At 41.5% G+C, this 144,179-nt stretch overlaps 2 protein-coding genes across 6 annotated transcripts; both read left to right on the top strand.

The window, feature by feature from the left end:
• The first annotated feature begins 22,610 nt into the window (after window positions 1–22,610).
• On the top strand, window positions 22,611–73,113 carry LOC148012516 (pentatricopeptide repeat-containing protein At3g53360, mitochondrial-like). 5 transcript variants are annotated; one of them, XM_087669463.1, is made up of 3 exons: window positions 22,646–22,777; window positions 69,512–69,677; window positions 70,189–73,113. In XM_087669463.1, exons 2-3 carry the CDS (start codon window positions 69,616–69,618, stop codon window positions 71,891–71,893), a joined length of 1,767 nt encoding a protein of 588 aa, XP_087525589.1. In that variant the 5' UTR covers window positions 22,646–22,777; window positions 69,512–69,615; the 3' UTR covers window positions 71,894–73,113. The 5 variants fall into 5 exon arrangements, with proteins under 5 accessions (XP_087525586.1, XP_087525588.1, XP_087525589.1 ...); XM_087669461.1 differs by adding an exon at window positions 22,903–22,992 and having other exon boundaries at window positions 22,648–22,777; window positions 69,512–73,113; XM_087669465.1 differs by lacking the exon at window positions 69,512–69,677 and adding an exon at window positions 22,903–22,992 and having other exon boundaries at window positions 22,648–22,777.
• A 57,675-nt stretch (window positions 73,114–130,788) lies between these two features.
• Window positions 130,789–133,829, top strand: LOC148012517 (F-box protein SKIP2-like). The gene is made up of 2 exons (XM_087669111.1): window positions 130,789–131,514; window positions 132,195–133,829. Exons 1-2 carry the CDS (start codon window positions 131,177–131,179, stop codon window positions 133,396–133,398), a joined length of 1,542 nt encoding a protein of 513 aa, XP_087525237.1. The 5' UTR covers window positions 130,789–131,176; the 3' UTR covers window positions 133,399–133,829.
• The last annotated feature ends 10,350 nt before the right edge of the window (window positions 133,830–144,179 follow it).

Genomic DNA, 144,179 nt, shown 5'->3' on the forward strand with positions numbered 1-144,179 from the left:
ATGGTTAGAAATCTACCTCAGACACTTTTGTCATGATACACAGAATGCATGGAATCATTGGATTCATCTGGGGAGTTCTGTTATAATAATAATCATCACATGAGTATTGGTATGTCACCATTTGAGGCATTATATGGATATAAAGTCAAAGTATCTTTAGCATTGTTTCATGATGAAGTGAATCCTCTTGCTCGAGAAGAGTTAGAAAAGATGGAAGCCTTAATGAAGCAGTGCCAAGAAAATATCAGCAAGGCACAAGAGACAATGAAATCATATGTGGATTATAAAAGAAGGCATGTGGATTTTGAAGAAGGAGAATGGGTATTTTTGAAAGTACCTAAGTCTCGTTATGCTTCTCTCAAGGGTGGGCATAATAAGCTTGCTCATCACTATTATGGTCCATATCAAATCATAAAGAAAGTTGGGGATCTTGCTTACCAACTTGATCTACCTCCTACCACACACATTCACAATGTTTTTCATGTGTCTCAACTCAAGAAATACATTGGGCCTAACATACAAGTTCTTGAAGAATTACCTCCTCTTGATGAAGATGGTTTAATCATCTATGAGCCCGAAAGAATTGTTGGCAAGAGAGAGAAGGTTCTAATGAACCGTATTGTTATGGAATACCTTGTCAAATGGAAGGGATTGCCTATGGAAGAATCGTCTTGTCAACATGCTACTTATTTGGATCAATTTCCATGGCTTCTTCAAGAAGATGGTTAGTTCATTGTACAGTGGACAGCTTGCTATATTCATTTTCTTTCATGAAAATAATTGATCTATCAACATCAAAATTGGATTTTGATGATATGGATGGATACCTTATGAAGTATACTTCATTTGTATATCTCATATGCGACAATATGACATTTCTATCCAAAGTTATGGGTCATTTACTATCACTACCCTGTTCAGGACAGCATTCCAGATTTCCACTATTTTGAGCTTACTTTGGAGATTCTTCTCAATGGAAGATTATCTTCTTCAATGGACAATTTCAACAAGGATATTCAACATATGCCTTTCATTTCTTCATACTTATCATTCATATATCCTTTCACTCTTCAAAGTTTTGAGGACAAAACTTTTGGGCAAGGATGGATTATAATAGGAAAGAGGGTGCCAATGTAAAACATCTTTGAATCATTTTACACATCTCCACTTCTTGGAGCTTGAAGGTATTTATGTTCCCCACTATTGTAAGGGGTAAGTTCCTTGCAGCAGCCTTCATCAATTGATTCTCAAGCTTCCATGGCTTCAACATCTCTTGTAAAACTTGGTTGTGAGACATCTTGAATTAAGAAATGGCAAGCTATGGTTTCCAACATTTCTTGTTAATTCAATATTTCCTATTAGTTCTGTGTTAATTTCCATTTAAGTGGCAACCTTCATTCTAGCTTTGTCGTGGCACTGTGGGATCCACTCTCGATAGTGTGCCACAATTTTTGCTATAAATGCGATGTTAAGATGAGTGGTTATCATGGCATACATCAAACTACCCATTAAAAATGCAAAAGGGATCTTGGCCATCTTGGCCTTCTACTCATCAAACTATGAACAATTGGCTTAACTAACCTTAACATGAGAAGATAAAGGATGACCAATAGGCTTAACGTCTTGCATACATAACCACTCAAAGACCTTCTGGATGTACTTCTTCTATGACAAGTAAAAGAATCCCTTAGAGCGGTCATGCATGATGTGTATTCTAAGAATATGTTAGGCATATCCCTTGTCCTTCATCTGAAAACTTGACTCGAGCTTACTTTTCAAGGCATCTAGCTCATCATCAATGCTCCCAACAATCAACATATCATCTATATAGAGTAACAAATCTTAAGGCTACTGCTCTTTCTCAACTTGCACACTATGAGTTCTCTACCTTTTTCCTCAAAGATTTAGACTATTGCATATTAATCTCATCATACAAGTCCCCATGTAAGAAAGACATCTTGACATCCATTTGATAAAAGTCTAGATTTAATTGCTCAACTAAAGCCAATACCAAACGTAGGGTAGTCATCTTGACTACAAAAGAAAAGATTTCATCAAAGTCAACACCATGCTCTTGCTTAAGACCCTTAGCAACCAATCTAGCCTTATATACTGGCTTGGGTTGTTCGGGGATTCTTTTCAACTTGTATACCCACTTGCATGGTAAAGCACTCTTTCCACTAGGTAAATGAACTAAATCCACACATGATTTTTTTGCAATGAGTCATACTCTAGTTGTACAACACCCTCCCAAGAGTGATTATCACCTTTGTGCTACATGGCCTCATCATAGATAAGAGACTCACTAGCATCTGTCACTGTAACATAATCCATAGAGGACACAAATCGATCAGGCCGACGTTATCATTGCAAAACATACTAGGGATGTGTACATTTTTTCTAACATCATGATAATGGGACACTAGATCATCAGCTATTGTAGCTTATCTAGGTAGTTGTACAGTAATATGAGGCTCCTCTTGAAATATCACCTTGCATACCTCAACTACCTGTTCAAGCTGTTTATGCATTTTTGTAATGTAGGAATTTTAAGGCTTGCTAGGGTTAGATTAGGGTTACCTATAAATAGGGGAGGAGCCACTAAATTTGGGATCATGCTATTTTGGAACAAGAAGTTTGGTTTGTTTCTTCCCTTGTAACCATTTCATTTCATAGTTAATGACAGTTCTAGCTATGGTTTCTTGCCAATTTCTTGTCCATTTCGTGTCAATTTCATGTTCATAGGCTAGAATTAGGCTAAATCAGTTTAGGTTAAGAATCCTTCATTACATTGGTATCAAAGCCTTTCTTTGATCCAAGGTAGGCTTTAATTCCATCATTTTCATGATTATGACCTTGCTAGGGAGGTCATTGTCCATGTACAATTTGGCTACAGCATGTACAATTTGATTATAGTACGGTTTGGTTTGGTTAGAACCATGGATTTCTATGTTTAGTCGATTGGGGGTGACTTGCACAATAAACCGTGGTTAGAATTGAAGTAACTATCATTAATCTTGGTCAAGAAGGTGGTTCTTGGCATGATCTTGGTCAAGATGGAGGTTCTTGGCATGATCCAATGGATAATCGCGGACTGCATCTAACTTTGTCAGGTCATGGTCCATTTTGAGGCCTTTTTGGAGGTCTTTTGGCAAAAAGAAGGCTACATGCATTTGGAAAAGGGTAAAACCTTCACTACTTTTTGGAACAAACACGTTTCTTTCTCTCTCTTCAAGCTTCCATTGAAGCTCTTGTGCAAGAAATCTTCTTCCATCTCATAACTTGGCTCCTCGCTTGGCTCCAATGGTTTCCATGGTACCTTGCGCTTGAATCTATAGCTTATAAGCTCTCTATGGAGACCCATTTTAACCATGATTAATCTCATTTTTTCTTCAGCACAGTAAGGCAAGCTGATTCTGTGTTAATTTCATATGAAGACCCACTCCTACCATACATGATGAAATTCATGGTATGAAGCTCTTTAGAGCTTGTCTAAGGCCCTTACAAGCTTCACATAAAGTCCCTTCCAATCTATGGCAAGATTTTCTCCATTTTGAGCTCTCATCTTCTTCCTGAAAACCCTAGACATGACAGTCATTTGCAGCAGTGAAAATTTCCAGATTTAATAATTCATTTTATGAGGCTTTCGATCTTTGGCAACTCCTGAAGCATCCTCTTACTCATGGCAAGCAACATTGTGCATTATTAGACCAACATCAGCAAGGTTGGTCATCTTCTTGAAGATAGAAGACTATGGACAGCATAGGCATTGATAAGTCCTTTAATGTCAGGGTTCTTCTTCAGTTCTTGAAGTCATTTGCACTATTGGAAGGCTTCACAACATCTCTTCTTGATCTACATCAAGATTGAAGACCACATTGTATCACCTACAACAAGCTCTAAGCATTGAAGACCATCAAAGCTTCATGGAGTTATGATCACTCATGGATCTTGAAGGATCTTCAAGATTAGAGTTTAGGCCTGTCGCTGAAGGCACTAGGAGTCTGAATGACACACTTCGGCTTGCGCTGTTTGGAAGACACATTCAAGATGCCATTGGTATTGATATCGAAGCACACATTGATCTGCGGGGCTGGAGGGATGCCTGACAGCTCGAATTTGTTAAGGAGACTGTTATCTCTTGTCCTGGTCCTCTCACCTTCATACACTTGAATCAAAACACCGGGCTAGTTATCAAAATAGGTCATCACACCTCCAACGGTCTCTAGTCCGAGAGATAGGGGTGTGACATTTAGAAGCAGGAGATCTTGAATCTTCGCATTTTCTGCACCAAAAATCCTTTACATTCATTGCTGGTACCAGACACTGTCTCATTATCAACAGGAGAGCTCTATCTTGAACGAAGGTCCTGTGTGGAATTCCAAGAAAGTCCACAAACTCTTCACCTACATCAAGTAATTCTTCCCAGAGGCTCTTTGGATTTCCTGAAGCTACTGCCTTCTCAAGATCAGCTTGTGGCCAGTTAGAGATGAATTAAAGGGTAAAATTGTCAATGTAAAAGGGTTCTATGGCTAAGAGGACAGTTATGGGTGCAAAAAGGAAACATCAAAATGACTACACCAGTGGTACCTAAAGAGGCTCCATCCAAGCAAAACATAGAGAAGGATTCAAGACTATTACTCTGAGAAAGGTTCCAATGCAGACCGCATGATCTCTTCACAACTCTCTTGAATGAGAGCAGGTGGAAAGATTTTACTCTGAGGAATACTTCAAGCCACAGCCTCAAAGTTTTATGTTGCCGATCAAGCAAAGTCGGTTTAAGCAATTGGATGAGTTCAAATTGTGAGCCCTCATTCCAAATGTCAGAATCCTGCTCACCATCTTAATTGATTGATGAGCATCTGTTCGGTGGAATGGGGACACCAAACTTCCTTGAAGCCTTGCGACAGGAACTGATTTTTTTTCCAAGTTGATGAAGGTTCTACATGTCCAGGAGTTGGGAATATTTCTCTGTGATGCATCACACAATGAAGGAAAAAGAGGAGCAGTTGTGTCTCAATTTCTAGTTCCTGGTGCAATTTCAACTCCCTTGAAGTCTGTAGTAGCTACTCTACAAATTGGGAATTGTCCTCATTAGTCTTGAATTTTTGTTTTACATCACCAAGATGTTCAACATAGCTAGATTCATTCCTTCACAGATCATCCAAGGAGGAAGAATTTTCATCTGACAGACTTGAACATTAGAGATCTTATTCATTGCTATTTTGGCATATTTGGATCATTTGAAGAATTCGTGTTTCGATGGACAAATGGAGAGCTATTGTGGAGTATACACCATCTTTCACTTGATCTTTCACCCTTTCTTGATCTCTTGAAGCTACGGAAACCCTAGGTATAGCAGTCATGGATATCAAGCTTTTATTTGAGAAAACTCTCAAATCTTGAAGTAATCTTTGCTCTTGGAGGTTCATGTCCTTGATTTCATCATCTACATCAACGAATGGAGCAAGAATGAAGACATACCTTGGATTCAAGCTCTTGCAAGCTTGGTTATGGAGGTTCTATGGACATTTTGGTTTCTTTTTCCAGTTTTGATCAAATCTTTGATCAATCTTTTGGGGCTTTTACTTCTTTCAACCTCGGGATGCTTCTACCATACTTCAACGACCAAGATTGGTCAGCTTTGAGCTTAAATTCAAGGATTGGAGGACTTTTTCCTTCATTCTTCTTCTTGGACAGCAAGGTATAGACAAAGACCTATTGAATCTTGGGATTCTTCTTCAAGCTTTGGATTCTTTTTATGCCATTGAGCTCTCCAATGTTAGCATCAACAAGTATTCCTCAAGATTGAGTACTCCCTTAGCATCCTTCAATAAGATTTACTTTAGAAATGTACAATAAGCAAGGTCAAGCAATCGGGTTCTCTTCTCTTTGCATCTACTTGGTATAATTCAAACCCATTGGAATCTTTGAAATGGCTATCAATTCAAGCTATGGGTTCTTGATTTGGTTCTATCTTGAAGTGATCTAGTAGAGCTTTCAATGCTTTTAAACTACAATTGATCAAATTGTTGAGAGTATACAATGTATGTCAGTTGGGCTTACAACAAAGCAGTTTTTCAATGTATCATGGAATACTATATGAAGATCATGATGTAATGCTTTGGGTTGGCAGTGAGTTATGCCTACAGCTTTGTAGAGGACTTGATGTTGGTACTTATGCATTTAATGCAAGTCGTTTGATGCCTAAGTGACCCTATCAAATTCCTACTATGCTGATCTACGCTTTGGAGTTGGTATGAAGTTGATTTTTGGTCAAAATAGGGCATAAATAGGGTAAAATAGGGTGTTGCCTACTGTGGATAGGATTAAAGAATCATGTCCAAAATGGGGTATTGGTACACCAAAATTAAAATTAGGATTCCTAATTGAAGCTAGACATCGTGGGCTTTGATTAGAGCTATCAAACACCTCATTCTAATCCATATTACTCAAGTTATGGCCAAAACAGTGCATAGGGGTAACTGGGACAGCATGGTTACAATGGACTGTTGGGTCAAAGATAAAAGTTGAAGAGCTTGTGTCTTTTGTTGATAGGTGCATGGAATAAGCGCCCAGAGTTCAGCAAAATGTTTATTCATATGGTATTTCTCATGAAAAAGAGAATGGCACTGATGTATATGGAAGTGTTTCCTATGATACTCCAATCTATAGATATGATGGCTGTGGACCTTATGCCTCTTCTTCTTCAAATGGATAGAGTTTTATGAGTTCTTTTGGATATTATGGATGTCATGTTTCATGCCAAGATGGTCAAAGTCATCCACTTCCAAATGGATTAGAGCATCAACAAAATGGTTATGTCTATGATAGATTTGTTCATGAGAACCATGTATGCAGTCCTCTTTGTCAAGTCAATGGTTATTGTGGTTCTTTTGAGAATAGACATGATGCTTATATGGACTCTTATGCTTATGATCATCAACATGATGCATATGAGTAGCAGCAAGGTTATTTTGGTGGGTCTTATTTGCATGATGGTTATGCTTCTTCTTTGGAACCTCATCCAAATGATGTTGGGTAGCACACTTATGACCATACCTATGAGAATGCCTATGCTTATGGGCAGCATAGCAATGTCAAATGCAGTTCTCATGAATGCTTTCAAGATCAATCTTATGGGAATGAGCATCATACATCTTATTTTCGGCCACATTTAGTTGACCATGGACAGCATGAACCATGTAATGTAGGAAATCATTATGATCAGCCTATGGTAACTAATGCAAGATTGTATACCATGCAAACTGAAGGAGGTTACAGCATAGATGAAAATGAGGAAGCTAATGAAGAAGACAACACTCAAGAAGAGGATGACAATGAAGAAGATGTGGAAGAGGACCAAGCTGAAGAACAAGAAGACCAAGAGCAGGAATTTCAGCATGAAGATAGTCAAGAAGATGAAGATCAAAGTGAAGAAGAGTTAGACAATGAAGAGCATGAGGACACAGAGATATGTGATGATGGCTTACAAAGAGAGTTATTTGCAGAAATGGATGAGAATGCATACTCATATGATGATGATCTACTTGAGGATACTTATGATGATGAGATACATCATCCTATAGTTGATCATGCTCTTTTTGATTCTCATGTATATGATCATGGTGTTGACATGTCATATGATTCGGATGCCTCATTTTCCTATGATCCCGGTATTCATGGTGGTAGTCATGAATTCTTGGGTGGTTTCCCATTTGACCCGGGAGGTATAGATGATATGCATGATTCTTGGACAAGTACCCATGATTGTGACTATTATTTTGAGGGAACTCCTTTTGATCCTGGGGGTACTTGATATCTTTATTTGGAGTATTGCCTACAAGGTAGTAACTCATAAATGGGTGCTGCAATTTTAATGATTTTCCTATGGTTACTACATATGGAAAAGTGCATTCCAAAGATAGGGCAGCTTGCAGTCCAAAATTTTTGTCATAAAATAAATTGACTTATCTCAATCAATTTGCAAGCTTTATGATTGGGGAAGGTACTATTATGATGTCTACTTCATTGTGACATCTCATATGCTAAAAACTGACATGTATTTCAAAAGTTATGACCATTCTCCTACAATAGCCCTGTTTGGACAGTTTTTAGCAGTTTATAGCCATCACTTTCATTGTAATTCTTTCTATATTCCCAAGCTTTGAGGACAAAGATTTTTTGGGAAGGGATGGTTTGTAATGTAGGAATTTTAAGCTTGCTAGGGCTAGATTAGGCTTACTTATAAATAGGGGAGGAGCCACTAAATTTGGGATCATGCTATTTTGGAACAAGAAGTTTGGTTTGTTTCTTCCCTTGTAACCATTTCGTTTCATAGTTAATGATAGTTCTAGCTATGGTTCTTGCCAATTTCTTGTCCATTTCTTGTCAATTTCATGTTCATAGGCTAGAAAATTAGGCTAAATCAGTTTAGGTTAAGAATCCTTCATTACAATTTTCTCTTCATGGAAAAAAACATCATGGCTATGGATTAACTTTCAAGCCTACAGATCCCATAAGTGATATCCATCTCATGTACATCCCCATAACCAAGAAATATGCATTTCACTGACTTAGGATCTAGCTTATTGTACTTGTTCTTTAGGAACATGGTAGAAAGCCTCAAAACCAAATATACACAAATGAGCATATAATGGAGGTTTTCCATCCTCTGCAACCTGATAGTCAAGAGTAGGGCATGGGGATTGATTAATTAAATATACAATAGTAGTAACTACCTCAGCCTTAAAGTGAAGCGCTAAGCCTGCCTAACTAAGTGTTACTATGGATTCGCTTTTGAATCATCTAATTCATGCACTTAGCCATACCATTCTGAGATGGGGTGTGCAGGGCTATCATTTGATGCTTAATGTTCCTCCCATCACAAAACTACTCAAAGGCTTTAGAGACATACTCTCCCCTATTTTCAAATTGTAGGCATTTCAAACTATACTGAGGTTGGTTCTCAATAAGAGTAAGCCAATCCTAAAACATAGCCAATACTTCTGAATTCTACTTTACAGGGTATACCTAGACCTTTTGTGAATAATCATCAATGAAAGTAATGTAATACTTCATGTCACCTAATGACTTATAAGGCATAGATCCACAAACATTAGAATGAACAAGAGCTAAAGGCTCACCCATGTACATGTAATGCCCAACTTCTTATACAAACTACATGTCTACTTGCCATAAAGACAATGATCATAAGAATCAATACATTTATAGTCAAGGGACAAAAGATACCACAAACATGTAAGCATTTTCATTCTCTTTAATGACATGTATCCAAGGTGATGATGCAATAACGATACATGTGGTTCTGTAGCCATTGCCAAAACATGGTTGATAGACCCATATATAAGTAAGGGATAAAGAATGCTACACTTGGCACCATGTGTAAGGATAAGATTTCCCACAAGTAATCTTCCATGATGAATGACCAAAAGATACGAAAACCTACATCATCCAACTATCCAATAGAGAATAGACTCTTAGTCAAAGCTAGAACATGTCATATATCATGCAAAGTCGTATATCATGCAAAGTAAAGATGTTTCTTTGAAGCAAATTGTGGTTGTACATCTCCAATACCAAAAATATACAATGCCAAGCCATTACCCAATTGGATAGATCCTATCATGCTATGACAAGAGTGGAACCACTCTCGATGAGAGATAGAAATGAAACCTATGAGTTAATTAGCCAACATTGAGTGTAGGTGGACGAGGCATCAATCAACTGTGAAAAATCACAAGAGAAGAAGCTGCAAGTATGTTATCATTATCAAAATCAATCTACACAATATTATATCTCTTCAATCTTGACAATAGACTTGCTAGGGACAATGCTACAATCATCATTCTTTTCATGCACTTTGTCCTTTTTCTTTTACTTATGCTTATCATCATGCATTTTATGGCGTTTTGATCGAATATGACCCTACTTCCCACAGTAATGATAAGTCAGTGCAGACTTTTGATCAAGGGGCTTGCTTCAAGACTATCTACATGACTGAGAATGAGACTTTTAAGAGTCTCTCCCACGGTGGTCATTACCACTCTTACCACTATTGTCTCTGACTGTCAAAGCATGAGAGCTATGGGAAGCATCAACATTCTTTCTCTTAGCTTCTTCATTCAATAATGCACCCTCTACATCTTGAAAATTTGGCCAATCAATAGGTATATTTGCATAGATAGTAGTATGGAATGTGTCCCATGATTCATGCAATGTAATTAGTAAGAACAATTGTGGAAGATTCTTGTTGAAGTCAATCCCCTACGAAGACAAGCGACTAAAAATGGAATGAAACTCATTCAAGTGAGAAAACATGAAAGTCCCCTTCTTCGTATGAAGGTCCATGAGTTGCTTCAACTAATATATTTGAGTAGGCAAGGCTCTGCATATCATAGATATGATGACTCTTCTTCCATAATTGCCAGGTGGTCTGTCCTTTAGAGAAAACATTATAGAATACCTACTTAAAGAGTGATAAAATATTGATTAGGTTGTATTCATCATACAAGCTCAATGTGGCAAGATGTTGCTATTTGTGAAGGGTTGTGGTAGTAGTATGATGGTCCACTAGGCTATGTGCTAACTTTTGGGCCATGAAAAAGGAAAATAACAAGGCATGTTCAATGCTAGCCATAGAAAAAACAAATCATGGGATGTCCTTAAAAGGTCATTAATATGAAGTAGAGGATTGTGGTGATAGACATGTGGATCATAATCATCACCAGGCAAATTGTGGACTACCTACAATCATGTTCAAGCATCCTAGGGTCATGATGTGGAAATCATGGCATGTTACGAGGTTATGATGAAGCCAACTAAGTGAGGATGATTGGGGTAGAGTTGTGGAAGAAGCAAACACACACTTTGTTAGTAGAATCCTAGCTTGATGTGGTCAAGGTAGCATCATAGTATGCTTTATTCTTGATCTTTAGTGTGAAAAGAAAAAACAAAACCTATTTTTTATTTAGGTCCACTCAAAGGTGGTGTAGAGAAATTGCCTATTTATGTAGAATCGTGGTGTACAGAAATAGGGTTGTGATCTTTTAGGTAGAGTGAGAATCCATAAAGCAAAGTCAAATCACAAAAGCAAGGCTTCTATGTTGGTCAAGAAAAAATTTGTCATTCATGCACTCCAAGGTTTCCATGAATAGGTATATGCATTTAAGTCAGTGTGGTGGTGGGATAGTCTAAGAGTAGGCAAACAAGCAGACTAGCACTCATGTAGATAGGTAGCCAAGTTCTCTACCTATCGGTCATGATCTTATGTAGTCACCTTATCCATTCCCTACCAATATCTTACCTCCTTCTCAAACTCAAGCAAGTGAAGTATCGTAACATGCATGTCAAATGATCCCTTGATGGCTTGATTTAGTAGGCCATCAAGAGATAACCCTAGGTGATGTCATTCGAAACTCCCTTGGGATATTACAAAGTTTGTTACCTAGGTTCACTTGAGTCTACCTTGCAAAGGAAAGCTCTACCCCATTCCCGTGAGGATTGACTCAAATCAAGGCTCCTAATAATGCTAAGGTCGCCTAATAGTTTACCTAGCATCAATTATGAGCTAGTGCATTCGGAAGTCAACCAAACCAAAGTAGATCTATGTCGCACTTGTTTCAAAGAGAGTGAGAAATGAGGGGGGATCTCAAAGCACATCAACCCCTCTGCCCATAAGGCAAAATCTCGCCCTGATTTCTTGAAATGATTGAGGTCAAGATCTCACCCTAATTTCCTAAAATGATTGAGGTCAAGATCTATAATAATTTTCTAGGACAATCATCGTCCAACCTTTTCATAGATCATCCTAAATCTAGCACCTTGAAGGAAAACTCTCAACTTACTGAGACCACCCATCCATAGGCAAGATCCGCTAACCACCCACTTCTCTTAACGGTGTGTTTTAGTTATCTAATTAACCCAATACATTTATGTTTGGCATGTAAAGATAGCTTCCTTCAACAGCCTATGAGTACAAGGTTTGTTCACATAATTTACATTAAACATAAAGACAAGATCAAATAGTCTTTAGAAGAGAATAACAATAATGTATTTATTTGCACCTTCTCCAAGGTGCAATACTAATCTAGTGTTTTGTCCCTTGCAATAGGACCCCTATCCAAAAAACTAGATACCTAAGTCCAAGTCCCATGGATATAATCCATAATCTACCCTTTATCTAGAATGGGGTCTTCCAACATATGTAGACATTAGGCCATATAGGTTTTCCGTCTCCATCCTAGGCCTAGTGTGGGATGTCCAACCACCCTAACAAGCAATCTACCATAGGAGCAAGCCAACATTTCGGGTGGCCTTCACACCATCGATCTTTGGCTAGTGTATTGAGTAATGCCCATCTAGGACTCTTGTCTTTATTGATATCCTTTTTCTGTGGTGCAATCATAAAGGTGGTTCACCCATGGGTCAAATCCTCATCCAACAATATTTTGGAATGAATAAAACTCTCCCCCTTAGGGGATTCACAATATTCAAACAACAAGGCAAGCAATGTACCTTAAAGCTAATTTTAAAAAACAAGAATAACATCCCGCCAAGACAAAATGCAATTCAAACAATGCCCCTAGGTATTTGACAAGGGTCAATAAACTTGCCAATATGATCCTCCAAAGAGTGCAACTACTTAAGAGACAATATAGATAGCAATCCCAATTTATACTTAAGTTGTAAGTCAAGATAATGCATTTAAAGCCTCTTCATATCACATAAATCTTTCCCCTTATAAAGGTGCAACTATTAATCATGCACAATCACTTCCTTATGGCATCACAAAGTATCTATCTTTGCATCTAATTTGACCTAGGAATCACTAGGTCCATTGTAGACTCATCCTTAGGAACTTGCAATCTATGGATGCAATATGATGGCACCTTCTCTTTATTTATTGAAAGGGTCATAAGAGCAAATCCCACTCCTAGCAATTGCATGTTTGGGCATAGTACCTTAGTCAAGTTGTAATTTATTTCTTATGGAAGTTATGGTCTTATTTATAGCCCAATAGGTGCATACTAGTAGGCCAAATTCATGATCTTATAAGCCTTTGTATGAGTGATACTTGGGATAACTACCATTAATCATATGAACCTAGCTTATTACCCTTGTAAGAAGGTTTCTCTACTCTAGGAATCTAAACAATCCTCTTACTATGAATATTTTTGGTACTTTCCTTCTCTATCTACTATCAAGACATATGCCTAATTTATATATCAACAATATTTTCAATACAAGACATTCAGTTGTACTAAAAGGAACTTGGAAGGCTTGTGGAGTAGATGGTGTATTTGTCATGATTGCAACCGAGTTCCTTGCTTCATAAACACTCCTTTTGGGTGCCACTCGTTATGCTTACTTGGGTGCCTCTATTCCTTTGTCTACTCCTCACACTAACTTGTGGATATCTTGATAGCTCCCACGATCCACAAGAGCAGTAAGATATTTAGGCTAACTTGTGTAGATCCTTTGTGCAAGTCGACACCTAGATTGGGTAGCCTAGAAAGCTAAAGCATCTCTCTCTCTCTCTCTCTCTCTCTCTCTCTCTCTCTCTCTCTCTCTCTCTCTCTCTCTCTTCCACTCTCTCTCCTTCCTCTATTCTTACCTTTATCTCTCTTCCTAATCCTCTTCTCGAGCTCTTTCTCTCTCAATTCAATCTCTCCTTCTCTCACTCTATTTCTCTTTAACTTTCTCTCCCTCAACCTCTCTATCTATCTCTCAACCCCTCTCTTCTCTATCTTTGTATGGCCTTCATCTCTCTCTCTCTCTCTCTCTCTCTCTCTCTCTCTCTCTCTCTCTCTCTCTCTCTCTCTCTCTCTCTCTCTCTCTCTCTCTCTCTCTCTCTCTCTCTCTTCCACTCTCTCTCCTTCCTCTATTCTTACCTTTATCTCTCTTCCTAATCCTCTTCTTGAGCTCTTTCTCTCTCAATTCAATCTCTCCTTCTCTCGCTCTATCTCTTTAACTTTCTCTCCCTCAAGCTCTCTATCTATCTCTCAACCTCTCTCTTCTCTATCTTTGTATGGCCTTCAATCTCTCTCTCTCTCTCTCTCTCTCTCTCTCTCTCTCTCTCTCTCTCTCTCTCTCTCTCTCTCTCTCTCTCTCTATCTCTCTATCTCTGTCTCTCTCTCTCTCTTTTCCACTCTCTCTCCTTCCTCTATTCTTACCTTTATCTCTCTTCCTAATCCTCTTCTCGAGCTCTTTCTCTCTCAATTCAATCTCTCCTTCTCTCGCTCTATCTCTCTTTAACTTTCTCTCCCTCAACCTCTCTATCTATCTCTCAACCCCTCTCTTCTCTATCTTTGTATGGCCTTCAATCTCTCTCTCTCTCTCTCTCTCTCTCTCTCTCTCTCTCTCTCTCTCTCTCTCTCTCTCTCTCTCTCTCTCTCATGGTAGGCACAACAAAGATCAGTCTAAGGGCTATTACAAGGCCTTCTTTTATAGCCTTTATCAATAATCATTAAGACCCTTGGCACTCCACTTTCTGTCAATCAACAAGTGGTGGTGGTGACAAGTATTAGCTATCAGACTCTATCTCTCCTTGGCAAACAATGGGATTGATGGATAATATGACTTGTGCCTACCATGTTATTCAGATTAGCATGGTAGTGATGCATGAGTAGATGATGAGTGATCATGATTGGCATGTCAATACTAGTGTTGATGATGATGATCTGGACTAATGGGGAGCTTTTTCCTAATGATGGTGATGAAGACAAAGTTGTATTTTAAAAAACGGCACCTAAATTACTCTTAAGGTTTATCCCTAAGTTTATTCCCCTCCCCCCTTAGCTTGCGTTCTTATGTGGAGGACGGGGAATATCACATCCTCTCTCCCTTAGAGGAATTGAGATGCCCTCATCTCAAGAGGAACTTAAGGGTTATTGTTATTGAAGATAAGTTGTTATTGCATCATAAGACTTATGGGTTAGGATCCACCATGCCCCCTCCATGTTACTCAAATTGTGTACAAGCACTCAAACTTCAAGATTATACAATGAAATCAAGGACAAATTCATGGCAATATTTTATGGTACAATAATCATTGCAAGGTAACGTTTGTTACAATATAGGAATTATTACATCTCATGGAGATTTTTCTAGATTTTCTATTCATATTCAAAGGTTACAATTGACTCTAGGCTTCATCATTATCTAACTCTAAAAGGAAGCTAGATGTTGAACTTGTATAACTTTGTTTCGCTATTGGTTTCTCATCTTCTTGATCTAGCTCAGGGCAGTCAACTTGGATATACCCTAGCTCATTACAATACAAGCATGGACAATCAGGGCATCTCTTTCAAATGTGCCCTATCTCACTATACTTATGATATTTCTTTCTTTCATCCTTTGAGTCATCATAGTCTTCTTTGGCATCCACTCTATGGTAGATATTTGTATGAAGTTGGTGTCCATTTGGTCCGATCAAGGCTTTGGCTTGTATGAGAGCGTCTTGCAAGTCGATTATCCTTAGGGACTCTAGATAAGTGTCCAAGGGTTGATATAGTCCATGGTAGATTTTTTCCACCTATTGGGTAGTATCCATAGGCGGTGCATATTTTCAAAGTGCCACTAATTGAGAATAATAGATCTCCAACCTTAATCCTAGTTGATGCAAGGAAAATAACTTGTTCATCTTCATAGTGTAGTAGACCGGTGGAAGGTATCTCCTGTGCATTGCTTCCTTTAGCTACTCCCAAGAGGCCACTAATTTGGAAATGCCTTGATCTTTGCCTAGAACCTTAATCTTGGTGATCATGGGTTGGTTTATAGGACTAGTTCCTGCATCTCATAAGTAGTCTTCCATTGTCTCTATCCAAATTTTTGTGTTTGTTTACACATCCCTCCCTTTTACGTTGAGCTCAAGTGGGGCTTGAGGAGAAATTTTTTCTCTTGAACTTCAAGAGGGTTTAAGCACACAAAGTTAATTTTTTATGCAACTTATTTAAGTCATCATTCATGTCTTTAATACAATGGTGATGAGACACTAAGAATTTATATCAAAGAACTTGGATTCTTGCTCAATTTATTACACAACTTGGAAAGAACAATTATTCATCATATGCCATAGGCGAAATGGAAGTACATCAAGTAGAGATAGTAGTTCTAACTAAGGAATTTGTTTATAGTAGTTCTAACTAAGGAATTCAAATATATTAATAATTTGTAGGTTGGAGGCTCATCAAATGTAGCAAAGATTCTGTACTTAAGGGGAAGATATGGAAATCCATCTTTATAATAATTATTGTGACATGGATGCCCTAAAATGGCAACGTACTTGGCTGGGATAATGCAAAGCATGTGGTCATAGAGATATTGGTTCTAATGAATCCACTCTCCGCCTATGTTGAGAATAGGATTTAGGTGTGATTCTTCAAAGATGAATAACTTGACCACTTTAAGGTCTTCTATGCACTTTAATTCGTAAATAAGTAAGTTGATCAGCATTTATGAAGCAGTAGACTTCACTTTACATCGATCATCACTCTTGATGGAGCTAGGAAGGATTATACATACACTCTAAGAGTCTCATAAAGTGATTTTGCCAGTCAAAGTCAATATAATGCATTGTAGAGGTAAACATCGCTCAAAATACCATGAATTTCTACCAATCTTTGTCATTCTAAAAAGGCATCCCACAGGTTGTTAGACAACAAATCATTTTTGCACTTAAATTTTCCTTAGACATATAAAATTTCCTAGATTTTAATTTGATTTTTCTCTCATACCATGTGTAACATGCTTATCAAATAGTCTCTCGATGGCATGATTTAGTAGCTCATCAAGAGATAACTTGACGATGCCATTTAAAAATTTCGCTTGAGTCTACCTTGCAAGGAAAAGCTTCACCCCATATCCACAAGGATCAACTTGAATTAATGCTCCTAATAATACTAAGGTCACCTAGCAATTTAGCTAGCATTAGTTACGAGCCATTGCATTCACAAGTCAACCTGAACCAAAGTAGACTTGTGTCACACTTGGTTTAAAGAGAGTGAGAAATGAGAGGGAGCTCAAAGCTCATCAACCCCTCTGCCCATAAGGTGAAATATCATCTTAGTCCCCTAAAATGAGAGTGGTCAGGATCTATAATAATCTCCTAGGACAATCGTTGTCCAAATCATCCTAAATCTAGCTCCTTGAGGAAAAACTCTTGGCTTACTGGTACCACCCATCCTAAAGACAACTTCCTTAATTACTTGCTTAATTAGCCTATTAGCACAAGGTTTGTTCACATAATTACTCCAAGGTGCAACATCAATTTAACATTCTGTACCTTACACCAGGGCTCATATCCAAATACTTGGATATGCGTATCCAAGTCCCATGGACATAATCCATAATCCACCCTTTATCTAGAATAAGGTCTTCCAACATTTGCATACATTAGGCCAATGAGGTTTTCCATCTCCATCCTAGGCCCAACATGGGGTGTCCTTGACCCACAAGCTACCATTTGCAAGCTATCATAGGAGTGAACCAATATTTTGTGGTAGCCTTCGTACCACTTGACCTTTGACCAATGTATCGAGCAGTGCCCATAGGCCTTTTTCCTTTACTGGAATCCTTTTTCATGGTGCAATCATGGAAGTGATCCGCCTATGCATTAAACCCTCGTTTGAATGGAAGGAGTAAAACTCTCCCCCTTAGGGAATTCAAAAAATTCAAACAAAGATAAGGTAAACATCCTACCTTTAAGCTAATAAAAGCAATCTTTCCTATAACAAGAATAACATCTCTTTAAGACAAAATCCAATTCAAACAATGTCCCTGGGTATCCCCCACAAGGACCAATAAAATAACCAATGTCAAAAAGTGTAAGTGCTTAAGGAACAATATAGTATCAATCTCAATTTATACTTAAGTTGCAAGTCAGGATGTCTTGATAGCTCCCACAATCCACAAGAGAAACAAGATATTGATGCTAACTTGTGTAGATCCTTTGTGCAAGCAAACACCTAGATTAGGAAGATATTGATGCTAACTTGTGTATATCCTTTGTGCAAGCAAACACCTAGATTAGGAAGCCTAAAAAAGCAAAACAGTTCTCTCTCTCTCTCCATTTCCCCCTTTTTCTCCCTTAATCGTGCTCTTTCCTACTCTCTCTCCTTTCTCTATTCCTGCCTCTATCTCTCTTCCTATTCCTCTTCTCTCTCTATATTTCTCAATTCAATCTCTCCCTCGCTTGCTCTATCCCTCTTTTTCTTTCTCTCACTTATCCTCTCTATATCTATCTCAACCCCTCTCTTCTCTATCTCTCTATATTCTTCAATCTGTGTGTGTGTGTGTGTGTGTGTGTGTGTGTGTGTGTGTGTGTGTGTGTGTGTGTGTGTGTGTGTGTGTGTGTGTGTGTGTGTGTGTGTGTGTGTGTGTGTGTGTGTGTGTGTGTGTGTGTGTGTGTGTGTGTGTGTGTGTGTGTGTGTGTGTGTGTGTGTGTGTGTGTGTGTGTGTGTGTGTGTGTGTGTGTGTGTGTGTGTGTGTGTGTGTGTGTGTGTGTGTGTGTGTGTGTGTGTGTGTGTGTGTGTGTGTGTGTGTGTGTGTGTGTGTGTGTAGAGCAAAGATCAACCTAAGGGCTATTGCAAGGCCTTCTTTTATAGCATTTATCACTAATCGTTGATAGTGTTCTCTCCTTTACTTGATGGCAACCTGACACTCCACCTTCTTTTAAATGATAGGTGGTGGTGGTGACAAGTATTAGTTGTCAAACTCTCTATTTCTCCTCAACGATGATGATAAAGATGATGAGTAATGATGATCCGCATGTTGGCACTAGTGTTGATAATAATGATGAGGATCAACAGTAAGCTTTTTCTTGATGAGTGACAACAATGAAAATGAGGTCATCTTTTAAGAAATTGCACCTAAACGACTCTTAAGGTTTATTCTTAAGTTTATTCCCTTTCTCCACTAGTCTCCGTTCTTACGCGGAGGATAGGGAATATCACATGCATGGAGAATATTCAATCTTATACAAGCATTCAATGAATCAAAATGCACAATCTAGCTCACATAATATTGAAGATTGATCTTTAAGATTTTTTTTTTGGAGTTTTTATCTTAATGGAACCTAATCTTATCCACTCTAATCGATCTTCATCCTCCACACCAATTCCTCACAATTTTGGTCCCCTAGCTAACCATATGCGTTTTGGAATGAGCAAAGTATGCACATGGAGATCAACTTTTCACCATTCTATATCTCTCAAGCACAACAATGCCACCTATTCCATTGCACAATAAGATTACAAGTGTCTTAGCCAACTCGATTCTATCCTTGTCCTGACAATAGAACCAAAATGTTAGGCTTAATGAGAGCTCAAATATATGCCATGGGTAGAGACTCTTATTCTTTCAAGAGCTCGATTCACCTATAACTCAACTATCTCTCACCAATTGGCTTGTACTCTAGCTTTGAACCATCTAAACTTCCTCACTTATTCCTTGTGAACTCAAGGAAGCAAAGAGCTCAAGAGAGTGTAGTAAATTCACCTACTTATCTTCATGGTATTGTAGTCCAAGATATATGAGTGGCTCATTGGTAGTCTCACAATCTAAGTGTATCTCCTCAAGTTGCTACTGCTCTAGTGCTAAGAGAAGAAGAAGAAGAGGAGGATAGAGAAGAGCTTTTCTCAATTAGTCCCTCTCACTCAACCTCTTACCCTTCAAGATATGGAAGCAAGATGGGAAGAAGACATGGGAGCAAGGAGGGAAGATTGAGTTCACCCTTGTTGGTCGCTCAATGCACACCTCTTAAACCTTCTCCCTCACTCTCAAGTAGTGGAAGAAAGCAAGTGGACAAGAAGATGGATAAGTGACAATAGACTCAAAAGTTGCACGCACAAGAATGAGTACATTATTCACTTTTACACATTATATAAATTAGATTTAGGGTTTCTACTTTAGGTTGAGCACCCTCTATCCTTTTCCACTTGTGACTAGTTCTTCTTCTTTTTACATGCAACATTGGCCATTGTGGGCATTGTTTAGGAAAAACTTTAGGTTGAGCACCCTCTATCCTTTTCCACTTGTGACAAGTTCTTCTTCTTTTTACATGCAACATTGGCCATTGTGGGCATTGTTTAGGAAAAATTGGATAAAGATTTGCCCCAAACCTCCATGTTTAATGTAGGTATTCTAATGTAATCTCTTGTGATATTATAATTTGCATGGGAGTAAGACAATTTCTCACTTAATTTTTGTAAGATAATACAAAATTTCACTTGTAAGTGATGGATTACAAAATATTATAAGTGCACCTCATGGATGAATGGTGCCTAAAATGGTACATTGAGCTCTTCAGATTTTATCTTGAAGAAATAAATTTTAACATATTTGATTGGTCTTATTATGTTTCAAATTTGGCTTCCAACTTGCCTTTAACAACATTTATTGTCTAAGGGTAAATAAATCATGTACTATCCTAAGGTGTTTTTGGTATATCAATCAATCCTTCCTCTAAGTGATAGGCCACATCTAAGTGACTTATTTTAAGTTCTCTTTTATAGTGTAAATGTTATCTAATTCATATCCTATGAAAAAAATATTGTGAGAATCACATAACTCTTTCAAGTGTGTGTCTATAGGTACTACATTCTCCCTAGTTACGACTTTGGCCATTTGTTGTCAAGTTGGACAAATATCAAGATCTATTATCAAGACAAAGGAGCTAGTTCGAGACACTAGCCAATAAACTCTCATTTACTTCTTCAAAGTAATGGAAATCTCAAACTCTGTTGATTAAGGGGAATGTGGATCCACTTACTCTCCTCAAGGTGTTGTTATAAATGGAGTAGGAGAGGTATGTAGAGCACATAACCCATGATTTGTCAAATTGAGGCCATCATCAGAGGATCTAAGCAATTTTGGCATGTCACCATGTGGCATTACCCCAACACTTTAGTTTATCCATGTTTTAAACCAACCATATGAGCCATCATGGGATGAGAAATGCTTCCTTCATCATAGTGTTCAAGCTTCATTTGTATTTCAATTCCATACTAGCATTTTTATTAGGCCATTTGTTTTTACTTTGACTCAAATATGTAGTTAGTCACTTTTTGCTTCCAATTCACGTTTTTCATTCTCCACCCTAGATGTTTAGTTTCCTTGACTTTTGGATGTAGCTATACCTTTGTCTCATAGGCCATTTGGCCTTAAGTTGATGTTAAGTATCGTTCTCTCTTTCATAATATAGCTAGACTTTAGGCTTGAAGGAGGATTGGGTTCAAAGAAGCATACCTTCATTACCTATTGGCTATGTATAATAGTGCTTGCCTCTTATTGTTATAACTATGATGTAGGAGACTTTTTTTTTGTGTTTGTTTGTTGTAGCCATCAATTGAGGATTATGTGTTGCTTCTTGGCTTTGGCATCAATAGCTTCTCTTTGTATATGGCATCTACTTTTATAACTCCTTCTTAACCTCCTTTTAGTTATAATTATTTGTGCAACCTATACTTGGGGTCCACTACTTAGTTTTAAAGTGTGTTGGCTTATAATCACCTTAAGTTTCTTTGTGCTTTGTTGCTAGAGTGGCTTATAATCTAGTGCAATGGCTTGGATTTCAAGTTTGGGGTTCTTTAGTATGAGTCATGTATTGCTTTCACCAAATCCTTACCCCGTTTCTAGTTGAAGCATCAAGTTGAGTGTCATGAGCACATATTTAGCACCTTCTTTGATTGCTTAAATGGTGTGGCTTCAAAGACTAAAAGCAACAATGATCTTTGATACATGTATATGTTTAATAGCTTAATTGAAACTTGAATTACGTGCGAAGTAACACCGCTTTTGCCACATCTTCATGATTAGGCAAAACATAAAACCCTACTGGCACATTTAAGGCTTTCATTGCCATTATAACCTTGAATTTTCCTCAATGAGTTAGACTAGCTACCATATGGGTGGAGTTTTGCATTCTCTTAAGTATGAGTAGGGTTGACCACCATATAAGTTCTCATGATATGGTTCACTTTTACATCAATGAGCACATCTAATATTAGCTCTCTCTTAGCACCTAATTTTACCTTAAAGTAAGTAGGTGGTGTACTATTATTACATTAATTTCTAGTTTTTTTAGGTTTCCATTGGAGATTGGAGATTCATGTTGATGGCTCCTTGGAGGGTACTACTTCTTCACTCTAGTTTTACTGAAGCATTTAATTCCTTCTCGTTCCAAGGTGCATCATTCTTAAAAGTTGCACTCGAAAGGATCTTAAACCTTGAAATTTCATTTTCTTGCATGTGTCCCTTGATCGACTATAGAAGAACTAGGTCACTTTTAGCAAATGTTTATTATTGCACATGCATGTCATACAAAGCCTTCCATGTGCTTTGTTTACTATTAGGGCATGTGCTGTTAGATATGTAGTCTTTGCGAGTCATTCAAGTTCCATAAGCCTTGTGGTTCAAACATATCTATTCTACATCTCTTGCACTTCTATTCCTAAGCTAGGGACTAAGAACTCTCTAGGTAGGCATGCACATGCAAAGGAGCATTGTCCTTTTGTTATTAGCATTCCTTGTTTAAAGTAAACCTTAAGTTAGTTACCCTATAAACCCAAATCACTTAAGTTAACTAACCGCAATGTCTCAAAGAAGAATCACCTTGTGACAGCATGTGCCTCAACGAACAATGCTTACATATAACAGGATGTTGTGACACCAAAAGTCACAGTACTAGTGCGTTTTTACAGATCTTCGCAATTCCATCGCATTCGCATACCTCAAGTCCAGGACGCAACTTGATCAGGTACGAGAATTTCACCAGCTACTTGTCAATTATGTCATTAGTAATGATCATGTGATTTGGTGTGATCAATGAATGAGTGATTGGAAGTGAAGCGTAGGATTAACTATAAAGTTAGCGACCTGCAGGAGGAGGAGAATTTGAGCTGGTAGATGCAGAAGAAGTTTCCCACTATAATTCTCATCTGAATTATGACAACATCAGCCGCATCTAGCTAGGTATGCGATGCCTCCCTCGCTGAAGTTCACGATGTTGAACAAGGGAAAGGAGCCTCTTTTCCTACATGGGAAAATGCCTAAACCTCCTTGTGATAGGTTGATGCAGTTTGTCTTCATTGGCATGAGAAACACGAATCTATTAATGCCTTAGACTTCTTCATCTTGGGATCCTATGGTATCCATTAAAGCCGCTCCTGCATTGGAGACGTTGATGTGACATTATGGTCTCAATATAAATGACAATACTCCATCATCTTCCACATATTTTGCATCTAGGGATTGTTTATCGAAGCCCAACTCATTTTCCCTTCATAATCCTTCTCACAAGGTGCTTCTTCACTCAGTTGACGAGACTGATTACCTCTCAGTTGGGAAATGACAATCCACTCAAGATACAACTGGAAGTTCAAAGTCTTCATTCAGTTAGGGTTGCTGGTAGGTTTACACGATCCTTTTTGTGTGATCTTGATCTCTCTATGTTGCTCCTTCTCTTATGTAAGAACCGATTGTAAGTCATTGCAAAGACCTAGATTGGTGCTAATATGGATGCAGAGGAAACTTGATAAGCAAAAGTGCTCCACAAGGTACACCCATACGCTGTGCTTCATTTGACTATGAGCTTGGTGTCTTGTATTCTCAATTTCTGCCCTTCCTTTGCAATTCATTACACATTTAGGTTCTTTCACATTAGATTTAGAGCCTTCCTTTAGACCAACCATAGGGTGTCCAATTTTAACACACAATGTTTACGATCCACATAGAGGCCTTAGGGCTTGTGTAGCTCCCTACCTGTGTATTATCTTGCACCTTGGTGCTTCATTGCAAGGGATGGGTGCTATGCACTTTCTGTAATAAACCATGGCTGAATTATCAATGGTATCCAATAACACTCTGATGTCCATAAGAACCAGCTGAATACCACTGATTATTGATGATCATCCATTGAAAAACCAGCCATTAATAATCAATCTTATTGATGATCATAGATTGATGCAAACATATAGTTTTAGAGCCATGGTAAAAACTATATCCATCCACATATCAACCGTAGTGACTAGTACATTGTAATAGTGACCTCTGGCAAACATATTGGCAGCAAATAGTACCTTGGATGCATGTTGAATACATTTGAGATCCACTATATACATGAGGTGTCCATCACTAGAGGAGTGGAAGTGCTACCTTCCTTGAGCATCATGCAGTACTCTAGACCTCTTGCTCAATTGATCTTGCAAGAGCCTAATCTAAAGTCAGGTCCTAGTTAAAAGACATTGAGGTAAAGTTGTAACAATTGAGAGTAGTTTGCCAAGTCACTCTCTTCTATCTATTTAGTATCTAGTAGCAAGTATTCAGAAACTTCAGTGAGTATCTCCTGGAAACTTTACCTTTGATCGATCTCTCTCTCTCTCTCTCTCTCTCTCTGTGTGTGTGTGTGTGTGTGTGTGTGTCTCTCTCTTTATGTGCCAAAATTTGCTCGGGTACCAATATCTCATCCAACTCCTCAACCTTTGGTGGAATTTTTACATATATATCCTTAGCACATCACCATGAAAATGCCTTAACAAACTAACATGGAAGGGATTATGTATTTGCCTGTGTGGAGGCAATTTCAGCCTATTAGCAACATCAATGATCTTCAACACCTTGAAGGGCCCATAATAGTGCATACGTAGCTTTGGATACAACCTTTCTCTACCTTTCATCATTTTCAGCCTTGTCTTTTCAAAACATAGCAATACATAATTGCTCTCTACAAATTGCAGAGCACATGTCTATGGCAATTAGTTGCCCTCTTATGCTTTTCTTGTGATCTTTGAGATGCATACATAACCTTCTCATTGTTGAGATTCCAAAGTCAAAAAGTTCATGCTGCTCCATTAATTCCTAATTTGGTTTCCATTTGTAGCCCCAAAAAGGCTTTATTTGTATCATTTGTTAGTATTTGGGTACCACCCGAGAGAGTTAAGGCGCCACTTTAGACAATTCAATGACTCATGTGCCTACAAATAGGGCATCTTCACTCCACACTTACTCTCTCATTTGTTCTTCATCATTTCCTCATGACGCCTTAAGCCTCAGCCCTCTACCACTATTGTGTCTATTGTGGCAGATATTTGAGTTCATGGTGCTATCCAATAGATCATGATGCCATACTAGTAGATAGGCAATTTCATTCCAGAGGTCTTCTTCCCATTGCTATTAGCTCTAGATACTCCGGATTGCTGTGTTTTGAGTCCATAGGTTCTGGCGACTTGTTTTGCATCATTTCCATTGTTGTGTTTGCTGGTTTCACTCATCCCTAGAGTGGTACATCAGATTGTCTTTAGCATTATTATATGTTTCCAACTCTTGCCCCCACCCCAATACACACGCAATAGTTCCTAGCCATCATACACTTTATGGAGGCTTCATTTGCAGTAGATTCAAGCCGTCTATAGTTGATTACACCCTCTTTATCAGCCCTACATTAGATACTTGGGTTTTTATGTTTTCTTTACTTCTAAAGGGCTTCCTAGCATTGTCTACAGCCACTTACATAGAGAGATCTTCATCGACATTCTTGCCTTTTCTTCTCCAATTGGCTGCCCAATAGTCATCTTGACAACAACCATTATCTTGTGGAGATTTTAGTATGTTCTTTGTCTTTGATACTCCTAAGAATTGTATTTTACTCCCTTGTGTTATCTTTTGTCTTTTGGCGTCTAATTCGACATTTCATTGCTCAGAAGACTGTGTTTTTGCTCCCTCCATAGAGTAGCTCTTTTCCTTGTCATCGACACCTTTTGCTTAAAGGACTGCTTGTCGCTCCTATCGCAATGTCGATACCTTCCAGATGCTGTTGCCTTATCAGCTAAGATAGTGCAATTATCTTCGAGCTTTGCTCCATTGTGTCATCATGATTCAATGTTATATCATTCTTCATTCATCATCTTCTTCAATGTTTCTCAGTATTTGTTGTACACCTTGTGTTTCTCTCCACAAACCCTACCATTTCTCGACATGGTATTAGAGTAGAGGTGCTTAAAGACCTAAGGATTATTGAGAAACACGGATCCTTGAGCAAGGTTCAGCTATGGACGACAGAAGTCAATGACAAGAAGCACGATGACTGAGACTAGACACACTAATTGTTACTCGAGTGAATTCGGTTCCAAGATAGATTAGGTTGGATTCATAAATACAATCTTGAGTAGAGAGAGAGATAAGACTGAAAGTACAAAGTACAATAGCATTCATCATTTAACTCAATATCAAGTTTATGCTTTTATAGTTGTAAGATGGTTCCCCTTTCCTCACTGTGCCTATGGGATTCAGGAAACTTCTCCTAGGTTGTTGCATGTGCTTTGCTCTACTGCTCCATACAAAGAGGCTGTCTTAGGAGTGTGATTGCATGCATAACCAAAAAGCTATCTCTAAGGACATAATGCTCATGCCTTTGGCCTTTGCAAATGTTATACCTTGGACATTTGGATGGGCACTAGTAGCATTGGTCACAATGTTTATGAAGTGACTTAGTGCGAATGCACTAAGGGTACTTCAAGGTTAGGACAACCGAGTCCTATTAATAGGACTCAATGCCCTATTGTGCACATTATTGTGTGATCACTACTCTTGGACTCTTGTCCCATTGGCCATCACATTCATATACCATGATTGTGTGGGTTGGTGGTATGGGATGCCAATCCTTGGGATATGGTTGTGACTTGGGTTGCTACTAGCTCCAAGGCTTGGGAGTGAGCCCATTTGGCTTTATGGCTGGGAGGTGAGTCTGATGTCTAGTACCTTATGTCTGTGAGTGTGGCGTTGTCTCATGTGCAGTTTGGATCCTAGGGGGATGTTTCATGAGTATTAGAGTCTCAATTTGCAATTGGATGCGAGGTACAATGATGTGCACAAAGCCACTTTTGCTCATGGAATTGTAATGGTTTACACTTGACAGATATGCTTTTATCTCATTTAGGGTGGTATGGGCCACTGCTAGCAAGAAGGGCATGCACGGGAGAGACGTGTTGTTGGTGGTGGATACGACAAAGTATGTTTCTTGTCCCATACTTGTGCTTGTGTTTTTCTATTGGGAGGATGCGTGTGCATGGAATTTTTAGCTGGCTGATGAGGGAGCTAGGGGAGTTGCTACTCCAAGGCTATGGTAGACTATCATTAGTAGCTGAAATCTCGATTTGTAGAGGCATCAAAGTTTTTTTCTCTTGACAATGGATTCAATATTTGATCTTAACATTATTATTAATTTAATCTGAATTTAACATTAAATGTTATGACGATTCTTAATATTTAATGTTTTTAAAAAATATTATTATTAAACTTTATGTTGACATCGTGGTTCATATAGAAGATTTCTTTGGCTTAAAGGTTGAGGTAGCTCGATGAGAACTACTTGTCGACTAGTTGCCTCTACTTGCAGCCAACCTATTATCTTTTTTTTTTTTTGCATACTTATTGATATTCTCTAGTGATGAGTGTGACAGATTGCGGAGCACCTCATTCCGATAGTCAGGTATCTGAAAAGATATCACATGTAGAGCAACGCTTGAGGGTCATTCAAAGCTTTTGTTTTGTGAAGGAGTTCTTTGAATTTTTGTGAATATGCGTCCAAAGTTTTCTTTCCCATGTCCAACTCAAATATTAGGAAAATTTTTAATCCGGTCATCGGTTATGAAACGCTTGTGAAAAATGGATTAAAAATCTACTCATATTTCCAGCTTTGGGCGTAGCCCCATCCACCAAGCATACACCTTCCTGTGTAACATGATTTGTATTTGTCCGATATGTTGAGCATCATCAAATTGATACAAATCAAAATAAGCCATCCATTTGGCCAGCCATGAGTCGATGTTCATCTTGTCACATTCCTTCTCCCCTCAAAAGGATCAGGTTGGAATTGAAGAGGTAACATCCTCATGACTGTGGGGACAAATGAAAAATGAGGAGTATGCATCTTGGCCAATTGCCATTGCATGTCTTTGATTTGAGCTTGGAGATTTATCACTACTAGTGATGGAGATCCATTACTACTAGTGATGAATCTCCATTAGATTTGATGGAAGAAGATGCTTTGGGATGCTGCTCGTGTGTGTATTTAGGTTTGGAAGAAGCTAGATGGACATTCTCCATGTGTTGAGGCTTGATAGGAGCGGGAATATCAAAAGGAGAGACTTCACGGAGTCATAGTATCAATAAGAGAAAAGAGTGTTGAGAACAAAAAAGGTTTGGAAAGATAGAGAAATGTGAATGTTTAGAAGTTAAAGAATGTGAGAGAGAAGAGCAAAGTATAACATAAGTAATCTACATTTAATGCAGAACTGGACCATTAAAAAAACAAAGAAAAGATGGACGACAACTTCTTGCTTTCAAAGGTTTTAGAAAAGAGTAATGTGAAAAATGTGAATACTTCTCCAGAAATGCCATTATTAGAAAGCCCTAAAAAATGCAAAAATATGGCTGATTGGTACTTAGAACTAAAAGAAAAACAATCAATGTCAAGATTGGTAATCCATAATAATTTGAAAATTGCATAAATATGACAAAACGCTACTATAATGAAAATAGAATAAATAAGGAATATAAAAATGTAGATAAAGTATTAATCTACTACTCTTATGAAGCAAGAAGAATAGGAAGAAACACAAAAAAAGACTGTCCCCACCTTTGAGTTGACCACGTGGATCACAAATTGATTTAAAAAAAAAAAAGCGTTTGAGAGAGAAAGGATGAGAAGAAGTACGTAATGTGCCACGCCCATTAGGATTGCCACGCTAGGCCACGGGTGGTATCTCAAAGGTCCGCCAGTCCTCTCTTTCTCTCTCCTCAATCGCTATCTCTTCATTCTCTCCCCTTCTGTTATGAGGATATGTATTTTTTGAATCCTCACTTAATATATGGATTGATTTTTAATCACATGGTTAAGTAAATGTTGCATATGTGAGATATAATTGGGATTAGAGTAAATTTACGAGCCCCGGACCCAAGAAAATCACGGGTTATCAAAGGCAAAAGTTGCTATAAGTTATGCTGCATAGGTACTTGGTGATATCTGGTGCGAGTTAATGGCCTAGGTCATTCATTTGGCCATAATTGTTAGTCGGTGACACTAGAGAAGTGATGTGTAATGGTATTTAATACCAATCTGATGATCAAAGATGGTGTAGAGACACTCGAGAATGGAAGTTGCCTAGCCAATTTAATGATTGGCTAGTTGGATTATTTTTCTGGGTACCGAAATAATTATTAGATTGATTTTTAGTATTTAAAGATTAAAAATAAATATTTAATGATGGATAATATTAGAAAAACCATTTAGGAAGGTTACTACTTGTCAAAAATGCCCATACAAGACTGAAAAACGTCTTTAGAGGTTGGAGAGAGGCATTTTAGTGCATCTAGCGTGCAAAAGAGAGGAAAGAGATGTTGCTGGGCTGATCTGCAGCAATTGGAGGACCTTTTGAGGCAGCTAGGGGCAGGAGAAGACCGATCAACAGCAGGCGACAATATCCACAGGCTATTGAGATAGGGCAAGACAATAAATGACTAATTTTCTTTAGTTCTTTGCGAAGAAAGTTTGAATTTCCTCTCTTCTCAGTATTCTCTCTCATCTTTTAGCCTTTCTACAACCTTGCTCCAAAGATTACAACATCGAGATCACCAAAGGCTGAGAAATTTCAGATTTCTCTATTGTAAACCCTAATTTGCAGAAGAAATTAGGGTTTAACAGTGGCCTTGGGAAGTGTGCTAGAAATTGGAAGCTCCAAGACTTGGATTCAACAGGGACAAAGTTGTTTTCAGTCAAATTCAAGTGGAGGGACAAGAAAATCAATGAATTTGGGGCATTTTTCATCTCCATCAAAGCAGGTGAAGGCCAATTCACTGTCCAAATCAAGGGTTAAATCAGATTGAAGATTTGTTGGTCATTTTAGATAGCAAGGGGAGTTGGAATACCGAAAGGGATTGGGAAAATCGCATCATATATCAACTTCTTCTTCAATTAAGTCAAAGAAATACTGAAAAGGGCATCAGTTTTGGGGCCAACAGAGTGTCCATTGTCCAAGATTGTGAGTTAATTTGCATTTCTTAGTTTTGTAATAAATGTTGCTATTGTAACTAAGTTGGAATCAGGGAATTACCACCCATCTATGGAAGGAAAACTTGTTTCACCTTCAATTATTGGATTCTCTCTCTCTGTCTCCCCTCTCCCCCCTTGATTGTTAGAGTCTATCAATAGTTGGAGACTCTCTTTCTCTCTTGATCAACATCAATAGTCAGATTTTGAGCAAGTATAAAGTGATGTAAAGAAAATACCCTAACACAGAAGCATAAACAGAAACCGTACGACAAAGCACAGACTGATAAAAGAACACAGTTAGGGTTAGTGTTAGGGTAACTCATAGACAATGAACACAGTTAATAAATGAAATGATATGACTACTAATAATACGATGCTCATGCAGCAAACACACTATGCAGTGAATGAATACTGAATCTTGAACTCCCTGAAGCTGAAGAAGTAGGGGAGGGTGTATCCAAGCCGATGCTGGGTAGCAGGTACTGAAGAACCGGCCGGTTGACCGCTTTGGTCAAGATATCTGCAAAATTATCTGATGAAGGCACAAACTCTAGCCGAATAGTGCCTTGCTCAACCTGCTCTTAGGAAAAGTGGAAGTGGACTCCCACATGCTGTGTCCGTGGTGTGATGATCGGATTGCCCGCCGCAAGGGCAATGGCACTATGATTGTCGCAGTAGACAACTGTGGGAGAGTCACATGGAAAATGAAGCGCCGCTAGTAAACTTCTCTGATAGATGGCCTCAGTGGTGTCATCGAAGAGAGCCCGGTACTCAGCTTCGGCCGTGGAAGCCACCACCGTCTCTTGCTTACGGCTGGACCAAGAAATGGGAGCCGTGCCCAAGGTAAAGAGATAGCCACCATGGGAACGCCGGGTGTCAGGATCTCCTGCACAATCAGAATCAGTGTATCCCTGCAAACATAAACCAGAACCATATGTCAATCCATAAGAAAAAGTACACCGTAAATAACGCAACACACGAAGACGTGCAATCCAATGTAACATCCTAGGTGTTGTGAAATACTAATTGAGTAATCTAAATCTGGCCTAGTGCGAATTAACCAAAGAAGTTTTCCTACAATAGAACGATAGGTGTGTGCATCGAAGGGCTGTCTGTTAGCAGAGTATTTATCTGCTCATGTGTGAGTCTGAGCTTAATCTGGGCTGGGCATTTTTATTAGGTATTTTAGGTATTTTTTTGGTGTGGCATTTTATGCCAGTGGAGCATTTTATGCACCAGTCGGACAGCATTAATGCTGTCCGACCAGCATTATTGCTCCCCACTTTTCCAGCCTATTTATACTCAGTGGCTCCTCCTCAGTCAGTCACTTCACCATCTGCAGACGCTGTGGAGAGAGGAGCCAGTGCCAGTGCCAGTGCCAATGCCCACGCAGCCAGTGACTCACTGTTGTATGCGACTGTCTCGTGTTCAGATATATGGATTCCATTTCCCGTGCATACATTTGAGTTCTCATCTGTATCGTGTTCTTTTCTTTTCTCTTTTTGTCTTGTGTTTCAGCAGTTTATTTCAGCACATGTTTATGCTTCCACCGCTGCTCCACTTCTGACATGGTATCAGATTTCAGGATCTATGCTCCTGCTGTAGTTTCTTGCTGATTTCAAGACTATTTTCCCCTTTTCTGATCAGGCGGCTGCTGCTCCATATAGGCGACCTGTTTGACCTGCGTTTTCTGCAGTTTTGCCATCGCCTGCTGCCTACGCACCCTCTGCTGCCTGCGTTTTCCATCAACAGCTGCTGGCGACAGTTTTCTACCTGTTTTTCTGCAGTTTACAGTCTGCGTTTTGCTGATTCAGCATCTCTCGTGGCTGGGTGACTGTTAATTCAGGCCGTTTTTGCTGTTTTTGGCAGTTTTTGACTGATTTTTTGACTTTCTGCAGCAGATTTTGTCTTCTATTGATCAGATCTTGGGTTATCTTGCATGTGAACTCTCATTTTCTGTAGTTTGTGCTTGTGTTTTGGCTGTGTTTCCTCTCTCAATTCCATCTCTTCTCTACTTCTCTTCTTATCCTCTCCATATGGCTCCTCCGTGCACTTCCACTGATGATAAGTTACATGGACCTGATTATCTCACATGGAGTGCTGTCATGAAAGCTTGGTTTGTGCAGAAGTGGTTATGGTACATCGTCTGTGGAGCTATTGCTCGACCTCTCCCGTTACCTCCTGTAGGACATCTCCTGAAGTATGGCAGAAGTTGCAGCAGATGTACAAGGCACCTTCCACCATGCGGGCAGTCACACTTTATGGCCAGCTCCAGTAGATGAAGTTTGAGCCGAAAGATACTATTCAGTCTTTTCTTCTTCGTGTTACGCAGGTATAGGACTAGCTTCGGCACATGCAATCTGCTCTTCTCGAGGCGCATCTCGTCGGGACGGTCCTCTACAAGCTCCCCCCGGAGTTTGATGGAGTGGCCAATGCTTTGCGGGCGCAGACATCATCGACTCCTGTCAGTTTTACACATATGACCTCGATGCTTCTTGAGCATGAGACATCCTTGAGATTACAGGGGCGGCTTCCGGCACATTATGGAGGTGAGGCTTATATAGCTTTAGAGAGGGGTGACGGGAAGAAGAAGTCGAAGGCCCAGTGTTACCACTGTGGCAAGAAGGGACATTTGCGGAAGGACTGCAAGATGTTAGCGGCTTCCCGGAAGAAGGAGCAGAAGAAGAAGCGGGATGTTGACTCTACCGATGAGTACTCTCCTTCATCAGACTCCGACTCAGATTCTCCGACCAAGGTGAAGTCCAAGGCGCGGAAGGGATTCTCTTCTTCGGATCGCGGGAAGGGCTTGGTGACCCCTTCCTCAGCTGCTTTCTAGTGGTGGTGATGAGGTCATCCCTCACGACTCTCTTGTGCCAGAGAGGGAGTGTGAGCGGGTGTTTAGATGGGGCAGCCGCGCCTCATCTATACTTTTCTACAGGTGCACAGGTTCCAGAGAGGGACGTCCCTGACGCATTGACTTCAGTCTGGCGGAATCAAATCCTGGAGCTGGGATTGACATCCAGGTTCATGATGAGCTGGTTATCTGACAGAGAGCGGGAGGCTTTCGTCTGGAGCTCACATGAGGGGACACTTTGGCGGTCTGGCCAAAGGCGGGGAATCCATGGTCACCTATGTTCAGGGGCATTTTTGACAGGATGGTCTTGTATGCTACTGCGAGATATTGGTGATGGACACAGAGACATGCTATGATCTTCTCTATTTTCAGGTGTTTGGTACGATCGACATCGACATCAGGTTCTCTCCGAGGCACCTTGGTGGTGGCTTGATCACCCACTGCTTGGGTATCCATGGTTCTACTTGGTGGTTCTATGTTGTATAGTTTCTGATTCCTTTTCATTGTACTATTGTATTGTATCAGATCACTCATGATCTGAGAGAGGGTGTTAGCAGAGTATTTGTCAGCTCATGTGTGAGTCTGAGCTTGATCTGGGCTGGGCATTTTTATTAGGTATTTTAGGTATTTTTCTGGTGTGGCATTTTATGCCAGTGGAGCATTTTATGCACCAGTCGGCCAGCATTAATGCTGTCTGACCAGCATTATTGCTCCCCACTTTTTCAACCTATTTATACTCAGTGGCTCCTCCTCAGTCAGTCACTTCACCATTTGCAGACGCTGTGGAGAGAGGAGCCAGTGCCAGTGCCAGTGCCCACGCAGCTAGTGACTCACTGTTGTATGCGACTGTCTCGTGTTCAGATATATGGATTCCATTTCCCGTGCATACATCTGAGTTCTCATCTGTATCGTGTTCTTTTCTTCTCTCTTTTTGTCTTGTGTTTTAGCAGTTTATTTCAGCACATGTTTATGCTTCCACCGCTGCTCCACTTTTGACACTGTCCTAGGGTATCCTTCGACAAGTGGACAGTAGGATCAAGAGGCGTGGCCACTGGCCGTGTCTGATCCGAAGTGTACCGTTCCACAAGCTGAAGGGCGTACTTCTGCTGTGACACAAAAATACATCCTCCAGAACGAACTACCTCCATCCCCAAAAAATAGGACAACAAACCAAGGTCTGTCATTTCAAATGTAGCTTTAAGCTTAGAATTAATGGCAGTAGAATCTAAACCTGTGATGAGTAAGTCATCAACGTATAGCAGGATATAGCTAACCCCCTCTGGTGTGGATCGAACATATAAGTTCGGGTCATAAGGGGTAGAATGGAATCTATATTCTATGGAACCAAGACCGCGGCGCTTGCTTTAGCCCATAAAGAGCTTTCTGCAAGCGGAATACCTTATCCCTAGGGTTCCTTGAAGGAAAGCTCGGTGGCTGCTCCACATAGACTTCCTCCTCCAGGTATCCGTTTAGGAAGGCACTCTTGACATCCATCTGATGTATCGGCCAGCCGTGGTGAGCGGCGAGCGCGAGTAGCAACCGAAAGGAAGTCAACCGTGCAATAGGGGCAAAGGTCTCTTCATAATCAATGCCGTGCTTATGTCGAAACCCTTGCACTACAAGGCGAGCTTTGTACTTGTCTAAAGTCCCATCAGCTTTTAGCTTTGCCTTAAAAATTCACTTTGTCCCGATGACTTTCTTGTGGCTCGAACAATCCACCAATGTCCAAGTCTCATTCAAGTCAATACTCTCTAGCTCCTTTTCCATGGCCTCTCGCCATTGAGGATGCTGAAGAGCCTCTTGCCATGTATCCGGCTCAGAATGCGCTATGTAATCAGTTGTAAACAGTGTTGCAAATGATGCCTGAGGAGCAAGCCGGGTAGATCTTCTAGGTCCTTCCGGATAGGAATCCGGTTGTAGGATCCTTGAATCCCGCATGGTTTGCTAGTACCAATGAGGTAATGGGTCTCGTGAAGGGGGCCTGGGAGCTGAAGAAACTGCAGGACTGTCAGGAGCGGGAAGTAGACCAGGCTCAGTAGGCACGATCTCGGATGATGTTGAAGAAGGAAATGGATTGGAATTTGGTGCAGAAAACTGCACAATATCCCTCTCGTCAAAAAAAACATCTTGCCTAACGATCACCTTGTTTGTCCGAGAATCGAACAAATGATAGGCTTTCGCTTCAGAGGAATATCCCACAAAAATAAGGAGATCAGCTCGGGAAGTAAGCTTACCTATCTTGTCATCAGGCGTGTGTGTGTACGCACGACATCTGAAGACTCTGAAATGGAAAATAACAGGCCGAGAGTCAAAAAATGCCTCATACGGGGGTCTTTTGAGGAAGAGCCGCAGTTGGGCACCGGTTGAGGATATACACCGAAGTGTTAACAGCCTCGACCCAAAGGTGCTCAGGAAGCTCTACTGCGAACAACATAGAGCATGCCATTTCCATGACTGTGCGGTTCCTATGCTCTAGGACTCCATTTTGAGAGGGGGAGTTGGTAGAGGTGAGCTGGTGAGAAATGCCATGCTTCTGTAGAAACTCGGAAAACTCGTGGGAGATAAGCTCACCACCGCTATCACTCATGCACCCGACAGGATGACCGGTCTGGTTATGAACCAGCAGCACCCAAGCAGAAAAATATGTGAAAGCATTTGACTTATGCTTGAGGAAGTACACCCACATGTATCGAGAATGATCATCCACCCTTCCCTTTCAAACTTATGCAGTGGAGACTGATTTCTTTAATGGGCAACATAAACACTTACCTGCTCTTGTGCATCCATACCAATATGGGTTTATTAAGGGCAGAAACATTCTCCACAATATCCTAAATGTGCAGATGACCATAGATTACGTATGACACATGTAGGAAGAGGTTGTTTTGGTGCAGTTGGGGACTTGGAGATGGCAATTGATTTCCTGGAATGGTCTTTTATTGCTGATCTCATGCAAGCTATGGGCTTTGGGCCTCGTATGTCCAGGTTAATCTACACCATGAGTATGGGTGCTACTTCTCGTGTTATGCTAAATGGTGGAGTCAGTGATCCCTTTTCCCTTGCATGCTACCCTCTAAGTCCTCTCCTTTTTGTGGTGGCTACTCACCCCATTCTTTCGATTTATCAAATCTTGTGGATACGGGTCTGTTAGCTGGTTTATCTCTCCCTTCGCAACAACATTTTATTGGTCAGGCCTATGGCTAATGATATATTTATGGTTGTACAAGCAGATGCATCTTATCTTTGCAAAGCTTTAGATGTTTGGGAATGGTTTGGACATGTGTCCGCCGGTCTCCATATCAATGCTGCCAAATCTTTCCTTATTGCTTGCACTGGCTCAAATTTACCTGAGTTGGGATGGTAGGGTGTGGTTGTTTAGTTGGGAGACATTGCCAGGCATCTTGGTTATCCCTTGGGTCTTGATGTGTAGGCCGGACTCTTGCTGAAATGAATATCGCAAAAGTTGGAAGCCAAGTTTGTTTATTCGAAATCTCAAGCTTGGCCATTTAATGTGCGCCTGAAAGTGGCGCAGATCATTATGGTCCCCATGCTAAAGTAAGCCATTGCTGCCTTGAAGGATCTCACCCAGCAGTTCTGTTTTGTGTTGTGGAAGAAAGATTGTGCATGCTAGCATTTCACAGATATCTTGGACTAATATTTGCACCCTGAAAACAATGGCTGGTGGGGCTGTTCCGGATGTTGAGGCACATATGACAGCCCTTCGTTGGTCTCTTTTTCAGCCATTGTGTGCTGGCCAACAACTCCAGACTGTGAATGACTGTGTTTTTCTCGAGGATCGGGGTCTTTGGCTTGGTAATATGAAGATTCAAGGATTGTGATGGCATGTGCTTAATCTAGAAGTTCTGTTCTCTTCATCCATTTCAGTTTTCATGAGGCTGCCAATTCATTGCAAATGGAAATTTTGGTAGCGTCTCACTGCTTTCTTGGGAAGGAAAATCGGAGGAGAGGCCCAAGTTTAATTGCATGACTTGTCTTGGATTGGTCTCCATGGTTGGTGCCATTCTCTTGTCTCAAGATGCATCGATGTCTTTTTGTGCTATCACACAGGTCTTCCAGGTCCTCGTAGCTACTGCGACCTTTGGGGCAAGGTCTCTAATCTTCTGTAGGACCGGTAGCCCCTCTTGTTCTCAATTCTGATTGTCCCTAGTAGGATTAGGACCTTGCAAGTCATCTGATCCTTGAGTCTTCTTCGGTTAATCAGATTTATCATCTCATGACCCAAGATCACTCATGGTTGACCAGCAAAGCCAATGCCCTTTGGGGATTGCGTGAATCTCCAACTTGGTGGAAATTGACAGTGATGAAGGAATAGATCAACAAGACGCCATTCAAATGTAAGGCATTCATTTGGAGAATGTTGTTGGATGGCCTCCCCCTTGCATCAGCTCTTCACCACAAGGCTATTTCCAATGAGAATTGTTTCTTCTGTACCACTGCAGTTGAATCTCCTTGTCACAGATTCATTTCTTGTCCTTTTGCTTGGAAGATTTGGGCACTCCTTTCTGACATTTGGCATGCTGTATTGGAAACTAGGATGAATCCTTTTGATTGGGTCTTTGATAAAGCCAAATGTCAAGGTCCATCACAACCTCATATGAAGATGCTATTTCACTTTCTGTGATTTTGGGGTTGTTGGCATATTTGGGTCACTTTTGGGATCAAACCTGCACTAGTTTTTACATTGCTTGCTGATTAGTTTTTGCAATTAGTTTGTGATGAGTTTGAGGTCACATTTGTAGCAGTTTGCGATCAATTCTCAAATTAGCAAGTGATCAGTTTATAATCAAATAGATTATGCCCAATTTTCAATGGTTTACAGCCGGTTCCATGGATAACAACATGTTAGTAAATGCCATTGACAATTTCAACCATGGTTTATGGTAAGAATATGTTTCACTATGGTTGTGGAGTTAGAATAGTTGAGAAACATGAGTTATGGATACATCCAATGGGTTTCTAGTAATAGTTGTTGGGTGTAAAGGCCCTTATGCTACTCCCGTGTGTATATTACTTTACACATGTGAACACACCCTTGCAGGTGTAAGTGTACCGTACCATAAGTATAAATACATTCTTTTATTCTTTGTATGTACCAGAGTGGTGCACACCTATCCCTTGACTCTTCACTCACTCACTGCTCACTCAACAGTTGTAGACACCTCGATTGGTGCACATATCTTGAATGCTTCCTTTCGCACTCTTCAAACTGGTATCGGAGTGTTGGAAAACGTTTTTTTGTGTGCTTGAGGACTGAAGCATGCAGTTGCGTAACCAATAGTCATTGGCAGTCGTGATAGTTTACATTGGTGACAGGCAAGCATGACAACAAGTGAGATAGTTCCAGTAGGCGACAGCTGTTGGGAGCAGCTCGCAGGGCACAAACTGTAGTTGGCAGCACGTTTAGTAGCCAGTGGGACAGGCGACAGGCTAGCGGGTCTGTTGCAGGTAGGTTGAGTAGTAGTGGGCATCACGCTTTCAGCAGGCGATAGGTGCAGGGGTGACACGCTTCCAGCAGGTCGACGTGCGTGCAGGTTTGGCGGCTAATAGCGCTTGGTCAACATCATGACAGGCTTGATTTTCCTCTTTTTTTAGTATTATTTTGCAATTTTGTCTTCTTTTTCCTTTACCTTGTGTTCGTGGGCAGAAACACAGGCTTCAAATTTGTGCAAAATTACATCTGAAAATTTGGGGCTTTTCCCAGATTTGATGCTGGGCATGCATAACAGTGACATTTGACCGAGAAATTGCAGACATTGGGTGCATATGTCCTGGAAATTTTGGGGCTTTTCATGTATAAGTAAAATTTTACTCAGCTGAGCCAATTTCGTTGTAATTTGTGTACATTTGGAGCCCAAAATTTGGGGGTTTTGCAGAATTTGTGAAATTTTTGCAACATTTGCTTGTATTTGATACTCAAGAGGATGTATTGATGCGATTGGGGTAGATTCACTGCAAAAATTTTGGGGCTTTTCACATCGGTGATGCATTTTGAGTCGATTTGAGCTTTGATAGTGAAATTACAGCAGATTCACTGCTAAGTGGGAGAAATTTAAACTTGGGATGTTTCAAATGTTATAAAGGGCAGCTTCTCTTGGTACATATATTGCTGAATGCTCATTATGCAGTGAAACAATGGTATATACAGCACTTGGGTTATTGCATTTGGGCATTATGGTGATGTATTACTGAAGTGGAAGCTGTCACTTATGCAAATGTATCAGATTTGATTCGTGTACATGCTGTAATCTTTTTTTTTTGCAAATAAAGTGTGGCTAATTATATAACCTCAGAAAAGACGTGAATACAAAGAAGTCCTCATGCTCAACAGACCAAGCTGGAGCTGGTGAAAGTCACAGATACATCATATATACAAGCCTCTCAAGGCGGTTTGGGGGGGATAGGGGCAAGAAGCCATGGAGGGGGGGTGTATCGCCATCTAGGGCTTCTAGAGCTCTGCTAAGGTCGCCTGTACTGAAAATCTCTCTTTGCCGAAAGCCACCTAACACCGCACCTTCCAGATATGCCAACTAGTAAGACTCCCTATGATTTCCCATACCTCAGAGTGGTTTGCTGTGGGCTCCAGTACCTATCTAAACCCACCACTGCGCACGACCCTGCCTCAATAATGAATATCGTATCCACTGAAGACGGATCCCAAGTCTGTGACCACAAGTCGGAGTGTAGGAGTGCTGAATAGTGAATGGCAGCAGGCTGGTCACCAAAACGCAACAGTCTGGAGGCTAGAAACTAGTAAACACAGCAGTGTACCACCGATCGGAGGTTGGAAACTGTGTATAGTCTGCTGTAAATAGCAGGCTGTAACAGTGTCTGAGAGTGTTAGGGCCTGCAATGCTGAAAACGCAAGTTGGCTGACCCTGGAGAAGATGGACAGCATGCTGAACAGCAGTCTAGGATAGTCTGGAGTAGTCGCCAACAGCTGAGAGCTGTCGCCTACAGCAATGGACAGGCTGAAGATAACGTGGCTGCAGTGTGGCTGCAGTCGATGATGGCTGGACAGCAGATGGAGGCGGGCTGTAGGCTGGAAACTGGGCGCCAACAGCAGCAAAGGGTGTGTGGGTTGGTATAACTTGCAAACAAGGATAATGACTGAATGGGGGCAGCCTATCTATTTATAAATGTGGAAGGGCGCCCCAAAAATTAGGGTTTCCACTAAACTCTCTCGAACTGCTCCCGTTTTAGGGTTTCCACTGTCTGTGTGCGAGTCTAACCCTGATATACGTGAGTTCTGGTCCAGGCGCCCAATCGGGCCATATAGTGGAAGTGTGAACTATATTTTCTCTAACCACCGTGTGGGTCCACCATAACCTATGACCACTCATCAGTGGCCAGCTGCAATGCACTTTTCTTTATATCTAATTAGTGCAAAGGAAACAAATTTAATAAATCATTATATAGACAAATTAATGAAAAAGGATATAAATTCTGTTTCTATAGAGTTGTGATAGCCCCTTAGCTTTTTTTCAGCTGTCCTCAGCTAAAAAGCTTCTTGATATGGCTGAAGAATGTCTGGGTAATCCTTCATGAATTTTTCATCTACCCACTGTGCATCTGTTGTGGGTAGATTCTTGAATTTTAGTAAGAATTTTCGTGTCACAAGGCCACTTCTCGTGGTTCGATCCTTGTGAAACAAAATCTGTTCAGGTTCCAAGAGTTGCTCTGTTTCTTCAACTTCTGGGGGATCTTTAGTAATGGGTTCCTTTGGTTCTGGTCCTATGTAAGGTTTTAGCAAACTTATATAAAAAACATTCTGTATTTTCCAATGAGCAGGAAGCTCAAGTCGATAAGAAACTTCATTTATTTTCTCAATCACTTTGAAGGGTCCAAAGTATCTACTGGAGAGCTTTGGAAAAGATGAATTTTGACCGGAATCTTGTTTGAGGCTGCTTTTATCAAACTTTAGCAAGACATATTGACCTTTTTCAAAAGCCAAAGGTCTTCTTCGTTTATCTGCTTGCTTCTTTTGTTGCTCTTGGGCAACTTTGATAGTGGCTCGAACTTGATCCATTGCTGTTTTTAAATCTGAAGCAAACTCATCAGCAGCAAAAATCTTATCTTTAGTACGAATAATTGGAGGAGGAATCACTTTACCTTGTACTATTTCATTTGGAGCTTTCCCTGTGGATATCCAAAAGAGTGAGATTCATCACCTTTGTTTGGCCGTCAGTTTGAGGATGAAAAGCTAAGGAGAACTTTAGAGTGGTTCCCAAATTCTCAAATAAAGCATGCCAAAAGTTACTTGTGAATTTGGAGTCTCTATCTGAAATGATCTCAGAAGGTATACCATGTAATCTGAAGATATGTTGAATGAAAAGTCTTGCAGCTTGTGTGGATTTCAATGTTTTATGACATGGAATAAAATGTGATTGCTTGTTGAATCGATCAATTATGACCCAAATCATATCATGACCTTGAGGTGTTCTTGGAATACCTGAGATTTAATCCATTGTGATAGATTCCCATGGATCTTTGGGCACTCGAAGAGGTTGCAACAATCATGGTCTTCTGCCTATCATACTTGGATTTTTTGGCATACTAGACAAGCCTCAATGAAGTTATGTGTATCTCTTCGTAATGTTGGCCAATAAAAGTAGCGCTCAATTGCACTTAGAGTGGCTGCCCTCCCTCTATGCCCTGCATAAGGGGATTCATGACTTTCTTTAAGCACCTTTTGTCGAACAAGAAGAGTGACACAAAGGCAATTGTTCATGAGAAGGTAACTGCCTTTGATGGAATAATCTGGATGAGAATCTCCTTGTTGTAAATTTGACCAAATTGCTGCAAAATAAGTATCTTCATCATAAGTATTCTTCATCGTTTGAAAATCTTCATGATGAGCCACTGTAATAGTTGCAATGCGAGGCACTTTAGAAAGTGCATCAACAACTACATTTTGTTTTGAAAATGAAACACAGACAATAAATTTTCCCATCTTGCATGTTTCTCTTGCAAATGCTTTTGAGTCTTGAAATACTTCAAGCTCTGATGATCAGTTTTAATAAGGAATTTATTGCCTAAAAAATAATGTTTCCATATCTTCAAAGCATGAACCACTGCTAAGAGCTCATTTTCATAAATGTCATACCTTTTCTCCACATCATTTAGACGGCGGCTTTCAAAGGTTACGGCATGGCCTTCTTGATTTAGCACTGCACCAATACAATCACCGCAAGTATCTGCTTCCACCACAAATGGTTTTACCAAATCTGGAATGATAAGAACATGTCCAGAAGTAAGAGCTGTTTTCAGCCTTGTGAAGGCTGCCTTCTCTTTTTCCTTCCATTCGAAAGAGGTCTTCTTCTTTGTAAGGTCATGAAGTGGAGAAGCCATATGTGCAAAATGCTTGATGAAGCGGCGGTAATAAGAGCATAAGCCAAGAAACGATCACACCTCATGTACATCATGAAGATGAGGCCATTCTTGGATTATCTTGATCTTTTCAGGATCCATCTGAATCCCTTCAGAAGAGATGACATGCCCAAGGTAATTTATTTTATGCATGAAAAATTCACTCTTTTTACCATTTACCAAGAGTTGATTTTGTTGAAGTAATTGTAGAAGAATCTCCAAGTGCTGATGATGCTCCTTTTCATTCTTGCTAAAGACAAGAATATCATCAAAGAAAGTACCGACATATTGTCGATGCTCTCTAAAGATGCGCTCCATCATTCGATTAAAGGTGGCTGGTACATTGGTTAATCCGAAAGGAACCACCAAGAATTCATAAAGAGCGTATGAAGTGCGGAAAGCAGTTTTGTGTACATCTTGTGGTATTACCCTAATTTGATGATAACCACTCTTTAGATCAATGCGGCTAAAAACCTTTGAGCCTCCTAGACGATCCAAAATGTCGTCAATTCTGGGAATAGGAAACCGATTCTTCACAGTGATTTTGTTGAGGGCTCTATAATCAATGCACATCCTGAATGTGCCATCTTTCTTTTGAACAAGAAGAACCGATGAACAAAATGTTGAGCTACTTGGCCTAATTAGCCCACGGTTGAGTAGGTCTTCGACTTGCTTTCTGATTTCTTCTTGTTGAGGACGGTTCACACGGTATGGTGCTATATTAGGAGGAGAACTGTCCGGAATAATATCAATATGATGGTCTTCTGGCCTTTCTGGTGGAAGCTGATAAGGAAGATCTTCCGAAAAACAATCTTTATACTTTTCCAAGAGCTAAAGTTGCTCTTGGTTTTCAGCATTCATATTATCTTTTACATCAGTGACATAAAGCAAACAACATTGAACACAATCCTTAATTGCTCTAGAGACTTGCATATGGCTTACCATAGGTATGGTGTCTCCAGAAACTCCAGCTTGGATCTCGTACTTCTTGCCTTTGTTGGTGAGTTCTACCTTCTTTTTCTGAGAGAATAAGGTTGAATCTACTCTATGATTCCAGGGCATGCCAAGAATCACATCACAACCATCAAGGTTTCCGATACAAAAGGTATCTTCGTCACTGTAGCCTTGAATTTGAAACTTGAGCTTGCCAATGTAGGGTGTCACAGTCTTCACTGTGTCACCTTCATCGGTATTTAAAGCTTAGCAAACTTCTGCCGGAGTGTCCATGTCTTCATTCTTTAATCCAAGCTCTTTAGCTAATTGCAAGGAAATGACATTTTCATTTGCCCCAAGATCTATCAAGAATAGTGCTTGCTTACCTTGCAACTGTCCCCAAGCTTTAATAATTTGCGCATCTTTGGAGTGTGAGTTGTGTTTGCAACTACATCACTGATAGCATTGATTTTCACTGGTGACTTAGGCTTGTTGTCAGAAACCTTGCTTTGTCCTTTGTTTGGACATTGCTTCGCTATGTGGCCTGTTTGTCCAGATTTAAAGCACTTCCCTTCTTTCATGAAGTGCTGCTTTTCTTCTTCGGAAAGTTGCTTTGCTTGTGGGTATAGATTGGAGCGAAATTGAGAAGCATTAGGAGGTGCATAGGGCTTCATCTTCTTTTGATTTGATGGCTGCTTTTACCGCTGTTTTTGTCCTTCATTTGGGGCTGAATACTCCTCATCATCAGCTACTCTCTTCTTATCATTCTTTTGGAATGATTTGTTGCCATTGTGCTCCATCTCCCATGTCTCAGCATGGTCAATGAGTTCCCTGAGACTAGAACAATGATAATGATTAAGAGCAGTACGAAGTTTAAAATGCAAACCTCCTTGAAACTTCCCAAGCGTTTCCGAACTGCTGATCTTCTTGAAATGTTGGACCTTTAAAAGTAGCTCCCAAAATCTCTTGGTATAGTCACCAAGTGACTCATTTTTCCTTTGCCAAAGCCGATCCCATTCCATTTTTATATCTCTTTTGAAATGAACAGGAAGAAATTAGCTTTGTATCATGCGAACAAAGGACCGCCATGATTTTGGGGCAACATGATCATATTCCAACCCCGTCCACCAAGTATGGGCTAAGTTGGTCAAATGTAAAGCTGCAAACTTAATCTTTTCTTTTTCTTTATACTTGTCACGACCATACAAAATTTGAAATTGACGAATAAACTTCAGAAGAAGATTAGGATTTCGGGAACCATCATACATACTGAACTTGATCTTCTTTTCAAGTTGAGATAGTGACTTAGTCTTCTTCTTCTTCTTATGCCTTCGTCCGTGCTCGGATCTTAAGGTTGAAGATGATGAAGTGCTTGATGGGGATGAAGATGGAGACGAGGGTGAAGAATGTCGACGCCTTTGACGATGATGAGGTCTTCCACGAGAAGGGTGTGACTCTTCGTCACTAGAAGAGGGTCCATCAGAGTAGGTGCCAGATGACTTTGAAGAAGAGGATGAGCTTCGACGCGATCTCTTTCTTTGCCTTGAAGTAGAATGGGACTGCCTCTTAGAAGTAGTTGGACTTCTTGATCGGCTCCTTTTATTGGTATGGGTCTTCTTGAAGCAGATGGGCTTCTTTCCTTGAATTCTTTGGGATTCTCAACTTTTTCTAGTTTGAGAAGTTGCTCACGAATTTGCTGATTCTCCTCTCTAAGACTTTGAATGGCTTGAAGGATAGCACTCGACTGATCCATTGAGATTCTAAGAAAAATATGCTCAAGCACTCAATGCAAGGGCTGAAAACAAACAAACTTATAATTGTAAGCACTACCAGTGTTGGGGTGAGGACCGAGCCAAAGCTCTGATACCACTGTAAACGCTCCGAACAACGTAGTATGCTTAACAATTATGATATTCGCTTGTTTTCGAGATTTAATATAAAAGAGAATGAACACTTAAAGGTGAAAATGAAAATTACTCATAAAATTACAACCATAAAAATGTAAAAGTAATGGAGACAAGATTGAGGGTTGAAGATGGGTAACCCCCTCCCGAATGAATGTATTTCTCTGGTGCACAGATCGGATGCTATATGTTGGCGTAGTGAGCGCCGGAAGGTCCCCAAGAATAGAAGAACTCTACTTTTTGCACAAAACTCAAGGTAGAAAGCATGCACGACATGAACAAGAGACCAATTGGGTGCAATGTCCCTCTATGCCTTGTGTGAGCGCTCCACAAAGCATGTATTTAATATATTATTCATCTTCAAGCTCAAGAAATAGCCCAATTTACAAAATAGCACGCTTTTGCTTTTGAATTTGCTTTTGTATCACTAACGAATTAAAGCTATTGGGCGCCCAAGAAGTCAGGCGGTACCCAAATACAATGTCCAATATAAATATTTAAATCGTGCGCCCATGCGCATACAAAAATAATAAATAAATATCAAGCGCTTTAATAAATAAGCGCGACAAAATATAGGCGCCATGCCTAAGATACGCGCCCATAAAAAATTGATAATAATTTGAATACACACTATCCTCCAATGCTTCCCAATGCCACCGTTGCTCGCTCTACACATCAACTGAAGCATTCACAATTGTTAGAAAAATAATACAATTATACCAACAAAAGTGAATACCTAGCAGTCTTCAGCTACATAAATAAATCAACTGGTTAGAAATCAATCCTAACCTTAATTTATCACGAGTGCGCACTCTAAACTCATAAACGTTTATTAATTTAATATGTATTTTGCGGAATCACCCGCTATGGAATCACCCATCTACACACTAAATTAACGAAACGCCCGAAAAGGATAGGCGTCCCCATCGACTTCTCGCTCAAAGAATCCACTTTGTGTATGAGCCCCGGTCAACAAAGTTTACGGAATCCACCGTGGCACAGACAATGTAGTATACTTAACAATTACGATATTCGCTTATTTTCGAGATTTAATATAAAAGAGAATGAACACTTAAAGCTGAAAATGAAAATTACTCACAAAATTACAGCCATGAAAATGTAAAGTAATGGAGACAAGATTGAGGGTTGAAGATGGACAATTCCCCCCCCCCTCCCCCTCCCCCTCCCCCTCCCCCTCCCCCCCCCCCCCCCCCCCCCCCCCCCTCCCCGAAGAAATATATTTCTGCTCAACCCAAGTCTCTTAGGGAAGAGCTCAATTACAATCAACCTGAGAGTGAGGAGAAGTAATTCTCACTCTCACAAGATCATACAAAGATGTACAAACACACATGACAAACACACATGCATTATCTATTATGCAATGATAAGAACTGATTTCTTTACAATATGAGAGAAGAAAGAGGGGAAATCAGCATTTCTTCATCGTTGATCAGCATATAGATAGGGCTTGCTTCTTGTTGCTAAAATGGAAGAAAGAGCTTGAGAAGGAGGTGCTGTAATGAAGTGATAGAAGAGGGAATATGGAAGAATTTGATAATGGAGAAGTGGGGGATGATGATGGGGATGGATGGGGCCAGTTTCTCGCTATCTGTGGGTGCTGTACATGAGTTTACAGCAAAGAAAAATGATGCTGAATAAAGAAAAACGAGCTCTTATTTATAGGAGAGGGAATAACTAGTGTAAAATGGGAAAGTGGAGTAGCACAAGACAAGTGTCCAGCCACATGTCATGAGATGTGACAAGTGATGGGACACTTGTCTCTTCTCTATGGCCTTCCTTTTTGGGCTGAATACTGTCAAGAATAGAAACAACCAAATTTAGTAAGCACAGTCAGAGTACAGAATTTACTATTTTTAGAATGACATCCCTATTTTTTAGGACTAGCAGTTTTAGGCTAATTCGAGGCTCCTAAAATTTAGGGACCTCCTAAAATTTAGGGACCCCCCAATCATTAATTTGTCTATATAATGATTTATTAAATTTGTTTCCTTTGCACTAATTAGATATAAAGAAAAGTGTATTGGAGCTGGCCACTGATGAGTGGTCACAGGTTATGGTGGACCCACGCGGTGGGTTAGAGAAAAGATAGTTCACACTTCCACCTATATGGCCCGATTGGGCACCTGTGACCAGAACTCACGCATATCAGGGTTAGACTCGCACACAGAAAGGATTGATGCCTTGAAGTGTGGGCTAGATCTGCCAGAACAGAGAGTTACAATCAATAAGATGGCATGATCATGAAATGCTTGTACAAAGTGCATGTGTGGGCTGAAAGCTTGAAATGCACATTTCTTTGCATAGGAAAGTCACATGAAGATTCTGATACCGTTTTTGCGATGTACACGGAAAAAGCTTTCATATGACACCCATATTGGGGGGTCCCTAAATTTTAGGAGGTCCCTTAATTTTACGAGCCTCGAATTAGCCTAAAAATGCTAGTCCTAAAAAAATAGGGATGTCATTCTAAAAAAAGTAAATTCTGTACTCTGACTGTGCTTACTAAATTTGGTTGTTTCTATTCTTGACAGTATTCAACCCAAAAAGGAAGGCCATAGAGAAGAGACAAGTGTCAAGACACTTGTCACACAAGTTTCCAAGTGTCCCACCACTTGTCACATCTCATGACATGTGGCTGGACACTTGTCTTGTGCTACTCCACTTTCCCCTTTTGTACTAGCTCTTCCCTCTCCTATAAATAAGAGCTCGTTTTTCTTCATTCAGCATTTCTTTGCTGTAAACTCATGTACAACACCCACAGATAGCCAGAAACTGGCGCCATCCATCCCCACCATGATCCCCCACTTCTCCATCATCAAATTCCTCCATATTCCCTCTTTTATCACTGCTGTTTTACAGGACAACAAGCCTGTAAATTCAGTACAGCACCTCCTTCTCGAGCTCTTTCTTCCATTTTAGCAACAAGAAGCAAGCCCTATCCATATGCTCATCAACGATGAAGAAAGGTTGATTTCCCCTCTTTCTTCTCTCATACTATAAAGAAATCAGTTCTTATCATTGCGTAATAGATAATGCATGTGTGTTTGTACATCTTTGTATGATCTTGTGAGAGTGATAATTACTTCTCCTCACTCTCAGGTTGATTGTAACTGAGCTCTTCCCTAAGGGACTTGGGTTGAGCAGAAATATATTTATTCGGGGGGGGGGGGGGGTTCTCCATCTTCAACCCTCAATCTTGTCTCCATTACTTTACATTTTCATGGCTGTAATTTTGTGAGTAATTTTCATTTTCAGCTTTAAGTGTTCATTCTCTTTTATATTAAATCTCGAAAACAAGCGAATATCGTAATTGTTAAGCATACTACGTTGTTCGGGGCGTTTACTAGCAGAAATACATTCCTTCAGGGGGGGTTGCCCATCTTCAACCCTCAATCTTGTCTCCATTACTTTTACATTTTCATGGCTGTAATTTTGTGAGTAATTTTCATTTTCAGCTTTAAGTGTTCATTCTCTTTATATTAAATCTCGAAAACAAGCGAATATCATAATTGTTAAGCATACTACGTTGTTCGGGGCGTTTACAGCAAGACTGTTCACAATTCAAATCGATGATCGTTCACACGAGTACTGAGGCAGGGCTCGATCAGGGCAAAAAACGGGCCCTGCGCAAGAGAGCTGGGGGAGCTCACGCAGCACGTGAGACAGATTCAAACGTCCGCTAGCAGAAACGGGCCCTGCGCAAGAGAGCTGGGGGAGCTCACGCAGCACGCGAGACAGATTCAAACGTCCGCTGGTGAGGGGAAACACGAGCCTCTCTCTCTCTCTCTCTCTCTCGCTCTCTCTCTCTCTCTCTCGCTCTCTTTGCGTGCTGACACAGAGCAGGATTGCGCAGGCGTTTAGGCCTCGATAGAGTCAACGCAAAGGTCAGGTCGCTATCACTTGATCATCTCGCCTCTTCTCTCTCCAGACTGCTCTCTCTCTCTCTCAACCTTCTCTCTCTCAAGCATACATGCCTCTTATTTGTATGATCATTCATATATGATGTATCCACTCCTATGTATGCACTCTTAAGTTGTAGCGCATGTTGCGCATGCGGCATATGCCATATAGATTTTGGCGTGTTACCCTCAAGTATTCATCTTATATACTCCAATAGCATTGCTATTTAGACTTTAAACATTTGTTCTATCATCTACAGTTCAAAATAATGAAGATATTTTTTTTTTCGTACTAATATCGTGCCTTATCTTATAAAATCTTAAGGTACCATTCAGTACCGTATTTTATCGTACCGTACCGTACCGTACTTTTCGTACTTGACAACTATGGGTCCGGCATAGGCTCTAGACCAATGACGAGGTCCCAAAGACCCTGAGACTCAAGCACTTGTTGCATGAAATTAGACCAAGTGGTGAAATTTGACCCGTTAAAACGTGTCTTATCCGTGAAGGCATTCTTGGCCGTTGTAATAGGAGTGGTAGTGCTTGGAGATGGATAGTGTGAAAAAGTGTAGTATGGGTAGGATGGGGGAGTGGAGTACACTTGGGAATGGGCCCCAGAGTGCCCATCAAGTATGTGTGTAGTGTGCAAGGTAGATCCATAGGTAGGGATGGGTTGACTAGGCATGGGTATGGTAGCCACATGAGGAACCTAAGGAGGTGGGACAGGAACACGAGGAGCAGAAGATGGGAATCTCGGCGTTGGTGTAACCCAAGGAGAGTGTGAAGGCGCACAGCACCATAAGCTAAGGATGGAAACCCCTGGGTATGAGTGGTCATGGGAGATGGGAAGCTGGGGATAGTGAGGGGGATGCCCATCACAATCATCCCAAGAGTTATGGGTGTGCTCATGTGTTGAAAGGTGAGAGGCACTGTGTTAAAGGGTGGCACTCCCCCTAACAAAGTACCATGGTGCAAAGAGGTAGAGAATGGGGTGAAGGAAAAGGTGCTAGGAGTGGAGATGGAAGATCCAACCCCTAGGTTGTGTGATGCAGATGTGGAGTGTAATCCAAGGTTTTGGAAAGATGATGAGAGGTGTGATATAGAATAGTGTGGGATGGGAGGGAAGTGAGAAGTGTGTGTGATATGCTCAAATGAAACACAAGCTATAGATGTACCTAAATTTCGTCTACTTCATGAGCCCCCTCTATTGAAGTTCACATACGCAAAGCCATCCGGATCCTATACCTCAAAAGAAGAAACAGGCAAGGGTTTTGATTCATGCAACACAAAAGAATTGTACAAACTTGACATTGGACTTGGTTGAGATGATGAAGATGGATTGCCATACGTTCTGAATGTCGTATGTCCTCTAGTGATCGGAGAGGTGGCCAGGCTCACCAATTGGTCTGGATGTGGTAGCAAAACTGGTAGGAGGGGTGTAAACATCACCATACTTATTGCCATAGTACTCCTCAAAGTTCTCCTCTGTCATGTTAGTGAAATCTGGTGAAGGTGGAGTGTTGTCCTCCTCACTGAGTCCATAATGCATCTCAGGGCCTCCAATGATGGAGAAGCCTGATAAGACATCATAGGAATTGGAGAAGAAGGTGTCTCGGACATTGTGATTCGGTTACGAGTCATATTGTGTGCCTTGCACAAAGACTAGCTCTCTATAATATCCGCAAGATCCTCTTTACAAGAGCACCGGCTCTAATACCATGTGAAGGAAACTGCTAGGGTTTGCACTAAGGACACACAGAGTGTACGACCACGACAAAAACACAAAGAGACAGACACAGACACAGAGGGCAAAACTCAAACCCTAGACGCAAAACTCAAAAACTCAAACCCTAAACGCAAAACTCAAAACTCAAGCACAGAAACTCAAACACAAACAGAAGAAGGGAGAGAGAGAACACAACTCTGAAGTGAATGAATGCTGTAAATAAATGTAAGAGTGTACAATGTGCTCAAGGGCAGAGCAATGTTGGAGTGTGACGTCCACTAAGGACGGATCCCAAGTCTGTGACCACTAGTCAGAGTGTAGAGTGTTGAATAGTGAATGGCAGTAGGCTGGTCACCGAAACACAGCAGTCTGGAGGCTGGAAACTGGTAAACGCAGCAGTGTACCACCGATCGGAGGCTTGAAATTGTGCACAGTTTGCTGTAAACATCAGGCTGAAATAGTGTTTGAGAGTGTCAGGGCTTGCAATGCTGAAAACGCAAGTTGGCTGACCCTGGAGATGATGGACAGCAGGCTGAACAGCAGTCTTGGACAGTCCGGAGCAGTCGCCAGTAGCTGAGAGCTGTTGCCTACAGCAATGGATAGGCTGAAGATAATGTCGCTACAGTCGATGATGGCTGGACAGCAGATAGAGGCGGGCTGCAGGTTGGAAACTGGGCGCCAACAGTAGCAGAGGGTGTGTGGGCTGGTGTAACTTGCAAACAAGGATAATGACTGAATGGGGGCAGCCTGTCCATTTATAGATGTGGAAGGGCGCCCCAAAAATTAGGGTTTTCACTAGACTCTCTCGAACCGCTCCCCGTTTTAGGGTTTTACTCTACAAGAGCATTTTTAGTGTATTTTGGGGCTGTTTAAGAGGCTAATCAGCAAGTAATGCATATTTTAGCTCAACAATAGATGCCTTGTTGTCAGCTCATGATGGTTTGTCGCAATTGTGGACTGTTGATAGTGATGCTTCATTTCATGTAACTCCATCTTTAGAGTGTTTTTCTTCTTATGTAGAAGGTAACCTTGGAAAAGTCTATCTAGACAACAACCATGCATGTGATATTGAAGGAATGGGCACCATACACTTGGCTCTTGAAAATGGTGAGGAATTGATCCTTCATAATATTAGGTGTGTACGTGACATTAAGAAGAGTTTGCCCTCTATCGGTCAACTAGACAACATGGGTGACTTCACTACCTTTGGTAGTGGAATGTGGAAGATATAGAATCTCTACTGCAAGGCACTTCCTGGAAATTTTGTTGCAATTGCTGAAGTGCAGTCACACATGGAGTCGTGGCACAAGCATCTTGGACACATGAGCCAAAAGGGTTTGCAAGATATTTCTTACTTTGAAGAGGTAATGTGAAAAACTTAAAGCTTGACTTTTGTGATGACTGTGTTTTGGGAAAACATGTAAATAGTTCATACTCTCATGGAGCCTCTAGGAAGACATATACCTTGGATTTAGTTCATTCTGATGTATGCACCATGCCAATAAAAGCTCATAGTGGTTTCGGGGGAGAGTATGTATCTAAAGAATCTAATAAGTTTTGTGATGTTAATGGGATTAAACGGGAGCTTACAACTCCTTATAATCTATCATCTAATGGTGTGGTTGAGTGAATGAATCGCACGTTATGTGAGAAGATTTGGTGCATGCTGTCCACAGCTAATCTCCCGCAATCGTTTTGGGGAGAGGCACCTAAAATCGCGGTGCATATTTTCAACCGATCTCCACATTGTGCACTTGAAAGTGGCATCCCTGAAGAGGTTTAGTCTAGCAAATCTGCTTCATATGACCACTTAAGGGTTTTTGGCTGCGAATGCTATGTACATGTACCTGTTGATAGTTGGATTGTGGTATTTAATGAGTCAAAGCTATTGAAAAATGTCACATCTAATGACTTGGAAAAAAAGAAAGTGAAATTTCACATGATCAGCCATTTGAACAGCCATCAGCCCCACTGAAAATTCAGCTCCATTTGATGCTAGTTATGATAATCAGCGTATCATCATTGAGCCAAATAAAAATGGGCAGCAAAGGGATGTTGAAAACCAGTTTGGGCAACAAAATCAGCATGCTGACAGCAGCCTTAAAATGTATTACAACAACTAGAACATGATGTTCAATGGCCAAATAATGAGGTCATTGACATTCCTTTGGATGTGGGTCCATTGCCTGATAACACAGATTATTGGGTAAGAAGGTCTACACATGTCAAGAGACCTATACAAAGATTTAATCCCTCTTTGGATTGCATTTTGCTCATAGACGACGGTGAGTCTCTTACATATAAAGGGACATTATTATGTGAGTTAAAGAAAAAGTGGGAGCTAGCTATGCAGGAAAAAATGAAATTATTGTATCAAAATGATACTCGGGATTTGATTCCATTATCCAAAGATAGGAAAGCTATTCCTAACAAATGGGTCTATAAAATCAAGTGTGTGGATGGCAAACCCAAATACAAAGTCAGGCTTGTGGCTAAGGGCTATACACAGAAAGAGGGGATTGACTTTCAGGAAATCTTTTCAATTGTTGTTAAAATGACCACTCTTCGGGTATTGTTTGCTATTGTAGCATCTATGGATCTTAAACTTGATCAGATGGATGTTAGAACTGCATTCCTACATGGTGACTTGGAAGAAGAGCTATACATGAAGCAGCCAGAAGGCTTTGTTATGCTGCGAAAGGAGTACTTGGTGTGTAGCTTAAGAGAAACTTGTATAGTTTGAAACAGGCTCCTAGGCAGTGGTATAAAAATTTTGATTTGTTCATGCTCTCACATGGGTTTAAAAGCAGGAATGTAGATCACTGCTTATATATAAAGAAGGCTGATTATGGAAGCCTTACAATACTTGCGCTTTATGTGGATGATATGCTTATTGCTGGTAAGCATAAAAGCAAGGTTAATGCATTGAAAAGACAGTTGAATTCAGCCTTTTCAATAAAGGACTTGGGTACAGCTGAACACATTTTGGGCATGCATGTGACGAGAAATAGAGAGCAACAACTCTTGTTTCTCTCTCAACAAACTATATCAAAAAAATGTACTTGAACGTTTTTTTGATATAGTTTGTTGAGAGAGAAACAAGAGTTGTTGCTCTCTATTTCTCGTCACATGCATGCCCAAAATGTGTTCAGCTGTACCCAAGTCCTTCATTGAAAAGGCTGAATTCAACTATCTTTTCAATGCATTAACCTTGCTTTTATGCTTACCAGCAATAAGCATATCATCCACATAAAGCGCAAGTATTGTAAGGCTTCCATAATCAGCCTTCTTTATATATAAGCAGTGATCTACATTGCTGCTTTTAAACCCATGTGAGAGTTGATCGTTTTTTTGATGTAGTTTGTTGAGAGAGAAACAAGAGTTGTTGCTTTCTATTTCTCGTCACATGCATGCCCAAAATGTGTTCAGTTGTACCCAAGTCCTTCATTGAAAAGGCTGAATTCAACTGTCTTTTCAATGCATTAACCTTGCTTTTATGCTTACCAGCAAGCATATCATCCACATAAAGCGCAAGTATTGTAAGGCTTCCATAATCAGCTTTCTTTATATATAAGCAGTGATCTATATTGCTGCTTTTAAACCCATGTGAGAGCATGAACAAATCAAACTTTTTATACCACTGCCTAGGAGCCAGTTTCAAACTATACAAGTTTCTCTTAAGCTACACACCAAGTACTCCTTTCGTGGCATAACAAAGCCTTCTGGCTGCTTCATGTATAGCTCTTCTTCCAAGTCACCATGTAGGAATGCAGTTCTAACATCCATCTGATCAAGTTTAAGATCCATAGATGCTACAATAGCAAACAATACCCGAAGAGTGGTCATTTTAACAATAGCTGAAAAGATTTCCTGAAAGTCAATCCCCTCTTTCTGTGTATAGCCCTTAGCCACAAGCCTGACTTTGTATTTGGGTTTGCCATCCACACACTTGATTTTATAGACCCATTTGTTAGGAATAGCTTTCCTATCTTTGGATAATGGAATCAAATCCCGAGTATCATTTTGATACAATGATTTCATTTTTTCCTGCATAGCTAGCTCCCACTTTTTCTTTAACTCACATAATAATGTCCCTTTATATGTAAGAGACTCACCGTCGTCTATGAGCAAAATGCAATCCAAAGAGGGATTAAATCTTTGTATAGGTCTCTTGACATGTGCAGACCTTCTTACCCAATAATCTGTGTTATCAGGCAATGGATCCACATCCAAAGGAATGTCAATGACCCCATTATTTGGCCATTGAACATCATGTTCTAGTTGTTGTAATACATTTTCAGGCTGCTGTAATTCATTTTCAGCATGCTGATTTTGTTGCCCAAACTGGTTTTCAACATCCCTTTGCTGCCCATTTTTATTTGGCTCAATGATGATACGCTGATTATCATAACAAGGCTGCTGGGTGCAGCGCTTACAGCCTCAGCACAATGTGAGGTTTGTTGAGGAAACGGGGTACGATGCTGCTTCCCGAGCTGAGATGCTTGACAAACATCTCGAGCTAGCTTCAGGTGTGGAAGGCCCTCAACCAGTTCACAACGTAACAACTCAAAAAGAGAGTCATAACCAAGATGCCCTAAGCAAAAATGCCAAAGGCGCTCATTGTTTGTAGGCTCCCGAGATGTGGCTAATGCCTGGAAGCTTTGGAACACGGAGCCCTCGGCTGTCGGCTCGGTTAGAAAGTGTGTCATGTGGTAAAGGCCATTAGGCTGTGCCTTACCGCGAGCAATCACTAAACGAGTCTGAGAGTCAAGGATCTCGATTGTGGTCGTAGTAAAGAAAACTACTCGCCCCAGCTGGGAAAGCTACTAAACAGATAACAAGTTCACCCTAAGTTGGGGGACATGGTATACATTGTCCAGCAAAGCTAGATCCGGACCCTTGTCAGTGGTAAAATTGACGCTACCTTGAGCATGAGTCTTGACCGAGGAGTTGTTTCCTACATGGACCCGCCCGGCTGTAGGGGCTCGGGTATGGAAAATATCCTCTATAGGAGTCATATGATGTGTAGCTCCACTGTCCACAATCCAAACAGGAGCTGAAGTGCTCGGCTGTGACGAGTGGGCCTCTGTGGTAACCTCGTCGGGAGGCAACTCATAGATGTGAACGAGACTCGCATCTGTTGTCTCTATGGAGACGATGTGGGCCTCTACAGACTAGTCAAGCAAGCCCTCTGGAGTTGAGAACATTGTCTACTAAGATGGCTAAGCGGTGGCAGTATGAGTCTGACCTTTAAACTGCCCCTTGCCACCATCACCCTGCCTTCTGTGCTGGGGGTTGTCCGACTGAGGGGCGGGGGTCTGTAACTTAGGTTTTGGTGTTGTGCCTCTTCCCTTTGATTGACACTCATCATCAAAATGGCCAGCCTTTTGACAATGTTGACAATACCTATTCTTTTTAGGTACATTCTGCCACCCAGATTTGAGAGATTGGGATGTTCCTTGTGATTCCCCAGATTGATTTCGCTTTTGATTTAGATTTAGATTTAGATTTTGAGTAGAGGTTTGGTTTTTTTTTCCCTTTCCTTGTTGCCCTTTCTGAGAATGAGCAGCAAGAGCCCTCTCTCAAGAGGAATTCATATGAAGCTAATCGAATAACCGTGCATAAGGCAACAACTGACACTCAAATTCATAGAATGTAGGCATGGTAGGCTTTGAAACTATACCTTCCATAAAATTGAAATATCTCCTAGGGAGTTTATTTAGGAATAATGTGACCTGATCGTCTGAGGACTCCGGAGCCGTAGTGGAGAATTCAGCGAGAAGACATCGATACTCAGCCAACTTGACTTTCAAGTCATCCCGGTCAATGATTTTGAAAAGCTAAAGCTCATGGTCAAGATTGATACGACGGGTCCTATCCCGAGCCGCATAGCGGTCAGTCAAGTATGCCCATCGCTCAGACGCTAAGTCAAAATGTTGAAGCTGAGAATGAAACTCAGGCAATAAGCCCTGCATCAGCTCGACAATAGCGGAGGTATTTCTAGCCTTCCATAAGTGGACAACCTCGTATGGGACAAGTGTGAGATTGGACTATATTTTTGGATAATTATAGTCTATTTTTGATATTATTTATTGTAAAAATCCTAAAAAGTTAGAGAAGCTTCTAGATTAGGACCCCTGCACAAGATCCCATAGGTTCTGGGAGTCAAGGACATGTCTCATCAAGTTTGACCAAGTGGTAAAGTTTGACCCGTTAAAACGAGTCTTGTCATTAAATGCATGCTTGGCAGAAGATGAGCTAGAACCATGAGGTGTCAGGTAGATGGGGTAAAATGGATGTGGGGGATAAGATGGTGGGGGGTAAGATGGTGGAGGTGGATCTGTCTGATAGGTAGAAGGAGGGGGTAAAGGTTGGTAGGCAGAAGTAGGCTGTGAGTGTCCAATGAGTGCCGATTGAGGTGGAGGCACTAGAATATGAATGTTTCCATAAGGAGCTGGTATAGGTGGAGGCACTAGGACACTGAAGCCCTATCCAAAGTGAGGCTGGGGCACAACAGAATGACCAAAAGGTCCACTAGATAAACCCATGGAGGCAAACTGTGGAGTCAACTGGTCCACACTCAGGAGAGACTAGGGAGGATACCGAGGCTGCAATGATCCCGAAAATGTGTGTGAAGTAGGTGGAACACCACCCGACTGAGGGATAGATGAGGTCCTAAAGGATGTGCCCACTGCCTATGTTTCCATAACCCCCCGGTGTCATGTGCGGTGCGACATGAGGTGTCTGAAATGGAAATGTAAATGGTGTGAATGGAAGTGGAGAAGCAGCGAAAGAATGTGGTGGGATGGGTGGGTTTTGAAAACGTAGTGTGTGAGGTGCAGATGCATTTTGTTCATCTTTAACATTTAATGATTGGAAATGAAAATGTAAAGATGATGATGTACCATGCAATGAAGAAAAAGGAATACCAAATTCATTCTGATTTTGTGAAGTAGACTGAAAAAAAGAAAGGGTAGAAGAAGAGATACGTGGCTTTTTCTTATAATCCCCATGACATGTGTTAACATACAAGAATGGTCCTCAAGAGGATCTTTTCCGTAGTCAACAGACTAGACTCTTTCTTCCACTTGATCTCTGCCAGAATATTGCAAAGCAAAAGAGGTAAAAGAAGAAGGAACAAAAGACGAATCTAAAGTACCTTGCACCGGAGTGAACGAAAGAGGATGAAAGAAAGGAACATACTCTGGGTCTTGTTCTCCAAGAGGGGGGCCCATCCCTGATGGAGGTCTCAACGGCCCTACAACATCATCAGATTTACGCGCAACATTTGAAGAGAGAAATTCATGCATACCTTCATTTAGAAGCTTTTCTTGAAGGGCAATCCTTCGATCGAGCTTCTCAATCTTCTTTCGTCTATAAGCTATGTTCAGTTTGTATTCTTCAGAGATCGGCTTGACTAGCTTTTCTTCCATGTAATCAAAAGTGTCTTCCACCATGTCAGAACTTTGTGGAGCAAGTTGATTGGCCCACTCCCGCTCGGTTCTCGGCATAGTTAGTTCTGAAGACCAAATCAGTGTTGTTGTGTTCAAAGTTATTTGAACTTACTGTTGTTCTTGCTTCTTGTGTAGAGCTTTCAAATCAAAGGCCTAGGTTTCTCAGAGATTTGATACCATGAAGACCAAATCAGTGTTGTTGTGTTCAAAGTTATTTGAACTTACTGTTGTTCTTGCTTCTTGTGTAGAGCTTTCAAATCAAAGGCCTAGGTTTCTCAGAGATTTGATACCATGTCAAAAGATGACATACCAACGAGACAGTAAGGTTTGTGGGGAGGAACACGGAGTGAACTTGGCAAACATGGAGAAGAGAAGAGAAGAGAGAAGAAACTCTAATGAATGGAATGATGAAGTTCTTAATCATGGAGTGAATGTGATACAAGGGAACAAGGGTGTGTCGTAGCACAAGGAAGATGATGAAGACAACCACGAACCATGAACCATAATGTCCTCCCGTGAAGGGGTACAAGGGCAGTGGAGAGGCTGGAGAGAAGAGGTGACGGACTGAATAAATCAGCCGTCAAGAATAAGGAATGAGAGAGTGGCCTATAAATAGGCATAATCAGTCTAGGATGGCACCTCTTTTTGGGGTTGCAAATCCTAAATGCAAAACGTAGAAACTCAAAAACGCAAACTACGGGTGAAGGGTTTCTCAACAACCGTGATGTAGACATGGCAAGTGACTTGGATACTTGTAAGTCTACCAAACGGGTACATATTTACCTTGACTGGTGTGGTAGTCTGTTTGGCTTGGTCCTTTGGTCCAGGATTTTGGGTTGTCCACTAAAACACATGTACTTGGATGTGATAGCCAAAGTGTTGTATGCTTGGCTAAGAATGCCATATTTCATGCAGGTACCAAAATATTGATGTGTGGTGATATTTCACTCAATCTTTGCTATACACCCTAATTTACAGCAGAAATTAGGGTTTTGATAGCCACCTCGGGATATCTGCTTAGAATTGAGGGCCTAGGACTTAAATTCTAGCAGCTGAAATGGAGGAATTTCAAGGAGATTCAAGAGGTGAGCCAGCCAATATCAGATTTGGGGCTGAGTTTTTCTTTCAAGAAGCAGGGTGAAGACCAATCCCCAAACAAACCAAGGGGCAAATTTGTTTGGAGGCTTGCTAGTTCAATTTTGACAATAATAGGCACTTGGATTAGCAGAGGAGATCAAAGGATCTTAGTTGTGCTCCTTCCATTTGCAATATAAGGTAAAGAAATACCGCAAGGGGCACCAAATTTGGGCCAATTGGGTGTCCAATGTCCAAGGTTAAAGTGGTAGAGTGTGTATTCTTAGTTTACGTGGACTTTATGCTTGTTGTAATTAGTGCTTAATCAGGTTATTTACCACCCTATCCATGGGGGAACGTTGGTTTCATGTAGCCTATTTTATAAAGACATCTCATTGATTCATTGTGGGGGAAACCATTTACATGCTATGTAATCCAATGCCATCTTGGCATTGAAGGGGGGGGGGGGTGTGTTAGAAGTATAGTATGGGAACCCTGTGTAATGGTGCACGAGAGAAGGTGAGGGGTGAATGGACTGGAGGGTAGGAGAAACCCTAACCCTAGCCCACAATGAGGCAATATAAACAGCCTAAAGGTCACTCTCAATGAGATGAGAGAGTATACCTTAGTTATACTTGAGCAACTTACTAAGCAATATATTTTTCTTGTACTTGAGCTCTCTTCTCTCTCTTGTGCACACATTTTCATACTCCCACTTTGATATTTCAACATCCTGCACTTGACTTTGCCCATCCTTGGCAGGATTGGGATCTTGCTAGCCTTCTTAATGTACAAAAGGCTTCAGCCAACCAAGTGTATCATCTTATAATCAAGGATTATCATTGGCTGGTCACCAAAGCCAATTCGGGTTGGGACATGTATAAATCTAACACTTGGTGGAAAATGACAATGATGGAAGGCTGGCTAAACAAGACCCCCTTCAAATGCAAGGTCTTTCTTTGGAGAGTGTTAATTAGTAGACGTCCCCTTGCCTTGGCTCTTTCACAACACTAAAGATCAAATTGTTTCTTTTGTATAACCAGTGTGGAACCCTCGTGTCATAGATTTGTCTCCTGCCCTTTAGCCAGGAAAATATGTTTCTCCCATCGGATATTTATCTCCTGCCCTTTAGCTAGGAAAATATGTTTCTCCCATCGGATATTTAGAGAGTTGTGGTTGGCTTGTCACGCAAAGCCCCTTTGGCTAGGTTTTTACTAGGGCGAAACCCCACCTTGGCACAGTTGCATATAAAGAAAATTTTCCATTTTTTCAAATTTAGGGGTTGTTGGCATAATTGGATTACTCGGAATGCTTTCGTCTTCAACTCCGTGGACATTTAGGGATATATTTCTAGGATCAAGGGTCTTTTGCATTCAAAGTAAGATCTTATTCACCATGTTGATCTTCTCCCTTGGGAGGATTTAGCTCCTTGGTATATGGCAATCTCTTCTACTTCATTACTGTGACTTTTGTATCTTTCCTATGATCTAACTTTTGTAATCCTTACGTGATTTGATATGATACAATACAAACACTCATTATGTGAGAAAGAAAGAAAGAAAGAAAGATCTATAAACGTCTGTAGAAGGCTAGAATGGTCTATGAGACCATAACTAATACAACTAGAAAGAAAGATCTATAAACGTCTGTAGAAGGCTAGAATGGTCTATGAGACCATAACTAATACAACTGCCATCATCATCTCTCATCAGAGAAGAAAACAAAATTATGTATAAGTATGCATGATAAATTAAAATGGAAAATGAAGAACATGGAAAACAAAGAATATGAAAAATTGAGAAATTGAAAAGAGTATAGAATATCTCCCTCTCAATGTACGGAATCCACCAAGACTTTGCAAGCTACCCCCGCATGACTCGACATGGTAATCTTCGTCTGTAACAAGTAATCATGATGCGAATGTGTAGCATATGAGCATGCCTGCGCAGTCGAGCAATAACCGTAGGGTGTCATGATTTGCATAACGTTGTAGCTTTGTCTACTATGATGCCACTTGATGATGTTCCTCGATGGTGCCTGTTAGTAGGAGATGTAGTGTCTAAGGTGGTAGTGGCCAGGGGGTCTGCTATATTGAAAAGGTCTGTAACTGCTCTTTGGAGGGGTGGATGTGACTAGGGTTGCCTCTGATCCCATAACAATTTTGCTTTACGCCATTGGAGCTCCAATAAGAAAAGGCCCAAACATCTTTGGTTCTCATAGTCCATCACCCATCTCAATTATCCAAAGCCCTCCTTAAAGAGGCAATGGTAGTGGCCTTGGATATTATAGTATACAGTGCATCTACAAATGTAGTGTTCCTCTGTCTTTGCCTCCCATCCACAAAGATGGCACGTCCTCTCATTTGCTACAACACGGCTCCATCGACCTATCTCAATCATCAGTTGATGTGATGAGGTGTGGATTTGTCCAATAGCAACTTGAAACCCGTGAGAAAGCTGAGCATCCATATATCTCGGCCTCACTATGAAACCATCATGGGAAAGTTGCAAGAAGTAACATTGGTATTGTTCCATCTTCATACCTAATGGGAAAGGGGGCTTGGACCAAGTCCTCTCTGTCTCCACTTTAGTGATGTCTGCTCTAATCACTCTATTCAACTTTGAATGGCTAAGACTCAAAGTGGGACAATCAAGACTGTAATCGAACGGTGGGAATCTGTCTATATTCATGCCATGCAATTCAGCCACGTGCTCATGTGTGCATACCAACACTGTCTATCGCCCTTTGTTGCAAGCTGTCTTGAAGACTCCAGAGCTAGCCTAGGGTATCGATCTTTAGGGAGCTGCCATATCCTCTAGAGGAAGGTGATTGCCTTGAATAGTGCCTCAACTACCATGGGTGTTGCACCCAATTCTGCTCGGATGATCTCGTGGTACTGAGGCTTTCGCCCTTATCATACGTGCTATCATCATGACCAGTGGTCTCTCCATATGTTCCAACCATCAAAATGTTGTGCTTCAGATGCGTTACAATCCATGAGAGCTGCCCGTCTACTATGATAAAGGCTTGGCCCCCAAATGGTTGCCCCATAGAGTAGTGTGGGTATAACTAAAGTGTCAAAGAGCCACAATTTGGTATGGGGCTCTTGGAACTATACGTGTGCACACTATCACTCTAGAGTGCCCAAAGCTACATATGCCTGTGCAAGCCTAGCCTTTGAAGTCTCCTTCCATGAAAATTGTGGCCCTTTGAAAGTGACCCCAAGGTATACATATTGTCCTACCATTTCCATAGACTGACTGTCATACATAATATGATGTTTTGAGCATGTCACCCAAGCTGCTAAGGTGTTAAAGACCATAATTTTAGTCTTTCCAAGATTAACCTTGAGGCCTTTCTCTTCACAAAACACATGCAATGCATCCAGATGTTGCTATAGCCCCTTGGGTGAATTGGAGATGAGCACAATATCGTCTGCATATAACAAAATTGGTATCAATACCCCAGCCAAGTTGGCTCCCATACCATCCCATCTTTGTATGTAATATGAAATCTCGTCAATGTACAATCCAAACAACAAAGGAGAGAGCAGACAACCTTGCTTTACACCAACAATGTGTCAGAGTGCAGCGGTGCGGAAGCGTAGGACTGAGAGAGAGAGAACGCAGAGAGAGAAGAGAGAGAAAGAGACAGTGGAAGATGAAGATCTGCTGTATATAGTGTGCTGAATACAAAGATATGCAGATATATACACGGGCGCAGTGCGCTGGACTGCGTGTTTTCTCGACGATGCAACCTGCTGTCCACCTCGAAGTCCGCTGCAGTCTGCACTGTCTCCTGTCTGAAATCTGCGAACAGAGACGGAATCTGCGCGTGCCACCGGTCTGTAATCTGCGAGCAGAGAAGTACCGGAGACTGCTGGAGAAGTCGGCTATTTATAGCCAGAAAACTGGGCGAAAACAGGGCGCCAGAAACAGCCTGTCGGCTGCATTAAATGCAGCCAACTGTCTGAACAGGTCGGACTGCCACGTGGCAGTCCGACTGTGCAGTCCGACTGCACACTGCTGCTCCTGTCCGACTGCACCTACCGTGCTGCTCTTGATCAGGCTGTGATCTCTAACACCCCCTCTCAGAGCCTGGCCAGGGCAGAAGCCTGAGGGAGCTGGAATGTCTCCGAAGTAGAGCCTGGGGAAGTGCCTTCGTAAACAAATCCGCAAGATTGTCCTCCATCTTGCAGTACTCCACAGTGATGGTCTCATCCAGAAGCTTTTCTCTGATGAAGTGGTACTGGATCTCTATGTGCTTCGTCCGGGCATGAAAAACAAGGTTCCGTGCCAAGGCAATGCAACTCTCATTGTCGCATTGCAGCAAAGTAGGACGAGTCTGGGGGCACCCAAGCTCCTCCAATAATCTCCGAAGCCACACAGCCTCACATGTGGTGGAAGACGCGGCCTGATACTCCGCCTCAGTAGACGAAAGGGCTACCGTGGGTTGCTCCTTGCTACTCCATGAGATAACACCTGCACCCAAGGTAAAACAATAACCTGTAGTAGACCGCCTGTGGTCCACATCACCGGCCCAATCCGAGTCGCTCCAACCTGCAAGTACAAGATCTAAACCATGTGTCCCTGCGGGATAATGAATCCCTAAATCAGACGTCCCCCTCAAATACCGAAGTATCCTCTGAGCAGCCTGCCAATGCACCGTCTTAGGTTCACTCATGAACCCTGCCAAGAGCCCAACAACAAAACAAAGTTCAACCCGAGTGTTGAGAAGCCAAATCAAGGATCCAATCAACTGACGATAGCGGGAAGCATCCGCCATAGCAGAAGCTGAATGGGAAGTGGCCTTCCAGTTCGGATCCATAGGAGTAGAAAGGGTCCGACTATCCTCCATCGCAAAAGACACCAAGAGCTCCTGTACATATCTCTGTTGAGAGATAAAGATCCCTCTCTGAGACTGGTAAATCTCATGGCCCAAAAAGAAATGGAGTAGACCCAAGTCCGTCATCTCGAACGTCCGATGTAAAGCTGACTTCGTCTCTTGGACTTGCTGTGCATCATCACCTGTGACAATCAAAACATCAACATACAACACAAAAAGCACACAACCATCCTCGGAAGTGTGAACATAAAGCTGCAGATCGGCCTTGGAACGCTGATATCCCAACTGAGACTGGAGGAACGAATCAATCTTCTCGTTCCATGCACGAGGAGCCTGCTTGAGGCCATACAAGGCCTTCTTCAACCTGTAGACTTTCCCATCTGAGGATCCAAAGCCAGGAGGCTGCTCAACATAGATCTCCTCCTGCAAATCACCATTGAGGAAGGCCGACTTCACATCCAACTGGTAAACAGGCCATCTCCTATGGCCAGCCAAGGCAAGAACAGCTCTAATGGTCGCCATACGAGCAGTGGGAGCAAAAGTATCATGACAATCAATCCCTGGGCGCTGTGCAAAACCTTTAGCAACAAGGCGAGCCTTGTGCTTATCCAAAGAACCATCGCTAAGGTATTTGGTCTTGAAGACCCACTTGACGCCAGTCACCTTCTTATTCGGGGGGCGGGGCATGAGTGACCAAGTGCCATTCCTCTCAATAGCCTCCAACTCGGCTTCCATAGCTTTCTTCCATGGTGCGGACTGTAAAGCCTCCTCCACGGAGGTGGGCTCTCGATCTTGCATAACATGGGTCATCAAACAATAGTTAGAGCAAACAAGCTCCGTAGAATGTGCCTAGTGCCGCCGTGACCGCCCCGGACCATCCTGCGGTCCCCACTCCTCAGGAACCCCCTCGATCCCTGAATCACGGAGTGTGTCACGGGCCCATCGAGGAGGAGGCCGAACCTCCCCTCGTCTCTCTCCATCAGCTGAAGACTCAGGAATATCCATCGGTGGTAACTCCTCAGGGGTGACCGGTGGAAGAGTGGACTCTGTGTCAGAAACAGAATCATAATCAAAAGGCATGGGCTCCAGTGGAACTGTAGCAGGAGCCCAACTCTCCCCTGGATCTCCAAGAACGGGATGCTCGTCACCCGTTGGGATGGCCGGAACCTCCACAAACCGCACATCGCGACTAGTGTACACATCCCGCTTGACGGGATCATACAATCGATAGCCTTGGGACTGGGAGCTGTAGCCAACAAATACGTGTCTTCGGGAAGCTGCTTCAAATTTATCACTATGAGCCTTGGGAATGTGAACATAGGCATCACACCCAAAGACCCTAAAGTAAGAAACATCGGGCTTTGTCCCAAAGTAAGCCTCAAACGGGGTCATCCCATCAACGGCCGAAGTGGGGGATCGATTAAGGATGTGGACGGCAGTAGCCACAGCCTCGGCCCACAGAACCTGAGGGGTCTGTCGGTGCTCCATCATGGTGCGCGCCATCTCGATCACACTGCGGTTTTTCCGTTCAAGAATGCCATTTTCTTGAGGAGTGTGGGTATTAGCAAACTCCTGGTGAATACCTTTATCTGCACAAAACCGAGCAAAATAGGCCCATGTCATCCTGCTATAGTCATCTACGATCAACATGAAGTACGAGCTCCCACGCAAGGACTCATCCCTCATAGGGCCACATAGATCCGTAGAGACAAGCTCCATCGGTGAAGTAGACCGCCGCGAAGCTGTGTGGGGAATGGCATCCCTATGCTGCTTACCCCTATGTAGGAGACACATGGCTGCTGGCTCACCACTATATCCGGCAACCCTCGAACAAGCTGTCCACGTGACGCCCGCCGAAGATAATCATAGTTGAGGTGACCAAACCGAGCATGCCATAACTCTAACTGTGACTGTGAAGTAAGAAGAAGAGTAGAGAGGGCGGTGGAAGACTTCAATTTATAGATGCCGTTCTCCTCATATCCGGATGATAGAACCTTCCTCGACCCACGATCAAGGACGCGCACCGTAGTACTGTCAAACTCCACCATAAGTCCAAGGGAGCAAATCTTATGAACTGATAGGAGATGATACCCTAAGCCAGGTACATGCAAAACCTCGGAGGTATGGGTACCACCTCGTCCATCTGGAATAAGCTGCATCTTACCCCGTCCTGCAATAGACACTGAAGAGCTATCTCCAATGAGAATCTGCCCACGCGAGGGTCGCAACTGGGCAACGCCATCTGATGAAGGAGTCATGTGCCGGGAGGCACCACTATCAACGATCCACTCTCGAGCCTAGGGAGCCGTCATTGCAGCATCAGAAGCATGCGGTGTAGAGTCCTCAATGATAGCTAGATGAAGAAATGCAACTGATGAGGGTGCAGCCACCGCTCCAGAATCCTTTGTGTCCTTCTTGTTGGTGTCCTTCTTGTCTTTGTCAGGGCAATCCTTCTTCCAATGGCCAGTCTTTCCACAAATATGACATGTGGATTCTTTGTCCTTGTCCTTCTTTGACTTGTTATCCCCCTTCTTCTTCTTTTGGTCCTTCCCCTTCTTCTGAGAGGCTTGACCTATCAGCGCCTCCGACTTGGAAGCATTCTGTCCCTTTAGCTGTTCCTCTTGGTCCAAGACCATAGGAACTAACTCTTCCCACCGAAGAGTAGACTCTCGCCCCGAAGCAATAAGGGCAGAGTAGAATGTACTGAATCGTGGCGGCAACTGGGACAATAGTGTGATCGCCATGTCTTCGGAGGAAATCGGCTTCCCCGCATTCTGAACCTGCATCTGAAGCTGCCTTAGCTTGTTGATGTGCTCTCGCAGCGAAGAAGACTTGTTTACGGACAAGGTCCGCATCTGTACCTCCAAAGAAACCCGCTTCATAAGGGTCATCCGATTGTACATCTGATCAAGCTCCAGCCATATCTCCCGAGCCACCGTCAAGTGCTCGATGTGAGCGATCACGGCTGTAGTACAAGATAGAAAAAGAAAGGAACGAATCCTGGCATTCAGTTTGTCCCAATGAGACTGAGCCTTGGCCAACTCCGCACGAGCATCGGAAGAGAGTTTGGACTCATCTCTTACCGAGGGCCGGTCGATCTCCTCCTGTACAAGCTCCGCCAAATCATAGGACTCAAGGATGGCCAACATCATGACGCGCCAAATGCGGTAGTTGTCGCCGTCGAGCTTCTGATCTGCGGGAAGAGCCGGTAAGACAGGCACCTTCCGGTCCATAATCGACTGGAACTCCAAGTCAATCTCTGTAGACATCTTCACCTGCAATGCCTTCACTAACGCAAAAGCAGCCCCCTCTGACTGTGAAAACTCAGCCTGCTAAGGCTCTTCCGCGTCCTGAAACTTCTTCACCCGCGCCGGAGGCGATGAAAAAGCAAAACCTGCACTTGTAGGCTGAAAATTCAAACTTCCTCCGCGTCAAACAGCAGTAAATAGCAGCAAATCCACCACCTGGACTCCTTTCCTATGCGCCCACGCTTGCCTCAGCCTTGTTCCGAGGCGCAGCCCTCTTGTCTGCCCTCAAACGCTGAAAACGCAAATTTGTGTCGCGATAGAAACTCCTCTTCAGGTTGGTTCTGCGCTCAATCAGCCCTTCAACACTGCTCTGATACCATGTCAGAGTGCAGCGGTGCGGAAGCGTAGGACTGAGAGAGAGAGAACGCAGAGAGAGAAGAGAGAGAAAGAGACAGTGGAAGATGAAGATCTGCTGTATAAAGTGTGCTGAATACAAAGATATGCAGATATATACACGGGCGCAGTGCGCTGGACTGCGTGTCTCCACCTCGACGATGCAACCTTCTGTCCACCTCGAAGTCCGCTGCAGTCTGCACTGTCTCCTGTCTGAAATCTACAAACAGAGACGGAATCTGCGCGTGCCACCGGTCTGTAATCTGCGAGCAGAGAAGTACCGGAGACTGCTGGAGAAGTCGGCTATTTATAGCCAGAAAACTGGGCGAAAACAGGGTGCCAGAAACAGCCTGCAGCCGACTGTCTGAACAGGTCGGGCTGCCATGTGGCAGTCCGACTGTGCAGTCCGACTGCACACTGCTGCTCCTGTCCGACTGCACCTGCCGTGCTGCTCCTGATCAGGCTGTGATCTCTAACACAATACTAGACACACTGAGTTTGTTATGCCTCCAAGCACTTGTACTCTACCTATCACTATCTCATACAATGTATAAATACACCACTGCATATCCTTTGGGACCCCAATGATTCGCAACCTTTGCATGAGTCTTGCACGTGGTACTGTATCAAAAGCTTTGCGGAAATCCACGAAACAACAATAGATTTTTTGCCTTCATGATCGTCTCTTCTCAATCAAGGCCCTCAGTGTGAACATATGGTCTAATGTATTATATCGTTGGCGGAAGCCAGCTTGTCCTACAGACCATATCCCCTTTGTTTCAGCACCAATTCAATTCATGCTCCACAATAGAGGCATATATAGTGTGGTAGTTGTTAGTGACCAATGGATCTCCGCTCTTAAAAATCGGCACTATTGTGTGGTCACACCAACTTGCTGTAAACCCCTCACATACAACTCTATTGAAGATATTTGACAAGATAGGGGCCAATGCATAACATGCATGTGCAAAATGTTCTGCCACAAGGCCATCTTGATCATTTGCTCTTCCATTCTTTAACCTCCAAATGGCATACCTCACCATTTTTCCGTAAAGAATCCACACTGTGTTGGCCTAGAGTTTGATGGACAAAAAATCTGCTCTTTTGATGGAACATCATACAATGCACTAGCATGTTCATGCCATACCATAGGTGATGTCAACTGAATAGGTTACGATCATTTTGAGGGGCAATGCATCTGGGTGGTGCAGCAGAGCCCATCTTACATGGAAATGCCTCTGTAGCTGCCATATGTAAAACCTTCGCTAGAGATTTAGTGACATCCTCCAGTGGTTCATACTAGTCTAGTTGGCTTAAGCCATCTCGTACTGCATCACTATAGATATGCAAAGTTTGCTCTAGAGATTCATACTGCGGGAATGGGTGTACGTGTGTGTGTGCATGTTTTGAGATGTCCTGTCAAGCTCTAGTTCGGGTCCAATGCCAATTCCTTAGACATCTCATGTTCAGTATCATAAAAGGCTGATTGTTCCCTCCCTATTCAAGCGTTAAAGTCTCCCAATAGTAGTATGTCCCTGATGCTTGCATACCTCAGAGAGAGAGAGAGAGAGAGAGAGAGAGAGAGAGGCCAATTTATGGAAAAAAAAAGAGAGAGTGGTCAATGATATGGGATGTCATCTTACCTTTTGCCTTCGGAGTAAGAAGCTAATGTTTTGTTGTTGGTCAATGTGTTCAATGTCAAGGAATTTGGAAATGGTGCTAGTATCAAAAGCCTTGGGAAATAAGGATAATCAAGTAATCTTCAAAGCAGAAAAAGTGAAGTGTTCCATATTGGTTGAAGCAGGCAATGAGTTTGAGGGAATGCCTACTTTTCTTTTTCAACATACTCGCAAAAAAGCTCAGTTTCAGGTCCTAAACATGGATAAAAGCTGTTTTGAACACATGATATTTGCTTTGTACTTTTAGCACATCATTGCTTCATGACCCTTGTGTACATGCATTTTCACATGAGGTTAAAACGTGGGTGGAAATTGGGAGCTGTTTCAATCGTAGATGGGGGTTGTTGCTCCTATTTCCCTTCTCTGTCCTATCTAACTAGGTTTTGCAGATCAAGTCACTATTTTGGCATTCCAGTTAACCTTGCAAAATGCCCCAAAGAGATTAGTTCTAGTGGCATCAATCAGGAATTGAAGAAGTTATGGAAAGATGGACGATTAGAGGAGGCATTGCAATTATTGGGTCTGAAGCATAGACAAGGACATAGTTTACCTTTTGCTTATGTTTGTCTTCTAAAGGAGTGTATGGGTACTGGCACACTTGAAAATGGGAAAAGAATTCATGCTCACATCATTAAAAATGGTTTGGGACAAAATATTGTGGTGAGCAATGTTCTCATTCATATGTATGTTAAATGTGCCAGCATGAAGGATGCTCAGGAAGTTTTTGATGGTTTGCCTTGCCGAGATCTGTTTGCATGGACGATGATGATTGGAGGATACACAAAAGTTGGACCTTCTGAAGAGGCCTTTAAACTCTTCAGCCAGATGGAACATGAGAGAGTCCAACCAAATGAAGTCACTGCTGTGACAATCCTTGCAGCTTGCACCACCTTAACACGTCTCATGGAGATCCATTTCCACATCATAGCAATTGGGGTCAACCCTAACACTTTTGTATTGAATGCTCTTGTGAGCATGTACTGTAAATGCGGCAGTTTAAAAGATGCACTGCATGTTTTTAACAGTACACCCATGCATGATGTTGTTTCTTGGAATACCATGATTGCAGGCTTCAGTCAGTGTGGTTGCATTGAGGAGGCTTTTCTGTACTATGACAGTTTACGATCAGAAGGATTTGAGCCAGATGGTGCTACATTTCTGGGCATAACAAAAGCATGCACTAGTTTAAAGGCTTTGAAGCGCATCCATATTGAAATAAATCACACTAACTTTAGGTACAATGTCTTTGTGGCAAGCTCACTTGTAGACATGTATGCGAAGTGTGGTAGTGTGAAGGATGCACACTTGGTGTTCAACCAGATTAAGGCACGGGATGTGCCCTTATGGAATACACTTATTCTAGGTTATGCTCAAGAAGGGGATGCATTAAATGCCTTCAAACTCTTGCATGATATGATGAAAGATGGCTTGGGGCCAGACAACATAACTTTTCTCAATCTCTTGAAGGCATGTGTAATTGCAGGCAATTTGGATAAAGGCAAAGAAATCTACACACACATTGTTATTCAAGGAATTGAAAAGAGTCTCTTTATGGAGAGTGCAGTGATTAACATGTTTGTCAAATGTAGAGATGTTGAGGATGCTTGCCATATATTTGAAAATATGTTTCGACCAGAATTGAGCTGCTGGAATGCCATGATTGGAGGGTATTCTATGCAAGGGCCCACTACAGAAGCTTTAACTTTGTTTCGGAGAATGGAAAAAGAAGGATTGAAACCAGATAAAGTTACATTCTTGGCTGTTCTGAAGTCTTGTGCAACGTTAGGATCTTTGGAGCAAGCTAAGTACGTCCATGCGTGTATCAAGGAATATAGACTTGACCTGGAAAAATTTGTAGCTAACTCCCTTCTCGACATGTACACAAAATGTGGAAGTCTCTTTCGTGCACAGCAGGTCTTTGACTGGATGCATAACAGGGATGGTGTCTCTTGGAGTTCAATGATTGCAGGATATGCACAGCATGGTGAAGCAGAGAAGGCTTTTGAACTCTTTCAGGTTATGCAGGAAGAGAGTATGACAATAGATGATGTTACTTCTGTTGGGATCTTAAGTGCATGTGCCAATGCTGGCCTTGTGGAGGAAGGCCACAAATATTTTGCTTTCATAGTAGATAGACATGGCAGACCAGCAACAGCTGAGCAATGTGCTTGCATGGTAAACTTGCTGGGGAGATCAGGACGCATCAAAGAAGCTCTTTTCTTCATCAAACATGTGGGAGTTGAGCCTACTTCCAGCATGTGGATGGCGTTGCTTAGTGCCTGCAGGATTTCTGGCCATTTGGACTTAGCAAACAAAATTTCAGAGAGAATTATCCAGCTGGAGCCGCAGACCACTGCAGCATTTGTCCTCCTTTCTAATGTGTATGCTGCTAGTGGAGAGATGTAATTCAAATTGAATGCTGTATTCAAGTGTATGCTTTGGATCAGCTGTGAGACATCAGCCCTTATAATACACATGAATTGAGGGGGATTGAATCATTTTATAGAAAGATTATCCTTTTTGAGAGGTGTGAAAAACAGAATCATGTGTCCTACACCAGTGCAGGAAGAGACGCTGTTAAATTGTATGATTTATATCACCAGGCTATATCAGGCTCCTGCATGACAAAGACTGGGAGTGCAGCATTCCAAAGGTGATGGCCTGGAGGTTGAAACTTGGGCTTATAATGGTGAGGTTGTGGGTTTTGAGTCATTGCTAGGTGCATCACTTGGTTGGACACCTATGTTCACATCGTGTGTTCATGTAAGTCCGGGTCCTTACCCACTTGGACACTGGGTCCTCCTTGGTGGGGTCACCTAGGAGGAGAGTCCCAATGTGATCAAGCTCAGCTATCCATTCAACTTGTGAGCTATCCTGTGTGGCTCTTGCAGGCTCTCTGGCTGATATTTGGAAGGGAGGTGCCCTCCTTGTGGATGTTTGGGTGTGTATCTTATCTCAATAAAAAACAGAACATCTTGCTAGGTGCATCACTTGGTTGGACACCTTTTTTCACAGTCTGGCTCTTGTGCATGCTCTTTTGGCCAATATTTGGATGGGAGGTACAGGACGTTTGGGGGTGTCTGTGTGTCTTATCTCAGGAAAAAAGAAAGAGTAGGACTGCGGCAGCTGCCAGCTTTATGAGCAGTTCTAAAATTGATGAGATGGAGCCATAATTAAGATCCAAAACTGTTTATTGGTCGTCTTATTACCATCCTCTCAAGTACAGCAGTCCCACCATATTGTCGCACACAAGAGTCGATCATGCAATGGGTTTTTGATCTTTGATCTCATTAGCAACAACGATTTAAGCTATAGTTACTGACACGTTTGGTGTATTACATGACAATAGGGAGAATGAGTAGGTGATTCTGGTCTTCCCTGCCTGGTTTCTCAGCTTAATACCTGATTGAAGTTATATTGCTTAGGAACATCTTATTCCATGTATAGCTATAAAACACAGCGGAATACTCTTGGTACTTAGGCACTGCTGAACCTGAGAGGTTCTTTCTAGTCTTGATTTATAGTTGTAGTTCTAGTTGGTTGTCTAAATTCTCAAGCGTATCTAACAGTCAGTCTGCATGGTGGAGGCTCAGCAAATCATGTGAGCGCACATTGTATATTATGTGAGTACTAACCTTTTTTTGGTTTTTCAAATATGATAAAGTTCTATTTACTATTGATAAATCTGTTAGAATGAAATGTCGCTAGAAGTGTACAAGATTACTCCTGCAGTGAACTTCCAAGATATGATAATACAAAAGAACAAAAATAATGGAAACCATAGTACAAGGCCAAAGGGAACAAGCAATCAGGAGCTCGACAGTGCCAGACCATATGTAACTCAAAATGAAAGAAAGTGCTCAGAATCCAAGCTGACTAGACAGGAGATAGGACTTACTCCCCTGAACATCTTCATAGGTACAGGCAAGGCCCATTTCCATGAACCAAGCTACTGTCTCAAGTTGAGATCTAGTCTCTGTTGTACCCTGTAGCCTCTTGCATCTCCCTTGAAGAGATTGGACAATCTTTGTCCATATCCTAAAGAAACTTTGCAATGGATGTGTGTGGTAAAACTATAGTGTGGTTTACAGCTGGCAGTCCAAATGAGCTAAGCAATGATTCTGGCTATCAGCTCCCATCCATGACAATGTCCCTTGTCCACTCTCTTCGGGAGAAGTCTGGCAGTTCTATCCTGCTCATGAGTTGAGCAGAGATGACATAGGATTGACTCCCCTAAACACCTTCATAACCATAGGCAGGTCCTTTGTCTATGACCCAAGTTACTGTCTCCCCCACATCACTATCAGTCTTTGCTCTCATATGAAAGACTATCTTGAGGCTTCCCCTTCATACCTCCTAAGCCTTTGGGCAGTTCTATAAGCAGTGTCTCTGAGTCTCCTCTGACTCTCCATTTGTAGCACAAATGACTACGAACGTAACCAAGTCAATTGCCAACTGTTAAACTTGTGTTGCTAACCACAGAAAGAGTGTGATCTTTTTGGGTCTATAGCTATCATCCAGTCTCCTCTAATCAGCCAAGAATGTTGATGAGATACCTTGTCCAATCCAATGCTGTGGTACATTCAAAGAAAGGAACATTCTTGAGTTTGATCTTGCTCATTTGGATCCTCCTCCCCAATCTGGTAGTACATCCGAACAAGAGAACATTCTTAGAGTTCTATTTGTAAATCTTCCCCTCCCTCTCTCTCTTTCCTAATTTTCTTACTTTACTCTCTCCTTTTCCCTCTACCTCTCCCTCTCCCTCTCCCTCTCTCCCCCTCTCGACATATATAGTGACGCTAATAGCAATGCTGATCAAAAGTGTTGCTAATTTAGCATTGCTCTAGCTGCATTCCCTTGTTCATTTTGGCTAATTGCAAAAGCCTTTATTGATAAAAATGTAGCCACTCATAGTATTGGCATCTTTGCACTAGTAAAACCTCAAGTATGTTTCAAGTAGAGTAGAAGAGTGCAATACTAATATGCTCATAAGCCTATCACTCAATTGAAGGGAATTTCCTCCCTTCTCATTAAAGCTTCATTCCTTTATGGAGAGAGTGAAAGGGCATGCCAGTATAAGTACAGGTCTCATTATTTTGGGTAGAAAATCATTATCTACAATTTTAGTGAAGGAAAACAGCTTAGAAGGGTACAACCACCTTCAAACTTTAAAAATAGCAATGAGACAAAAAAAAAATATAAACTAGCCTTGAAATGTAAAAACAAAAACTAGTGTAAGAACTAAAGCTTGGAGAGCTTTCTCCCGTATGGGGTAGGATCAAGTCTTGTTGACAGCATTGGCATGGAAACCATGGTATCAACCTATGAGCTCTTGACCTTTTAGTGACATTCCAGTGCACGATCCATCTCTTGTCATTTATGTTGTGGGCAATATAGTAATCTATGGCCATGTACTCAACCTCCTTTGGGCCCCAAGTGAAGGGTCCATACTCTCTTGAGTCTCCTATCTGCCACTAGGATGGAAATGCGAAAGAACTTTTAATGATTGAATTAAACTTCACCTCAGATTTTTATTCAGAAAGAGTCTAATTTTGGTATCCCTAGCTTGGATGGCCATTGGGCCAGGAGTGAAGGATTTGACATTGGGCATGAAATGGGCAGGTGTATGGGCTATGTGGTGCACAAAGAGGGCAAAAACAACAAGGCTCAATGTGAAACTTTCATTCAATTGAAAGTTTGAACCTTAGAATTAAGTTACATGAAAGTTTTGCCTAGAATAGGTTTGAACCTTAGAAATAAGTTACATTTGAAGATTTCACCTAGTGAGGAACTTTTAATTGCCTAGTATCCCCCTTGTGATTTAGTTGGATTCTAGAGAGAAAAATTAGTTTAGAAAGGCATGTATTGTAATTTGCAGCTCTCTCTTTTTCTTCTTGGCAGCCCACATATAGTTTCTTGACATTCTTCTTCAGTGCACTGCTGTTTTTATCTCTTCAAGCAATGGAGAATGCATTCACAGCGTGTGTGGGGGTCAACACAGCATTCATCTTCTCCTCTCAATGGGGAATCAACATTGCAGCTCCATGACTCCATGATCATCAGTTATTGCTATTGTTTTTTAACTCCATGATCAACAGTTATTGCTATTGTTTTTAAATCTAGATCTCATCAAAACAAGCTATTACAGTAGTATGGGCTAAGATCTTCTCTTCTTTTCTGAGATCTTAGTCTTGTGCACTTTGTTGACCATTCTGCTGCGAAGAAAGTGACTGTCTCGCAGTTTGGTCATGAGAAAATCCCTTTGTTTGTGAGAGAAACATGTTGAGCCACTTATATTATGGTTGATGGAAGTCAATTAACAAGGGTGATAGGGGAACATTTGTAGATTAGTTGTGGTGTGTGAAATTGCTTGAAAGCTGGCTTATGTAATCTTGGTAGCTTCTAGGGCAGCTGATGTGCACCCATGGACTGATGCCTGGCTGGTTTGGGGTGGGACCTTTCAGTTATGAAAAGAGGGGGAGACACAACATACACTCTATCTTGGGCTTAGTCCTTTTTGGTCCCAAGAGGGGGTGTTGAGCTAACTATTTTTAGGGTCTGTACATAGTCATAATTATGGTGCACCACTAATTTAGTTTGCTTAGAACAGCCCCAGAAAGCAATCAGTGTAAAATTACCAAAAATAAATGACTTTATTTTTGACAATAGGACAAATGCACCACCAATTCTCTATAAATAGAAGTCTTGCATTTGTGCATCTTCATCCCTCAGTTATTCCACTCAGCCTCTTCACACCCACTACTAGGGTGGATATCTTAGTTAGTGGGGTTTCATCATGTATTGCCACTGTTGATTGGGAGCTGTCGACTACCTGGTGTTTACAGTCAGGTCAAGCCGTTTGTCATCTGTCCGCACTCCAATACCTGTCACCTTCAACACCAGCTCTACATTTTCATCATTATAGAACTGTTTCACACTGCTGGTCATCTGCCTTCACTGTGGTAGAGGCTGCCCTACTGCCACCTCCAGTTTTGAGCTTGTTCCAGAGAGGTGGCATCATCTCCATCCACATTGGTCTGTGTTTTCAATGAGTTGGTTACTCACACAACTACTGCCTACCTAGACATCAACGACTGCCTACTGCAATTTGGGATCTGTTCCAGTACAACATACTCCAACACTCCTTCAGCCACCTTTTCTCCCTCCTAGAGACACGGGTTTCAAAGGGCCATACTGATTGTATCATCTTCATATTTACTTTTCATTCATTAGCATTTAGTATTCTACTGATTGTGTTCTTTGTGTTGTCATACAGTTTTTCGGTTCTGGTTTGCCAACCATTTCTTTATAGGACAATGTAGGGATTCATGGAGAGTGTGCAAGGCAAGTTCTTTTGGAAGTTCCCTCCATGATTTGAGCTTCATACTGGCTGTGTTCCTAGGATTTGGACAGCTGAAATCTATAGATGGACTTTTGGTAAGTGCTAAGTTGATATAAAGAAGGGTGATAGAGTCCTTGGATGCTTGGAAAGTCCTGGGGTTGATGGGAGTCAATTGACAAGGATGATAGGTGAGCATATTTATAGATCAGTTTTGTTGTGTGAAACTACTCCAGAACCAACCCATGTAATCTTGGTAGGTTCTTGGGAAGCCAGTGTGCACCCATGACTGATGCCTTGGCTGCTTTGGGGTGGGGCCTTTCAGTTATGAAAAGAGGGTAGAGAGACATGCACCCATAGACTGATGCCTGGTTTCTTTGGAGTAGGACCTTTCAATTATGAAAGGAGGGTGGAGACTTGACGTACACTCTCTCTCAAGCATAGTCCACTTTGTGCTTGAGAGGGGGTGTTAAGCTACTATTTTAGGGTTTTCACATAGTCATAATTATGGTGCATTAACCACTAATTTAGTCTCCTTAAAACAACCCCAAAAAGCAATCAATGCAAAAGTACCAAAAATAAATGGCTTTATTTTTAAAAATAGGACAAATGCACCACCAATCCTCTGTAAATAGAAGACTGGCATTTGTGCATCTTTGACCCTCAGCTATTCCACTCAGCTATCATCAACCCTCTTCATGCCCTCTGCTGTCTACTCCCCTTTTGGGGTGGATATCTCAGTTAGTGGAGCTTCATTGGGTGTTGCCACTGTTGATTGGGAGCCGTCCATTGCCTGGTGACCTGCTGCTGTACAGATGCATTTGCTGTCATCAGCCACTGCCCAGCATACAAACACCCTTGTTGCAGCTGATGACATCATCTTTCAAATTTGTGTTTGTAGTCAGATCGGGGCCTTTGTCATCTGCTTGCACTCCAGTAGCTGTTGGGTTCAACACCAGCTGTGTTTTCATCATTGTAGGACTGCTTCACACTGCTGGTCATCTGCGTTTGTTGAGGTGCAGGCTGCCCTGTCACCGCCTCCCATTTCCAGCTTGTTCTAGACAGGTGGCATCATCTCCATCCACACTGGTCTGCATTTTCAATCAGTTGGTTACTCACACAATTATTGCTTACCTAGACATCATCAAAGACACTTTGTGGGATTTCCAGATCTGTTTGAGTACAACATACTCTAACACTCCATCCAACTTTGCCCGGTCCTACAAACATGGATGTTGGAGGCCCCATGATTGTATCATCTTCGTATTTATTATTCATTCATTAGCATCCAGTATTCTGCTGATTGTGTTCTTCGGGTTGTTGTACACTTTTTCCTAAACTATTTCTTTATAGGACAATGCAGGGATTCATGGGGACTGTGCTAGGCAAGTTCTTTTGGAAGTTTGTTCCATGATTTGAGCTTCATACTGGCTTTGTTTCCTAGAATTTAGACAGCTGAAGTCTACAGATGGACTTTTGGGAAGTCCTATGTCATTGACAAAGTCCTGGGGTTGATGGGAGTCAATTAACAAGGGTGACAAGAAACATCTGTAGATCAATTGTGTTGTGTGAAAATGCTTGAAAGCTGGCATCAATCCATGGGTGCATCTCTCCACCCTTTTTTCAATACTGAAAGGTCCCACCCCAAAGAAGCCAAGGCATTAGTCCTTGGGTGGACACCGGCTGCCCAAGAACCTACCAAGATTACATAGGCTGGTTTTCGAGCAGTTTCACACAACATAACTGATCTATAGATATGCTCCCCTATCAACCTTATTAATTGGCTACAATCAACCCAAAGACTTTCCAAGCATCCAAGGACTCTGCCATCCTTGTTTATATCAACTTAGCACTTGTCCACTGCTGTCTATACCCCTTCTTGGGTGGATATCTCAGTTAATGTGTTGCCACTGCTGGTCAGGAGCTGCCCAACCGGCAACCTACTGTACAGCTGCATTTGGTGTCATCAGTCAATGCTAGCATCCATACACCCTTGCCCGCACTCCAGCAGCTGTCACCTTCAACACCAGCTCTATGTTTTAATCATTGTAGGATTGTTTCACACTGCCGGTCATCTGCGTCGGCTGCGGTGCAGGCTGCCCTTCTGACACCTCTAGCTTCCAGTTTGTTCCAGACAAGTGGGATTATCTCCATCCACATTGGTTTGCATTTCCAGTTGGTTACTCACACAAGTGACAAGTGCTACTTGCACCTAGACATCATTAGAGACTGCATGTTGCGCTTTGGAATCCATTCAAGTACAACACTCTCCAATCCTTCAGCCATCATTGCCTTGGTCATAGAGACATGGAGGCTGGAAGCCCCACTGATTGTATCATCTTCATACTCATTATTGACTCATTTGCATTCAGCACTGTACAGATTGTGTTCTTCATGTCATTGTACACTTTTTGGTTTTTGGTTTGCTAACCTTTCTTTATAGAATACTGCAGGGATTCAAGGAGAGTATGCAAGGCAGGCTCTTTTAGAAGTTTGCTCCATGAATGTGAGCTTAATTCTGGCTTTGTTTCCTAGGATTTGGACAATTGAAGTCTATAGATGGACTTTTGGGAAGTCCTGAGTTGATATAAACAAGGGTGACAGAGTCCTTGGGTGCTTGGAACACCCCGGGGTTGATTGTAGTCAATTAAGAAGAGTGACAAGGGAACATATCTATAGATCAATTGTGTTGTGTGAGACTGCTTGAAAACCCGCCTATGTAATCTTAGTAGGCTCTTGGGCAGCTGATGTGCACCCATGGACTAATGCCCTTGCTGCTTTAGGGTGGGATCTTTCAATTATGAAAAGAGGGTGGAGAGACATGCACCCATGGACTAATGCCCTGGTTGCTTTGGGTTGGGACCTCTCAGTTATGAAAAGAGGGAGGAGACATGACTTCCACTCTACTTTGGGCAGTCCTTTTCAGGCATAGTCTAATTATGGTGCATTAACCACAGCATAGTCTCCTTAGAACAGCCCCAAAAAGCAATCAATGTAATTTGCCAAAAATAAGCAGCTTTTTTTTCTATGGTAGGACAAATGCACCACCAATCTTCTATAAATAGAATTCTTGCATTTGTGTATCTTCATCCCTCAGGTATTCTGCTCAACTATCATCAGCCCTCTGCACGCCCACTGCTGTCTACACCCATTCTGGGACACCTATCTCAGTTAACAGAGCTTCATCGAGTGTTGCCATTGCTGATCGGAACTGTCTACTGCCTAATGACCTGCTGTACAGCTGTGTTTGCTGTCATTAATTACTACCCAGCACCCATACACTATTGCTGCAGCTGACAGCATCACCTTTCAGATCTGTGTTTCCAGTCAGATCAGTCGTCTGCCGGAATTCCAGCAGCTGTCGCATTCAACACCGACTCTGCATTTTCATCATTGTAGGACTGTTTCATACTGCTGGTCTCCGTGCTTGTTATGGTGCAGGCTGCCCTGCTGCCGCCTCCAGTTTCGAGCTGGTTCTAGAGGTGGTATCATCTCCACCCACACTAATCTGCATCTCAGTCAGTTGGTTACTCACACAACTGCTGCCTACACCTAGACATCATCAGAGACTGCCTGTTGCATTTCAGGATCTGTTGGAGACTGGAGTGTACAACACACTCCAACACTCCTTCAGCTAACATTGCCTTGGTCCTAAAGACACAGAGGTTGGAGGCCCCATTGGTTTCATTTGATTAGTCTTTTGTTCGTAAACAAATGAAAGACTATGGCCATCCACCCAGTCTTGTAGAGATAGAGATGGCGGCTTTACAGGTGACACTTCCTCCAACACAGCCTTTTGTGAGTACCTGCATACCCAACGTAATTTCTAAGCAACACTTCATTATGCTAACAGATATCCCACAATGTGCAGGAGATTCATGGGACATGCCATATGGAGGTGGTTATTTGAGAGGAGGCCAAGGGCAAACATTGAGCCAATGAGCAGGTGGAGACGACCCCAAGCGAGGGTGCAAATACATAGCTGCTGATGGTAGAGAGAGAGAGAGAGAGAGAGAGAGAGAGAGAGAGAGAGTGTGTGTGAGTGAGTGAGAGAGATTGAGCTAGAGCAAGAGGAAGTGAGAATGTGTGTGTGTGTGTGTGTGTGTGTGTGTGTGTGGTGACAAAGAGACAAAGGCGGAGCGAGTGTGAGAGGGGGAGATGTCTGCAGGTTTTTGGGCAAAAAATAGGTGTGTCTCTTAAGCACCATTTTTAGTATACACATCACTTATGCAACACCTGTCATGGTATATGTGACGGCATCGCTAGCGACCTTACATAAGCGATGCATGTAATAACAATTGCAGGCATCGTTGATGCGAGGAAAGACGTCCTTGCTATAGATACCAAACTATACTAGTGAACATTGGCTAAAAATAATCACTTTTAATTGCCATTAATATAAATTTGTGTTTTCAAAGCTCTTAAAACAATATTTTCAAGTGTTGTTATACTCTTCTTCATCTTTTAGATCAACCAAAATATCATCAAAGAAAATACATGTAAACTTCTAATGTGCTTTAAAGACTCCTTTCATCATTCTAATGAAGGTTACAGCAACATTGGTTAGACCAAATGGTATTATAAAAAAGTCGTACAAGCCAAAGCTTGTCTTGAATATCATTCCATGTATATCTTTAGGAGAAATACTTATTTAATGGTAGCCACTCTTTGTTCAATCGAACATTTTGCATCAACCTAACCTATCAAAATATCATTAGTTCTTGGTATGGGTAACTTGTTCCTAATGGTACTTTTGTTGAGGGCCCTATACTCCACACATATGTAGTAAGATCCATCTTTCTTCTATATAAAGAGAATTGGAGAGAAAAAAGGTGTGGAACTAGGTCTTATTAGACGCATTTCAAAAGCTCATTCACCTATTTCATAATCTCCTCTTGTTGTGTTAGATTCACACAATAAGGTGGTTTGTTTGGAGATGCGCTCCAGGGAATGAGATTAATGTAATTTTTTGTTGACCCTTTAGTGGCAGCTCATTAGTTAAAGTATTTGCAAAACAATCTTTATATGTCTTTAGAATAAATATTTGCTCCTTGTTATGTTAAAAACCTTCAAATTAAAAACTCAACACTCAAAAAACTAAATAAGCGTAAAAAACTTGGGTGTAAAGCAGAAAAGCTAAAGCGAATGTATCACAAGCTAGGGTAAAGGGGCCAATAAAGTGATGCTCCCCAAAAGAAAAAATGCATCCCACTTCAAATAAGTGACAATTTTGCAAAAAAATGTATCTTTTTTAGCTACTTGACATTATGATAGTTTTTAAAAAATTACAAATGAGCTTGATTTGAGTCAAATAATTAAGCCATGTAAATTCTTTTCAATTTTGAATTTTGTAAAACCTTAAAGCAATGTATCCCTAAGTGTCACTCTATTCGCCTTTCATTGTTACTCTTTTATGAACCCTTCACTTTTAACTAGTGCTAATATCAAGATATCCCGATCTTTTTTCTTTGAGCTTCATATGATATAAAAAATATGATCATTAAAAAATATTTAAAGAATTCACTTGAAAAATAGAGGCTCATTGTTTGAATAGGCTTTCTCCTTGGCTTCTTTAGATCTCATTTACATTTGCATCCATTAGGAGCATTGAGCCATAATTTGAGCATTAGATTCCACCAACTTGTCAATAGAAGCCTTTGTTTGAGTCGTTGAATCTACTAACTTCTCAATGGAAGACTTCGTTTGATCAGTAGATAAAACCATTTGCTCCATTCTTGATAGTAGGGCTTCATGACGTTCTCTATGTCTTTGTTCATGTATGCACAAGGTATCATTGAGTATACTGATTTTCCCTTGTTGTTGAGGCTCTTTAGGGCTCTCTTGAGGTATATTATCCAACATGGAATCTTTGATTTGCTGAGCATAATCATCCTGGACCTTATTTTTACCCTTATGCCCTGCCATAATAGCGTAGTCTTGCAGTATCCCCTGTTAGAAAAATGGCTATAACTTTTACTAGGAAACTCTAATTTCAAAACTTTTTAGTTCAAATTGAAGCTAAGGATGCCCTCTTCGATATGAGATATAATACGCTATAACAAATTTATGACAGAAAATTCTCCAACTCAATCTTTGAGTCTGAACTGTCCAGGCTTGCATTTTATTTTGACTTGTAAATGCCTTGTTTTGGCCCTGTAAGCTAAAATAGTAACCCCAAATGGTTACCAAACCCTGTAAAAGGCTGAGTAGGACCTGTGGATACCCTATAGTACCTGCATGTGTACTTCAGTAATGAAGGGTGTACCTGTAACAACCTGTAAATGTCCTACAGTGTCTTGTAAAATCCTTGTTTTATCCTTTTTTGATTCTGAAGATACTTGAGCCTTTGGAAACTCTTCAATCTTCAATTCTCCACTCGTTGTACCTGTGTGAGGGATAAAACGGCATGACAGGCTCCCTATACGGGCGCCGAATCACTGGAAGGTGGGCAAAGTTCCCCCCAGGTCAGTTGGTTACACCCCTTTGGGATCTTTGATAGTGAGGGAGGGTCAACTCTCTTTTGTCCCACTATCTCCCCTGGCATCTACCTTTTTCCTCGGTGGGTATATTAACATGGCAACGGCATTTTATTCTAATCAACCAGTATGAAATGCATTACTGAAATATTCATTCAACCCTTTTCATGAAATGCAATTGAATAAAATCTGGAAAATTTGAATAAGGAAAGGGTCTTATCAATGCAATTCAGTGACTCACTGATTGCTTTAGTACTTACCCTTTTACAATATTTCAACTTGGGCAAAAGAATTCAACCAAAAGAAGTCAAGGTTATGCATCAAACTTGGCAAATGATATCTATGATGAGGTTATGATTGAATCAATACTGAAATTCAATAGAATAGGCTGAGATTAATGGGAAATAACACTAATCTCTAATCTATTGATCATTTCGTAGAATTAATTGATCAATAATCTCTCATCAACAAGTGGAAAAGCATTAGCAAGTGGATTATTGAGAGATTTCAGAGATTAAGCAAGAGAAATACCTTGATTAAACTTGAAGAAGATGATAGATGTCAACTCCAATCCCATTGATGAAAGAATTCTTCAAAATCCATCATAAATCCACCATGAAGTTTGAAATATTTAATCAGTCTATATGAGCTCCAATATGCTCAAATCCGTGAAGAATCAATGCTCCGAGCTTGCTTGAACACTTGAATACCAAAGATTTAAGCCTCTAGAAGAAAAACCCCAAAATAAACTTTCAATATGAGCTCCAATATCCTCCACGGGCTGAAATCTCTACAATGACTTCAATCTTAAAGTCTATTCGACTTGTACATGGTAGTAGAGAAGCCTTGGAGGTCGGAGAAGTCCAAAATTTGAAGAAATTTGAGCTTTCAAGTTTGTGGCTATTGGCTGTCACAGGGTTTAGGGTTTTGAACAAATGAGATGAAGATTAGAGTTTCCCTCTTGCTGGAAGTTGCTGAATAAATGCCTAATGAAGTGCTTCAAAGCATGCAACCAATCAATAGGAGATGCAGAGCAGATCTAGAAGAAGATTAGATCAGGAAAATCAGCGCATTTTTCGACGCAATTTTTGGGATGTTGCCTGCTCCATCTACTACATCAAACTCCTGACTAAGGTACTCAACTTGAAGCACAGAAGATAAAGAATCTTTGCTCCATGGTTTGTCTTTGAGAAATGATCAGCAGAGAAGGAACTCGAAGGATTTCTTGGCAACCACCATTGAAGTTTCACCCAAAAGCTTGGAAGAGAGAGAAGAGAAACTCCCTTTTGAAAAGTAACTGGAGTTTTACCCTAGTTATCTCCAGTTTTGCATGAAATTTGATAACGACCTGCCACTTTAGCCTCCTACTACCATATCCAACCTTGAAGATCTCCAGATGAAGTCTCTTACTAACTGTAGATGGTCTACAGCCCTCCACTAGTCACTATCTTGTACAATACTTGTTTGAAATTGATTTTGATGGAGGAAAATAGGACTGAAAATAGAAAGAAAAAATGGATCAAAGATCAATGCTCTAATACCACTTGTCAGAGAGAGAACTAGAAAGAGAGAAAGAGGAGAGAGAATACTACAGAAGAGAAAGAGAGTGATGAGGAGAGAGAAAGACTAGAATTGGAGAGAGAAAGACATGAAAGAGAAAGAAGCCATAGAAGCTATGAGCAAGATGGGAGAGAAGGACAGTAATTGTATTAATGTGTCAAAAGATAATGAAATTTTACATGTCCTCTCCTTTTATACCAATGTCAATGTGACATGGCATAACATCAATATTATTTTACACTAAATCCTTATTTCCAACTTCTTACATTATGCTTTGATATATTTTCATTTAAGGTATTTGCATTTCTTAGAAGCAACTTCAAAAAACATAGAGAAGCTTGTGAGAATGGCTTGGGCTAGATCAACATCATAGAGGGAGATGGATCTATATTAGAGAGACATAGATGAGATGTGCATTATCTTCACAACACTCTTAATCATGAGTATGAATCGTTAGGTGAGAAAAATAAACCTTATCTTTTGTCTTCTTCTCTTAAAGAAACATTAGGCCTTTGTAATGCAACAAAAATATTCGAGATATGTAGGATATGAAGTTCTAATAGGGTCGGCGGTATAAAGAGAACGATATGTGTAACAAAGTAAGGCATTTTCTAAGTATCTCTTGATGCTTATTATTTTTGCAACTTAAATAATTTTATTTTAATTTATTGAAATTGGCCATGGATTTTTTAAAACATGTATATGCATTCAATGAAAAAGCATTCAAGTGCATATATTAGAATGTTATTGAATTTATTAAAGTAACAAATCCTTTTAGATAGAAATTTTATTTATTGTATTTATACAAAAGGTTTAGTTGTATCAAACAAAGAGTGTCATACACTTAAATAGTTTTACCTTAGGTTCCAAAGTGATTTACTAAATCATTGCTCCATATTGCAATACTTTGTTCCTTAACCTTCATGGATGAAGGATTCAAATACTCTTGTAATCTCTTCATATAAAAAGTATTTAATTTACATTAAATCATTTCAAACTCTATCTCAATGAAAAGTATGATCTCATAATAGGATAACTCATAATATTTATGTCAAAAGATGTCATTCTATACCAAGGCACCTATGGATCGCCATGGTACTATATCACTTGATAGAAGAAATAGAACAATCTCCTAGATTATTGAGATGATTATCTCTATCTCAATAAGATGTATCTACAAATATACATGAACATTCATATATCAATCACTAAGATAATACAACACCCTCTCACATTCCATTATTGGCCATTGGTTAGCGAAATGTGTGGGGAAAGGGGAAAGGGGAAAAGAAGAAGGCATTAACATGGTCTCAAAGACCTCCCTCACATTGTATTAGCCCAAGGCTCCCCTCCCATTGCGTTAGCATAGGGCCAACATAATACAAGGGGAAGGGGATCCTCAACAGTTTTAGGATGCCTTATGTTATGCTTACCTAAGGCCAATACAATAAAAGAGAGGGACCAAGGATAGTACTTGGAAAGCCTTTGCCACATTGTGCTAGTACTACATCATGGCTATTTTTCTAACTCCTTTGTAATTTGATATGCTAGTATCCATTTTACATGTTTTTGGACACATGATAAAAGAAATAAGAAAGGTACCTATGATACAAAGAAATAAGGAAGATACTAAAGAGGAGGGACACAATGCGGAGGGGGGCCTTCAGCCAATGCAATGCAAGAAGGGGCCCTTGAGGCCATCAAGGGATCCTCTCTCATGTTGTGGTAGCCCAAGATCCCCTCACATTGTGCTGGCCCTAGAGCACAATGGGAAGGAGGGGAGGAAAAGAGAGAAGGGAGAAGGGAGGAGAGGAGAGGAGGATAGTCTATTAGACTAGCACAATATGAGGGGAGGCTCTTCAGATTTTCAAGTCACCCCTCCTCACATTGTACAGATCCAAGATCTACACAACACGAGCAGGGCACTACACAATGCGAGGGAATCCCTAGAAATTTTCAAGGTCTAGGGCCAAGACAATGTGAAGGGATGTCCACCATTATATTTGGAAAGGTCTTATCGTACTATGTGATTATCACCGCCCAACTCTTTTATAGATTGGTCGCCTAGTGTTCATTTTGAACATTTTTTGACACCCCATGGGGCTTTTGGGTCATTCAAGTTATAAAAATCAATTGATAGTGCTAAACGTAGCATTTTGATGGAGCATTAGGTAAAACTAATGGTGCTATTAAATTCATAATGGCCCAAAACCCACATTTAGGGTTTAAAAATGTTCAAAATGGAACCAAGAGAGTAAGATATAAAGCAATGGGAAATGTATCCCAAATGATTGGCACAACACAAGGGGATTCCCCAGCAAAATTTGTGGGTCTCCCTTACATAGTCGATTCTCTTGAATTGACATTTTGAGTGGAGAATTGGGCAAAATTGATTATATCATTGTGTCCAAAATGGCACAAACATCCATCTCGACAAAAAATGCTCAAAATGGGCACAAGGAGACCAAGATATGAAGGAATGGAAAAGGTATCCAAGAGGACTAGCGTAACGCCTCATTTTAAGTATTTTTTGGGCCGTTCTGGATGCAATGGCACCATTGTTTTAATTCTCTACCCAAAATTTGATTTTGGTATTGTCAATCAATTTTTATATTTGGAATGGTTCAAAAAACTCCATGGGGTGTAAAAAAATGCTCAAAATGAACATTAGGAGACCAATTTATGAAGCAATTGAGTGATTATGTGATAAGCACAATGTGATAAGGCCTTTTCAAATAACTGATGGGTTGTCCCTCACATTTTACTAACCCTAGTCTAGCATAACATGAGAGGATCTTGTGTTGGTAGAATACAAGGGGGGATCCTCCAATAATCTCAAGGGCACCTCTTTACGTTGTGCAAGCCCAAGTCCCTCATAGAATCCACCTCTGATCATGTATATCTAAATTATTAATAGAAGAGAATAGATATCAAAAGCATATAGTTTTCATTGAAATAAAAGACAAAGCAAAAGAAAACATTGAATGAAAAGTAAGAGTGAAAATTGCAAATTGTTAACCCTCAAACGAACAAGGTGGAAAAGTCGGAAAATCTAAAGCAAAAGATAAGGCCAAGGAAAAAGTGAAATAGAAGACGAAGGCGCGCCAAGAAGAATGTGGAAACATAAGAAGTGCAGAAAAGTCCTAAAGCAAGAAGAAAGGCGCACGAGAAAAAGTACAAGTCAATACTTTTGTAAAAAAGGTACAGGGCGCACCATGATTTATTTTAAGAGTATCGGGCTCTCACCCGTGCAATTTGTGAAGGTAGATGGGCGATAGGAAGGAAGCTAGGAAGATAGGAGGACAATGCGAAAAAGGGCCTAGGCCACGACCGGCGGCCATGTAAAAAATGGGATAAGGAGATGACTGCCCAAAAGGGATTTAGGGTTTTGTATATAAAGTTGAAAAGTGAATGAGAAGCTCATTCTGGTGTGTGGCAAAAAGCTTCTTCTTCTTCTTCTTCTCTTCTTCTTGCCTTCTTGCTTGTGTTTGAGAGAGGGAGTGAGTGAGTGTGAGGGAGTGAGGGAATGAGTGTGTGAGAGTGAGGGATCGAGGAGAAGAAGCTCCCCATCTCCTCTCTTCATCTTCTTCTCTTCTCTACTCTTCTCTTGTCTCGTGCGGCTATGGAGGATGGAGCTTGTTGGAGAGGGATTGAGGTTGCTTGAGCTTGCCTTAAGGATCGTGGAGCTATCGGCGTGCATAGGAGAGGAGGGTACTCAATCGGGCATCAAGGTAAGCTCACTACACCCCATAGGTAGGGAGGGTGCGTCGGCTATGTGAGAGGTAGCTATGGCCGCTCAGCTTGAAACACTTGACCAATAAGCGGTCCGTAGGTCTCGGGGGTTGAGCTTGAAGCTCCCTTCATTTTGGTTTCATTGTTAGGACCGACAGAATCGAGCCTTGAGCACCGCGCGCTTCGAATCGAGCATAGAGGTAGGGTTTTCAGCCCGAACCTGTGCTTGAGATAGATAGGAGATTTAGGTGGTTTGATCTTCGGAACAAGTAAGTATTTTGGTTTGTCGTTGAGTAGGCAAGTAGGTAAATCAACCTCAGCCAGTGTTTTTGGCTTTTTATTGCGCTCGGATAGGATTAGGACAAAGGAAATAGGGAAAACAGAAGGGTTTTCTGCTGCTAAACACACTCTAAAAGCTGGGAGAAAGGGGCATAAAATCTAAATCTTGAGTAGATGGGTGTAAGAGGGGAAACCATGAGGTTGAAGGAGACTTGAGCAGGGTAATAAGAGACTCAAAAGGTCAAGGGAAGCCTCATTTTGCAGTCAGACATTGAGAGAGAGAGCCTGAGAGAGAGACTGTGAGTGCAGGTATAGAAGGGATTCGATCCGGTCATTTTACTATCGCCCAGCCATTCCAGGTATTCCTTGAACTTCTTTGAGTTGTGCTTGTTTGATCTAGAAAGTTGGAGCTTGTACCAGGACCTCCACGCGTAGCATTCGTCATTCGCGCCCTCACGACTGTGCCACGGCAAACGCTGTCGGACCAGGCTGCAGGTGTCCGAGTCCCAGAATCAGACACTCGAACTGTCCAACTCTCGGAGTCGGACCGTCTATCAGTCAGACCGTCCGACTCGGACGCACCACCTTAGAGTCAGACCACCCGGTCCGATCAGACCAACTACGTGATCGGACCGTCCGACTCTTCTAGTTGAACCCTGCCACGTGGCAGTATGACCCATTTTGAAACTTGGACCACTCGGTCCGATCAGACATTCCGACTTTATCAGTCAAACCAATTCGAGTCGGACCACCCAGACTTGAACCCCCAAGGCAGAACATTTTAAACTGGTAAGTGAGTCACCTCCTCAGGCCAAGGCCACTCTGAACACATCCCTAAACATCCTTGAGTTGACCCGGCTCTTAGAAGCCAAAAATTGGAGAAGCCACACCTGGGCAACCTAGAGTCAACCTCTAGTAGCAGGCCATAGAACAGACGAGACTTAGAGCTGAAACTGGCCCTCAGATTCCAATCCGACCTTGATAGAGTGTAGAGTATGCAGCATAGACCCTAGACAACACGAGAGGACAGCCAGGAAATGCGTTTAGAGCCATATTAGGCTACGAACAAAAGGGGGAAAAGCGAGAACTGCATTGTTCATTTTGCATTCGCACCCCACACTGATTTCATCATTTAAAGTGCACTAAAAGATAGAAAACTTGATTTGGCACTGTGCACTTGAAAGAACTAACCACAAGTGTGAATAAAACTGACAACTACTTTCAATAACAAAGAGCTCACATAGAATCATAATAATTCAAAGAACCCACCAGTAGGAGTAGACCCTTGGACATAACTGGGTGCCATAGAGCCCTGTTTTAATAGGACCCCAGACCCCCGCAGAGCCCCAAGTAGGTTAAAGAGAAAAATGCGCATTGTGACAAGTCCTCCAAATTAGACCCTAGTGTAGTAATGGCTCTACACAAGCATGGATTCTCACTTGTAAAGGAGCAACCAAAATCCCATACCCGAATAAAGACAAACAGAGAACCTAGAACCTCAATGGGCCAATCTAGCCAACAAGGGCAAAAAGGTCACACCGCAAAAACACGTATGTGTTGCATCCGGACTGCATCTAGTCAAAGTGGAATGGAACAACATCGAGCTACAACTGCGAGGATGACTAAACATGACAGTCTTAATGATAGATGCACCTTGAACGACACTGCACAGACGACCCAAGAAATCAATGGAGAATCCACATCTGGTCGTGTAATTGGGGACTCAAGGGCATGTATCAGAAGGCTTGAATTTACAAGCCAAGACCCAGAAGACGAAGACATAGTACCGCTTGCGTATCTTAGGGTCAAACTCACCGGCAAAAGGGAGCATTGTGTCGACGCTTTCATCGACGAAGGAGTTGATTTTAATATCTTGACCTATGAAGCATGGACCCTACTAGGCCAACCAGAGCTCACACCGACTAATGCAACGCTTAACCCTTATGGGGGACACCCACAAGCACTTATAGGGAAGTGCAACATCCTTGTAACCATTGAAACTGAAAGCTTGCCTATCCTATTCCATGTCCCTCCAAATAGTGCTAATTGTGGAAAGGAAACCCTCTTAGGAAGACCCTTCAAAAGGGCGACAAAATGTGAGGCCGATCATGTAGCACAGAGGATATACTTGACGCTACCAGGTGTGAGGATAATCGCAACCTTTAGCAAGGGTGACCTCATTAAACCTCGAGGGAAAGGCAAGGAATGTTCTGACATACTAGGCAAGCCTAGTAATAAGAGTAAGGACTTGTTGAAAGAGTTGATACAAGCACATGTTGAACAGAGAGAACCAGTGAGCGAGGCCATGCTTGAAACAAGAAGGTCAGGAGACAACGCCAAGGACAGGCTTTGGACTTACAAATATTGTAGAAGACCACAAAAGAAGCCCAAGCCTTACAGACGAAGGCATCAATGGAGAGCCAGCACAATGCCGCGATGAATATCCAAAGTGCTGCTACGTGCTCAAGGGTATTACGTAGGTAACCGATGGATTTGGGTACCAAAGCCCCCGGCTAAACCACCTCTATCAACTGAAGGCCAGATCGTATCAAAAGCAGGGAAGCGCAGGAGGAAATCTAAACGAAAAAACCAAGTTTCAAGTCAAAAACATTGGAGTGGCCGAGTCCCTCACGATCGAAATCAAGAAACCAAATGGGACTATTCGAAGGCCTCAGCCTAGCATGCTAGACAAGCAGATATCAGATGTAATTGTTGAGGGTATGCAAAAGCCACTAGTGCCCAAGGAGCCTTTGATTTCCCAAGTGGATAATAAGCATCATAGGCACAACATTGCTCATGGCAACATTAAATGCTCAACAACGCAAATGGCAAAATCATCTAACAGCCACGAGCAGATCTCCCAGCCAGTGTCAAAGCCACTTAGGAGTCCCAAGTCTCCTACACCCTCTTTTCCTAAACGGACACAAGAAGCACAACAACAGTCATCAAATGCAGCCGCTCAATCCCAATCTCTATCTTCATCCAAGCTTCTAGATGTCCAAGAGATGGGACATGACACCACCTGTAGCTCTTGGCCCAAGGATATGACTATACAATCTAATGTGACGATCAATTGAGGCTCGATCTGCACAAGTGAATGCTCAAAGGGCAACAAAAGACACAACCACTTCCAATCTGCTTGAGAACCTGACACCGCAATCTACTAACAGTAGCCAGTCCTTTGAACTAGCCATTACTACTTCCAATCAGGAATCACAGTAGTCACAGCCTTTGGCCGTGATGACACCTCTCGGTGGAAGGTGTCCTTGGCCATTCACGTGTGAAAGAGGTGTCACAACCACCATCTTTGACACCCTTGGCACTGCCAAAGCACCTGAAGCCTAGGCTAGAGGAGAGATCTGTCGAAGAGGTGGCCAAGGAGAGGACGCATCTGACCAATCAACCTAGCAAGACTATGCAGCAGGCCGCAGCCATGCCTCATAAGGACACACTAGAGAAAGAGAATGTTGAGGCCCAACCAAACACATCAACGGTTGACCTAGTTCAAGGTCTTGAGTCCTTAAAGGATGCACTGCAATTGCCCAAGAAAAAGAGGAGAAAACAACGACAATTGCTAGTGGCTGTAGACACCAAGAAGATTGAGACCAAGAGCGCTAATGAGTTGAGGAATAAAGTGTCGAGTCCATCTACCAATGAGCCCGTTGCCATCTCTCCTAACAGTGGTAAAACCTCAGATACATCCGTGTGCTTTGAAAATCAAAGCAACCATTACCATCAACAGTTGCTTGCAACACTCAATCCACTGACAACAGAATTCACGTTGACCAATCAAGAGTGGATACAGCACTGTCACAACAGGGTGACAAGACTATACCAGTCACATCCAAGGAGAACCATGACACAATAGCAGCAAGGCCTCAGGAGAAACATGGAAACCCTGAGAGCATAAGTAATCCTAGCATTGACCAATCTTGCTCATCTAGGCCTGAGCCCCCAGCTATGCCAAAACCTAGGGAAACTCCTAGAACCTTGCATAAGATAGCAACTAAGCAAGCCCTCATCGAACATAGAAGTGTCCCAGAATGCTTAACTGAGTTGGATGCTAAGCTCAAAGTGTGTGCGCGTGTCTACGTCCTTGCAAACATAAGTGCATTCCCTAGGGAGTAGCTTGAAGAATACTTGCCATTTTCCCTATCCTGGGAAGAGCAAGAACATCTTGACGAGCACTATGGCAGGCTCCTACATAAACGCATGCAACTCATTTCTGATGAGGAATCCGACAAACTATGCTTAACTATGACATTCAATTATGTGCTCTGCCAACCAAATTTCTTAGAGATAGAGCAACTAAAGCAACAATTAGAGGGTGGAAGTCAATTTGAAAAGCATTGGTTTGAAAACCGTGTTACAATGGCTAAACTGGGAGCCCAGATTATGACAATCTTAGAGGAGTAATTGGCCAAATGGCGGTCTCAAAGAGATCTAACCTATGTGGCGCCAACTTCCTTTCGAGTGCTGACTACCATTCGGGGTATGGACTTAGCCAAAACTAGCCAAGAAAACTCTCTAATTGATAAGGTTCTCACTGAGGAGGAGCTACATGTTGCAAGTAGGCTCAAACAAGGTACCATGCTACTCGATGTTGCAAAATATCTATTGTTATTGAATAAGCTGTCATGAGTACTGGATGCGTGTGCCACACTCCAGTACAATCTTGAGTTCTACAATTGGTTTTTATCCTCACGAAGTGACATGGATGCATAAATATGTACATAAATGAACAATGAGTTTTGTGACCTTGTATAGATAATATCAACACACACAAGTAATGATAGTCAAGCGCAGGGAGAAGAGTTAGGTTTGACAGGCTGAGCTCCTCCGGTCCTCCTCTCACCACACGTCTAGAAGTCATGTGACCATTCCGGCCTCTAGGTGGAGGAAATGCAACCCTCATTACCGCCATAGGAAGCCTTGATCAACATCTCTGACGACGTAGATGGGGCGCCATCCCCTTCTATACACCTTTTTCCTTTTTGGTCTATCCTTCCGAGGACTAGCCCTACTCCAGTCCATCACAACCAATCCACGCAACTTAGCATAAGCCAAGATTTGCTAATGGCTGGAATACGCTCCGCAGTTGAAGCAAGACAAATATCATCATAGGGCCGTCCAAACATTGCATGCCTCACCTCACCCCTCTTCCTCATAAGCGCTTGATAATCCACTGTTTAATCCCTTTCATAAAAATAATTCTATCCTACCTCAAAGCCTAACCTTGGTTTACATTTTGTAGATTTTCCCACAGAAGTCGTCATGGAGCACACAATGCAGCTGGCCTGCAAGGAAGCTCTCCGTCATCGGAGGGAGCATAAGGCACTAGCACCTCCACCAGAACGCTACGTACCTACTCTAAAGAGGTATACACCAAAAAGAGGCCCCAAGAGACACTGCCCAGGACACAGGCCGAAAACTCCCCAAGCCAAGAGGATGAAGGCTCAAGGGAGCACCCAAGGTGTGGCAACACCAACTGTGCAAGCCCCCACCAGACACTCGGACACCAGGTGCTCAAAAGAGGAGAAGGCAGCTAGAAACAAGTGGGAATTTGATGAATTGTTTAAAAGCATTCTTGAAATAGCTGCGGCCAGAGACTACACCATTCAAGTCCCGGCCCCGGTATCTTTCCTGCCCAGCCTGATGGGAGCCCCTCACCGGCACAGCCCCAGTCGCCCAACCACCCGAACTCACCCTACCTCATACAAATAGAATAGCCCCCATGTTGTATAAGCCGCTTAACAAATGCCATCTTGCCATAACTATTTGTCATTAAATGGTTAAAGGGACAGGCTCCCTAACTGTACAAACCTCCCTTACCTACTACTGATACATGCCACGTCTTTAACAATCACAGATGATATGCATCGCAATCAGCACCATAGGATTTTGATAAATTAATATCTTTTTGTATTGCATCTGTTCATTATAATCGATACATGTGACTTTCATATACTCTCACGAAGTATCAAGTGGATGCAGGATGACACAGGTCTTTGTACGAAAGTGTTCAATGCCCAAGTCACCGCAAGACCACCAACCTCACAAAGAGCCATGACAAAGCCACACCGTCGAAGGTTAAAATCACCCTAGCCGATTTCCCACATTGCATGGCCCAAAGCATGATCAGTGGCCATTCTCTCCCTCTGGGTCAAACTCTACACAGCACTCATGGTAGCTGTTACCTCAATTGTACCAACATTGCACGTTTCAAAGAGGTTTTGCAAAATCTCCAGTGTCTCTCTCCATCTCAACAACTTTTCCTCTAGCAACAAGGCTAGAACACAATCATCGTTGTAATATCCAGTTTCGCAGCCTTTGAATCTCCATATTTTCCAATCCAATTCTCAAAGTATTGCAATGGTTGTACTCATGTTATTCTTTTTTTTTAAAACACGAAAAAAAAGCACTCACAATCAAAACACGACACCTAGGGGCCCTCAAATTAAGTATGCCCAATGACCTTGGTCGACTGGCTCCGTCGTCCCTAGTCCCCTAGCCCTCTACACACCCCCCACAATTATTCAGGGCACATCAAGGGCAGGACATACCTAGGGAGCTTGTCTCACCTATGGTTAAACCTATCACCCTGATCCATTTGCACGGTTCCTTTTTGCACTCCGCCTTAATACCATTGCAATCGATCGTGGTAAGCACTGCACGAATGGCCATGAAAAGTACACCGTACTCGTTGAACAAGCCCAGTAGCTACTAGCTACCGAAATTTTGGTGTCAATATGTTCAATTATGCTACATCGTGTTGTCACAACACAAAGGACTCATACACCTTCAGGTGTACTTCTCAACATGGACAACTTTGCTTCATCCACACATTATTATGAGGAACCGGCCCGCGGTCTTCTAACTACGTAATATCTAAGTATCTAAGTATACACGAGCACTCACATAATATCTGCACCGAAATATATACACAGTTTGGATCCTCAAGTGTAGGGTACTCTCACCTTGCTTAGAGTTCGACATATCTCCCAAACTAATTGAACTACGTCTTGTGCACGATAAAGAAGACTAGCACTACCCCAAGGGAGAGACCACATATGAGAGGTTTTCAATTGCAGGTATTGAAGACTCCCACGAAAGTGTCATTCGCCCTTCATCAACACTCAACTCTGAATTCTTATCCTTTATCATCATGCAAGCCCACCAAGAATCGTCAACCGTAGAATCCTCGAAACATCAACACCTGTGCCCACCCATGAGTGCGACTCTCATCCCTATCACCACCAACGTGAACCCAATGACCTTCATCCACACCACCACCAAAACTCGTCCATGGCAAACCACAGATATCCCTTCCACCCACATCTTCGATGCATGCCAAAGCTTGCTACCTACGATGGTGAGTCCCATGGAACTGCCACTCGTCTAGGAGGCGGGTAATATTAACCCTCAAACGAACAAGATGGAAAAGTTAGAAAATCTAAAGCAAAAGACAAGGCCAAGGCAAAAGTGAAACGGAAGATGAAGGCGCGCCAAGAAGAATGTGGAAACATAAGAAGTGCAGAAAAGTTCTAAAGCAAGGAGAAAGGCGCACAAGAAAAAGTACAAGTCAATACTTTTATAAAAAAGGCATAGGGCGCACCATGATTTATTTTAAGAGTGTGAGGCTCTCACCCATGCAATTTGTGAAGGTAGATGGGTAGTAGGAAGGAAGCTAGGAAGATAGGAGGACAATGGGAAAAAGGGCCTAGACCACAACCGGCCATGTAAAGAAGGGGATAAGGGGATGACTACCCAAAAGGGATTTAGGGTTTTGTATATAAAGTTGAAAAGTGAATGAGAAGCTCATTCTGGTGTGTGGCAAAAAGCTTCTTCTTCTTCTTCTTCTCTTCTTCTTGCCTCCTTCCTTGTGCTTGAGAGAGGGAGTGAGTGAGTGTGAGGGAGTGAGGGAGTCAATGTGTGAGAGTGAGGGATCGAGGATAAGAAGCTCCCCATCTCCTCTCTTCATCTTCTTCTCTTCTCTACTCTTCTCTTGTCTCGCGCGGCTATGGAGGATGGAGCATGTTGGAGAGGGATTAAGGTTGGAGCATGTTGGAGAGGGATTGAGGTTGCTTGAGCTTGCCTCAAGGATCGTGGAGCTACCGGCGTGCACGGGAGAGGAGGGTACTCGATCGGGCATCAAGGTAAGCTCACTACATCCCATAGGTAGGGAGGGCGCGTCGGCTATGTGAGAGGTAGCTATGGCCGCTCGGTTTGAAATGCTTGACCAATAAGCGGTCCATAGGTCTCGGGGGTTGAGCTTGAAGCTCCCTTCACAAATTATGTGTAAAATTTTGGGATGAGAGACACTTGTAAAAGAGCCAAACTTCATAGCAAAAGAAATACAAAATAGACTCAAGAAATTATGAAAGCCATGATCAAGATTATCATATCCTATGATAGAATTATTAATATGAAGCAATATACCAAGAAAATTTAGTAATGGCAACAAGGAACTCACCCCTTACAATGGTGGAGCGAGGTATTCACCCCTCAGCTATGTTGGGAGGTCCACATAAGGAAGCGTTAAGAGAAACATTTGAATAATGGCAAAAAGATAATGGACATGTGTTTCACATAGCTTTATATACCCCCCTTCTCTGCCACTAAGTCTTATGCTTCATTACAAGTCTATCCAGCCTAAAGAAACTTTGTCCTCAAAGCTCGGAATGAAAATGAGATTTGCAGAGAATATATAAAAGGGTTTGTGAGGAAGTAGATCTATGCAAATAAAGAAGGCCACAATCCGAAGAAGATTCCTCGTTAAACATGATGCAGTAGTGAAATAGGTGTAACTATTACAACTATCCAATTATGATAGTCGATAGAAAAAATAACAGTACTTGGTATAGACATGTCCAAATCCATCAAGTGACATCTCATTAGAAAATAGACACCAAGTAGAAGCTGGTCCATTCATAAAAGAGACAATTTGACCAAGTTAGGCCAAGTAATTTCAAGATATAAATTTAATATAAGCTGCCTTGTTTTGAAATTCATTATAAAATCCATGGAAAAGATTTAAGATAGAAGGATGGTTGCCAAGTAGGCTCTTCAAGAGACAAACCCTGCCATTCAATAAGATATTCTAGCAATATTCAATTTCTCAAAACTTTCTCTTTTCAAACAATGACTTTTTTCAACTCATAAAGAGGGAGTACCTCTCTAGCTCCCTCACCCACAGTGTTGGCATCATGTCGCAGCGCGTTGATAGCTCCACGCACCCACCGTGACATAGTCCCTTACTGAGCCCCCGGCAAGCTTGTAAATGCTTTCTATCTATGAATATGACGTAATGCCCTCAAGATGGGCCCTTGTGCCAAACTCACGTCGTGTTATGTTCCCTGTCGCGTTCCTGACGTGTTGGGGTGCCCCGTGACGCATTGAGGGGTCAAAATGGAAAAGTTGCGGGAAGGGTCTAGTGCTGCCCCGGGGCCTAGACGAGGTCCCCACGGGGTCCCGAGCGGGTCTCTGAGGGTTGGACCATCACACTATTAGATCATCTTCATCGACTGGAGGCAATGCTTTCAAAAATGTAATGGCTGGACCCATATACTTCTTGAATTGAGAGAGAGGAAAGACATCATGAATGCACATTGAAGAAGGTAATTCAAGCTTATAAGCAAGCTCTCCCACTATCTTAATGATTTGGTAAGGGTCATAAAATCAATGAGCAACCTTATTATTATTATCCCTTCAAATATGCATACTTAGATTTAGGTACTTTGAGAAAAAAACCAATCACCCTCGTCAAATACCAATGGTCTTCATTTCTCATCGATATAAGCCTTCATGATATCTTGAGCTTCAATTTGTCTTGCATTGACTCATCAAAGCTTCCATCTTCTCAAGAGGACATGTCAAAACTCATATAATAAGTGTTATTGTAACAAAATTTAGCCAAATGTAACCATTGGTTCCAAGAAACTTGAATATTGTATCAAAAATGGCAAATATAGGCTTTCAACCATTTATTGACACGGTTAGTTTGTCCACTATTTAGGGATGATATTCCATATTAGGAGTCTAGTATCTATAGAAAAAAATAGACTCCATCAAAAATTGCCTATAAATTTAGTATCACAATCAGATACTATCATTAATGGCACTCCATGAAGCTTGAACACACTCTCCATAAACTAATCATCCACTTATTTTGTTGTAAATTGGAATTTAGTGGGGATGAACTGGAAGATTTTGTTAACTAATCAATGATCATATAAATGCTATTCTAATCATGATTTATTATCTCATGATCAAATTCATGCTTATATCATCAATCCATTTCCCATGAGGAATAAGTAATGCTAAAGTAATCCATTGTGTAGAAGCATGGAATCTTTATTTTGTTTATACAAAGAACATTGCATGACAAAATCTTTAACATCCCTCCTGTTTATAAACATGGATTTGATATTCTTTTTCATCCAATTTTTTGCTCTTATAAGCAATTAATCCATGATCCTAATTGTTAACCCCAACACGAAGAAAGCAAAAGGAAGTGGAAAAGACGCAGGGCAAATGTGGAAAAAAGGTAGCCTGACTGAAGAAAGAAAAGGAGAAAAGGCCGAAAGCGCAAGGGCAACCTTAAAAGTCCAAGGCAAAGGCAAAAGGGAAAAGGCGCATTTTTAAATAAAAAGGCGCACCCTAAAATCTTGTAAAAGAGCGCCGGGGTCTCACCCGTGCAATTTGTAAATGTAGATGGGCGGTGGAAAGGAAGCTAGGAAGATAGAAGGATAATGGGAAAAAGGGCCAAGGCTACGGCCGGCCATGTAAAAAGGGGAAAAGGGGATGACCGCCCAAAAGGGATTTAGGGTTTTGTATATAAAGTTGAAAAGTGAATGAGAAGCTCATTCTTGTGTGTGGCCAAAAGTAGCTCTCCTCTTCTTCTTCTTCTTCTTGTTCTTGCTTGCTTGAGCTTGTGCTTGAGAGAGGGAGTGTGAGAGTGTGAGGGAGTGAGTGTGTGAGGGTGAGGGACCGAGGAGGAGAAGCTCTCTATCGTCTCCTCCCTTCTTCTCTTCTCTTCTCTTCTCTTGTCTTGCTCGCGGCAATGGAGCTTGGAGCGTGGAGCTTGAGGATGGAGCTTGCTTGAAGCTTGCACTTGGATCGTGGAGCTACCGGAGTGCGCGGGAGAGGAGGTAACTCAACCGGCATCAAGGTAAGCTCACTACGCCCGTAGATATGGATGGCGTGTCGGCTATGTGAGAGGTAGCCATTAGTGCTCGGCTTGGAACGCTTGAAACAATAAGCGGTCCGAGGGTCTTGGCGGTTGAGTGAAAGCTCCCACATTTTGGTTCCGTTGCCGGGACCAACGGATTCAAGCCTTGAGCGCTTGCATGCTTCGAATCGAGCATCAAAGTAAGGGTTTCCCTGAACTGGTGCTTGAGATAGGTAGGAAGCGAGGGGGTTGAAGATGGTATTCGATCTCCTTGGCAAGTAGTTTTTTTTGCTTTCTGAGATTTATGTTGTGAGATGGAGTAGGGTAGGTATTTACTTTGTGATTTGGATACATTTAGAATAGGAAAAAACAAAGAAAAAGAAACAAACAGTAGGGTACTCTGTTGCTGTATAACAGGCTAAAACAGGGAAATAGGGGCACAGATCCTTGGAGTGCCATTCGATTCGAGCACCACAGTGGTTCCAAGCATGTCTGGCATTCCCTTGTAGTGTCTCGCACCTATCAAAGAAGGCGCTGGACGATTCGGTGTAGTAGACGTTAGTCTAGAGGCATCGCGTGCAACTCGCGGGTCGTCGGCCGCGTAGTCGGACCAGGTCGTCCGAGTCCCAGAATCGGACCAGCCCGATCGGACGTGCCACGTGGCACTCGGACCAACCCGTCCGATTTTGAGAATCGGACGCTCGGACCAATCCATTCCACTCGGACACTCGGACTTGGACTAACCCGTCCGATTTTGAAAATCGCACCACTCGAACTCGGACGCTCAGACAACCGTCCGATCGGACCAACCCCGTCCGATCGGACCTACCAGCCAGAATTGGACCAACTCAAAATCGGGCCAGGCTAGAATCGGACCACCCTGTCCGATCCGATTCCCAGAATTTGACCACTTGAAAATCGGACCACTGGTCCGATCGGACCCACCCAGAATCGGACGTCCGATTCTGATAATCGGACTCCTGAAAATCGGACATCTTTGAATCGGACAAAAAACTGTCAAAATCGGACAAGTTTCCAGAACACAAATTCTGACGCATCTAAACCTCGAAATTGACCCCAGAGGCTACGTAGAGTGAAGGCACATCACAGATCCATAACCGGGCTAAAATTTAGAGCACGTAGTTTGAAATTTGGCTATATAAGGTCCTCCAAATTGCATATGGCGTCTACCGTAACGGCCCTGCGGGCCGGGGGGGACTGCCCCCCCGGACCCCCGCAGAGGGGGCTCTGCCCCCTCCGCACCTCCCCCGAGTAGGTTGGAGAGAAGACGCGCGTCGTGACAGGCCTCCCAAATTGGAACCTAGTGAAGTGATGGCTCTACACAAGCATGGATTCTCACTTGCGAAAGAGCAGTCAAAAGCCCATATCCGAATAGAGACAAACAGAGACCCTAGAACCTCAACGGGCCAATCTAGCCATCAAGGGCAAAAAGGCCACACCACGAGAACACAAAGACATTGTGTTCATACCATGTCTAGTCAGAGCAAAATGCAACATCAACAAGCTACAAATGCCAAGATGGCTAGACATGACACTCTTGACGAGAGATGTACCTTGAATAGCACTACACTAACGATCCAAGACAGTAGTGGAGAATCCACATCTGGTCGTGCAGTCGAGAACTCAATGGCATCTATCAGAAGGCTTAAATTTACAAGCCAGGACCCGGAGGATGAAGACGTAGTACCACCTGCTTATCTTAGGGTCAAACTCACCGCGAAAAGAGAGCATACTATCGATGCTCTGATTGATGAAGGAGCAGATTTTAACATCTTGACCTATGAATCATGGACCCTACTAGGCCAACCGGAGCTCACACCGACTAGTGCAACTCTTAGCCCTTATGGGGGACACCCACAAGCACTCATAGGGAAGTGCAAAATCCTTGCGACAATTGAAACGGAAAGCTTGCCTATCCTATTTCATGTTCCTCCAAAAAGTGCTAGCTGCAGGAAAGAGACCCTCCTAGGAAGACCCTTCAAAAGGGCGACCAAATGTGAGGCTGACTATGTAGCACAGAGGATACACCTGACACTACCGGGTGTGAGGATAGTCACCACCTTTAGCAAGGGTGACCTCATCGAGCCTCAAGGGAAAGGCAAGGAAGGTGATGACATAAAAGTCAAGCCTACAAACGAGGGCAAGGACTTGTTGGAAGAGTTGATACAAGCACAGGTCGAACGATGAGAACCAGTGAGTGAGGCCATGCCGGAAACAAGAAGGTCAAGAGACAAGGCCAAGGACAGGGTTTGGACTCACAAATATCGTAGAAGACCACGAAAGAGTAAAGACTCGTGGATAAATTCTTTAAGTTTGTGGCAAGGCCTTTCATCTTCTGGAGGATTCAATCATTTTCTTTGTTATACAGTACAGTCTTGAAATCCAATGTAAAGAAATATTGCACGAAGCACTATTTTTTGGGCTAGTTCAGTATTGATTCCCTTGTAAAATCAGTAAAGTATTAAATTTGTGAATTTGTTGATTTTTTCTTTGCATAAGTTGTTGCTTAAGTAAGTAGTACCCTCTCCATGAACAAGGGCTAGTTTCATACATCAATGTTATTGTTGGCACGTGTGTCATTCAGTTCCATCTTTGGAGGCCATGAGTAAAGAATCACAATCTTTTTCTTAAAACTCTCTAGTATTCAATGAAGTGCTTGTAATGAAGCATAGGACTTAGTAGTAGAGAAAGTGGGGGGGGGGGGTATATAAGTTGTGTAAAACACACGTCTATTATCTTTTTGCCATTAATCAAATATTTCTCTTGAGGCTTCCTTGTATGGACCTTCCACCATAGTTAAGGGGTGAGTGCCTTGCTCCACCCTTCCAAGGGGCGAGTTTCTTGCTACCCTTACTAATTTTCCATGGTGTATTGCTTTAGATTAATAATTAGACCCTAGGCTATGATACTCTTGATCATGGCTTTCATAAATTCTATTTCTATTTCTTTGGGCTACAGAGTTTGGCTCTATTACATTGGTATCGAAGCTTAGATTTTGATCCTATTGTTAGAGAGTTCCTTTTCGTGTTAGCATTTAGTTGTAGTCATTGAAGACAAGGAACTACAATTAGATATTGGGTCACAGGGTGTGGTCACATCATAGCTATGGCTAGACAAACTTACCATTCTTAATTGCGATCATTTTGGAGACTACTAACAAGGTTGTGGAAGAAATGGTCGTCGAGATTCTAGTCTAACAAGTTGTGACCTTTTTGGAGACTAATTTTGAAGTAACTTAGACAAAATGGAGGCTAATGATTTTAGAGGAGACTAAATTGTGGTTCCTTTTCAAGAAACCTTGGCTTTCCCTTTCTTCTCTAACCTCCTTCCAAACCCTCATGGTTGATTTCAGTCAATATCTTCCTCCCATGGTTTCTGCTACTCATGAGGCTTACCAAACTTGATTCTAGGCTTCATTTCAAGGTCAAAAAGCACCATATATAGTATGAAGTAGGCCACATTTGCAGGTAGCACTTTAGCACAAACTACGCCTAAAATTTAGGTTAGTAAATTGGACCACGACTGCTACTAAGGCTTCAATCTTGGTAATATCTTACTCCTCCTCTTCATTATGGCTTATGGAAGGCTTCTCCATTGAGAATGAAAGACTCCATTCAACTTTGAGGCTTGAAGTTTGAGCATAGAAGCTGACAATAGCCAATACTCTAATATTTTCACACATTTGGATTAGTGAGTGCTATCTACTCTTTTTCAAGATCATTCAATACAATTGTAACAAGCTATCAAGGCTTTAATCCACCTTGAATACTTAGTCTTTCATAATTGAAGTTGGAATCCAATTGACAATAGTAAAAATCTTCCATCATCTCCACTTAAGCTTCCAATCTTGCTCCATACTCTTGAAGATAGTCCCTAACCATTGCTTGGAGTGGAATAAGCCATATCCCTTGACATTCAAGCCTCTTTCTTCCATTTTCTACCCAATTTATACTCTCTTGAAACAATTTACACATGGAAGCATGAGTTTTGGGTGAAATTTTGATTAAATCTTGCCTATTTCAAGGGGCTTTTGGAGTTCAATCACTTTAGAGATCACTCTCTTCATTGTATCTTCAAGATTCAACAAATATTTTTCCATGGCATTAGGATTATATGTGATTACTCTACCTTGAACTTCATTACAACAGCATGGGACAACATGGATTATTTAGGAATTGCATCAAATTTTGATTCCTCTTCATCAATAAAGCTTGTATTAAGGATATGGATGCTAACCCAGCAATCATTTAATGTCTTTAATCACGATTCAACCCTTCATCAATCTAGATTGGTTAATTTTGGTTGGTTACAATAGGGACATCTATGGAGAAGTATATATCAAGTAATGGCTTGATAATTTGGGATTTAGAAACTATCTTCAACAACTACAAGACGTACCATTAACTCCCATACTCATTAAATCTCTCTTCTATCCACTTGTTCATTCTATCATATTGTTGAAAGGGAGAATAAGAGTGGTCTATGATTGAATTTCATTAGGGATAGCACATAGAACCAATCCAAGATTGCTTGTGGTTATGTTCTAAATCTTCCCTATCCAATCCATGAAATACTTGTGTTTCATTGAGATTATGGATTGATTTCATTGTTGTCATTTGATTCTTAAAGCTCACCCTCTTGGTTTGGTTGATCCATTGATGTGTCAAGAGAAAAAGTATCCAAGTTGATAAGTGGAAAAAACTTGTAAGGCAATGAGTCACTGCGTAATGGTAAAATCTCTATCATTTTCCATTCAATTTCAATCCATTTTTCTATTCCCACTTGCATCTCATTGAAAGAATCAAAGAATCATTCCTCTCTGTGCACATCATAATTGTTTGATTAGTCTACCATACAATTGTTGTGTCAAGATACATGTGAGGAAAAAGCGGATGCTAGTAGGTGAGATGTGAGCCAAAAGAAATGTGACCCTCCCTCACATTGAAGATTTCAGAGGGGTGCCCAACTTGGCTTGGGGAGGAAATTTGCACACCCCCAAAGTCTCAGAGCCCATGTAGGTGTCTATCTTGCTGTTTTATCCCTCACACACGTATAGCATGTTGGAGGAGTGAAGATGGCACATGGCATTGGATTTGGGTCTCATTCTACATCCCTACACTAATCTCAACTTATCTCAACATGAAAAAGTTCTTATAAGGTTATTTCATCCTAATAGGGATAAAACAAGGCATTTTAGATACTGTGTATGGTATTTTAGTTTGATATCGGTACTTATAGGTGCTTTTATCACTATTGGGAATCTATTGTAGGTGATACAGGAAAAATCACTTATAGGTGGAATTACAAATGTGAACATGGTCCAAATAGGTGCATGAATACGGAGAGTATACTAAATTTGGTTCTAATATCAATAAAAGTAATTATAATAGAAGTCAATTTTCATAGATGCATAGGGGACTTTGTTGCCAAGGTCTCAAGACAAAAATCACTTCATTTGGACATTCCAATCAAAAGTTATTACAACTTTTGTGACTACTTATCATTGTAGATAAATTTGTACTTAAGATGGCCAAGAATAAGAGAAAAGATTAGATTTTGGAAATAATTGAGGGTGTTAGGACCTACAATTGGAGCCTAATGGATCTAATCTTGGATTAAATTGAGACCAAGAAGATAAGGGTAGCACAAGTGCAATTAATGCTTAGTACAATCGTTTTGAGAATGTAGAGTTTCATGTGTCTCAACGCTCAAATGGATACCAACAACTGCCAAAGGAGTTGAACAGTATGAATGAAGGGATTCTTCATGGTATACACATGCTTAATAGGTCAATGGACAATAAATTTGATGAGCCGATTGCTATTAACAAGAACTTGGGAAGCAAAATGTAGGAAACTCAGCCTATAGTTGGTAGTATTCCACCCCCAAAATACCTATATTTCACTCCACTTCTTGATTCCACAATCTTTGAGAAGCGATCCCCTTCCAAATTCAGAGACACATATCAACCCAACACATGTCAGTCCAAGAATAAATCTAGGCCTCAATATAGCCAAAAGAATGACTCAAGTGGATGATGATGAGCATGGATGCAATCCCTTTTATAAGTCAATCTATACTCAGTTTGCTCCCATGCCACGAAGAGTGGAAGTCAATCTTGATGAAATACATGATGGTGAATGAAGATCTATGCATGATCAACTTCCAAGAGAGCATCAATCATTTGAAACACCCCTAATCATGGTAATGGTCAGTCACCTCATCAACATTTTGGTAGCAATCAAAATGGATAGCCCTATTATAAGCAACATTCATGGAACAAAGACACTTGGAGACAACAATCCTTTGGATAGCCTCATTTCAATTAGTCATCCTACAATGATCGTGAATATAAGGAGAAGATGAGCATTACCAACTTCAAGGGGGAAAATTATTCACCTACGGAATTGAAAAAATGTATTAATAAACTTGAAATATTTTTTACACTCTACCCAATGAGCGATGAAGCTAAGATTTATTATACAACCATTCATCTTGAAGGTTATGCCCACACTTGGTAGAGGTATATGATATAAAAGATTGGGAAATAGTTTAGTGCTTCGAATAAATTCAAGTAGTAATGTTTGGTGTGTTTATATCTCCAATGGAGAAGGACAGGTTATAAAGAAAATGGTATGACATGAAGCAAATAGGAATGTCTGCACATCATTACTCAAATATGTTTTTGAATTTATCCATGTATATAGAAGGAATCATTGATATATCCAAGTTGAATAAGCATATTTACAGGCTTGATTCACATATTTCTTCGGAGGTAGGTGCAATGTAGCCAAGAACATACATGAAGCTGTTTAGCTTTTGTTGCTAAACAATACAACCAAAAGTATTATAGAGACATGTCATCATTTTAGCCCAAAATTGTAGGAAGTACACTATCAAATCAATCTTCTAGGTTGGGATAGCAATTTAACTAGCAAAGAGAGCCAATTAGACAAGAGGACAACTTTCAAAATTGTTACGATAAGGTTACAACTTTCCCTACAATTTATGGCACAAAACACAAAACAAATCCAAGGCCTAATGCTAGATTCAAATCAGATTTTAAAAGGATAGATTGTGGAGGAAAACCTACATCCAATAATTCACAAGAAAAGCATGCGTCTAATGACAAGTTGAAAGAGATCTATACCAAAGGCTTATGTTTAAGTGCGGGGAGAAGTGAACCCTTGACCACCATAGGAGAAAGTGCAAATCAAAGGAAGCTAGAACTAGCATGATCATAGAAGAGGGATCAAATGAAAAAGTGAATGAGAGTGAACATTATCAAATGTCATCCTTACCTACACTATAAGGTCCATATGACAATGAAAAATATGAAAATAAAGAGCTCTATGATCTGATGGATGGGTTTCCTTTTGACCCAAGTGATTCTTTTATGATATGTTTGATATCTCATGATGCATGGACAAGTAGTAGAGGTGAAAATACTATCTGGTTTAAAGGACTTGTAAATGGCAAAGTTGCATATATTCTTATGGATATGGGCAACGCATATAGCTTTGTGAATACAAAATCTTTGGGAGGGTTGAAGCTACTATCTAAGGATATGGAGGCAACATTGAGGATACAGGTTGTCAATGGAGCTTTTGAAGCCATCCATGAAGTAGGCCCATGTACTCCTATCAAGCTTTCACCGTCCTCATGTACTATACAAGCTAATCTTGTAGCCTTGGAAATGGAATCCATTGACATAATCCTTAGACATGATTGGTTGAAACCCGTTGGTAGATTTACTATGGATTTGAATGCAATGCAAATGAAATTCTCTTAGAGCCTTACCTTGCATGGAGTCGATCATAAGTATATGGAACTCATTCCCATGAGAAAATCAAAGAGAGAAATTAATGCCAAGTCTTATGTATTTTCCATTCTTCTTTCTAAAGAGAATGAAGACTAGCCGACACCTACTCAAAAGAAAAAGAATTCAACATTGAGTAAATTGTTAGAGGAATACAATGTTTTTCAATCCCCATCTTCATTGCCACCCAAGAGAGACGTTGACCATTTGATTGATTTGGTCCCTAATACCAAGCCCATTAATAAACCTCCTTACAGATTACCAAAGTTTAAGTGTGAATAAGTGAAGCAATAGGTTAAAGAGTTATTGCAAATGGGTATGATACAACTGAGCTAGTCACCTTTTACCTCTCCAATAGTTTTAGTAAGGATGGGATATTTCACATGTGCATTGACTGCAAGGAGCTGAATAAGTTTACCATTAAAAATGTGTATCCCATTCCTTGCATTGATGATCATTTGAAAAAGCTTAAGGATGACAAGGTTTTTATAAAGATCAACCTACATTTAAGATACCATCACATTTGCATGAAAGAGGGGGACGAGTACAAGATTGCATTTAGAATTGAGAGGGGATTATATCAGTTCCTTGTGATACCTTTTGGTCTATCAAATGCTCTTGCTACTTTTCAAGCCCTAATGAATAAGATTTTGCAGCCATTCTTGTTAAAGACAATCCTTGCCTTTTTTTGATGATATCCTCATATATATTAAGTCCAAGAATGAGCATTTTTTGAAACATTAAGAAAGCACAAACTCTTTGCAAAAGACTTAAGGTGTTCTTTCATGCAGGATGAGGTAGAATATTTGGGCCACATAGTCAGTGAGAGTAGGATTAGAGTGCACCCAAAGAATGTGCAATGTGTCAAAAATTGACCTACCTCTACTACTTCTACATCTTTGAGAGGTTTCCTTAGATGACCTTCTTTTTATTGGTGGTTCATTGAAAATTATGCTCATATTGCGGTTTCATCAACTAACATGCTGAAGAAAGAATCTTTCTTTTGGGTTTCTATAGCAAATTAAAGCTCCAATGAGTTGAAATCTATGTTAATTTAAGCATCCATTCTAGTATGTTTAGATTTTTCCAAGGAATTCACTATATATATAGATGGTAGTGGAAGAGGTATTGGGACTGTTCTATATTAGTGTGGGAGCTTTCACTCAACCGCCAAGACCCTCGGACCGCTTATTGTTTCAAGCGTTCCAAGCCGAGCACTAATGGCTACCTCTCACATAGCCGACGCGCCATCCATATCTACGGGTGTAGTGAGCTTACCTTGATGCCGGTTGAGTTACCTCCTCTCCCGCACACTCCGGTAGCTCCACGATCCAAGTGCAAGCTTCAAGCAAGCTCCATCCTCAAGCTCCACACTCCAAGCTCCATTGCCGCGAGCAAGACAAGAGAAGAGAAGAGAAGAGAAGAAGGGAGGAGACGATAGAGAGCTTCTCCTCCTCGGTCCCTCACCCTCACACACTCACTCCCTCACACTCTCACACTCCCTCTCTCAAGCACAAGCTCAAGCAAGCAAGAACAAGAAGAAGAAGAAGAAGAGGAGAGCTACTTTTGGCCACACACAAGAATGAGCTTCTCATTCACTTTTCAACTTTATATACAAAACCCTAAATCCCTTTTGGGCGGTCATCCCCTTTTCCCCTTTTTACATGGCCGGCCGTAGCCTTGGCCCTTTTTCCCATTATCCTTCTATCTTCCTAGCTTCCTTTCCACCGCCCATCTACATTTACAAATTGCACGGGTGAGAGCCCGGCGCTCTTTTACAAGATTTCAGGGTGCGCCTTTTTATTTAAAAATGCGCCTTTTCCCTTTTGCCTTTGCCTTGGACTTTTAAGGTTGCCCTTGCGCTTTCGGCCTTTTCTCCTTTTCTTTCTTCAGTCGGGCTACCTTTTTTCCACATTTGCCCTGCGTCTTTTCCACTTCCTTTTGCTTTCTTCGTGTTGGGGTTAACATTACCCCCCTCCTAGACGAGTGCCAGTCCCATGGCACTCACCGTCGTAGGTAGCAGGCTGTGGCATGCACCGAAGACGTGGGTAACAAGGACGCCTGGGGTTTCCATGGAGGAGTGTTGGTGGTGGTGTGGCAGAAGGTCCTGGGGGCCTGTTGGTGGCCAAGGTGGCTGGTGGAAGATTGTTGGAGTTGGTGGTAGGGCTATGCTGTGTTGGGGATTGCATTGATGGCCAGCACAAGTGTTGGTTTGTTGGGGATTCTTCTCATGATGATCCTTTTTGGGCTTGTCGAATGGTAAGGGATAAGCATTCAGAGTTGGGTGTTGATGAAGATCGAACGACACTTTTGTTGGAGTCTTCAACACCTGCAATTTGAAAACCTCTCGTGTGGTCTCTCCCTAAGGGGTAGTGCTAGTCTTCTTATCGTGCACAAGACATATTTGATTAGTTTGGGAGACAAGTCGAACTCTAAGCAAGCTGAGAGTATTGTCCTGCACTTGAGAACCCAAACTGTGTATATACTTTGGTGCATATATTAGGTGAGTGCCCGTGCATACTTAGATATTACGTAGTTAGAAGACCATGGGCTAGTTTCTCGTAACAATGTGTGGATGAAGCAAAGTTGTCCATATTGAGAATAAGTACACGTGAAGGTATATGAGACATCTTTCGCATTGTGATTGCACGACGGAGCATAATTGAATATAGGGACACCGCTCTTTCGGTAGCTGGAAGCTATTGGACTTGCCTGATGAATACGGTGTACTTTTCATGGCCAATCGTGCGGTGCTTATTCACCATTGATTGCAATGGTACTAAGGCAGGGTGCAAAAGAAAATTGTGCAAGTGGGTCAGGGTGACAGGTCTAACCCTAGGCGAGACAAGCTCCCCAGGTATGTCCTGCCCTTGAGGTGCCCTGACAATTGTGGGTGATTGTAAGGGGCTAGGGGACTAGGGACGAAGCCGGCCGACCAAGGTCACCAGACGTTCCTAATTTGAGGACCCCTAGGTGCTCTGCTGTGATCGTGGGTGCTCATTTCTTTTCCTTTCCTTTTCCTTTTTTTTCGTTTCTTTTTCTTTTTCTTTCTTTCTTTCTCTTTTTTTTTTTTTTTTGCTTGAGTACAACCATTACAATATGTTGAGGCTATCAGCCTTTCAATGGGTTGGAAAATGTCAAGCTTTGAAGGCTTCGAAAATGAATAGTACAATGATGATGGTGCCCTAGCCTCGTTGTTAGAGAAGCAGTTGGCGAAAGGGGGAGATACACTTGAGCTATTGCAACCCTCCTTGCGGCACATGCGATGTGGGTACAATTGAGGTGACGGCTGCCGTGAACCAACTATAGAGCTTGACCCAAAAAGGGGGCGTGGCCCAGGAATGTTTTGTGGGCCATGCAATGTGGGCGATTGGCAAGGGTGCTTTCGGCAGCATGGCTTTGCCGCAGCTCGCTGTGGGGTTGTGGGTGTTGTGGTGATTGGGCATTGAGCATTTTCGCACAGGGACCTGTATTATCCTGCATTCACTTGTCGCTTCATGAGAGCATATGCATTGTGTATGCCGCAACTATAATAAACCAGTGTAATGCAAGGAGACATCACTTATTTGAATTCTACGGTGTTGACTAGACATTTATCACCTGCGCTTGATTAGCTTTTTCTTTTCCTAAAGGCGTAGCATATATTAAACGCATATATGATAAGTTCATACAAGTCAGGAACATGTCAACACTTAACAAGTTGGGAACACTCAACCATTTAAAAACAAAAAGTCCTGGCCAGTTATCATTCGATAAGCCCCTTATGCATTATGGGCTACTCGATTTGTACGAGGCGGGGCGAGTCTGGATGGCCGGGTGATTGGGGCTCTGCTGGTGTGGGACTCCCGCGGGGGTGAGCAGGGAACATGTCTCCCGAGATATGAATGGTGTAATCCCGGCTCGCTACCGTCTCCAGAATTTCTTTAAATAATTCATTAAATTCTTCTTTTTCCCGAGCTGCCCTTTCTGCCTTTGAGCGTCTAGGGCCCGAGCAGGAGCTGGGAGTGTGCACCACTAGTGCTGCCACCTGTTGCGCGTTTCGAGTCTCGACTTTCTTGACTCGAGGATTCTTCGACCTTCGCCCTGGGCAATGTCGCTTAGGGCCTCGCTTCTTGGCATATTTCTTGATGGTGGGCACATAGCGCTCTGGTGGAGGGGCGCGTGCCACATGCTCCCGCCTTCTGCGAAGAGCGTCTTTGCAAGCCAACTCTTCATGATTCTCCATGCGTTCCGCAAAAAAAAAAAAAAAAAAGGAAACCTGCAAGGTGTGAACCAAGGGTTAGACCTTGATACAGGGTACAATTGTTCGCATGGAGGGGATTTTAGTGTGGTTTATCAAGCGCACATGACAAGTAAATGTGTGATGAGAAGAGGGCTTGAGGAGGTTAGCCTGTTAGAACCAACTCTTCTCCCTGCGCTTGACTATCATTACTTGTGTGTGTTAATATTGTTTATACAAGGTGACACAAAAATCAGTGTTTATTTATATACATATCTATGAATCCATGTCACTTCACGAGGATAAGAACCAAGTGTAGAACTCGGGGTTGTACCGGAGCATGGCACACGCATCTAGTATTCGTGGCAGCTGACTTAATACTGATAGATATTTGGCCACGTCGAGTAGCATGGAACCTTGACCGAGTCTACTGGCAATATGTAACTCCTCCTCGGTGAGAACCTTATCAATCAAAGGGCCGTGTAGCCTAGCCCCAACCAAGTCTGCACCCCGAATGTCAGTGAGCACTCGAAGGGAAGTTGGTGCCATGTAGGTTGGGTCTCTTTGAGACCGCCATTTGGCCAATCGCTCTTCTGAGACCGTCATGATCTGAGCCCCTAGTTCGGCCATTACAACGCGGCTTTCGCACCAACGCTGCTCAAATTGACTCTGGCCTGCTGACAGTTGCTTTAGTAGCTCTATGTCTACGAGGTTCGGTCGACAGAGCACTTCATTGAACGTGACGGTTAAGCGTAGTTCGTCAGCCTCCTCGTCAGGGATGAGTCGCATCTGTTCATGCAGGAGCCTGTCGTAGTACCCGTTAAGATGTTCTTGTTCTTCCCATGATAGAGGAAAGGTCAAGTACTCTCCAAGCTGCTCCTTGGGGATCGTGCCCACGTCCGCAAGGACGTAGACACACGCGACCACTTTGAGCTTAGCCTCCAACTCAGTTAAGCATTCTGCGACACTTCTATGTTCAACGAAGGCTTGCTCGGTTGCTATCTCATGCAAAGTTCTAAGAGTTTCCTTAGGCTTTAGCATGGCTGGGGGCTCAAGTCTAGATGAGCAAGATTGGTCAACGCTAGGATTTCTTATGCTCTTGGGGTTCTCACGTTTCTCCTGAGGTTTTGCTACCATTTTGTCATGGTTTTTCTCGGATGTGACTAGTATAGATTTGTCACCCTGTTGTGACAGCGTTGCATCCACTCTTGATTGATCAATGTGAGTTCTATTGTCAGTGGATAGAGTGTTGCAAGCAACTGTTGATGGCAACTGTTGCTTTGGTTTCTCAGAGCACACGGATGTGTCTGAGGTTTCACCGCTATTAGGAGAGGCATCAATGGGTTCATTGGTGGGTGGACTCGATGCTTTATTCATTTGCTCTCCAGCGCCCTTCGTCTCAATGTTCTTGGGGTCCAGAACCACCTGCATCTGTTGCTGTTTTCTCTGCTTTCTCCTCTTTTTCTTGGTCAATGAAGGTGCCTCTCTCAATGACTCAGGACCCTGGGCTATATCGACCGTTGATGTGCTTGGTCGGGCCTCAACATTTCCCTTCTCTAGTGTGTCGTCATGGGACCTAGTTGTGGCCTGCGGAACAGCCTCACTAGGTTGTGAGAGCACAACTGCCTCCCTTTTCGGAGAGTGTAGCCCTTCAGCCAACTCCCTTGCGTTTAACTCCTCCAGCCTAGGCTTTAGGCACTTTGAAAGTGCTGGAGCTGTTGAGGGATTTGGTTGTGACACCTCCTCCACAGGTAAACTACTAAGGACACGTTCCACATAGGGTATTGTCACGGCCAAGGGCTGTGACTGCTGTGATCCCTGATTGGAAGTAGTAGCAACTAGTTCAGTGGGCTGGCTACCCTTGGTGGATTGCAGTGTCAAGTCCCTAGGGCGATCAGAAGTGGCTGTGTCTTTCGTTGGCCTTTGAGCACTCATTTGTGTAGATCGAATAGGAGCTGATCTAGTCGCATTAGGTGGCTCAGGCATATCCGTGGGTCAAGAGGTACAGATGGCATCATGTCCCGCCTCTTTGACGGTTGGAAGCTTAGATGGAGGTAGAGATTGGAATTGAGCAGTCGCCCTTGACAACTGATGTGGTGCTTCTTGTGTCTGGTTGGGAGAAGAGGGCGTAGGAGATCTAGGACTCCTAGGTGGATGTGGCACTAGCTGAATGATTTTCTCAAGGCTATTAGACGATTGTGCCATTTGCTTTGTTGAGCAATCAGCCTTGCCTTGAGCAATGTTGTGCCTATGATGCTTGTTCTCCCCTTGGGGAATCAAAGGCTCCTTGGGCACTAACAATTTTTGTGCCTGCTCAATGGCTACGTATGACATCTGTCTATTTAGCATGCTAGGCTGGGGCTCTTTCCTTCGAACAGTCATGTCTGGTTTCTTGCCTTGAGACCTAGAGTTTCTCTTAGATCTCCTCCTGTGCCATGCCTTTGAGGCACTCTGGCCTTCAGCTGATGGAGGCGGTTTAGCAGGGGATTTCGGTACCCAAATCCATTGGTTACCTGCGTAGTATCCTTGGGCATGTAGCAACTCTTTGGATATCCATCGCAGCATTGTGCTAGCTCTCCATCGACGCCTCCGTCTATAAGGCTTGGATTGAGCCAAACTTTTACAATATTTGGAATATTTGCTTGCTCTCAATGACTAATGGAAATCCCCCCTAGTTGCTCCTTAAAAGAGCATGTCAGCATGCCAAAAATTTGTTTCATCTGACACATCTACTTGAGGACATTCCCACCCATCTGGAAGGCTCTCACTTAGTGGATCAAAGGTACACTAGGGATAATAGGTTGATGATCCCCGAGAGCTCTTATCAACATGGTTGTTTGGCACCTTGATGTTGACTCATCACATCCTAAAGTTGAACAAGGGTTTGCATTGATGAAAGTGGTATGTGAATTGGGTTTAAAACATCATGAGAGTTTAGTTTCTATCTACCATTGGTTTTAAAGCATTTGGGATACCAAATTGGATCTTCTCAATTGATGCAAGTTACCTTTGCTATAGGTTATAGTTCTCCTTAGATTTAATATAAGCTTTCAATCTCATGCATAGCTAATAATGGTTGACATGCATTCTATGAAGTCATGCAAACCATAAACCTTGTTGATTTTAGTTAGGGGATCAACAATTCCTTTTGGCCACACACAAGAATGAGCTTCTCATTCGCTTTTCAACTTTATATACAAAACCCTAAATCCCTTTTGGGCAATCATCCCCTTATCCCCTTTTTACATGGCCAGTTGTGGCCTAGGCTCTTTTTCCCATTGTCCTCCTATCTTCCTAACTTCCTTCCTACCGCCCATCTACCTTTACAATTCGCACGGGGGCTCTTAAAATAAATCATGGTGCGCCTTGCGCAGTTTTACAAAAGTACTGACTTGCACTTTTTCTTGTGCGCCTTTCTCTTTGATTTAGGACTTTTCTACACTTCTTATGTTTCTAGATTCTTCTTGGTGCGCCTTCGTCTTTCGTTTCATTTTTGCCTTGACCTTGTCTTCTACTTTAGATTTTTCGGATTTTCCACCTTGTTCATTTTAGGGTTAACATGTTGTCCATAACCCTAGAGATTATTATCCCATTAATGCCCATTCCAAAAAGGTCCTTGACAAAAGGCAATTTGTTCCTTTAATTTCATACTGCTCTGATAAAGCAATGCCCTAAAAAAAGCCCAAATTACATAGGAGTTCTCATTTAAGTTGCTTATATCTCCCAAAATGCTTAATTCCAACTAATGTTATGATGAAGACTAACTTTCTCAAAAGCACTCCTTAAGCTCTTTCAACACCATCTCAGTTTGTAGCAGTCCCATAGGAGGTGTTTGATGGCTATGTCTTTGGTAGGTAGCTTGTATATAACCACTCTCCATAGTGCCAAATTTCACTTGAAAGTTAGGGTGGCCTTCCATGGTTTCCAAAATTGTCTTTTTCATGACTTGATAGTGAGTCTTAGGTCTAACTTACCCCAAGCCTTTTGAGCTTTAAGCAACCATCTATTATCCCATTGTTCAAGCTTTTTCCTTTTCTTCAATGTGTTAGTAGGCTTTCCTCTGGGATTAATCCAACCTTTCTAGCCTAGGTGCTCCCTACAATGAATGATTGTTGGCCAAGTCTCCTTCCTTTTGGAGAAAAAGACATGCAACCATTTGCTTTAAGCATTAAGTAGATAGTATGCTTGTCTAAAGGTTTCTACATCTTTTATGGTCAATGTGGCTCTATCTCAAACATCCTTTGACCTGGTTATCCCCTTGTTGTCAACCATCAATGATAATTTTTTTCCAACGCTCATTAAACAAAAATCTTCTTGGTACACCTCACAATTCATCCAAATACTTTGGAGTAAGGATGTATCACTTCTGCCACTTTTGTCACCCTTTGAAGTCAGCTTACTTGATACTAATTTCTAAGCATTGACCAACATTATGCACAAGTGACGATTACTTTATCTTTACCTTGGTAGACTTTTGATTAGTACAATATCCCAATAGCTAGCACTTTTTAGCCCACTAGCTATAATGCTTTGGATCTATAGATCCAATGATGCATAATAGAGGCACAATACTATTCATCATCTAGCCTCCTTAGGAGTTGATACGGCAACCTAATAGCTTTAATATGGTCTAGTAAACCCAATTTGTCCTTAGTAATATATGTTAGGGGTAAAGGTGCCTTTGCCTAGCCTCCCATGTATTACTACACTGATAGTATCCACTCCTGTACAATGCAGCCGGCAGGCGCCCATCAATGTCACTTCATTCTTTATTCTTTCAGTGACATTTGAATAAAAGGGAAGGCCGGTCACACATTGTGACTATTAGAGTTCCCAAATTGTGTGTGTGTCTCTCTCTCTCTCTTGCTCTTGCTCCTTCCACCATAGCTCTTGCTCCCGCTTCTTGTGCTTCCACTTCAGGGCTCACCTCCCTTCAATTGGTAGCACAGTCTTCTTCTTCGCAAGCTCAAGCTTGGTCCAACACACATTCAGCATTCATTTGAATACCTACAGCTTGGTCTTCACTCTTGGCAGCCATAGCTACACCTTCGAGCTTCTGATCAGTCTCGTCCTTCTCGGGCATGCATGGGGGTTTCTTGGGCGCCCTCAAGGCATTCATTTGAAGGTACTAGAGCTCTCTTTGTTGCTTTACTTTAGTTCACAAGGTATGAACAACAAGGGAGCTATGTCTCTTTGCTTCTTGTGAAGCATACACCTTTCTGTTGCACATTTACCCTTCAAGAAGGAGTTTCACTGGGTCCTTGGGGACCCCCCACACCTAGCCAAAGCCTTGTTGCAGCTCTCCAACCCCTCCATGACTGAAGGAACCATCAGTGTGGCCTTGGGCACTTGAAATGGGTTCATCTAATGCATACAAACCTCCTTAGAGCTTGGCGTTGAAGGCTTTGATCACGGGCATTGGGTTTGAACTAATATACATAAGTTCCAAGACTGTTAAAACGGTCCATAGGCAATTCACAGGTAGTGTTACATTAGCATTTGATGCTTATGCTAGTTGTTTATGCCATTTGGTACCCGATTGATTCCCAAATGTCAAGAATGCTATGCATATGTTATGGGAATGCCCCTATTTTATCTTATTTTAGCAGTGATTTTATTACTGTAATACACCAAGGTTGAAGCTTATTTGGTCACTTTATGCTTTGCCCATTGGTCACACGTGCTCCCCAGGTGATTCATATGACTACATGGATGTATACGAAGGTTGGCACATTTCTTGTATTGCTCCCGAATGCCTTTTGAGCTTTGATCAAACTCCGTCTTGGTTCGCATTTGATTGACCTTGGTCTACAATGGCATGCTTTATGACAATTATTATGCCTATGGTCTATGGTTGACCCTTCGGTACATGCTTTGAAGCATATGTCAGAAATGCATGCTCCTTACACTGTCTATGTTTGATTGCTACTTGGAGGTTCAGTTGGGCTTTCATTTGCATACTTTGGAGCTCTTCGATGCTTATTTGGGTTGTTAGAGATTTGGCATTGACTGTTACATGATGCACTAGATGTTATAAGTGATGCTTGATTAATCCCTTGCTCTGGATGCTTCATTGATATACGGTCCTGACTACATGATGTCTTATGTATTCACATACTATCTTTGAGCTTGGTTGCTCAATTGACATTGATCTTTCTACTAGTGGGAGCTTCATGCTATCTCTGGATATTGTAGAGAGCTTGTGGGTTATGCAGTTGAGCTTCTTGAGTATATGAGATTGGGATCTCTTACTTGTGTGTGCTCTTGATAGATACTTGTCTGCATTGGACGCTTTTGGGCTGATTTGATCTGTCTTCTCTTTGAGCATACACCGACCTTTGTCAGGTCTTGTCAGTTCAACATACACCTGGCTTGGCTTACTCTTTGAGTACTTTATGCCATGGGTTGTATCCTCCTATTGATATCGATTGCTCTGAAACATTTGGGTGTTTGGCTCATGTTTCTTGGCTGCTACAGTGTTTGTTACATGCCCACTTGATGCAAGATCTGACTTGGTAGTCATACTCGACTTTGGATCACTCATTGTTTGCTCTTTTTTTATCACTACTGTGATTTATTACATCAAGCTGTTTTATGCAGATTATGATGTATTTACTAAGCTTAATCATGTCATTTTGATGTATTTTAAGTACTATTTAGTGGACAGCTGGTCATTTTAACAGTTTCTCTTATTTTCAACTTGTTTTGGCAATGGTTTTGGCCTATTTACTACTAATTACAATAGGCTATTTTCTACATAGTCTGCCTCTATTTGACTCATTATGGCTGGTCATCTCAAAGATACGGCTTTGCTTAACATTGTAAAGTTGGATGGCACCATTTGGAGTAGAAATTGCAAATTAAGCCACCAAGAAACAAGGGTATTAAACCCGAGAACTGGATGATGATGACTGGACTGATTTAGATGCACTCTGCAAGTCCACTATCATTTTATCACTCTCTAAATAGGTCCACAATAATGTTGTTGAAGATGAAGATTAGAGTGCATGGAATATATGGGAAAAGATTTAGGAACTTTATGTAAAGCAAAGCCATGCTTTGCAAATGTATTGGCTTAAATAGTTGATGGATCTCTGCATGAAGGAGGGGTTCCCATTGTCAACTCATTTTAGCCAATTTCATTCTATCATGGAGAATCTGCTTCAACAAGGTATTGAACTTCAAGATAATCTGCATCCTTTGTTTCTACTTGGCACTTTACCTATGTCTTGGGATGTCTTTCACATTGTGATCTCTACCAACAAACTTGATGGGCCGAAATTGAAAGATGTAGAGAGTGCTTTTTTTATTGAGAAAATTAACAAGAAAAACAATGATGCTTCCCACAATTCACATGCTTTATCCGTTATAGGTGGTAGAAGTGGCAAGAAAGATAATGACTATCTTGGGAAGGACTTCAAAGGTCCCGATCTAAGGACGTAAGTCTGATCTTACATGCCATTATTGTGGGAAAGCAGGACACATACAACTGCAGTGCCATAAGATGTGCGATAACAAGCACAAAGAAAAGGGGAAAGAAAAAGTGCAAGAGAAATCCAATGATCGCAATATTATACCTACAAAGTCCTACATAAAGATTGAGGAGATAAATGTCATGTAGCCTGAGGAGTTGGATGGTGATTACATCTTAGCAGCCTCTTTATGTGATGCCTCTTAGTTGACTGAGGCTCAATCTATGCATGCATAGTGTTGGCTCTTGGATTCAAGTGTGTCTTTTCATGTGACCCCCTACCGTGAGTGGTTTCATACTTATCGCAGTGTATCTGCTTATGTGCACTTAGGTGATGATCGATCTCTTGCTATTGTTTGCCTTGGTGATGCCATTCGATAGTTTCCCTCTGGTAGCACTTTTGTTCTACATAATGTACATCATGTACTCACACTGACTAAAAGCCTTACGTCTCTTGGGTAGCTTGATGATGCATGCTATCATATATGCTTTGGTAATTCTACATGGAAGATAACTCATGGCAGGCTTGTTCTTGCAAGAGGTGCTAAGTCTGGCAATGTCTACCCCTTGGTTATATTTGGTACTATTGACCATGTTTTATCAGCGGGTTCTATCCCACATGTATCTCTATGGCATGCTCGTCTTGGGCATATGTCACTTAAGGGAATGAAAATGCTTAGTGATTTGCAGTATCTTCTGCCTTTGATTACTCACATTTTGAGTTGAGTGATCACTATTTATATGGCAGGCAGACTAGGATTTCACATAAAAAGTCTGGTATTCCATGCATGGGTGAGCCTTTGGCTTTTGTGCATGTAGACGTATGTGGATCCATGCCCTATCAGTCCTTAGGGGATGCAAAGTACTTTGTTACATTTATTGAAGATTATTCACATAAGAATTGGACTTACCTCATAAAGCATAAATCTGATGTCTTGGCAGTATTTCAGCATTGGTTTGTTGCTCTAGTAAAGAACTAGTCTGGCCATAGGCTGAAATGTCTACGGATAGATAATGTCTACGGACAGATAATGGGGGTGAGTACATCTCACGTGCTTGACTATCCAAGAGAGGGTCCATGCTTAGCTAGGATCTCTTACTTTAGCATTTTTGGGCTAAGATAGTTACTACTACAGTACATATCATATAGGTCGCCTTGTAGTGGCATTGACTTCCAAGTTGCAAAGGAGGTATAGAGAAGAAAGCCTCTCTCATATGCTCATTGCATATCTTTGGATGCAAGGCCTTCTTCCATGTGCCCAATGACTAATACAATAAGCTAGATCCTAAAAGTGTGAAATGCATTTTCATTGGCTATGGAGATGTAGGTGAGATGGGATATCATTTTTGGGATCTGTAAGCGCAAAAGTGATCCGCATCCATGATATTGTGTTGCGTGAGGACAAATGCATATGCAATCTGAGAAGGTTATTGAGATACGCAAGGTTATCTTTCAGGAGGAGCCCCCACTCCCGCACAACCAACTAGACAACCTGCACCAGTACTCGATGCTTATGGCTAGGATGTTAGACAAGATGTTGAACAGGCAGCACAACCTGCATTGAAGAGTTCTACTAGAGATAGATGACCTCCTGACCATTATTAGCCCTCCATAAATTATGTCTTAGAGTCTCTCACCTATAATGAGGCTATGCGCAGGGATGACAATCACTCCAGGAAGAGGGCTATGCAGTTTGAGATTGACTTGTTACATAAGAATCGTACATGGGATTGAATTTCCTTGCCTAGTGGCAAGAGGACTTTACCTTGCGAGTGGGCGTATAAGTTGAAAAGTATCCCAGGCTGGCATACAAGGCCAAATTGGTAGCAAAGGGTTTTAAGCAAGAGCATGGTGTTGACTTTGATGAGGTCTTCTCTCATGTGGTTAAGATGACAACCCTATGCTTACTCTTGGCTTTGGTTGCATAACTTGACTTGGACTTGTATTAGTTGGATATCATGACGGATTTCTTACATGGGGACTTGCATGATGAGATATACATGGTGCAACCTAAGGGCTTTACAAAGCTTGGCATGGAACACCTAGTGTGCAGATTGAGGAAGAGCCTTTATGGCTTGAAGCAAGTACCTAGAAAATGGTATCACAAATTTGATGCATTCATGCAATCATAGGGCTACATCCATAGTGTTATGGATTTGTGCTTGTACACGAAGAAAGCTCACGATGGTTCATTACTGATTTTGGTACTCTATGTGGATGGCATGCTTTTAGTAGGAAAAGCTCATGATGAGCTAGATGCTCTTATAAAGGCTCAGCTCAAGAAGAGCTTTGAGATGAAAGATCTGGGATAGGCCTCTCATATACTTGATATGCACATTACACATGAGCAGTCTCAGGGACTACTCTATCTATCACAGAAGGAGTATATCTATAAACTCCTTGAGCGCTTCCATATGCAGGATGTGAAGCCTATTAGATGTCCATTTCCTTCTCATGTGAATGTATCATAGGTCTATTGTCTGCAAACAAATGAGCAGAGGGCTAAGATAGCCAAGTTTCCCTATGCATCCGCAATGGGCAGTCTTATGTATTCCATGATAGCTACCCATCCAGATATTGCATTAGCAGTTGGTGTTGTGGCACGTTATATGGCTACATCTGGGAAGAGGCATTGGGATGCGGTGAAGGGTATCATGAGGTTTCTGAAAGGCACTGCCGTTATGTGCATATGTTATGGCAACCGGGATACAAGAGTCGTGGGATACACAAACTCTAACTATACAGGACATGTAGATAATAGAAAGTACACTTCTGGCTATGTATTCACTTTTGCTAGAGGTGTTGTTTCATGGATGTCCAAGGTGCAGAAATGCACGACCCTTTCTACTATAGAGGCCGAGTATGTCGCTGCCACTGGGGCTTGCAAGGAGGCCTTTTGGTTGGGTTGTTTGGTTGTTGACCTTGGCATTACAGATGTTATCCCTACACTGCATTCAGATTCTATGAGTGCTATCCAACTAGCCTAGAATCCAATCCTCCATGTGAAGACAAAACACATTGGGGTGAGGTATCACTTCGTTAGACTTGCTTACGAAAAGCCTCTCTACAGAGCACTTTGCCTTTCTTAAGAGGTTGATGGGCGTTAGATGAGATGACATCTTTCCTCATCATGTTGTATCTATGTATATGTTGTACTTTTTTCTTTTTCTTTTTCCTTCTCACTCCTCACTGAGGCAGAGTCACCTTTAAGTGGGAGGTTGTTGGGGGTAAAGGTGCCTCTACCTAGCCACTCGTGTATTACTACACTAATAGTACCCCCGCCTGTGCACTGCAGGTAGCGTCCATCACTGTCGCTTCATTCTTTATTCTTACAGTGACATTTGAATAAAAGGAAAGGCCAATCACACATTGTGACTATTGGAGTTCCCAAATTGTGTGTGTGTGTGTGTGTGTCTCTTGCTCTTGCTCCTTCCATCATAGCTCTTGTTCCTGATTGTGCTTCCACTTCAGGGCTCACCTCCCTTCAATAAGGTCCTCCATACCCAATTTGTCCCTTTAATTGGAGTGTTAATTTGAACCCAAGATGTAGTTGTAATGCAATTCCAACATATTTTGTTATATGCTTTGTATAAATCCATGTTAATGAGGTAATACCCATTGAGTTCCACACCATAATCAATTCCAACAAGGATATTGAGAATTGCATCACGAATTTTCTTGGAGTAAAAAAAACCATATTGTTACTGCTGAGGATGCATGGGAGGAGAAATATAATTCTAAGAGCAAGGGCTTTAACCATTAGGTTATATGTGGAAGGCTAAGCATTATTAGAGGTTTGAAATGACTTGGCTTTCTCTTGATTTCATTCTTGGGGACCAACTTAATCAAACCTTTCTTTTTCTCCTTTGGAATAGACCCTTCCATTCTAAAAGCAATGATGAGCATGCGTAAATCATTAGTATGAAGTGCCATCATAATAAATTTCAATACTCTATTACATGTAACACAAAATGGGAAAGGGGGAATCGATAAGAGAGTATTTATTTTAAAAATTAAAAATGGAAGAAAAGAATGATAAAAACACCAAATTTGGTGTAGAAAGTTATTGCTTTGCAAAACATTATGGAGAAGATAAATTTCATATTCTTGTTAAAAATAATGCAAGAAATTTTGAATTCAAGTTATGCCACAATTAAGAATATAGATTGGAGATTCTTTCAAGGTAATATTATAGTTATGGCCTAACAATGTGGCACATTCATATACCATAGATGGCAACTAAGGCGGCTGGGTTCACACTACAACAATAGAAGTTTTGGCAATCAAGAGGAGATCTACCATGGGCATTCATACTAGAGCAAAAGTGCATGAAATATATTTTTAATTCTTTAAAAGCAACCAATTACAAAATTTTATGCACATTTTTTGTTGAATCAAAATTTGCCATGTGTAAGGTAGAACATCCTCCACCAATAAAGATTTTCTTTTGGGAGTGCAATGGTAATAGAAGTTGTAGTTGGTTTTTGGGTTTCAAATGGAAACTACACACATTGGCTAACACCTCTTCCCTTTTTTATTCAGCCACACCCAATGTGAACCTAGCCTAAGCAAGGTTCTCAATATACTCTTTTTTTTTGTCACAATACAACACTTAATGGCCATTTGTTTTTACATCCATTATATAATTGGCTAATCTAAGATAGCTCTCATTGGTATCATCAAAGACTTGCTAAGCTTCACTTTCACTTATATACAATAATGTCTTTTACTAAGTGTATTGTAAGTTCTATCTAAAGTCAACCATAAAGGATTGGCTTAGAATAAACATTTCAAAATGCATCACAGATTTCAAAACTTGGAATGTCCCCATAATGAAATTTGAAATTGTCAAAGTTTTATACCTATGTTTAATGTAGTGTTATTTTGGAAAATGTCGATGGAGAGATCACATGCAAGCATATTTCAAGTTATAAGCTTTCAAACACTAAATCAAATGTTTCGTTAGTTGATTTCATTTGCATATGTGTGTATGCTTAGATTGATAGGTTTGATAAATAGATAGATACAACAATAGGTAAGCATATATGAACATACAAACATACATAACTACATGCATGCATGCTTGCATTCAACAAGATACATGGACATATATGCCTATGTATATGTACATGCACATGCATGCATTCATGCAAATAAATACATGCATGTGTATGCATATGTATGTGTGATTGAGTATTTGAATTTGAATTGTCATGTGATTTATGATAGGTGAGACCAACAAAGTGGTTTAAATGTGTGACAAGTACCTAGAAAGGTGGTTTGGAGATTATCTCAAGAGAAGTCATTTAATGCAATGCATGACCATGCCCTAAAAGTTTGAGTATTCAAAATAGCACCAACATATTCTTACCAAGTTTTCAAGGAGGTTAAAAACTTCAAGGTCAAAGCTACAAGGATTATTCATGCCATAATAATGTTTTGAAAACAAGTTGAACATGAGGTGTTGACTTTTGTACAATGTAATGAAGCTTTAGAATCTACAAATTGTGGTTCATTTACCATTTTTATTAAGACAAGATGACACTTGGTTTTAAGACAAGGGATATACACTTTCAAGCATGTTAAAAGACATTTTTTGCAAAATACGTAGATGGGCAAATCAATTTGACCCATGTGAGTCAATTAAGTTGAAGATTTAGGTTCATGGAAGGTCAACTTGACTTCAATGCTGAGAAATTCAAGACTCAACTTGGTTGACGGAGTACCCTATAAAAATGAGGGTACTCCATTAACCAAGCTAATGTGGTGTTTAGTGATTGGTCTCAGTTCAAATTTGCTCTCCTTCTCAATGTTCTCTCTTATCTACTTCAAGCTTTCTCTCTCCTTCTCATGCCCATGTAAAGCTTCATTAATGTGTGTTGCAAGAAACATTGACTTGCATGGGGATGCTTCACTTGAATGGTGAGAATTGTAGACGCAAGTCAAGGGACTTGTAGGCAGCTTAGTCGTAAGTATATCATAATATAACTAGTGTAGTGGGTCATGCACAAAATCGTATAGTCAAAGTTTTGAAAAGAAGTGACAATGGCAATGTTTATTTTATTCAACATGGCAATATAATTAACTATTGTCCCTTAAGCATTATTCACCTTCTTAAAAGATGTGTACTGAGAGAAACAATAGATCAACTCTTGGTTGTTGCTCTTTAACCATCTTTATGGATTCCATCCCCTCTAGTTAGTCAATGTTGACAAATCAAACAACAAAGGTGGGGAGCATTGAGCCTCATTTGGTCTTTTGGTGACTAGGCTTTTATATATTGCCCATACACCTCTATACAAAGGATTCTTGTATGCTACATTCTAAACATTTGGGCTTATACAAGGGCCATTACATATTACACACCAAAGGGCAAAGTATTAGCTTGGCTTCAAGGACTTGACCACATCAACTTTATATGTGAATGCTAAAGTAATGGTCATTCTATGTTGTCAAGCAAAAAATTATCATTTTTACTTGCATTAAGCAAAAACCTAAATGTTAATGAAGTAGCTAGTGAAAGTTAATCAGCTAATTTGCTTTATGCCCTTACTATATAGATGGCCTACCAATACATACTAACTATAGATATGCACCTGCCAAAATTAGGTCATATTCATACAATGGCATGTCTTTAAGAGGACCACCTCATATTTCGCCCTATAAAACTACTTTATCTTAATTTTGAACGGACATATTTGCGATTTTTGTCTAGTTCGTTTTTCTAAATTCATTCTAGGACCACATCCTTTACAATATGGGTCTTTGGGCATAATGGACAGGTTTAAAAATAGTACTAGAATGTTGAGATTATATATATGATAGGCCAATGATCATTTTTTCTTGGTGAAGTCTCCTTGGGATAGTGACAAGAATGAGGTTCACAAAAACTTATCAAACATCATTTTAAACAAGCAGTTCATTGATTTCATAGCAAGATTCATCATCACAAAAGAGTTCAAACAAACACTAAATGATAAAATCGAGACAATGTGTGAGGGCATAAAGCCAAATGCTTAAGCATGCTTGGCTTACTTGACTTTATAATAGTTTCTTTATATAAACATTTTTTAATGTATTATGATAGATTGAGATTTCTAAAAGCCCAACATTGAGATTTGTTCTATATGGAACTTGTCCATGCAATAATTGACACTTGCAACTCTTACTTTATTTTGTAGTGTATACACCATTGAAGACTAAATTATTAACACTTGCAATGCTCACTGCCTTTTAAATGTATCATATGATTATGTTCATTATCATGTTTGAAGCTTTCCTCACCTTCTTAGGAGTTAACATGTCATAATTTGTAGAGACAGAAGGTCTCATTCTTATGCTACATCTTACACTTATATGTATTATGCTTTCACACAACTTGAAGTCCCCCCCACCCCCCACCAAATAGCTATCTTAGAAGGGACTTGCCTAGGAAAGGGAAGTGCTAGAGTAAAAAAGCAATTCTTCCAAATCTATTAGTTGGTGCATAGTTTAAAGTACTTGTATAATTTTGCATTGTTTTAAGAAAGGCTTTGATTGTTTGTTAAATGAAAGCATGGTAAAGGCTATGCAACCATTCACACAAAAAAGTACACCTTGAGAGAACTTCATATCATGCTAAATGGACTTGACACTCCTAAGAATATTACTACATATCTTCCAACAAGTTTGTCACAACAACCACTTCAAAAGGAAGTATGATAAATGTAAACTGATAATCGATCCTTTCAAGTCGAGCAACGTTAATTGTCTCATTTGTAAAATGAGGAATGGTAGAACTAATTAGCACCTACTCAAAGAACCATGAAAAAGATCCCTATAAGGAATATTGTGCTTGGAGAAAATGAGTGAACTTAACACATCAATTATTTCCATATAAGACATGGATTGAACTCCTATAGAATAGGATTAATAGTGGTTGATAAGGTTCACAAATTCCTTGCATTTTCTATGGAAGGAGCTCATACATGGAAGCCTTGCTTATAGCAATGGACACGCAATGTGTTTATGAGACAGATTTCCTTTTTAAAAAGGGCAAAGATTGAATTAAATCTACAGCAAGTGTTGACTATCATACCTCTTATTAATACATTTTACATAAGTGTAGAACTAGCGTTCCTTGTGCACTTTGTGTGCAAGAAATGCTAGATTGCTTTGCTTCATGAAGTAGCTTCATCATCACAAAAGCAAAGTTGCCATGCAACTTTCCTCAGCAGGTGCACACACACACTCTCTCTCCATCCTTTTTTGCCTCCTTTCTCCTCCTCTTCTTCTTTTCCTCTCTCTCTCTCTCTCTCTCTCCTGCCCATGTTCTTTTCTCTTTGTCCCTTTTTTCTTCTTCTTTCCCCCTCTCTCTGTCCCCTCTTCTTCTTTATCTCCTCTCTCTTTCCCTACCTCCCTCATCCTCCTAATCCTCTCTCTCTCTCCTTCCTTCTTGTTCTCTCTCTTTTTTCCCTCTTCTTCCTCTTCTCTCTCTATTTCCCCTCCCCCTCTTTCTCTTTCCCCATCACAGTAAGTGTTGACTATCATACCTCTTATTAATACATTTTACATAAGTGTAGAACTAGCATTCCTTTTGCATTTTGTGTGCAAGAAATGCTAGATTGCTTTGTGTCGTGAAGTAGCTTCATCATCACAAAAGCAAAGTTGCCATGCGACTTTCCTCAGCACACACACACACACACACACACACACACTCTCTCTCTCTCTCTCTCTCCATCCTTTTTTTGCCTCCTTTCTCCTTCTCTTCTTATTTTCCTCTCTCTCTCTCTCTCTCTCTCTCTCTCTCTCTCTCTCATGCCCATGTTCTTTTCTCTTTGTCCCTTTTTTCTTCTTCTTTCCCCCACTCTCTCTCCCCCCTCTTCTTCTTCATCTCCTCTCTCTTTCCCTACCTCCCTCATCCTCTCTCTCTCTCTCTCCTTCCTTCTTGTTCTCTCTCTTTTTCCCCTCTTCTTCTTGTTCTCTCTTCTCTCCCCCTCCCCTCTTTCTCTTCCCCACCACCACCACCACTTCCTCCTCCTCCTCTCTCTTTTCCCCACCTCTCTCTTATTCTCTTTCGCTTCTTTTTCTCCTCCTCCTTCATCTTTTGCTTCTCTCACGTTGTTTTGTCACCACTCCTGCTAGCCTTGTCCTACCACCGGCTACTCTATTACCAAGTGACCAACTAGCGCAGAGAGAGAGAGAGAGAGAGAGAGAGAGAGAGAGAGAGAGAGAGAGAGAGAGAGAGAGAGAGAGAGACCCAAAATGCAAAATTTTAGGTTTGGGATTTGTCAAGGTTTGAAGATGATGGTGTAGGTTCATGAGGCCCTCTGGAGGTTCAAGACCTCTCAAACCTATAACCAAATTAATAAAATAGTATAGAATAATACTATAAATGTCCATGACACATTAGACCTTATGGCAAAGGATTGTACTCAAAATTAGATTTCGAAGGAGAAAAATAAGAATTGATATTAGCACGTATTACCATAATGATTCAACTTGGGGTGAATTCATGAGCATCCTAAATAAGTACCTAAATATTCTTTACTCTAGGGCACCATGTCAAAAAATGCCGTTTATACTCTGTCTTACCAAAATGTCAAGCATAAATGGGGAGTAGTCCATGAAGATTTACCTAGACATAATGCTATCAACTTGTTATTACATAGATATGCATGGTGTTGCCACTTATATAGACCTTCTTTAGTTGTAGATTTTGATTGTCTTAAAGGAGAGGAACATGGCCATCTATACTATTTATAGTTTTCATTGTGGTTAAAGGAGAAGTTGAATCTCCACACGGTCTCTGAAGCCTAGAACACATTGAGAATTTGAATTTGAGGGCAAGATGATGACTCTAGGTGGAGTTATGACAATGGAGGGGTCTGTCTTTGTGTTGCATGGTTGATAGTAGGGTGTTGGTAGGATGCTAGCAAGGCATGGTCTTGGAAGTTGTCACGTGGTAACGCGACAACTTTGCTTTCTTTGCAATTCTGCTTTGTCATGAGACGACCTAGGGTTCCTTATACATGAGATAAGAAAGTAGAGGTAAGAGAATGTAATGAAAGGGGAGAGAGGATATATATATATATATATATATATATATATATATACACATACATACATACATACATACATACATACATATATATATATATATATATATATATATATATATATATATACACATACATACATACATACATATATATATATATATATATATATATATATATGAGAGAGAGAGAGAGAGAGAGAGAGAGAGAGAGAGAGAGAGAGAGAGAGAGATGTCGCTTTGTGGGAGCTTAAGGACAAAGTTGTAACTTGTTATGAAGTGGCGGAGGGTTCTAGTTTTTCAAGGGGTCAACAAAAAGGGGAGACACAAGTTCTAGGACTATAACTATAGCCTTTATCATCCACATAACCAAATACACGTGGTAGAACACTATTCAATTATTTTGAAGCACTTTATGACTAAGAGAATGAGTCAACCTATTTTAAGTCTTCATGTATCAATTAGTTTCATGGTTTTTGGAGAAAAATAATTTCCTTTTTAAGTACATCCAAGAAAAGTAAAGGTAGATCTTGTGAGAGATCGGGTCAAGACTCAAGTTATCTTGCTTATCCTTTTGCAGTTCAAGGCAGATAGATGTTCACACAATCTGTAAGGGCCCTAAAGGCTCTAAGTTTGGAAGGGGCTATGTGGAAAGTGTAATTGGTAAGAATAAAGAAAAAGATAAGATAACATTTCAAGGAAATGACTCATAAGATCTCCCTTCTATGTTACCACACAATCAGAGCTATAGTAGTGCACATGTACTAGTTCATTACATTCATTTACAAAGAACTTTTGGACTTAAAAAAAATTAGCCCTAACACTACATGTCACAATGGCTTTTGCATTTGACATGGCAAATGGGGCTTGTGTAAAAAATGATGCCCTTTTGGATTGAAATACCTTTGGGCAAAGAAGATGAAATGATGCCAAACATTTACTCTAGTAATCTCATTGTAGTAATGCGACGAAGATTACCACATTGATGGGAGACAAGCCTCCTAGACGCAGCACCGATCGCTTGCGCACGCATGGTTAGATTACCCATCAACTAGGCTGCCGCTTTCTTAACCATTGAAAAGGAGAAAAAAAAAAGTATTTCAGATTTTTGTGTGATGTGGTCTTATAAGAATGGTTTCGAGGAGGGAAGGCCACACATACATATACGTTCATCATATTAGCCCAGATATATTATGTAATATGTACACATGTTTGTCATATCTATTACGAAAGCCCATTTGACTGGATTCTCTCTGATCGGTTCTGCACTCCATTCTGAATAGTTATTGGGTTGTGTGCAGGCCTCTCTCTCTCTCTCTCTCAAAAAAATGGTGCTGTCAGTCTCTCCCCTCTCAAGCAAGGGCATATTCTCTCTCCATGGCATCCTCTTCCTCTGTGACATGAGGAGTTGCGTGACAAAGGCCTGCAATCTTTGAGAGAGAGAGAGAGCATCGTTTGGATCTGGTTCGCCACACCCTGCCCCTCTATCTCCCTCTTCTGAGCGCGTGTACGAACATCTTCCGCGAGCGCGAGCCGGCAAGGGCGCTTCCCCGCACTGCAGCCTGGATGGGTCAAGCAAGCTCGTCCTCATTGTCATCGCAGTCCGCGGCACCGCCCAGCCACTCTATCTCACCGGCGGAGAAAGGCCCTGGCGGTGGCCTGTCCAGCAGCAGTCTTAGCAGGGACATGATTTTGCAGCCTGTCCCAACAATCGAGCAAGATCTCACAGTCTTCCTGTCGGACGAGTGCCTCTACTGCATCTTTCAGAAACTCCCTGTCAAGGACCGCAATGCTTGCTCCCTTGTCTGCAAGCGGTGGCATCACGTCGAGTCGAAGGCCCGAGACAGGCTCACGCTCCGTGCAGAAGAGACTCTGGAGAGTGACACTGTATGCCTGATGAACAGGTAGATTTTGTTCTCAATGTTATGTAGGTTCTCTGCACGACGGGTAGCTAAATAGATTTGTTTGTATTCCCTGTGGATTGAGTGGTCTTCTTTTCAAAAGTGGCCAGTCTGAGAAGTTTGCCGTCCTCGTGTTGATTTTTACAGCAGTATTTGTCATCAATGACATTGTAAATGCTAGGATCTCCACGATTGAGCAATTTGCCTGTAACATAATTGGTCTCATAGGCGCAGTTCTGATGATGCAAGAGGAATCATGTGCTGAAGGTGTTTAGTACCAATGTCGAGAGCATAAACTTGTTCACTTTCTGAAGCTGTCATGATGGCCACATTCTAATTTTCACTTTGCTGGTTCTTATTTTTGTGGCTTTGTAACTACATGTTTTTGGCTGACTTTAGATTTTTAGTAACAGTGCCAACCTATGTACAGAATATGTGTTGTTTTTGCTAACTCAGGGACCTTTTTGAATTGAGAGGCACGTCATATGTCCCTTGTAATGAGCCACAGTAATACGTTGACTTCTTAAGAGAGAGGTGTCCTACCTGATCTTGTCATTGTATCCATATTTTTCAAAAATTTTGAAACCTGCCCAACTGGTTATCTGAGTTGAATTAAGCGATTTATTACCATATTTTTATAACCTTCATACTCTGAATGATTAACATTTGTACTGTTCTATCAGGTTCGAGTTTATTGTTTGTCTATCTCTCAAATGTGGCAGAAAGGAGACAAGCATAGGTGATAAAAGCCTTATGCTCATAGGCCGGCACTGCAAGCTTTTGACCAGGTTGAAGTTGAAGGGGTGCAAGGCAATTAGTGATGATGGAATTGGACAGTTTGCCAAAGTTCATGGATCTTTGAAGAGGTTTTCCTGTGGTTCCTGTGGGTTTGGATCTCTAGGGTTGAATCTTCTGTTGCAAAACAGCCCCAACTTGGAAGATCTTTCTATTAAGCGCCTGAGGAAACTGCGAGAAAATCCAGCACCTGTTCTAGCTGGCAAAAGCAGGTTGCAGCGTCTTTGTCTGAAGGAGATTACTAGTGGACATCTGTTTGGAACCTTGATTGTAGGATCAAAGTACATACGAACTTTGGTTCTTGCCAGGAGCCCTGGATTGTGGGATCAGTTCTTTGAGCTAATTTCTGAACATCTATCTGAGTTGGTTGAGCTCCATGTGGAAACACTGAATATGGGGGATGTTGCATTGAGAGCCATTGCATGCTGCTTGAAGCTTGAAGTTCTTCATGTAGCTAAGGCCTTTGATTGCTCTGACCACGGATATCGCTCAATTGCAAGTGGGTGCAGAAAATTGAGGAAGCTTCACATAGATGACCGAAGAACTGGAAGGGTGGGAGATGAGGCCCTGCTTGCCATTGGGAAAAACTGTACTGAGCTCCAGGAGCTTGTTCTTATAGGAGTGAATGTGACAGCCAAAAGTTTGGCTCTCATAGCTTTGAATTGTACAGGTCTTGAGAGGATGGCACTTTGCAACAGTGATGCAGTAGGAGACAGAGAACTGTCTTGCATTGCAGAGAAATGCTTAGCACTGAAGAAACTTTGCATAAAAAATTGTCCCATTTCAGATTTTGGCCTTCAAAAATTTGCCAGGGGTTGTCCAAGTCTGTCTAAGGTGAAGGTGAAGAAGTGTAAAGATATTACATGGGCCTCTGCAATTTGGCTCCAAATGTACCGTGCATCTTTGGTAATATCTTTAGATAGTCCTGTTCTGGCACAGCAAGAGGAAATCCAAGAGGAGGGACCTCAACGAGGAGATACCAGAGTTGTTAGAGCCTCCACAGCATTATTTTGCAACAGGACTCCCTTGATTAAGAACAGGTTGGTGTTGGCAGCTACCAGTTTTTTGAGGGGTGTTCCCAAGCCATCTTGACTGTTTGGTGGGCACTTTTAAATTGCATTTGGTATATGTATAAACTGCTTCTTTTCTTCTGCCATAGAGCAGGTTTCCCAGAATGGGTGTTCATCTTATTGTTCAGGGTGAGTTGTCATGTAAAATAGCATCAGATAATTTGTTTCTCCTTACTTTGGAAATGTCACTGAAAGGAGAGGCAGAACAGGCTTGATTTTACCCCTTTTTCTAGCTTAGGATTTAGATATTTAGAGGTGGTGGGTTTGATTGGCTCACTTGAAATTGATGGATTCTGTTTTCCTTCTTTGGCTTTAGGCGTTCCCAAAGGAACCCTTCAGTTCTTTTTCTTTAACTCGAATGGCTTGAGCGCTTTTTCTGTACTTTTAGTCATTCACTGCTGGTTACATGAATAATTTGAATCTCATTCCACTGGCTTACGCTCAGTTATTTTACTTATGAGAGTCCAAAGCCCTTTGTGCCAATGTAGACTGAGCCGTCTTTTGAACAAGGTGGATTAGCTAATTGCAAAAGTGCTGGCCTTCAATCAAAAGTATGGTGTATGCGTCAAGTGATGACAATTCCTGAAGCAAGCATCTATGATATATCAATCCAAAGCTAAAATGGTGTTGAAGGAGAGAAGCGTGCATCAGTCCAGCGGACTATAGCAGTTGACGTTTTAGATACCTGCTTTGCGTGTTTCTAATGATATGAGAATCATGAATAGTGACGAATGTTGTTGTAGGTTGACATCTCTGTTTCACAGTGCAAAGAATAGTCAGAATCAATGCTATGAGTGTCCAAGTTAAACTCAATTCTTTCCTTCCTTCAGAGTATGATGAGTGTGCCATCTCTCAGGTTTATTTTTGTTGTTTCAGTAGATCAGAACAGTTGATCGTTAGATACAAACTTCAACAGCCTCTTTCAGCTTTCTGGTTTTGAAAATGTTGTTCTGACAATTCTTTCTGATCTGATGAGTCACGAATCTTCATCAACTTTGCTATTGGTAGGCATCTCTGATTGCAGTGCCCAGAATAGTCAGAATTAAAGTCATGGGGGTGGTGCTACCTAGTCAAAGTCAAACTCTTCCCCCACTAGACCTATTTAAGGAGCTTGGTCCTTACTTCTATAGGGCATGATGAGCATAATATCTCTTGGGCCCATTTTTCCTATATAAGTTGCTATAACTTTATAGGTCATTCCAATCTTAATTAAAGATTCTACCATGGTTCTCATGATATATTGAGCTATTGGAGGTATGTGTGAGGTGCCTCATGTGGAAGCTTAGCAGCCTCTCCAGTCACTTGTATGATAAGGTTCAAAGTTGCAAACTGTAATTTTGCATTGAAGGTCCCGAGTGTAGGTTGAAGGGAGGGAACAACACTATTGATTTGTACACTCACCAAAGACCACATTTTGGAGTAGCCTACTAATGAAATTGGAGTGTGGTAGTACTTGGCCTGACATATGCACAATCATGCACAGGCTTGGATAACAAAGCCTACTAGTTCACTGGCTCAAATACAAACAGGGATATTGAGTATTCAAGTAGGTGAAAGTGGGGGTTGCAAAACCTAGCATTCGCATGCTATCATCTATAGAAAGTAGGGTGGAAATGTAATGGGAAAAGGGATGATCGAGAATGAAATGACAGCAGTAAAACAGGGTCCTTAATAAAGTACGAGGGCCTTAGCATGTGGCCATGCCCTTGTGCATTTATTTGCTCTCTCATTTTGACATGCCTTGCTTTGCAAACTATTCCACTTCAGAGTATAGTTTCTGCTGAATGCAGAGTTTTTAGATTCTTGGTTAACTGGTAAACTGTCCCTTGTGCAAAACCCTTCAGAACTGGAGACAGCAAAGTTTGTGCAGCAGTTGAAGGCTTTTCAATGTGACACACAACTAGCTCATGCTCGTCCATGCACTGCTTGAAGATGTGATTGCATATAATGAGATATATGAACTTGAATAGTGGCTGAATCATTTAGGTTTGAGATGTCTTGCAGTGATGGGAGAATGTGGCCTAGGTCCCCTTGTAGGTACACATTGTTTGGCACTAGGGACATGGCTGCCTAGTGTACATTCATTTGTAACAAGGTCCCCTTGTAGGTACACATTGTTTGGCACTAGGGACATGGCTGCCTAGTGTACATTCATTTGTAACAAGGTGGTTCTTTGCAATGATAGATGGGACTTGTGGAACAAGTATGAATAGTGCGGCCTGTTAAAAAATGGGTCTTTTTTGAGTTGTGCATCATAAGCTAATGTGGTGTCCCAATTCAACCAGTTTCATTGTCTTGAGAGTTCTAGAAGGGAACATCTTTTTCTAGGGAATGCAATGTTTTGTACAAAACACGATCAAAATCCTTGTAGTGAAGGTGGTAGCAACAATTGTATCTCAGCATGTGTTTGAGTAGTGCTTCTATTTGTCCACCTCCAAATGGCATGAAGGATATATCCTACTCTGTGTCATCCCTTGATTTTTAGAGGACATGTATTGCATGACTAGCATCAATACGCACAAATATGGCATGGCCATTTCAAACTCAATGGAACTGGTGATCCTTGTCCAGTGGGCCCTCTAAAATAGCTTGCATGGCCAATGTGTATGAGATGTATGATAAAAATGATAATGCATCATCTTGAGGCCATACTCTCGAAGGTGATGTCTTTGAATCATGTAATAGTTTGTATAGGTTGGTAATCCATGATTCTTATTGCACTTAATCCCTAAGTCATGTTTTAGTTTATACAAACCCACAACTTGCCAATGACTTGAAGTATTTATTTGAAGATGACTCCTAATCTTTGGATGCACATTACTTGGAGGAGGGCCTTGACCATCATGGGGGCAATGGTTAGTTTCACTCACTTGATCTCATGTGGTAAAGATGTGTTGTATATTATGCAAGTAATCATCTCTACGTTAAATCCTTGGAAAACAACTTCCATTTGAGATAGATTGTCAATGTGTCTAGAAGCCACATCTTTGCCCTCTAACTAGATCTAAATTGTGCACATTATTGATCTTTGGTAGACAAGCTACAAAACTCTAGGAGACTAGCATGGATAGCTCTCCTCTTGGAGAATTTAGGTTTAGGGATTGTGAATTCAAGGATGATACTCACACTTTACATCACTTTGATCTATTGATTACAGTGTTGAATTGGTGATCCAATAAGTAGATTTATTAAATTAAAGGTCATGACTTTAATTTATTCCTCTATTCTAAGAACTTGTAGTGCATTGCGTGTCTTAAGTTTGCAGTAGGTGCTTTGGGATCTAAAGTTTAACTAGTAGGTTGTTGCTTCTTCATGGTTTGTTTCTAATTATGGGCCTTGACTTGCGAGGTCTCTAGGGTTGGCTATTGAGGCCATTACCTTTTGCTAGCCATGCTAAGAATTTCCATCTTTAAAGAAATGTTATTTGAGAAATCTCTCAAATACCTATTGTTGATTGAGGTTCCAATAGGTCAAGAGGGGGTTTTCTTATTTTGCAAGGTGTGCATGTCTTTTTGGGGTCATGGGATTGGGCAATACGTTTCTTCGTAAAAAGATCAAGATTTGCCATCACACAAGTCTTGATATTGCCTCTAATATGCCAAAGGTCTAAGTAGAAGGTTGGCATTAGAGGTGGTGAAACTTCCTGGTTGATGGCGAAAGGGTAAACCATATAGAGAGAGACCTAAAGAGTATTGTAGAATCCTTTGGTTCTTCTAAATAAAGGACCCACTCTACTCTTCTTGTAAATGGGCATCAAGTCAATGATAAATGATAAATGCATTGCCTCATTTTAGAGGTCAATGAGTTTGTCGAAATTGGTACACCTATGATCAAGTGACTTAGGTGTTGTCCCCTAATTGCAATATTGGCAAAATAATTATATTAAGGAAGAATTCCCTAATTTACTAACTTAATTTTGCATCCTTGATATCTATCCTTACCACCATAGATATTAGAAATAATTATATTAAGGAAGGATTCCCTAATTTACTAACTTAATTTTGCATCCTTGATATCTATCCTCACCACCATATATATTAGAAAGTTACATGGCTGATGCCATTGTACTTTGTTCAATTATGAATAAAATGACTTTTTGAGTCTTTCTTGTATTCCAATCTAAACGATGATAGAAATAGCTCGTTGTTATTCACTACATTATCTTCCATGTTGCAGTTTTTTTGTATCAAACTACATAATCCTCCAAATAGTGCAACTAGATAATTTTTTTACCTCCCTTTTCCTTTCTATCACTATCCGGTTTGATGGAGGAACCACGTTTGTCTTTTGCATTCACTACTACTAATGTCTCGGGCTTTAAGATGCAACTCATGTTCCATTGGTAGTGCATACAATTTCACCATTTATGATAATCCAACCATGCATTCCATAAAGAAATGTTACATGCCATAATTCCCTACCTAAGAATGCAATAGTTTCTAGGAACTTAATAGTTAGGTAAGTTTATGCATGGGTCCCTTGAGTTTTTAGAGAGTTCCCTTTTTATGCTTAGGTTTTTGGGTATGGAGCCTTATGACCCTCTTTTTGTTCCTAGGAGTCCTTGAGTTTCCCCAGGTTCTTATAAGCCACTTCTAATGTGTCCATTACATAAAAAATAAATTGACACTTCATAGTAATGACTTTAGTGTATCAAGGCGTGTCCCAAATCCTTCATCTCAAAGCTCTTCTTCACTTGAGATTTAAGAGCATCTAGCTCATCATGAGCTTTCCCTGCTATCAGCATATCATCCACATAAAGTACCAAAATAAGCAATGAGCCATCATGGGCTTTCTTCGTGTAAAGACACGGATCCATAGTACTCCTGTTGTAGCCTTGTGACTGCATAAAGGCATCAAACTTATGATACTACTCCCTAGGTGCTCCCTAGATGCCTGCTTCAAGCCATAAAGACTTTTCTTCAACTTGCATACTAGGTGCTCCCTACCAGGTTCTGCAAAGCCCTTAGGCTGCTCCATGTATATCTCATCATGCAAATCCCCATGCAAGAATGCAGTCTGACATCCATATGATACATGCCCAAGTCAAGCTGTGTGACTAAGGTCAAAACCAAGCATAGGGTGGTTATCTTGACCACATGAGAAAAGACTTCATCAAAGTCAACTCCATGCTCCTGTTTAAAACCCTTAGCGACAAGTCTTGCCTTATAAGCCGACTTGGGGTTTCTAAGGGTACTTTTCAGCTTGTATACCCATTTGCATGGCAAAGTCTTCTTGCCCCGAGGCAATGCAACCAAATCCCAAGTCATATTCTTATGTAGGGAGTCCATCTTAGATTACATACCCCTCTTCCAGGAGTGACTGTCACCCATGCACATAGCCTTATCATAGGTGAGAGGCTCTCCTGCATCTGTAACCAACACATAATGCATCGAGGGCTCAAATCTATCAGGTGGACATCTAGCTCTAGTAGATCATCTCACTGCAGGCTCTACTGCATGGGTAGTATCATGTCCAATACCCTGGCCATGTTTACTAACTGCTGTTGCAGGCTATCCCATTGGCTGTGCAGGAGCACATGGCTTCTCCTGGAATATAACCATGCGTATCTCTACCACCTTCTCAAGTTGCCTATGCATCTTGTCTTCATGGAAGACTACATCATGGTTGCGGATGACTTTTCGCGCCTACGGATCCTAGAGGCGGTTACCCATCTCGCCTGCATCTCCATAGCCAAAGAAAATGCATTTGACACTCTTAGGATCCAACTTAGTTCGCTTGTCCTTGGGTACATGGCAAAATGCCTCACATCCAAAGACACGTAGATGCTCATAAGACGGAGGTTTTCCAGTCCATACCTTCTCTGCAACTTGGAAATCCAAACCACTAGAAGGTGATCTATTGATGACATGCACAACTGTACTGACTGTCTCAGCCCAAAAGCTCTGTGGTAGGCCTGCATGGCTAAGCATACTGCGTACACGCTCCTGGATGGTTCTATTCATTCGCTTAGTCAAACCATTTTGGGGTGGGGTATAAGGGGCAGTCAATTGACGCTTAATACCCTCTCGTCACATAACTACTCAAAGGCACGCGACACATATTCTCCCCTATTGTCAGTCCTAAGGCATTTCAGTCTATGCCCAGTCTAGTTCTCAACCAATGCAAGCCATCTCTAAAACACATCCAAGACATCTGACTTAAGCTTAATGGGATAAGCCCAGACTTTACACAAAAAATTGTCAATGAATGTCACAAAATACTTTGCATCACCCATAGATTGACAAGGTCATGGGCCCACGAACATCCGAATGTACCAATGCCAAGGGCTCACTCATGCGTGTCCTACCAGACTTCTTATGTGTATTCCTGGTCTGTCTGCCATAAAGACAATGCTCACATGAATCAAAACATGCATAGTCAAGGGGTGGTAAGTACTGCAAACTAGAAAGCATTTTCATTCCTTTCAAGGACATATGGCCCAAATGGGCATGCCAAAGAGGCACATGTGGGATGAAACTGATTGACAACATGGTCAACAGAGGACCCATCAACTACAAGAGGATAGAGGCTGCCAGCCTTGGCACCTCTAGCAAGCACCAGTCTGCCACACGGATAATCTTCCAGGCAGAATCCCCAAATGAAAAATGAAACCTAACATCATCAAGCTGCCCTCTGCAGACATAAGAGTGCATGTAAGCGCAGGTACATGACGTACATCCTGTAATAAAAAAGTACTGCCAATAGAGAACTGCAACTGTACATCCCCAATGCGAACAATAACAAGTGACCTGTCATCATCATCCAAGCGAACTGAACCACCAAAGAGTGCGGTAGAAGTGAAACCACTCTGGACATGGTGTAGCATGAAATGAAGCACTAGAGTCTAAAAGCCAACACTGTGCATACATAAAGTGAACCTCGGTCAACGGGGTAGCATCACAAGAACTAGCTGCAAGTATGTACTTCCCATCGGAGACATCAGGCTGCATGACATTTATCTCCTCGATTTTCACACTGGATTTCGCAGGTATCATGCTACGATCAGAGGACTTTTCCTATACTTTGTCGTTTCCCTTCTCTTTGCGCTTCTCATTGCACAACTCATGACATTGTGGACATATATGACCCTTCTTGCCACAATGATGATATGTCACACTAGCATTTCTCCCACGAGACTTGTTGCCTGACTTAGACCTAGACTTCTATGAGTCTCTGCCACGACCATTCCCACGGTCATTCTTTCCAGTACCATCTCTGCCTCTGGCAAATCAAAGCATGCGACACACAAGAGGCATCCAAGTTCTTACGGTTAATCTCTTCCTGCAGAAGAGCACTCTTTACATCATGCAAGTTCAAAATAGTACCAGGAGCACATAAGGTAGTGCGAAATACATCCCATGACTCACTCAGAGTCCCAAGAAAAAACAATGGAGTAACCTCATCATTAAAGGTAATATCCTGCGAAGTCAAGTTCTTGAGAATAGCATGGAATTGGCTCAAATGAGTAGACATTGTCATATTCTCTGTCATGCGTAGGTCTATAAGCTGCTTCAACCAATACATTTGACTTGCTGGACTTTTCTTGTCATAGAGGTTCTTAATTTTATCCCAAAGCTGCCAAACACTTTGCGCTTCCTCAACCACATTGTAATGCACTTGTTCAGTGAGAGACAAGATGAGAGTGGACTTGCATGACTCATCAAGCTCATCCCATTCGTCATCAGCCATAGTTTCAGGCTGCTTGCCATGCATCCTTAGTGGCTTGATCTGAGATTTTTGCACCAATACCTACCAAACTTGGCTCTTCCAATAGGCATAATTCATACCATCAAGCTTAGTGATGTGGAAGATAGCACTGTTAGTGGAAGAAGATGCCATACTGTAGTCCAAAATTGTGCAGATAGTTCAAAACGGCTTGCTATTTTCTGCTGTAAACAACCAAAATACCACCAAAACCAAGGCAAAATGACCACAAACTGATAGCTAATGATGCTGCCCACCAAGTACCATCAAAAGTACATAAAATCAGGATGATTCAACATGAAAATTCCACGTGAGTCCATGCATGTTTGCTTGCTGTAATAAATTAGAGCCAGGTACAATGAGAGCAAACTGTAGGCAAAATAAATGCACCAAGGCAACCATAACTATTAAAGTATAACCAACATCAAGCGGGCCTAAATCAGCATGTGATAGTTATACACGGACATCGAGCAAACATCCAAGCATGTCAAATGAATCCAGCAATAAGTCGGCACACCCCCTGTGTCAAACGAATCTAGCAGTAAGTTGGCACACCCCCTGTGCCATAGGACAAAGTGTACACAACACTGGTGAGACCTGACACAAGGAGGTGCATGCTTAGGGAGTGCAAAGCCCAAATCAGCCCAAGTACATGTATGCGGACCACGGCATATTAACCATGCAACATCCAAGTGAAGAAGATCCCAGTCTCAAAAGACTCAAAGCTCAATAGCATAAATCACCTGCTCAATGTCTGTCAAGCATCCAAAGATGCTCCCATTGGCACAAAAGCCATATGGATCAAGCTAAGAATCTCAAGAAAGGCATATGATAGCACCAGTGAAGAAAGATCCAAGACCAAGCATCAATAAGACATCATGAGCATATAGACTCTGTAGCCTCCAATTATAGCATCCATAGACATCAACTGTATCCCAAATACAACTTGGGCAAGCCAAGAAATATCCCAAAGTTTCGGGAATCCAAATGCAAGCCAAGACAAGGCTCTATTAGCAATTGGCTCCAAACAATGTAACTAGCATGTAGTAGTCGCATAGGCCAAGCATGTCAAGACTGGTCAAACATAGGTAACATACATGCCATATGTATATCCAAGATGGTGCATCAAATGCATTCCAAAGCTGAGATCAAGCTCAAATGAAGATCCAGAATCAAAGGCAAGCTCGATGTCGTACCCTGAAGGTCAATGCTTCATTGCATATCCCAAAGACATAGCCCGAACCAATAGGCATAACCAAAGGCATGTAAGATAGCTTCAGCCCCCTCTATTATAGCAAAGATTTACTATTAAAACTAAGTATTTTCAGCAAGAAAATCAGTCCAAAATGATGGCATAACATGTGCCTTGCATCCCCCAAACAATCGGGCATCAATAGGTACCAAGCCAATTAAGTAGAAGTGCCCAAACAAGCATAGCATTAGATGCCAATGTTACTTCTGCATAACATGACTGTGGGACTACTGTACACAGTCCTGGGAATGTAGAGATCAGACCCAAATCCGATGCCAATGATCAAGGAGGCTTCAACACATGTTAGAGACCATAGCCAAGTGCATTGCCAAGGCCAAAGAAGCATGACATAGCCGTCACTAAGGAGTAGGTGTGTTGCTGTGTTATGTTGTCCATGAATTAGCCAAAAATGGCGCAAATTTTTTGATGTGTTCTTCTACTACTGTACATCCACGTGGCCTCAATGGTAATGATTAGAGGCTCTAGGGGTTGCCCAAGGAGGCACACAACAAGCCTCCAGTGCCCAAATGCAAGGGGAAGCAAGATACAAGCTCCAAGGGTTTGAGATATGGCTATCCTGATTGACTGCAAGTTTGAGAACTGAGCAAAATCACTGAAAGAACACTTCAATACCTCTGTAACAATGCCTTGAGGGTGCCTCAAGGCTGGGAAGGTGCTCGAGAGCCGGGGAGTGACGGGAGCTCAGGAAGGTCAGCTATGGCTGGGAAGGAGACCCACTACTGTAGGTATTTGAATGGAAGTTGAGAATGCCACAAACCAAGCTCAAGAAGTCGGGAAGCCAAGCTCTGATGCCAGTTGAAAGGTGAGAAGGATCGAAGCTTTCTTGGAAGTGAGCTATGGCGGAGAGCAAGAGCAAGAAGAAAGAGAGACACAAATGGGAACTCCAACAGTCACAATGTGTGACCGGGCCTTTCTTTATTCAAACTGTTACTAAAAGAATAAAGAATAAAGTGACGGTGATGGGCTCCCGCCACCTGCAGTGTGCAGTGGCAGGCACTGTCATTGTAGTAATACACGGGCGGCTAGGCAGAGGCGCCTTTACCCCCAACACTCTAGACATGAAGGGGATGCAAGAGTGGATGAAGATGATCATGGATGTGATCCCTTTTATGTCATTCTATACTCAAATTGCCACTATGCCACAAAGAGTGGAAATCAATCTTGATGATAGACATGATGGTGGATGAAGATCTATGCACGATCAACTCCCAAGAGGGTGTCAATTACTTGAAAGACCCTCTAATCATAGGAATGGTTAGTCACCTCATCACAGGTTTGATAGTAATCAAAATGGAAAACCCTATCGTAAGCAATATTCATGGAACAAATTGGTGAAGGTATATGCAAAAGAATACTTGGGAGAAATTCAAGCGGGTTATGTTTGATGTGTTCGTGTCTTCAATGGAGAAGAAAAAGTTACAAAGAAGGTGGTATGACTTGAAGAAAAGAGGGATGTACATACAAGTTTATTCAAATATGTTCTTGAATCTATCCATTATATAGAAGAAATTACTAATATAGCCAAGTTGAATAAGTACATTTATAGGCTTGATTTACATGTTTCTTTAGAGGTAGGTGCCATCTAGCCTAAGAACACACATAAAGCAATTCAGTTTACTGAATGGCACAACCAAAAGTACCATAGGCGCATGTCTTTATTTCATCCCAGGATTGTGAAAAGTACAATTTCAAATCAATCTTTAAGGTTGGAACAGTAGTTCAACTAGCAAAGAGAGCCATTTAGACAAGAGGGTAGGTTTTAAAATTCTTACTACAAGTTTTTAACTTTTCCCATAGTTTATGGCACAAAACATGGAACATATCCA

Source organism: Lygodium microphyllum, chromosome 27 (assembly GCF_053477565.2).
Source record: "Lygodium microphyllum isolate KBCC chromosome 27, Lygodium_microphyllum_v1.1.10, whole genome shotgun sequence".
Classification (NCBI taxonomy): Eukaryota; Viridiplantae; Streptophyta; class Polypodiopsida; order Schizaeales; family Lygodiaceae; genus Lygodium; species Lygodium microphyllum.

Bases quoted from the DNA above. Each gene is read 5' to 3' on its own strand.
- LOC148012516 (XM_087669460.1), top strand. From the start codon at position 22,644: ATGTGCCTCAACGAACAATGCTTACATATAACAGGATGTTGTGACACC. The intron at 22,778-69,876 runs GTACGAGAATTT...TAGGTTTTGCAG, and splicing joins CCAGGACGCAACTTGATCAG to ATCAAGTCACTATTTTGGCA.
- LOC148012517 (XM_087669111.1), top strand. From the start codon at position 131,177: ATGGGTCAAGCAAGCTCGTCCTCATTGTCATCGCAGTCCGCGGCACCG. The intron at 131,515-132,194 runs GTAGATTTTGTT...CTGTTCTATCAG, and splicing joins ACTGTATGCCTGATGAACAG to GTTCGAGTTTATTGTTTGTC.